The sequence below is a fragment of the Melitaea cinxia genome, chromosome 10 (genome assembly GCF_905220565.1).
Source record: "Melitaea cinxia chromosome 10, ilMelCinx1.1, whole genome shotgun sequence".
Taxonomy (NCBI): domain Eukaryota; kingdom Metazoa; phylum Arthropoda; class Insecta; order Lepidoptera; family Nymphalidae; genus Melitaea; species Melitaea cinxia.
The window spans coordinates 9,314,047-9,420,151 of NC_059403.1; the positions used below are offsets into that span (position 1 = coordinate 9,314,047).

Consider the following 106,105-nt stretch of genomic DNA (forward strand, 5'->3'; position numbering starts at 1 on the left):
ATTCTTCTTGATAAAAATTCGTGTCCAACTCTGACTGCCCTAGTTTTTATGTTCTTTTTATTCTCTTCATTATTTTATTTTTATTTTAACTTGTCGAATGTAGAATTTTGTACGTATAGTTCGCGTCATGTAAAAAGAACGCTGAAAGAAACTGGAGGGGGTGCATTTGCGCATGGGTATACTCGCGCACAAGTACTACTGTTTTATTTTTTAATTAGGCTTTCACTCGTGGCTTCGTATAATGGTTATTGGTAGGTACATTAAAAAATACTAGAAATACAAGTGCGAATAATTCGGACTAAATAAGTATAATAATTATCACTTTACAAAATCACAATTTTTTTTAAACAAAAGCAATAACAAATTTTTTAGTTATTGAAATGTCGTATTCAAAAATAATAATTATCTGTACTCTCGATATTCGTATCTTAATAGTTTTTATGTGTTTAAAATGATAAATTGATAATTGTTTTTTAGTGAAATAAATAGTAAATGGAGAATTTTTTAATTTAAAACTTTTGTGCGCGATAATAATTTGAGTCGACGTCGAACTGTCAACCGCTGTCAACCAATAGCACACCGGCAAGCATGCGACAGTGATAAACACTCCCGTCCCCCTACCCCGTACCACCAAATAGACCGATAAATCGCTTCTGCGCAGCTTCAAGGCCAGCGTTCTTTTTACATGACGCGAACTATAATAGTGTAATTTTTATTTATTTGTGTAGGGCATAGAGCAACACGGAGGGGAGTAGCCATTGCGTTTGTTACCAATATAAAACTGTCTGTCATTTTTGCGGGGGGAAATTACACACATGCACACTTTATCTAATTCCCACACAAAAATTATCGTCTGTCACTACGAAACTCACACATACTAAATTAAAGTCACACTTACATTTTTCACACACACATAGATACATTCTGTGTCATAACAGTATAATGACACGCCGCAACTACACTGACAAGTTGCTTACAGCAGTGGTTGTAACAACTGTCGATATGCATTATCGATAAATTTAAGTACTCGGTTAGAGAAATAAAGTTTTTAAAGTGATACAAAGGTAAGATGTCATTATAAAAATAGACTTAATTTATTATATACTACAAATCAAACATCTTCATCTAAAATAAACGATTATAAAGAGTAAAGATTGGTATTGATATGATCTGAACAAATTACACTATTTTTTGTGGGCGTCCAGGTTAGTCTGTTATTACAAAAAAAAAACCATGTATCGCTTAAATTTGGATTTTTAGAAAACCTGCCAAATTTTTATATAAAACATTACGGTCGAAGTTCACATTAAGTAATTCTAGTAAAATGTGTTAATACTCATAATACGTGTATTATATTTAATTTAATGCAATTTTATTATATGTCTATGTTTATTAAAAAAAAGCTAGCAATATAATATTTTAAATAAATCAAAATCTCAAAAATGTCAGTCTCCTCTTTTGCCTTTGCCGTTTGTATCGATAACCATCTACAAATAAACCGGTAACAACACTATCGCTCGGCGACAGTGACTTCTCGGAAATAGACTCCGATCAGTCGCTCGACCGATCCGCATATTGTATGAGGGCGAGCGGCCTGTGTTGGTAAACAAATCGAGTCAACACGACCGATAATATTTGTAATTTTTAAGTTTAAAAAAGGTTTAAAAGAAGTATACAAGTAATAATGTGCTTAAAAAATACTTACGTATGAAAGGTAACGCCATGTTTTAGTCAATTTGACAATGGCAGATCTCTTTTTGCAGCAAAAAACAGAACAATTTGGCATTTTTTGAAGGACGTTGATTCAATCGCGCAACTAGATTTAGTCTAGTGATCAGTGCGGGTGCAACTAGTTTTATTGTACGCATATGGCCATTTGGCCTTATACCTTACCAGAGGGGAACGCCTATACATGGCTACTCCCCTCTTTGTTGCTCTTTGGGTAGGTACAATTTCGATACGTTAATAACGAAATTTATCATTTATATATCAAATTAAAGCTTATTTTGTCTATAATTAAATCTGGTCGCAAATAAGTTTCAATTAAAACAAGAATCATCGAAATTATTTATAAACAAGAAATTGCACGAATTTGCAGTGGGATCTTGTACCATACGATACGTACACTATCACGAAAAAAACCGACACCCTAAAGTTCTATCTGACTTGACTGATTAATAAATAAATAGTCAAATGATTAAAAATTGTATTGTATTTTTTATTCACGTTGTTGTATTCACGAAGTCACAGCAATATTTGTTGTGGTTTCTTAGGTTAAGCTTATCTGCAAAGAGTATATAACTTATCTGTGGAGGTCCTTTATATACTCTTCGCGTTTGGCCACGAACTAGTGCCCAAATCGTCGGGTTGTACCTTTGTTACGGTGGTAATAAATAATTTTCTAAAATGTAATGTGTGTGTTAAGGTTTGATGATGATGTTGATATGAGACCTTAAACATTTTGGAAATTTTAGCGTTGGAAAATTATTATTACCACAGTAACAAAGGTAGAGCAAGTTTGTCGTAACAAAATCGTAGCCTTATGTGAAAACAAACCTTAGGCAAGTTTGTTATATCAAGTTTGTGCATTCTTTGGAATAAACAAACTTCATGCAAGTTTGTTACAGTGAAACTAGAAAGTTTAGACTCATAATTAATGCTCTGTAGGTACATCTATCATTTTTTACAAAATGTAAATATTATTTTCCATAATTAAAATGTATACAATAAAATTGTAAAATTGACACTGTTGAATTTTATTTTGAACTAGTGTAAATAAAATTACATTAAATATTTTTATTCACACAAGTTTATTAATATTTTTTTCAACTTATTGGAACAAACATCTAAAGGAGTTTTTTCTTCTTTGTTTTTGATGTTTACACTTGCTCCAGCCTTCACCAACAGAGAAGCAACTGCTTCTCTATCTTCTTCACATGCTAGGTGTCTGCAATGTATAAGAAATACAAAAACAGATGTATACAATAGAATAGAATTTCCATCTTAATATATATAAATTACTCATCATGTTGTTTGTGATGGACTACTAAACTACTAAACTGGTCTTAATCAAATTTGCAAACCGAGCGCAATTTGATAAAACTTGAAAGATAGGTTATATTTTATTTTGATAAAAATAATTATTAGATTCACAAAAAAAATGCGGTACGAAGTTCGCCAGGCCAGCTAGTAGAAACAATATACCTAAATCTACATAATATAAATACCAAACGAGACCTGCATGTCTTGGCAGATATTCAGCACTGAGTTATGGGCAATTATTAAAGCACATATAAAATAGTATACTTACAATGCTGTGCATCCAGTAGAGTCACACAGATCTACATTTATGTCTGGTGACTTTAAGAGTAGTTCAACTATCTCAGTTCTTCCTTGAGACGACGCTCTATGAAGTGGTGTAGCACTTAATACATCACTTTCATTTACATTTGCACCAGAATCTATTAAATATTTTGTTACCTACAAAGTTAATTGAATTAAAATAAATGATATCTATAATATAAAAATGAGTCGCTGAATGTGTTGCTAAGCGCAAAACTCGAGAACGGTTGGAACGATTTCGCTAATTCTTTTTTTAAAATATTCCTTGAAGTACGAGGATGGTTCTTACGGAGAGAAAAATTCTAAAAAAAAAAATTTTAAATTTCCTGAAAAAGTCTAAAAACAACACTTTTCCATACTCCCATACAAAAGATTTGTGATAATACTTAAGTCAATTTGAACTTTAATACCATAAGATAAAGTTTGTGTTAGGCGATACGAAGTTCGCCGGGTCAGCTAGTATAATATTAATTTAAATATTATAAAATTTGAATCTGTGACATGTGTACTCAATAGTAAGTTAAAAATAATATTTTTTTTTTTTATTATTTACACTTACTTCTTTGTGCCCCTTTGAACAAGCATAATGTAAAGAGGTCTGTCCACGATTTGTTTTATGATTTACATTAACTCCTTTACCAAGCAATAGTCTTACTACTTCTAACCGTCCCGCTGAGGATGCCAAAATTAATGGTGTGCAGTTAGTGTCATCAACTGAATCCACAGGGCTGCCTTCGTCAATTAAATAATCAACCAGATTTTCATTGCCACCTAAAGCTGCCCAATGTATAAGTAGACGGTTATTCTGGAAATTACAAACGGTACACCTATGTATTATTAGTTTTCGATTAATATATTTTATGACAAATTGAATTAAACTTACAGAGTCAGGTGTCGTTACTAAAGATTTATCATCATCTATTTTAACTTTAACTTGATTAAAATCACCTTTATATGCTTTTTCGTACACTGTTCCGATGGACATTTTGAGTTTAATAATAAGGTAATAGTGTAGCAAAAAAACTTATTTTAGTAGTTCGTTTCTTTGTTACTTAGATAGTAAAGAAACCAATCGAAAGTGAGGTTTATTTTTTCTATTTTAAGTTTCCGATTTACTAATTTTCTTCGCGGAGTTCATACAATGCAAATCAAAATAGTTGAAAATAGAAATAACATAAAATTACTTGCAAAATATCAAATTGTCAACGTCGGTAAAGAGTATAACCATAGATAATACACTTAAACTATAATAGAGCAGGGGTGTGAAACACGCCTACCTACATTATCGTAATTCAAAAATAGTCATACAAACTAACACCATCTTTTGGACGAGGAGGGTGAGTTCGGGGTGATATATTATTGTATCAAAAATAGATGGCAGTAGCAGCAGTAGAGTAAGCAAGAGATAAAGTGTATAGGTAGGTAATCTATGGGTTTGAGTCACGCAGTGCGTTCCACTAAGCGACCGCAACGACTGCATTGCCATTTTTATCTTTATACCTACCTAAAGGCTAGTTTACACTTTGATTTGTATGAGTGCAAGTGTTTAGTGCAGGTGCTTAATGATTAGTACAAAACACGTGTGAACTGTAACTGGTTAGTACGAGTGGTTAGTAATCAGCGCAGTCAAGTGAATAGAAACGTGTTCTATTTTTTGTAAGTAGCCCCCATCCCACGCGCTCTTTCTTCCCTTTTGCTCGCTGCTTGTCCTGCTAAACACGCTTGAACATACTTGTTTCGTGATTAGTGTTTAGCGTTGTTACGCAAACGATACTTGTTTTGTTTTTTAGCGTTATTGTAACATTATTTGAAATAAATACTATTTAGAAAGGAAAAATCGAAGTGCGATGCGATGCGACATATTCATTCACAATTCCATTTTTCTATAGCATTTTTTTACCATGTCGTTATATTGCGAGCACAAAGTTGACACCTCACAGCGCCCAAATATGCGTTTCGCTTATAAAATGATATAACAGCTAAGCGGCCACACTTGTTGTTTACAAAACAAACATTTTTTTGGTGCGAATTGGTGGTTGATACACGTGTTATAGAGATTATTGTCATTCAATTTATTTTTATTAGGATTTATTTTAATTTTTTTAGTCAAAATAGTAGGTTATTAGTTGTACTAGTTTTTAGTAACGTTTCTAAGCCCCGGTAAGTGCTTTTTTAATATTTTAACTAGAATAATCAAATTAATTTTTCTAACTAAAAGTTTTTTTTTCTTTAAATTATAATGGACCTAGACAGACCTCCGGAACCACCGGACCCCGGTGATCCTCAGAGTTCTCGAGAACATCTGGCAGCTGATGATTTGTCCGCTAATCCCTCTCCAAAAATAACTATTAACGACCCTACAGCCGCTATTCCCTCTATGCAGACCGTTTATGTTCATCCTTGTTTTTCCGAAGCTCCTAAGAGCTACTCAGAGGACACAAAGATCCTTTCATAGTCCATGTCTCACAAGAAGTCTCAGACCCAGCCGCAGGAACTACGATCCGAGCCATTAAATTTGGTCAGTTCTTACATACTAATAAAATTAAATCCGTTGTTAATGATGGCGTTAAGAACGTTGGACTAAATAAAATTTCTGTACAATTTACTTAATTGCAAGCAGCAAACTCTTTTTTATCGAATCCGGCTCAAGACTTGTGTCAATATAAAACTACTGTACCGACGTACAACATTACTAGAATCGGCTTGGTTAAAGGCGTGCCAGTAGACTGATCTATGCAGGAACTAGTTGAGTCCTTAGAGCTTCCCTCCGGTTGTGGACAGGTTATAAAAGCCAGACGTCTAAATAGAGAAACAATAAGCGAAGGTACTGTTACTTGGGTACCCACTCAATCTTTTGTCCTGACTTTCAGGGGGGAAGTTCTCCCTGAAAAAATATATTCCTAACATACGCCCTTTCCCGTAGAAATTTATAAGTTCTTGACAATCCAATGCTTCGGCCACTGTCGTTATGATCACATAAAAACTCAGTGCAGGTCAAAGCCTAGGTGCTATAAATGTGCGCAGCCCCATACTGGTGAGTCATGTGAGGTTTCTGAAGACAATGCGACATGTTTACACTGTTCAGGCAAACATTTTGCTATCAATAAGTCCTGTCCATAGTTTTCTCGTCAGCAATCTATCAATGTTATCATGGCACAGGAGAGCATTTCATACTTGGAAGCATCCTTCTGTATCCGCCCTGCCATTAAATCCTATGCAGAAGTAGCCAAAAAAATGTTTTCTCCAACCATAATTATACTCGCCCTCTATCCCCTAAAGGCCCAGTCTTACGCGCCCTATTATACCTACCTCCTCACCTTACCATTCATATAGAAAAACAGATTCCTGAACTCTTCATCCCCGACCTGCTTTGGGAAAAGAGTTCAACAAACAGGCACACGATTCTATTTTTCTAATTGCCTCACTTCCCAACCCAACGACTGCGCCCTTATCTCAAATAATGATCTCTCCTCTCCTACTGTTAATCTCAAGCTTTTACAAAGTCTCACCCAAATTTACATATCCATTGCCACTAAGTATACTGACTCGACATTACCGACCAACGTTGCCACTCAAATATCCTATATTTTAGATTCCCTTACCAATGGCTCAAATCAGCTTCCTTCAATGGAATAGCCAAAGCCTACGTTCTAAACTACATGAACTCCTTTTATTAATTAATCTTCATAAACCCATCATTATTGCCATCGCTGAAAGATGGTTGGTTTCAGGTTCCCAGTTCTGGGTTTAACCTGGTTGAGGGATGACAGGAATGATAGGTATGCGGGTGGTGTCATTCTTGTCTGGTACTCCTCCTACTTCTTCCAAATCCCTCTTCCCTCCCTCAGTCCTAATTTAAATGCCGTTGCCATTATAGCCTTCAACATTTCTTTCCTATCTCTGTATATCCCTCATTCTCGCTCTTCTCTTGGTCCAGAATTACGATCCATATCCTCTTCTCCCCCTAGTCCTATCATTATCATAGGAGATTTCAACACTCACCAAACTTTGTGGGGTTGCCATTCTCGTGATGGGTTTACCCAAGTGTTGGTTGACATTGTTGAAGATGTAAACCCTTGCATACTCAATAATGGATCGCCGACGCGTAGGGTTTGCCCTTATCAGAATCCCGTGTCTGCTGTTGATTTGTCCCTATCCTCTATTTCTCTTTCTGCCCGAATTTCCTGGAAGACTCTGTCATCTACCTACGGCAGTGATCATTATCCTATCTTTCTTTGTCTCACTCAGAGTTCCCTGCCACTTTCCACTACAGTCCCTTCCCTTAAAAAGTATAAACTTCACAATCCAGACTGGGATTCTTATACTGCATCCGTTGATAGCATGTTAGATTGTCTTCCGGGTTTTGTAGATGATGAAAACGCGTTTCGTAGTAAATTAAGAATGTCTATCGTTTTTAAGATAAGGGAGGCTTTACTATCATGCTATCATAAAGGCTTAGAAGTTATACTGGTATAGATCCATGGTCATTCTGGTATTCCAGGTAATGAGACTGCAGACTCTTATTTATTTATTTATATTTTGTTGTACACCACAACTACATTTTAAACAATAAACACATTTAAAAAACATTTACAGACTGTGAAGTACAATGTCCCTCTTGATGTACTAATAATGAAGTACAATGTAACTCTTGTGCCAAGTCAGTGGTTCAACTTGTCTCATCGGAATATTTTTTTAACTCAAGTCAAGATCTGCGAGCACTTGCGAAAACTCAGCTCGACAAATCCTGGGCTTCGTCATGGGTTGAGTCAACATCGGTTAAGGGCAAACACTATTCTAACATTCAGCCTAATATTCCAAGGAGCCCTTGGTTTTTCCTTCATAGACATGCTGACCGCTGGGTATGTCGCTTGCGCCTTAGTCACTCATGTACTCCAGTGCATTTAGCAAAAATTACGGTGCGTGATCACTCACTGTTCGAATGTGACCTCGACGAAGGTTCAGCATCCCATATCCTGTTCAACTGTCCCAAACTCCTTTACCCTATCCATGACGTCCTTCCCCCTGAAATCCCCCGGCCTGTAAATATTGTTTGCTTATTAATGGTTGTATTTAGTCCTCTTTGTACATTCTTGTGTAAATATATTAAACGAAATAGCATTAAATTGTAAATAAATTAGGTGATTGTTCTAGCATAGTGTAGTTGTAAATAATCTATTAACATTTCTTGTTTTTTATATAGTATATTTAGTGCTTGTGTCGTTTTAGGTTCATAGATAGATCTGTACCTACTATTTTGGTAATCTTTAAAATTCTATCGAAGTTGTTACCTTTAATTCACCGAACAATCTCCTTCGCGTCTTCTCCATCTTACGGCGAAATCATCTGTGCTATTCGGCACTAGTGAAAGCCATTAACTCTAAATTCATTTATTCATTCATTTATAAAATTCGTCTACATCAACGACCGCGCCTTTTTTCAATGGCGTTGTAGGCCTTAAGTAGAAAGCACTCTTGAAGTCATAGATAAAAAATTGTCAACCTAAAATGTCAGAATTTAAAATTAAAACAATTTCAACTAAAGAGACCACTATTAGTGAGAAGACCACCTTTTCAGTTTTTGACTGTACGTCAAAGGAGTCACAAGTCACAATGAACCGCAAGATCTAGGAAAAAAGCGCGGGAACTTTGAAGTGAAAAGGCGGTCTTTTTTTTTCAAAAATATTTTATTAATTTTATAATTCATTCACTGGAGTTTTTTATAAATAAATACTTATAAATTAATCAAGAGATGGGGAGAAGTAAGAAAAGGAAAAAGAAGGAGGAAGGTAACGCTGAGGACGACTCGTTGAGCTCCGACTCCGAGTCCATAAAATCTGTTGAGCTAACAGACGCCGAAAGGTATGCCCCGTTTCGGGTAGCCGATTACGTGCGGCACTACCCTGAGAACGGGGGTAATTTTGACTATATTGTATTCCTGGAGAGTACAGAGGCTGACAAGCCAATCGGAACAAGAGACATGATGACACTCGCTAATAGCATAAAAAAATATAATAAAGGCGTGAAACAACTAAAACGCATTAATAAAAGTAAAGTTGGAGTTATCTTTGATAGACCTGCTTTTGCTAACGCGGTCTTAGGCAACAAAAAATATCTTGATGGGTACAAACTTAAAGCTTCCCTTCCGGCTGCCGCTACAGAGGTCACTGGGGTAATTTCTCATGTGCCTATAGAATTATCCAATAAAGAAATATATTCAGCTCTAACTAGCACGAAAAATATTATATCTATACGTAGATTTATGCGACGTGTAAGAGAAAATGGAGAAATAAAATTAATCCCCACAAAAACAATTTCTATAACCTTTTCCTGTCCCAATTTACCAGATAGTGTGGACCTCAACAGCTGGCGGTTCGAAGTACGGCAGTACATCCCGCCAGTAAAGCAGTGTCTAAAGTGTTTAAGATATGGTCATATTGCAAAATTCTGTAAAAATTCACAAAGATGCAGCATTTGTGGCGAAGGTCACAATTTTAAAGATTGTCAGACTCCTTATACTGCAGCCAGTTGCTGTCACTGCTCTGGCAATCACATTGCCATATCCCCTGCATGCCCTGTTAAAAAAGAAAAAATCCAGCTTAACAGAGATAAATTTCAGAAAAAAAGCTTTGTTGATGTTTTAAACAGCTCTCACTTTCCATCATTAAACAAAACTGATCAGTTCTTATCTCTTTTAAATTCCGAAATAATACTCAAATCTATTACAGAAGCTTTAGTAAAACTTATAACACTAAACAAAAATAATGAAATACCTATCTCTTCCCAAAATATTAAAAATGTCCTGCAAGATACATTAAAAAAGGTTACTAATAAATAATTTGTACTTTATGGATACTTTAAATATTGTGCAATGGAATGCTCAGAGTATTCTACACAATCAACATATTTTTAATTATTTCCTTTTGGACAAAAATATTCACATTGCGTTAATTTGTGAGACTTGGTTAAAGCCTTGTCAAAAATTTAAGATACGTCATTACAATGTAATTCGTCTTGATTCAGGAAACACCCACAATGGCGTAGCCATATTAATACATAGCTCTATTTCTTATTCTAAAATTGATACTTTTTATGATGACTCCATTCAAAATGTTGTTGTTCGTATAAAATACTCTAGCAACAAAGAACTTACTATCATAAGCTTTTACAGTCCAACTAATTGCAATCCTGCTTTTTCTAAATCTAAACTAGACAGGTTAATTAAAAGTTTACCAGAACCAATCTTCCTAGCAGGAGATTTTAATGGCCTAAACTCAGCCTGGGGCTGTTCTACTTCTAATTGTCGAGGCAAAGACATTTTAGAGTCTATCAATAACAATAATTTGGTTATACTTAATGACGGAAGTATGACCACTGTTGGTTCGCACATATGGAGACAGAATGCTCTTGACTTAACCATAGTATCACCTTCATTGGCTCTAGAGTGTGACTGGTCAGTACATGACGATCCCTTAGGCAGCTACCACTTTCCTGTAATCACAAAAATTTTACTTAATAACAATCATTACAATGCCACTCCTATTCCCAATAGTAGCTCACTACCCTGCTTCCCTAACCTGAACAACGTTGATTGGAACATTTATAATTTAAATGTCCAACTATTGCTCACTGAATTTTCTCTTGATACACAAGACCCCCTTCATAACTACACAAAATTTACAGATATTTTACACTCAGCACTGTGGAAATCATCTTCTATTTCTAAGCACTCTTTGGTTAATACAGCTTTATCTTCATGCTCTCCTACTAACTTAAATAAAAAAAAAAAACTTCTTCCTTGGTGGAATTTCAATTGCACCAAAGCCGTATTAAATAGCAAAAACGCTTATCTGACTTTTAAATCTGATCCCACTGAGGCTAATTACATTAATTTTAAAAGACTACAAGCCACCAAAAAATATATTATCAGAAATGAGAGAAGAAACAGTTGGATAAAACTTTGTGAACAATTTAACAGATCGACTCCTATATCAGTCATTTGGACGTATATGCGAAAATTTAACAAAAGCTATTCTCCACCTTCCCATAACAACTCTGACTATTCTTGGATCTTTGATTTTCTCAAAAAATATACTCCAGATACTGTAGAGCCAGCCTTTAATCTTAATTCTTTCTGCCATATTCTTCCTAATCAAAATTTTATTATAAAATCTTTTACCATTGTCGAATTAAATTCTGCTATTTCATCCAGAAAAGACTCTACACCTGGCCTTGACTACATTTCATATAAAATGCTTAAACACCTGTCTTCTCAATCTAAACTAATTTTATTAAATATCCTGAATCTTCTTTGGGAGCATAATCTTATTCCTATGGATTGGAAGGTTGATTGTTTAGTACCTATCTTAAAACCCAACAAGGACAAGTTTAACTTTGATTCATATAGACCTATAGCATTGACTTCTTGCATGGGAAAAATATTTGAACAACTTTTAAAACAAAGATTGGAACATTTCATAGAGTCTAATCATATTTTACCTTCTAATCAGTTTGGTTTTAGAAGAGGCAGGTCTTCAAGGGAGAGCATTGCTCACTTACATCTTGATATTTATAATGCTATACAATCAAAGCAAGCTCTCGCTGGAGTTTTCTTCGATGTAGTTGGAGCCTTTAATAATGTTAACCATCATATTCTATCCACGGAATTAGCTGCGATTGGTTTACCTGTAAAAGTTATACAATGGATTTTTAATTTTTTGCACAGTAGGAAGGTATTTGTTAAGTATAATAATAGACTTATTGGTCCAAGGCTTTCTCATAAAGGTACATGTCAAGGTAGCATTTTGAGTCCATTGATTTTCACACTTTATATACATAGATTAAACTTAATTCTAGGCTCTCATATATACAATTTACAGTTTGCTGATGATTTGGTAGTCTATTGTTCTAGTAATAATATAACTACCCTAAATCTTAAGTTAAACGAAGCTTTAGTTAAATTAAATTCTTATTTTAATTATCTTGCATTGGACATTAGCTTTGAAAAGTCTAAAGTCATAGTTTTTAATAAAGTAGGGTCTGAAAGAATTAAAATAAAATATAATAATATATCTCTTCTTATCACAAATGAAGTTAAATTTTTAGGTGTTATATTCATGAATAATTTATCATGGAACAAATATGTAGACCACATAGTTGATAGAGCTCTTAAGGCTCTTAATATTTTAAAGTCTCTTGCAAAAACATATTGGGGTTCTGATCCAAAAATCCTTCTTACCCTATATAAATCTCTTGTACGCAGTCATTTTGAATATGGATTTCTATGTTTTTCTGCTAATGACAAGTTGGTTAACAAATTAAATATTATTCAAAATCACAGCCTGAGACTTATCACTGGCGCCATGAAAACAACCCCAATTAATTCGTTACAGGTCGAGTGCAACATTTCCCCTTTACACCTTAGATTTAAATATTTGAAATACTGTTTTTTGCTAAAACTGTTTTCCATTAGTAATCATCCTCTAATTAAAAAGCTTAATTACTTACATAGTAAATATCCTGTAAATGCTCCATTAACTTCTAATAACCCATTTATTCTCTTCGAATATTCATTCATGTTAAATCTAAATAACCAACACAAAATACACAGTTCTAGCAATTGGATGTGTTACGAAAAGGAGTTTGACTGTCTTATTAATCAAATCGATATTATTATTGACCATAAGCTAAAAGAGCGCCAGGAAGTTTACAACCTCATAGCACAATACTCTGATAAGTTCAAACTGTGAGAATTTATGTGATTTATCTACTGGATCTGCATATTTAGGTTGTTAGGCCCCCACGCAACTCACTTAATTAAAACATTTTTATTTTCTTTGTTACATTATATATTTAAAACAACACTTGAAAACTTAAGCACCGACATCTTGCATTGTTAGTACAGAGTAGAAAAATCAGTGTAATAGCACAGACTACAAAAACTAGTTACACAGCTTAAAAACTAAATATTAATATTCTAACATTCTCCCTCGATTTTTAGTAATTTTATGTAGTGAAATTAGTGAAAATCGCAACAAGCTTATTTTTAAACTATTGAATAATTACAACACTAAAATGGATTGTCCTGTTACAAGCTATACAAACAATATCTTAAGTTAACAACAAAACTTCTTAACAATAAAATATGATACATTCTGTATGATATATTCAGTTCTTAACAACAAAATTTTAATCAGTAATTCTGAATAAGTAAATTAACAATGATTATTATTAGAACACCTATATCTCAATTTAACCCAAAATCTTTAACTTAACACAATTATCTTAATTTTAAATTTTAATGAAGTTTACAATAATATTACTTTTAGTTAAGATATTTATTACTTTACATTTCAACTTAATTTGACAATACAAATACAATACAATTTAGTTTATGCTTAGTGCTGAACGCAAACATATGAAATGTTCCTTGGTTAAACTTTTAGTAAATAAATCTGCATAATTATTTTTTGATGATACATATTTTATCTCAAATTCTCCCTTATTATGAAGGTCTTTTATAAAATGTAATTTAATGTCAATATGTTTTGCACGTTTACTGTTTTCATAAGATTTAGATAGTTCTATAGCACCTATATTGTCCATATATAAAATACTTTTCACATCACTGTTTTGTACACTATTAAAGTTCATAAACAGTCCTTTCACATTGATTAAGTCACAAACACTCACTGTAGCAGCTATGTATTCAGCTTCAGCTGTCGATAGCGCAACACAATTTTGTTTTCTTGATAGCCATGATATAATGTTTCCATTGTACATTGTTACTGATCCACTTACACTCTTCCTGTCGTCTTTATTTCCAGCCCAGTCTGCGTCTGAATATGTTTCAATACATCTATTATCATTTTTATAATATATTAGTCCGTGTGTTCTAGTACCTTTTAAATATCGTAGTATTCTTTTTCCTTGTTTCCATAAGTCTTTAGTGGGTTTTTCTAAATATTGTGATAGAAAAGATGTTGCATAAGATATATCAGGTCGGGAAACTGTAGATATGAACATAAGTCCTCCAATCAATTGCCTAAACGGTATGTCCTGTATTATTTCATCATCTTTATTTACTTGATAACCTTTTGTCATAGGTGTTTCTGTAGCATTGCAATGTTCCATTCCAAATTTTTTAAGCATTTTATCTATCTGTCTAGTCTGTGTGATTTTTAGTGTGTCGATTGTCCTTGTTATTTCCATTCCTAAGAATAATTCAACTTCACCCATATCTTTTGCCTTAAACTCCTGTTTCAAATCTCTTATAGTTTCTAACAAATTATTTTTATCACCAGTAATTAATATGTCATCTACATAGAGTACTAGCCAAATGTTTTTCATTGTATTTTTATATAAACAAAAATCATTTCTCGATCTTTCAAACCCTTTTTCCTCTAGATAATTATTTAATCTCTTGTTCCAACATTTTCCACTTTCTCTCAGTCCATATAATCCTCTATTCAGCTTTAAAACATTTCCATCAGTAACTTCTACTCCTTCCGGTGGTCTCAAGTATATTTCTGATTCTAATATTCCATTTAAGTATGCTGTTGGTACATCTAATTGTCTTATTGGCCAAGAATTTTGTACTGCTTGTGCTAGGGTAAATCTCACGGTTGATGTTCTTGCTACTGGTGTATAGTTATTGTTTCCAAATTCATCATTTTCTTTTATCTGAAATCCTTTTGCAACTAATCTTGCCTTTTTTATACCATTTTCTTTTGTTTTAAATATCCATTTAGCTTCTATTGCTTGTTTTCCGTTTGGTAATTTAGTTTCTGTCCACGTATTCATTCCTTTCAATGCATCTAATTCCATGTTAATTGATGTTGACCAACCCCTTTCTATAGCTTCATCATACGTAACAGGGTCATCTTCGCTGTAAAAACAATATGCCTGAAAATTAAGATGGTAATCTTTAAGATGGTTCGGAACTTTAATTTGTCTCCCACTTCTAGTAGTTGTCACTGGCTCTACTATATCTATTTCTTTTTGCTCTGGTATTATTTTTTGTGATTTTTCATACTGTACATCCGGATCTTCTTCATTTGTTACAATTTTATATTTTATTCTATTTTCTTCTTCTTTTGTATTCACTTCGGAAGTATATTTAATATCCGATTCATCAAAAGTGACGTCTCTTGACACTATGATTTTGTCAGTTTCTGGAATCCAAAGTTTCCATCCATTGTTCGCGTATCCAATCATTCTTGTTGCTACAGCTCTGTTTTCAAATTTATTTGCTCTAGGTAAAATTACTGCCCAAGCTTTGCAGCCAAATATTTTTATATCATCTAACTTCATATCTCGTTCAAAACGTATTGCAGGTATATCATTAAATATTGCTTTTGAAGGTGAACGGTTAATTAAGAATGTAGCTGTCAAAACTGCTTGCCCCCATAAGTGTTTAGGTAAGTTAGACTCACTCATCATTGTTCTTGCTTTATCTAATATTGTGCGATTCATCCTTTCAGATTTTCCATTCATTTGCGGGCTATATGGTAAACTATATTCAATTTGAATTCCTTTATTTCGACAAAAATCTCCTAAATAGTCTGATCTGTACTCTCCTCCATTATCACATCTTATTTTCTTTACTCTTATTCCTTTTTCAGTTTTTATCATTTTTATGTAATCAATTAAATTTTGTGCTGCTTCTGATTTATTTTTCAACAAATATGTAACTGTAAAATGCGAGTAGTCATCTATGATAGTTTGATAGTATCTTTCTCCTTCATTGGTAGTAGTTTTCATTGGACCTGCTATATCAGAGTGGATTAGATCACCTATAGCATGTGATTGAGGTTTTGTTACAGGATAAAATGGTTTTCTGGTACTTTTGTTAATTATGCATTCATTACATATTTTATTACTAAAAGGTAAGTCCATTATTTGTAAGCTTTTTCTATTTAAATGTCCAAGTCTTTTATGCCAAATGTCATTTTTATCTATAGCTTGATTACACAGAGCATTTTGTTTGATTAGCATCCTCATAGTAAATAATTTTCCTTCTTTATAAATATGATGTATATTATTATATGTATCATTAGTATATATTTTCATTTGATCTTGTTTAATTATTGTCATACCCTTTTCCATTAATTTAGAAACTGATATCAAATTATGTGAAATTTCTGGTACTATTATTCCATTGATAACTATAATTTTATTCATGTAAATTCCTTTTAATTTCCCTTTTTTGTTAGCAATTAAAAATTGACCATTAGCTATTTTAATCTTCATTGGCTCATCTAATAATTGTATGTCATACATGTACTTTTCATATTTTTCTTGTATAAAATGATGCGATGCCCCAGAGTCTATTATAAATAAGATGTCATTACTTTCTTTAAATTCCTTTTCCAAAGTTAATGCAACAAATGTACTTTTATTTTCCTCTTGTAAATTAGATTCTTCTATGGTGTTTGCTTGTCTAGAAAAATTATGGTGCCATCCTCTTCCTCTGTTCATATAATTATTATTGTAACCTCTAACTTGATTTATGTAGTTATTATTATATCTGTGACCACGATTCATATAATTATTATTATAACCTCTTCCTTGATAAATCTGACTATTGTAACCTCTTCCTCTATTATTGTTATTATACCCTCTATTAAAAAAATTATTGTTGAATACTCTTCCCCTATTAATTTTATTATTATTATGAGTGGTTCCTTGCTTCATATCATTGTTAGTAATATTATTATTTAAATCACACTGAAAAGATTTGTGTCCTCTACGTTTACATTTAAAGCAAATAATGGTTTTGTTTGTAATAAACATATTTTCAATTTTCTCCTTGATACTATTTTCTTTTAATTTATTTTCCAAATCGAGTAATCTACACTTTACAAATTCATAATTTAATTCCTTGTCGAGGGATTCCAGTGTATTTATTATGGTATCATATTCCTTAGGTAATGTTATAAACAGGTGCTCCACCTTATCTAATTCCTCTATCCTTGCACCTCCACCTTCTAATTCATTAATTATATTTTCAAAAGTAATTAAATGATCCTGAAGTTTATTTGAGAATTGATGTTTCAAAGTAATGAGTTTCTTTTTGAGTAATACTTTGTTAAATGTGCTTCTTCTTTCAAATACTCCACTTAATAGTTTTAACATTTCTAATGCACTGGTTGCTGGTTTTACTACTTCCAAAAATTTATCATTTAAGCAGTTTATAATTATCAATCTTCCCTTAGCATCATCCTTTTTATAAGTGTCCTTTTTTAAATTATCTTCTTTCTTTCCTTTTAATAAGTACTCGATACCTTTTTCTTCAAATAAAATATTTAATCTAAATTTCCAATTACTAAACTTACTCCCTTCACAAAGTTGCGGATAAACCTCTATACTCGACATTTTTAATATTAGTTTAATATAATACTTTCGGAATGAATTCAAACATTGAAAAATAACTTCTGTTTCTCAGGGCCGACGAGTGCTAGTTCATGGCGTCCATTTTGATAAATTTTAATTTCTTCTTTAAACGATACGAAAAAGATCAGAGCAATGAACAGAGGTCAGACCAGAGGTCCGTGGATGTGAGAATTTATGTGATTTATCTACTGGATCTGCATATTTAGGTTGTTAGGCCCCCACGCAACTCACTTAATTAAAACATTTTTATTTTCTTTGTTACATTATATATTTAAAACAACACTTGAAAACTTAAGCACCGACATCTTGCATTGTTAGTACAGAGTAGAAAAATCAGTGTAATAGCACAGACTACAAAAACTAGTTACACAGCTTAAAAACTAAATATTAATATTCTAACACAAACAAGTTTACACAGATGGATCAAAAAATGATATAAATGTTTCCATGGCCTATTATGTACCTCATCTGAAGTTTGGCCAAGGCGTCAGATTGAAAAAGGAGATATCAATATTTACAGCTGAAGCTCTAGCAATTACTGCTGCCCTAGAATTCATTAAAAAACAAACTAATCAATATTGGCTGATCATTACTGACAGTATGAGCGTTCTAAAGGCTTTAGATAATTATCAATTCAGTGCTAATACAAACTTCATCATTTTAGAAATAAGACATCTCCTTTATCAACTATCCAGAAGAAACTACAACATCAAATTATTGTGGACACCTTCACATATAGGAGTAAGGGGAAATGAACATGTGGACTTTCTGGCACGTTCAATTGTTGACAGTGACAGCGGCAGCCCTGTTGATGAGAATGTTGCCGTACCATACACTGATCTATTAGTTGCTATTAAATCAAAAATCCTATCTGATTGGCGTGATCTTTGGCGACAAACCTTGTTAAGAAAAGGATCTTGGTATGCTCAGATAAATCAAGATATTGGAAAAAGTCCTTGGTTTACTAAATCGCATCAACATAGAAGCAGAAAATATTATACAATACTATGCCGCTTGAGATTTGGACATTGCAGATTTAATGCACATTTGAATCGTATGCGTATCATCTCATCGCCCGTTTGCCCACATTGCACCAACAACTCTACACAGTCTTTAGATCACATATTTTTTGAATGCTCCGCTTTTAATCTGGAACGCCTCTTATTTATAGCCAACTTGTTATCAACTTCTGGACCAAAAAATGTCCCGCGCAATACACAAGATTTATTGACTAATTTGGATAACTATACTAGTATATTTGAATTTATTTGCAATACTATCAATGATATTTGAAACAGGATCAGGACCTTCATTCATCGGATGTGAAATTTTATTTTGATATTTCAGGCTTCGGCCTATTACAGACTTGGTTTCGACCTCGCCTATCACTTATAGACAAAGAAGAGTAGACGAAAATATGAAATTTCAGACTTGGTTTCGGCCTTACTCTACCAGTCATCGAATCAGAAGAACAATAAAGTTACTTCAGACTTGGCTCCGGCCTTTTGATATATCAGAACGAAACTTACAAATTCAGACTAGGCTGTATGGATTATAGTCCTTTGCCTTTCCCTATTGGGGATAAATTTTAAAACAACAACAATTTCAACTATTCTATGTAAAATGTTTTGAAATACGCAATCTCATTTTATTTTATAGTATACATAAATAACTTTGACCAATGTAGTGAATTGAAGACATGTTAAAATACATGACAAACTAAATTGTATCTTAAGACGACTATGAATATTTAAAAATGAATACAATAAAAATCATTAATATTAATTTTAACTATTATTTTTTGATCGGCGGATTGTTTCTTAGTTATCTTGTCTATCGAATATTTAGGTCGATTTCTGGTGATAACCCTTTTATACAAACAAAGTATCGAGTGCGAAGGCATACATGGAGAAGTATAGAATGTAATAAATCTATTCCCTACAACATTTACGTAAGTTCTTTCAGTCGTTAAAATGTAAGAAATTTTTATTATTATTATTATATATATTTTACACAAAAAATTGTTATGATTTCAGTGTACAGTTTGTGGTAAGCTTATGCTGCCTCTAGTAGGTCTTTTTTGCGAATGTTGTGCGGTGAGTGCATGTAAAAAGTGTCATCGCGTACTAGACAAAAAGGTTCGATGCAAACAAATCACATGGCCTTCTGATAAACCCTTTTTTCATCTTTGGGTTAATGGTAAGTTCCGATTTCAGTATTATGTATACAAATTATATTTTTTAATAAACTTAAAAACTACCAATTTTTTTAGTGGGTTCTATTTCCAGAAGTAATGCTGATCATAATGAGGAAACTGAGAATATAAAAAAATACTTTTGCTCATGGTGTCAAAGAACAAAACTAAGCCATGAAACTTTGTGTGAAACAGAGGTATAAAAAATAATAATTTTTTAAAAGGTTGGAAAAATTAATTTAATGCTAATGCCATTTCAAAAATATTTAACTATTAGGAATAAAATACTATAACAACAATAAGTAATAATTTTATTTCATTTTTTCTTTATCATGTTTTAGGAATGTGATTTTTTTAAATATCGAGATATAATAATACCTCCAACTAATGTTCATATTGAAAAAGGAGAAATTATTAGTGTCAAACCACTCAGTGATGATAATTGGGAACCATTAATTATTTTTGGTTAGTGTTTACTTATAATGTTGCATTAATTTAAATTTAATATTATATAACAATTATGATCATCTTTATGTATTTTGATTTATATTTCAGCCAACCGAAAGTCTGGTAGCAATAGAAGTGATGAAGTTCTATCCATATTTCGAGGACTTCTTAATCCTCTACAGGTTTGATAGATATTTATAAATATAAACATATATACATTTAAAGAGTTATGGTTAAAAGAAATTTGTATTTATATGAAAATTTGATATTTGGTTGGTATGGTATGGTTAACACGGGCTGGTTTCTGCAACTCGACAACTTTGCGCCTATTTTGCGTGAGAAATTTGATATTTATTAAGTTCTGGATATTGATATTTAGCATACTCTTTATATTTTTGTTTAGCTCCTTATTCATTCGTTGGTCTAAGTTCCGCCTAGTTTTGAGGATTAAAAATTTGGTACAAAACCTAAAACACAAATTTCTATGTAAAAGTAAAATAAATAACTAAATAAATTATTGTCATTAAACCTTGGTAGTAAAATGTGCTTATGTTTTAGAAATAATTTTTATCTATACACTGGTATAAAACTAGACAAAATATACTATAATACATAAATTACGCCATAATTATCAGTAACCAGATGGTTCTACTGCAAGCTGTAATTATAATTTATTAACAACCCCTTTCCACTGTGTCAATACCATACTTTTAATCCCAGCCATTTGTTTAAAAACGAGGTGTAGTCATATAATTTACGTTCAATTTTAGATAATTGATGTAAGTGTAATGGCACCTGAGCATGTAGTTAAATGGCTACCAGAGCATTGTAAAGTGCTTGTCGCAGGTGGAGATGGTACCGTTGCATGGATTCTTAATACTCTTCATTCCTTCTCACATATTAAGGTATTTAATATGAATATGTTAATTAAATTAAAAAAAATTTTTTTTTGAAATTTCGGTTAATGTTTAGTCAAATAAAAAAGGAAACAGAAATATAGAAAAATATGTAATCGCTTATAAACTCTTGGGCTAGACAGTTGTATATCACAGAACGAGAGTGCAACCACGTCCCTGTGACCCCGCTCAGACGTGTTGAAGGAACACCCCAGAGGTTTTAGTCCGTTATAAATAATAAAAGTCGTTTATAATGGGTAATTCATCATTATCATTACAGCCTATACAGTCCACTGCTGAAAATAGGCCTCCACAAGTTTACGCCAAAAATAACGTGAACTCATGTGTTTTTCCCATAGTCACCACACTGGGCAGGCGGGTTGGTGACCGCAGTATTGGCTTTGTCGCACCGAAGACGCTGCTGCCCGTCTTCGGCCTGTCTATTTCAAAGCCAGCAGTTAGATGGTTATCCCGCCACCGGTCGGCTTTTTAAGTTCCAAGGTGGTAGTGGAACTGTGTTATACCTTAGTCGCCTCTTACGATACCCACGGGAAGAGAGGGGTTGGTTAAATTCTTTAATACCATAGCCACACAGTTATTACTATAAGCTTTAATGGGTAATTACTATAAGCTTATTACAAAAAAATCTCTAAACGTAATATTCCATAGTTATCGCTTTAAACCCCGCCCTAAAAGCCTTGGCGAGACTCTTTACATCGTCATCCACCGAAGTACCGCACCGGAGGCGTGGTCAAGGAGTGTGGTTTTGCTGTTCTTTAAGAGAGGCGACAAGTCTCTGTTAAAGAATTACAGACCGATCTCACTTCTGAGCCACGTCTATAAGTTGTTTTCGAGGGTTGTTACGAATCGTCTCGCCAGAAGACTTGACGAATTCTAACCACCAGAGCAGGCTGGGTTTCGAAATGGCTACAGTACCGCACCACACTCACACTGTTCGGCAGATTATTAAAAAGACAGAAGAATATAATCAGCTGCTGTGTATGACATTTGTGGACTACGAGAAATACTTCGACTCAGTTGAGACATGGGGCTGTTGTCCTGGACTCTCTGCAGAGATATCATATCGACGGGCTATATATCGAGGTACTGAGATGTATGTACGACGCAGCGGCAATGACCGTTCATATCCAAGACCGAAGAACAAGACCCATTTTTCTCCGGCGTGGGGTAATAGGGAAATGTAATATCACCGAAACTGCTTACCACTGCGCTGGAGGATGTCTTTAAGACCATGAATTGGGAGGGTGGGGGGGGGGACAAGGCATCAACGTCAACGGGGAATACATCTCTCACCTTCGTTTCGCCGACGATATTTTCATCTTTGCGGAGACGTTGGATGAGCTAGGCCAAATGCTGGCCGGCCTAAACGAGTCCTCCCGGCGAGTCGATCTCGGTATGAACTTGGACAAAACCAAAGTTATGTTTAACAATCAAGTTATACCGAGACCGGTATCGGTCAATGGTACCCTTCTCGAAGTTGTTCAGGATTATGTATACCTAGGCCATATCATCCAACTAGGCTGCAACAACTTCGAGAAGGAAGCCGTTAGGAGGATTTGGTTGGGCTGGACGGCAATTGGCAGGCTTCGTCGAGTTTTCATTTCGAAAATTCCGCAATGCTTGAAGACACAAGTCTTCGAGCATGAAAAACCCATGAGTTCGCACCAAAAGGAACACATTGCACCATAATTATGTGTGGCTGAGGCTTACAGCATAGAAGTTATTTCATTTTTAATAATACTAACAAGTTTTAATGCACAATTAGTGTATAATATTGTTATTATTACAGGCTTCAGTTGCTATTCTACCGATGGGTACTGGGAATGACTTAGCGCGGGCCCTGGGATGGGGTGCTGGGTGTTCAGATTTAAATGCACATTCCATTATACATTCCGTAAAAGAAGCAACGCCGCAAATACTAGACAGGTATTATAGAGCCTCTTTTATATTGTGTTGTATTAGTTGTAATATTTTCGGGAACAGTGTGAACAAAATATTTAAATATATAATACTAAAATCTGTTCTTTTTTTTTTTCGCTACGGACTAAATTGACACATGCAAATGTCAATTTAGTCGAAATAATGATACCAGCTTTTTATTAATAGCATTGAACTGCGATACCGGTTTTATGAATCGTAACTTATTAATTTTACCACATCATTTTATTATTATTTGACAATAGATGAATATTTTAAAAATCATGGTAACTATGGAGCATCACAGATGATAAAAATATATTTATCAATTTTAATTACTTATTACACTGAGTAAATACGACAATTATTATTTATTTGTTGTTGAAGAATACGCAATAACAAGTTTTTAACAGGAACTACACTAGAAATTTGTCGATGGACCAATGCTATAAAAAACGAAAACACGGCGCCATTTTCAATATATGACATTCGTCCTTCAATCTCTGAAGTGTTCGAATGCGCCCGTTTTCGTATGCGATTTCACGTGTTATTTGTTTCCTTTTCGTTGAGTTTGTTTGTTTTGTTTTTTGTTACGTTGTTTTTTTTTTATTGTGAAGGTTAGTTATTTTGTTTGAGCCATATATAATGGACGCTCAGCCCTCATAATCGTCTCGTAAGCGCGATAAAGAAAACTTGCTGCCCAGAAAAAGACAAGCAAATTTCTTTCGCGTTCCAAAAGTTGCACATTAGGCAAATTATAAAGAGAAACTGGACGATTTCACTCTTTCGGCTATACGTCGAAAAGTGTACGATTTCTTTTATAGAAATGAATCACCGTCCTTGAACAAGGTAGTATTATTATTTTATTTTTATTAATTTAATTTTTTCAATTTTTGTCATTCATTAAACTTTTTAGTTCTATTAGACTTTTGTGATTACTTGATCAGATAATTTTGATGACTCAGAACTCCCGTCATTGTCTCCAAGTAGTTTGTATAAAATATTAAAGCATCCGAACTTCAAATATATGACTAGAAAATGACGCAGTGCATTAATCGATCGTGAAGACAATTTTATGGCGTCATCGGTACCTGAACACAATAAAACAATACCGCAGAGAAGGCCGGTCTATATATTATCAGGATAAAACATGGATTAATGATGGTACGCACATACATTATCATTCAATTTGTTCTGCGGACCACATTTTGTGTATAATTATTGAAAAAATGTTAATAATTTTAGGCCATACTGAGAGTAAACATTGTGTGGATACTAATATAAAATAAAAACGGCAGGCTTTTTTTAGAGGATTTAACATCTGGGTTGAAGGGCCGCCGAGCAAAGGGAGAAGACTTGCAGTATCACATGTAGCAAGTGAGGAAGGTTTCGTGAATTATGGAGAATTGATCATAGAAGCAAAAAAAGGACTAGAAGATTATCATAAGAAAATGAATGGCGACGAATATGAAAATGGTTAAAAAATATTCTTCCTAAATTAAAAGAAAATTCAGTAGTTGTTATTGACAATGCTCCGTACCACGCCAGAAAATTGAAATCGTTACCTACTTCCAACTGGTGTAAAGATCAAATATAAGAGTGGCTAAAGTCAAAGAAGCACAATAGCCTTTGATAACAAAATGTTAAAAGCTGAACTAATGGAAATTGCACGACACCATAAAAAACACCACGAGTCACCATTTTGCGTTTGCCTCATTGCATTAAAAATGTAATTGGAGTTGAGGACAAATGTGTACTCTAGGCCATATTGTCGACGACATTAACGACAGACTTATTATTGAAGTAGGTGACGACTCTGACGATTCGGCACATTCGGGTACGGAGTCATTGCCTGATTCTGATTATTAATTTGCATGTGATTACTAAGATTAATAAATACTTAAAAAAATAAGTGTGATTCATTTATCATATCTATACATTAGCCATAGGTACATTATGTAGGTATGCTTAAAGGTACATTACGGTTGTTGCCACATTCTAAAATTTTAAAGACACATTTTTTGTAATTATTACTGAAAAACGATACTGGATTGTAAATTATGTAAAGTTACGGTAGTGGCACATCACTATTAATGATTTGCAAAAAACTAGTAACACAGCTTATGTCAATAGTCCGTAGCGAAAAAAAACAGCTAGCTGTCCACACCGACTTCGTTCTGTCAAAAGTTAATAGTAAAAATTTCTTTAATTTTAATTTTTTAAGTAACCTTCCGTGGCCCTTAAAGAATATACAAAAAAAAAATGAGCTGAATTGGTCGAGCCATTCTCAAGTATTGCACTTAGCAACATTCATTTTTATTTATATAGTTACTAGCGACCCGCTCCGGCTTCGCACGGGTATAAAATATAATTATAGCCTATGTCATTCACTGAAAAAATGATTAAAATCGATCCAGTAGTTTTGATTTTTTCACTACTGCCCGTGACGTCTTTAGAAGTATAGGTCTAAAATCCGAACCTAAGTCGATCTTCACGGAGCTGATAATGAAATATACTTTACAATAAATTTAGTATATTAGATAATATATTGACGCCGCGTTGGTGCAGCGGTCACAGCCATGGAATGTACCTGTTGAGCTGGCGGTTGCGGGTTCGATCCCCGCACATGACAAACGTTTATATTGGCCATACAGGTGTTTGCCGTGGTCTGGGTGTTTGTGCAGTCCTAGTGGGGTCCGTGCCTCGGAGAGCACGTTAAGCTATCGGTCCCGGCTGTTACCATGTACACCTGATAGCGATCGTTACTCATAGTAGGGAATATATCCGCCAACCCGCATTGGAGGAGCGTGGTGGATTAAGCTCTGATCCTTCTCCTACATGGGGAAAGAGGCCAATGCCCAGTAGTAGGATATTACAGGCTGAAGCGACATAATATATTAAAAATGGTTGCCTAAAAATCTATATGGTAAAATTTCGCGTGACGTATTTTATGCATGACCTGTAAGCATGAGTTTTCTAAATTTTTCTTTCTGAAAGTGGTCATAATGACAGAGGATTTATGAAAACGTACCTGATTGGCAATTTTTGATTAGCGTCTTTTAAATCATATTTTTATTTTCGTAAAAACTATTCTCCCAAACAAAGAACGAAGTATGTAACTGAACCTAAACAATAAATGTTTAATGGATAATATGCTATAAAAAATTGGATTTGTCGCATTATATTATGTCCGCTGTTAGATGGAAGGTTACGATAAAGCCCCGGCGACGGCTGGCGCGGCGCGGCTCGCGTGTTCTGTTCGCGTACAACTACGCAAGCGTGGGCGTGGACGCGCAGGTCGCGCTCGACTTCCACCGCGCGCGCTCGCAGTTCCTCTACCGGTACGCGAGCCGCTACCTCAACTACGTGAGTACTTACTGTCACCGCTACTGTTACCGAGCTATTGGTTGCACGGTGTGTGTCACGTGGGCGTGGACGCGCAGGTCGCGCTCGACTTCCAAAAACAGAAGCATCACAAGCGCGTTGTTGATCTTACCCCTACCCTTGTAAGATATTTGGCTGCCTTTCAGATTATAGGAAAACAACATTACATGAGAGTATATTATTTGGCTTTGATCTGATTACGGATTTTTAGCGAGATATGTCCTACTGCGCTCTAGGTAGTTGTAGAATCATCAAAAAAGTATAAAAACTGAAAATATCTTTATATAGCTTAAAATATAATTATGCATTACACATAGTTGGCGTACGCGCTGCTGGGCGTGGGCCGCGCCCTGGACGATGGTGGTTGCGGTGGGCTGGAGAAGCGTCTGCGCGTGGGGCTGGGCGTGGGTGGCGAGACACTCCCTCTCCCCCCCTTACAGGCCCTCGTAGTACTTAATATACCTTCCTGGGGCGCCGGGGTGGACCTCTGGAGTGAGTGTCTATTATATTCTGCTTATATTACTTATTGAATTTTTTTTTTATACTTTTTGTGGTTCCATTATTCAATATCGGCATTGTATAGACTGTAAATTTGTCTGTTTCGCAATGTTGTATATTTTACTTAAAAATAGGTAAACATGCTAAATGAACTGCAATGGTACTTAAACTTAATATCTCAATAATATGTAAAAAGAAAAACACATTATACTTTTGTAAAGTGAGCGTAACTCAATCGACAGCCTATTGAATGTACAAATAGGAAATGTATCAATGGTTCGGTTTTTGTGACGCTAAGTCTACTTTACATATTAAATGAGTATACATTTCGTTTATTATAGGTTTGGGCAGTGAGGAAGACGTTGGCGATCAACACATGGACGATGGAAAAGTTGAGGTAGGTTTTTTATCGTTATTTCTAAGTACGGCGGTACTGTATAAGAATATTTATGTTAATAAAATTAATTACAGCTTTCTTGACCATGATGCTTCACTATACATAGCCGGGCTCTAAATAATGTTACAATTAAATATAAACAAAATATTACATTTGTATTTGGAATCTGTAATTTTTATATGATTGTGTTTTTTGTGTACATTGTGTTTTTTATTTTCGCGTCAATACATTGTAAAATATTTTGTGATGCATGATTGCACTATACAAAGTAGGTATAGAGCCAAATACATTTTGAGAAATACATTAAGACGCGATCTTTCGACGAAAATTTATTATGCTATCGATATGACATATGAAGTGTCTAAACCTTATAGAAGATCAAAGCTAAATAATACTCGTCTTAAGTAGTATTATTTACCTGTGGTGTCTACAGTAGCCAGAGATCCTGGGGAGAGTAGGCTACAATCAGGGGGCCCGTACGCTTTTTTGCCACCTTTAAAGTATTATATATTTGTTTAGGTAGTTGGTGTATCGTCGTCATTCCATATAGCGCGACTTCAGTGCGGTCTAGCTGAGCCGTATCGATTCGCGCAGACTACCCATGTTCGAGTAAGTTGTCATATTAATATTTCTAAAGAAATTAGGCAGAAAGCTAAATAGTATAAAATATGTACACTTGCAACATATTATTATCAGTAGTCGCTTGTAATCAAGGCTATTAAAATCGTCTACTCTAACTTTTTAATATTAAGAGCCATTTCACAAAAATTGGTAATAATCCGCGGAAATGAAACATTTTGACGTCGTTAATTTCAGTATTGGATGCAATAATATAATTTCTATTATTAAAATTTAATAGAGCAACCCTTGTTGTAAGGGAATAAGGATAACAATTTTGATATATATTATGTGTATAAAATTATTAACCTTTTCATCAGCCTCCTCCCTGGGTAAACGGTCGCAATGTATACTTTGAAGTCCTATTTTTCAATAACCTCTACGTTGAGACCATTTTAAAAAATCTAATATCTAATATCGTAATATCTGGAATATAATTTTGTTGAATACTAGAACAGATTTTTATTCCATTTGTATCTCTATTAATCGATAAAAAAAAAATTAAAGTTACGAATATTTTCCAAATAAGTACAATTTTAAAAGCGATATTTTTCTTAGAAAACTAAGAAATTTTAACGAACTATCTTCATCAAAGTAAACTTACATCATATAAATAATATACAAAAAAAAATAGTTATAAGATGTAATCATTTTTAATACATTTTATATTAAATAATAAAAAGATAGTATACATATTACACATCAAGCCCAGTAAATCAGTCGCCAGCGCTCTTAAGGTGGCCATTCACGATTAGTTTAACTGATCAGTTTTTGGCGTCAGTTAAACTGATCAGTTTTTCGCGTCAGTCGAAATATTTGTCCATTGACTGGCGTCACTCCGGCCCTTCAGTTTTCGTCCAACCGGGCCATTTAAAGGACGTGTAGGTACTATCTATTTTTGTTGAGAAAAAAAAATGGATTCTGATTCCGAAAAAGAAACATTAATTCTTAAAGCTTCCAAAAAAAGAGGAGGTTCTCAATTCGACCTTAATTTTTTTTATGTATGTTACTTCAGAACTTTTGACTGGGTGGAGCAATTTCGACAAATTTTCTTTTCATCGAAAGGTGGTGTGTGTCATTTGGTGCCATTTAAATTTATTTGAGACCTAACAACTGCTTTTCGAGTTATATCTAATAATGCGTTTTTACTTGACGCTTTTTTCGTCGACCTACGTTGTATTATACCGCATAACTTTCTACTGGATGTACCGGCAACTTCCGTTTGCCTCGCCTGATCACACTTTTCGCAACACTCTCAGTACGTATTTACCAGCTTACTTCCTAAGTCAAGCGTGCGTAAAGAAGTTTTACTTCAAAATATCGAGTGTCGATATTTAAATTTCAATATCGAACTATCGATTTACGCGGATGGATTTACGTGGCGCGTCGTCAGTTAAAACTCTGGAGCGATGGTTCTACACACACGATCAAATTTTGGAGAGCGCGTAAAACTGATCAGTTAAACTGATCGTCAATGGCCCCCTTTAGAGGTAAGGTCCACGCCAAATTCTGCGCAGCCGTCTCTTTCGCTCACACGTGCCAAGCGCCTGTTGTTATAGTGAATAAACCGCATTTGATACTTTCATAAAAATAAAAACATATTATGAAAATGACTGTAAAATAATATAATGATAATTTCTGTAAACAATCTATAATTTAATTTTTTTTCTCACATTATCAATACAAATAGGCATTTCAATCTATTTGTCTTGTTATTTGTTAGTTAATATGTTTGTCGGTGTCATTGAGTTTATAAAAAATTAAAACCGGCAAAATTTGATGGTCTACTTTCATCCAAAACTATGCAACTAACATTCACACACAGATTTTCTGGGGCATAATAAAACGCTATTTTATTCATATCGTAAATATTAGATTCACTCGTAAAGTCAAAAAACTAAATCAACTTAAAAAAAAAATGTTTCATAAAATTGATTTTTTATTTTAATTTTAAATTTATTGACTGTTGTTATATCACAGACTTGAATTTTTTAACAAATTAATTATGTAAAAAACATTATACCACAGTTATTAATTTTTATTATACATTAGAAAATGATCAAGATGGTATTTTGGTTGTCACACTATACTAACTAGCACAAAGATCACGCGGCTCGTTCGACTCGCGCGATGCGACCAAATTTACCTAAACTTGCAGAGCGAAAAATTGTGAAATGGCTCTTAATGTTTATTAATATTAAAATAACTCTAGATCCCGATAACTGATGATTATTACTGTGATATTAGCATATGCTGTTTTCAAGAGAACCGTTAAAAATGACGAATTTATTAAAAAGATAGAAAGTATAAAAAATGTTTACTTTCAGATCGATTTAGACGGTAGTTGTGCGATGCAAGTAGACGGGGAGCCGTGGATGCAAGGGTCCGCCACTATACTCGTAGAGCCGGCTGGAAAATGCACCATGCTTCGACCCGCCTCCTAAAATGTCTATGTTCCTTGAATATTATCTATTGTTTTTACGCCTTATTTGGCGGTGTAGTTAATGGTCCTAAGCGTCCCTTAAACTACGAATTGCTATTGATTAAATGTACCAGACGTACTGTAAGTCATTGTCAAAACTATTGACTATCGTTGAAAGGTGCAATTGATGGTGCAAATTTCATGCTGATTTATTGACATATTAATAATACTTCGACCGATTAAAGCCCGTTTTCTATATTCTATTAAAGAATGATTTTTATTAATTATTTATCAATAATAAAACGCAGTTGACAATTGTAATGTTAATTGCTCGACTCGAGAACACTTGATACTTATATTCAAACAAGGGTAATAAGGAAATGCCTATGATCTTATATTTTTGTTGTTGTTTTGTAAAATTGTGTCATTAAATAAATTAATATTTTTTGTTTTTACACAACTACGGTAAGCGATTATTACCATAGCTTAGACACCTGCAAGACATCGCAAGCACGTTGCCGACCCTACCCCCAATCCACCCAGGAGCTCTTGTCACTTAACACACTACCTACACCTACCTTATGCGAATAATTATGCCAAAAAATCTGTGTCACGTAAATATATTCACTTGTTACTTAATAAATATTGGTGTATTTACGGTGTGGTAGCTATGTAGTGTTTTTAACGTTCTTCTCCCTGTCGTGTTATGTAAAATCGTCTTGTGATGTACGTGTATCGCATTTTAAAAGTATTAAATATATATTTTTTTGTTGAATCTCATGTAAGTGTTTATTGGTGTATGTCTATGAATATGAATGTAAAATATTGATGTCCAAAAATAGATGTGCTGTGAAGTCTTAAAATAAATAATACTCGTAATTTTTGTCTTTTATATCATAATTTATACCTATACATTTTACTAGCTCGTTTGCGCAGCTTACAGTAACCCTGCTTTCTGCTCCGGGGGTTGTAGGTTAGATTCCCACCTCGAGTCTGGGTGTGATATTTATCTATACATCACTCATTATCACTTCAGCTTAATACAGTCCACTGCTGGACATAGGCCTCCACAAGTTCACGCCAAAAATGGATTTAACTCATGTGTTTTGCCCATAGTCACCAAGCTGGGCAGGCGGGTTGGTTCCCGCTGGGCTGGCTTTGTCGCACCGAAGACGCTGCTGCCCGTCTTCGGCCTGTGTATTTCAAAGCCAGCAGTTAGATGGCTATCCCGCCATCGGTCGGCTTTATAAGTTCCAAGGTGGTAGACACCCACGGGAAGAGAGGGGGTGGCTATATTCTTAATGCCGTAACCACACAGCATTTATCTATACAAATAAATAAAATTGGAGTGTCTGTTTGTAGTACTAAAATAACCGCTTTTCACTTAATGCATAATTATGGCACATACACTACATATATCAATATAACATTTTTTACAATTTTTGTCTGTCTGTTAGTTCCGGCTAATCTCTGAAACGGCTGGGCCGATTTTGATGGGACTTTCACTGGCAGATAGCTAATCTAATAAGGAGTAACTTAGACTACTTTTATTTTAGAAATTTATTTATTTTATAATTCTGCGAACTGAACAAATACTTTTTTGTTAAATTCCACGCGGACGAAGTCGTGGGCACCGCTAGTTTATAATAATAATAAACTAGTTTTTGTTTTGCTCAAAGTAGGTACCTAGTTTACATTATTTAGAACTCCTGTGGCCCGTGCTAGCTTAAAAAAAGCTATGTTACAGGCCAGTGTCTTTCCCAAAAATTAATTTATTGTTACATAATCAGACTTAGCATTCAGATAGCGAAAACATAAATGCAACTAATCTGTATAGAAATATGACAACAACACAAACAAAACAAAGAGTATAAATACAAATTTGAAAAAACATGTTTTTCATTAGTGAGGACATGACGACGCGTTGACGCAGCGGTCACAGTACTGACTGTTGCGCTGGCGGTCGCGGATTCGATCCCCGCTCACGACCGATATTTGTATTGGCCATATAGATGTTTGTCGTGGTCTGGGCGGTATTGTGTGTTTCCGGATCCCCGACACAGGAGAAAATCCGCAGTTGAGTGTGAAGCGTTTATTTATTTATTTATTATTATTAGTGTGTGTCGGTATGTGTGTGCGTATGAGTATGTAAATGTGTCTGCGTTTTGGAGTGAGTTTGACATATTATTTTACTGGTAGGTACGAATAGTTCTTTAATTTTATTTTATCCTTTATAATGTTTAATAGTTTAAGGGCATTGTAATCTAAATGTCTTTTAGAAAACTTAGTTTAAAACGTGGCAATGGTAATCTTGAAGTCCTTTTATTGTTTTTTTTTATAAGCGTAGGTATATGGTAGTTGTAGGTTGATATCTACGCAAGGATTGAAGGATGTATAATTTTTTTACAGTACTCCCATTCCTTGTATACCTAATTCTATTGTCGAGAATCTGTATGGTAGGCCTTAATAACTTTAAGTGACGTGCTCTTTCCGCTTCTATTCAATGTGTTTTTGCTCATGCACAACAATTTGCTGAAGATCATAGACATGATCAAATGCATAGTTTACGATTCTATAAAGGTCATGGGGGTTCAAAATTTGTAAGCGTGGGTCCGTGAAAATTTATCTCATTACAAAGTTGTCGATCGGTTGGGGCGGCGCAGATCCATCGTTGGCATGGTGGGCATGCCCACAAACTTCAATCGAAACACATTTTCCCTTGACTCGGTTATTTTATGGAGTTATGGTGTCTCGTCGTCGTAAAAATAGGTAGCCGAAAATTTTCTGTTCTTTTTGCCATAATTATTTTTAGCTGTAGGGGAACGAAGGGGTTAGTCCATCGGAACCAGCAAAATTTAGAATATGGTATATGAGACAAAAAAGTTTGAGAGCCTCTGGTATAAACTATGTAAGTCTTAAGCATCAGTTACAGTAGGGAAAATGGAGCAACATGTTGCGGAATATGTTCCTCAACAACCACGTAGAAGTTGCCGAGGAAATGTCGCGGAACATTGTGTAGGCCACGCTAATCAGTGTTTATAGAAATGTCGCCCGAGGAAGTTGTAGCTATTAGACAAAGTAATAGGCACGTTGGGGTCGCGACTAAACTTGGTGACAAATAACGCAACACCACGCATCACTGGCGCGGGACAAATGCGCTCACTCTCGAAGCGGGAGCAAGCAACATGCCCCGCGTCACGTATAATGTTGCGGGACACTATGCAACGTTGCAGCGTCAGGTATATTGAATGCATTGAGCTATTAATACTAACGTATAGTACATTATACTTCAATGATTGAATATTGCGCTTTATGTTGCGGGACAAAAAGTTCCCAACAAGCATTTTTCAGTTTGTTTTTATTTGCTAATGATTTTAGTGTGGATTTATAATAAAATAGTTGAATTATTTCACGTAGAAATAGCTAGATGACGTTTACGTTTTATCCTAATTTCCTATCAGTAATAACCATTAATTAGGAAGAAAAAAACTTCATAAGAGTAAACATCTAGACCAAGTTCATTTTGCATTAAAACAATAGGTTAAGGAAAAGTGTAAAATAAAACAATATTTTCATGTTTAACATTGTAATACACAACCACTAACAACAAGGACATTATCTATATTAATATTTGTAACAACATAATGTAGGACTATTATATAGACACTCATTTATTAGTTTTATATTTGTTAAATACATATAAATAAAAACATTTAAAACTTCATATATAACGATAGGTCTGGAAGTTAGTTTCATTTCATTTATATTTGTTGGACTTGTGAATTTTTATTATCAGCTAATTTACTTAAATTACAGACATAATTTATTTTATTGAACTTTGCTAGTTCAGATCACATCGTGTTATAAACACTTGATATATTGTAGAAAAAATAAAGTTACAATAAATTTACTGTTTTATTATATATTTTTGTTTAAACAAGATTTATAGTACAACTACTAAAATATAATACTTTTCTTTTCAAAATTTATCCAGGAATGTAAAATTGTTATTTCGAAAAATATTCTAGCATGTATAATCAAATATATATAAACATAAAACATATTTTATTTCCGAGTAGCTTGGCTATTACATTTTATTAATTTGGCACTGAATGTGAATATTATCAGTACATTGTATTTTATATATATTGTGTTTTTTAATACCATGTACTTTATGTTTATATTATTACAATCAATATAATATTTAATGTTATAATGGTATTATAGTACCAAAATAATGTCTATAAAAAAAGAAAAAATTTTACTCATGTAAAGCAAGTGGAAGATTGTATGTATTATACATGATGTCACTTGAAAAATAATTATAAAACATTTTTTTTTGTATTTAACCTTTACCACGTTTTATAATGACTAACAATTTTGTGAATTTTAATTTATTTTAGTATTTCATAATTTTTCTGTTGATTACAGTATTTTTTAAAGATGTTTACAGTATTAGAAAATCATATTTCTTGTTTTTTTTAATACTTGGCATCAAAATCAAATAAATGAGAAACAATTCTAAATAAAAATATATCACATTAATAAATATCTCATTATTAATTAAAATTGATTCTATTATAATAATAAGGCTACTTAATATATAAAATAAAATTCTTCATAAAAATCTATGCTCTCTTTGAGAGCCACTAGCTTGAAGCCAAATAATTTCAAAACTGATTTATATTTGTAATGGTAACATCTTAGCTGTACAACAAATAAATATTTATGAAAAATCCATAAACAAATATACAAAAAATATTTAAGTATAAATAAAATAGAAAATAGTGCGCATCTTTATCTCTTAGGTAATATTCAGTGATATTTAGATAAAAAAATGCTCCAAATGCATCTACAAAACTAAGTTAAAATATATAAAAAACAGCGAATGCATAACCTATAAAAGCAGCACTCTTAGGTACTTGAACACTCCTTATAATTTAGATCTAATTAAATCTTGACAAAGCTGTACACATTACTTATAAGAAATCTAAATCATCACTTCCCTGATTTGTAGCACTGATCTCAAAAACTAAAACATCGACGACACATGCAATATCTAGGCCATTTATAATAAACAAATTTTTGATTTATTCATGTGTTTGCTTTATAAAACCAAAATTTATTCTTAGTTGTTCTAAGAATACAAATGTTAAAATTGTATGCGGGGCAAGTCTCACAAATGCCGGAATGTACCCTTTGAAAAATGCTAGAGGTCCCTCCATGGCAGTATTCTTAATTAGTAACAAAATGCTTTTTACCTCACCTGGTTTTGCATTCATTGCTCGAGTTTTTAGAACATCTACTGGTTGTGTGAGTGTAGTTGCTACTGCTCCCTGAAAACACATTTATGTATTAACATTATTTTTTTAATTAATTTTAATGTACTGTGTGGCTACGGTACTAAAGAATATAGCCACCCCCTCTCTTCCTGTGGGTGTCGTAAGAGGCGACTAAGGGATAACACAGTTCCACTATCACATTGGAACTTAAAAAGCTGACCGGTGGCGGGATAACCATCCAACTGCTGGCTTTGAAATACACAGGCCGAAGACAGGCAGCAGCGTCTTCAGTGCGACAAAGCCAGTACTGCGGTCACCAACCTGCCTGCCCAGCGTGGTGACTAAGTATGGGCAAAACACATGAGTTCACATTATTTTTGGCGTGAACTTGTGGAGGCCTATGTCCAGCAGTGGACTGTATAGGCTGTAATGATTATTTTTTTAATATTTTATTGCAATAATTATAAAATATATTCAAAACTTACAGCCAGAAAACTTGACATCACGTGTGTAGCCACATCATCGCCGAAATAAGGTGAAGCTAAGAGTAAACCCTTGATTTGATCATAAAAGGACAATTGACCAATAGTCATCAGAGCTGCTCTACTACATGTCATAGAAGCTCCTGCCCATAAACGTAGAATACCCTCCTGAGCTGCTACACGATACAGGCCATGAATAGCATTTTTATAGCTAAAACATTTTGTTTATCTTTTAGATAATGTTGACTTCATATACTGCAAAGAAATCTTATAATTTAATATTATTTTATTAAATACAATACACACTTTCTTCTTTGCTCAGGTGGTAGTTTAACATCATTTTGCATGCGTACATTCACCAAATCTGCTGGGTTTCCCACAAAACCTCCAGCAAAGCCTCCTAAACCAGCTAAAAATGCTGACATATAAAATGGTATTGCTTGGCCCTGTAAATTGAAAATATCATCATAAATGTCTAATGTATGAATCATACTTGTGATATAATATATAATCATATTTTTGATATGATAATTTTCATATAACATATTTTTTATTTAAATTAAAAAAAATATATATATATAACAAAATTTAATAAAATACTAAAATAAATAAATACTAACATCTTTCACAGTTAAATGTTGTTTTGCAACTTCATAGATGCCAAATCTGGTTGTAGAGTAAGTAAGCTGACGCAGCAAAGACGCAGAAATACCATTATAAAGACCAGTGACACCTATAAAAAACAACATTATTTTTAAAATTTAGTGCTCTATTTATTTTTAAATAAATTACCTATATTTCATAATAAAGAAACTTACACGAAAATTATGTTTCCAATGATATTATTATATAAAAAGTAGTTATAACATTTTAAATAAACTTGTGTTAGTATAAATAAAATTCATTAAATAATTAAAAATCAATTCGTAATTACCTTGATTTTTTATAGTTATTCCCGTTAGCTGGAATATCGAGATGTTTTTTCCTTTTTGAGTTTGCATTTGTACTTTTAACAAATCTAGGGGATGAGTGATGCAAGCTGCTCCAGCGGAGGCTAGACCACCGAAGTACCATTGTGATACACGTACTTCCTTTGGTTTTCCCATTCTAAGAAGTATTTAGAGTTGTATATTTTGATATAAACTACTTTTCAGTGACCCTGTTTCATGGTCTGGGTCAAGTTGAGAATAATTTACAGTAACTTCCGTTGCCTATTATGTAACATTTTAGCAGTCGCGGTTATTTATAAGGCATTATACTGTTCATTAAGACTGTGTTAAGTCAAAATAGATAATATATATAAAAACATGGACACTTTATATTAAATTCATGCCGACTCTTTCTCCAGTCATTGACATCTTATTTGACATTGACATTTTGACAACATAAGTGAAACCATAGTGAAACTCAATTTTTATCAAGGAACTTATATTATACCCAAACTTTTATACACTCATATGTACTGGGTTTTATTTTTTTAAATTAATAATAATGTACTAGGAATATGTTCCGATAAGCACTGCGACCACTTTACAGTGTGACGTCAATTTAGTATACTGTAAAGCCATTCCCACAGAGCATAGTACATGATATTATTATGTACTACGTCATAGATCAAGTAAAAAAAAGTAGATAATGCGCGGCCTTTGTTGTTACTGAAGCCACAAAACTCGGCTCCTTCAAGTAAACACACGCGCTCACGCACACATATGCATCAAACTACGCTCATTTTCGTTAGTATCTCACGGGGCCTCGTACAGTAACTTTGCCTTCAAAATGCCGTTCTTATGTAATTAAATAGTGCAAAAACAATACCAAAGTGAATAAAAAGTCTCAAGAAATATCGTTTCACACGTAAGTACATACAAAATTTTATATTTCTTGTTATTCCAAAATAATATTGAGGTTATTCGGAACTTATAATTTTGATGTCCCGAAATGACGTACCGAGGGAGTGTTACCAGTAATTTTTATTTCCATTAGCCCAAAATGCGGGTAAGTAAATTGTAGGCAATCATAGAAAAATAATTAAGTAGAAAGTGGACATCATTATTGTGTTTTTTTTTTTATCGTGTGATTTTATTTTTTATTTAAATTGAAGTCTGTTTAAATTTGTGAATTAACCACTCATATTATACTACTAAATATCATGATTTTAGGTTTCCAACGAATATTTTAATAGGAGATAGATAGAATAGGTAGATGCTATACGACTGAGCCGAAATGAACTATAACGACAGCCATCCTCATCTAATGTGGTTTGTTCAAACCATTTTGATAAAGCTGACATGTACGGTACAAAACGTGGACTTGGCAGAGTACCATTACGTATATACTACTACTTACTACTACGTATTTTAATGTTGTATTTTTTGTTTTAGTACCTACCGGATGAGTCTCAAATCAGTCAATAACTAAGATTCAATCTTTGATACACCTAGAAAACATTAACTAAGAGAAAAGTTAAAAAGACAGGAACTTTATTTAAAAAAAAAAATTAAATCATTACAGCAAAGAGTTAGACGTCTTTAAAACAGGGACTTGCCCTTCAGAGAAATCATCAATTACTTAAAAACACAATTTTCATTGACACAGATTTATATAATTCATTAAATCAAAACATGGCTGCAATAGATTTATTTAACGATTTGAAGCGAAAAAAGGAGTAAATATATTTAAAACTATAAACAGGTTTTTATTTTCACATATTAAATTCATTGTTTAATAAAAATTTTAGGAACTTTTTTTAAAAAGTGTCAACACTTCACTCACTCACACATATTTAAAAAAGTGGCTTCACTTTTTTGTTCTAAGTGCGTTATCTATATTTTTTTACTTGATCTATGCCTACAGGTACAACGCGCGCGGCGTTTTTTACCATAGTGGAACGGCAATTTCAGCGGTAGTGATCGATGGCGTTGTGAGCCTTTGGTGGAATGACCCCTTTTTGATCTAGGCAGGGCTTGGAATACCGTTAAAAATTTAGTAACGTTATTTAAGGTTAATTTGTACAGCGTTGCAAAAGCTACCGATTTATCGGTAGATCTACCGATTTTGGCCCTTGTCTACCGATATACCGATTTAGCAGTGCTATCTACCGAATTTTTGAATTTTCAACTAATGTAAAATAATTTTCTAAAAAAAAGGTAAAATAATATTCTTAATACGGTAACACTAAAAGAAAACGGTATCACAAAATCTATGCATGGGGACTTCCCGAAATTCTTCTCACCACGTTGAATATGACCGTTCAAATCCGCGGTCTGTTACAACAAATTGTACTAACACGTCATATAATAGAGTTTATTATTGTCTGGTGAGTTTACTAGGGAAAATCCCTGAAGATAACTTTCTTCGGGTTTGTTTCTTGAATTAGGTATAAGATTAGTGATGGATTATTTTTGGATTATATCGATGGATTAGAATTAGTATTCGGATTCATTATTGACATGGGAAGATTCAATTCGCATTTAACAAATTAAATGTAGTTGCGAAATTTTGTGAGGTGTTAAGTGAATTCATCGCTAATTCATACTTCTTTCGCGGCAGAGCTGCGGCTTTCGCTGTAGAGTGAGTGTGTGAGTGAGAGGAGTGATATGTTTAGCAAATAAGGCTGTTGGTTTTGTAAACAAAATAAATAAATTACTTCTTTCTGTCTCCATTGTATGGACTACTTCTATAATTAATGTTTCTTAGTGATAAAACGTATTGCTTTTGAGTACTTTCTTTTTCTGTAATGTAAAATAATTATAATTATAAATGGAACAAAAATTTGCACGCTGTTTAAGGTAGATTATATGAGACATTGTAACTAATAACATCTTATGTATTAATATATTCATGAAAATAAAGAATTTGATTTAAATCAACGGAACAAATTTAAATAAATGAACGCTTTATTGACTTAAAATACTTTTGTTTTACTCCGAGTAAAAATCTACCGATTTCTACTGATTTTTCGGAGCTAAATATACCGATTTTTTATTTTACACTTTTGCAACACTGAATTTGTATCTGTACTTGTTGTAATAACGATACCCTATGTCACGTTATTTTGAGTCTTTATTTTTTACAAGTAATTATGAAAAGCCTTTTTCCCGACCTATTAAGTAATCGTCTTCTTAACTTTCCGACTTTCTGTCGAAATCAAAAATTATATAAAGATAGTCAAAATGGAAAAAATATTCAGAATTGTTGTGTGTTTCAGACAACACAACTGAAGTAAAACTTCTTTAGCTCCATCTAACTTATATATTCATCAATAGTCGTGGGTCGTAACGTCTTTTATGTGTAATCGGTTATACGTAGTTTCGTGGATACGCGTAACTAGTTTCGAAACTGCTTATTTTTCGTAACTAGTTATTTTTATATACAGTATCAGTACGGGACGGTGACGTTATATTATTTTTGTTTGTATTGTGGTTATGAAGTAGTTATATGTTATAACTTATAACATATACGAATGCCGTTACGTACGTTAATATTGATGGATAGTATAATTAAATTAACTTCCCTTCATATTTTATCCAGGCTTACGACTGGCTGCAAAACATATTATTTAAATTACTTTTTGATTTTTGTATAGACATAATAACCGATGCAGGCGTATTTAGAAGTTCATTTGATTTTATGTAAAGTTTTTAATTATTTTTCGAAATACATACATACATACATACATATAATTAAAAATACAACAAAAACCCATACTATTTTAGTATATACTTCAACACGAGACAATAACGTTAATCGTTAATAATTAATCACTCGTCAACTGTCTTAACTTAATGCTAAATAGTAAATTCGAAAATATTTAAAAAGAAACACGACCGAAATTAAAATTTCTTTAAAAAAACTGTGCGTATTAAAATAAACTTAAGCTCATAGTCAATTGCGTACAAAATCCAATGAGCATATTCGAAAACAAAGATGCATCTATAGTACTTATAGCCATCTCTTTTTATCCTACGCGTAAGCGTATCTGCGTATTGTAATGATTAATATTAGTAACCTGTTACGTTATTAGGCAAAACGCTTATGCGCCGGTCGTTGTGTCAAGTTTTTGATAAAACTGCTTACGCAAAAAAACTGCGTACGTAAAATAATCGTTACATTCGTATCGGCGAAACTACGTATATGGTTATTAGCTTCGTAACTAGTTACTGAAACCGATTACGTTAAATAACGCCCACCGCTATTCATCAACTTTCGTTGGCCTCGCCCGATCACACTTAATCTCTCATTTAATCACTCATAAGCTGCCTGGATTTAGTTACGTTAACTAATTAAATTTTAACTTCGGTGTGAAAATTTCGCAATACGAAATTGTATTTGAAAAGGTATAAGAAAAAAGTAAAGTCAAGGGGAAGTAAAAGTAAGCTTATTTTTTATTAATAAAAGAATATTTCTTTAGTTTCTTTTTGCTTTTGGATTATTACAATTCGTTTTTTTTTACCGAATATGCTATATACATAGCTTGACATGGCATATTAAAGTCAGAGTAAGGTTAAGGACAATCTAGGATGGCAAATATGATCCTAGAAGAAAATGCTGTTTTACACAGACATATATTCCTCTTATATGCCTGTGGAGTTTTATCAATTTTAATGATATAATTTATGACAGTGACACATGTATTAAAACAATACAAATATATTACAGTACTCTGTGGTATAATGCCTCACTGTTACTATGTACTAGTCGTGGGTCGTAACGTCTTTTATGTGTAATCGGTTATACGTAGTTTCGTGGATACGCGTAACTAGTTTCGAAACTGCTTATTTTTCGAAACTAGTTATTTTTGTATACAGTATCAGTACGGGACGGCTACGTTATATTACTTTTGTTTGTATTATGGTTATGAAGTAGTTATATGTTATAACTTGTAACATATACGAATGCCGTTACGTACGTTAATATTGATGGATAGTATAATTAAATTAACTTCCCTTCATATTTTATCCAGACTTACGACTGGCTGCAAAACATGTTATTTAAATTACTTTTTGATTTTTGTATAGTCATAATAATCGATGCAGGCGTATTTAGAAGTTCATTTGATTTTATGTACAGTTTTTAATTATTTTTCGAAATACATACATACATACATATAATTAAAAATACAACAAAAAACCCATACTATTTTAGTATATACTTCAACACGAGACAATAACATTAATCGTTAATAATTAATCACTCGTCAACTGTCTTAATTTAATGCTAAATAGTAAATTCGAATATATTTAAAAAGAAACATGACCGAAATTAAAATTTCTTTAAAAAAACTGTGCGTATTAAAATAAACTTAAGCTCATAATCAGTTGCGTACAAAATCCCATGAGCATATTCGAAAACAAAGATGCATCTATAGTACTTATAGCCATCTCTTTTTATCCTACACGTAAGCGTATCTGCGTATTGTAATGATTAATATTAGTAACCTGTTACGTTATTAGGCAAAACGCTTATGCGCCGGTCGTTGTGTCAAGTTATTGATAAAACTGCGTACGCAAAAAAACTGCGTACGTAAAATAATCGTTACATTCGTATCGGCGAAACTACGTATATGGTTATTAGCTTCGTAACTAGTTACTGAAACCGATTACGTTAAATAACGCCCACCGCTACTATGTACTCTGTGAATGCCTCATAGAAACATGATAGAAACATATTAACATAACCTTAAATGTAGTATTTGACAATACGACTTTCAAGAATTATAGACATTACATTAAAAAGTTCTAAGATCAAGTATTTAGTTTTCCATTAAAAATAAATAAATTTCCCCTTAAGAAATTGATGTCATTGTTAAATAAACCATTTATTCAAAATTATTGAAAAGGTACTCACTTAAATTGGCTGCCTTAGCACCATACTAACAAAACTACACTGCAATAAGATAACGACGATCTTGCTTTAATTTATAGTTTGTTTTTTGCCGTTATGTTATTACGTAATAGTGTTAATGACCCGAAATTTAATTCGATCTGCTAGTTAAATTACACCGTTGTTTTATTTACCAATAAAAAAATGTTTCATAATCTATAGATGTTATTTATTTTGACGGAAATATTTTTATAATAATATCCTTACTTCTCCTGGTTTGTAGTACTACCTAATATTATCACTACCTAAAATGTATATTATTTACAATTACGTATCTTTCAGTCTAATGAGAAAATGTAATTGGTTTACAGAATGTCTTCAGATATACTATCAAGTTTCCAACTGGATAAAGATTTGGAGACAAGCAAAATAATTGTGGCAAAAGAAATAAATGGATGTGATAGTTCTTTTTTTATTAGTTGTGTTCTTGGACATTGTGTAAAAAATAAAAATGCAGTCTTTGTTATATCAACTCACAACTCACAGCAACATTATCATAATGTAGGCCTTAAAATGAACTACAATCTTCAAAAAGCCATAGAAGCAGGCCAGATTCATTTTTATGACGCTGGTGAAGAATTGGTAAATTCAGCACTAGAAAATAAGTGCCAAACAGCAGAAGAGCTATGGTTAAATATAAAAGAACCATTATTACAAATGTATAATAAGTTTAATGCTGTAAATGTTATATTTGATGGAGTATCTCATTTATTTGACATGCAATTTAGTATGATACAAGTAAATGAAATCTACAAGAAACTGATCGATCTTATAAGAAGTTTTAATAATTCCTATTTAATCTTTCAGTGCAATGTAGCCAGTGATGATGATTTTACATATGTTTTAGCAAATCTTCTTGCTCATAAAGCAGATATTTTAGCAGAGGTAGAGAGCTTATCATCTGGTTTAAGTGCAGATGTATCTGGCCATTTAACTATTAAATATTTAGGTAGTAAGTTTGAAAGTGAGAATATGAACAACTTTGAAACAAAATCCTCTCAATATCTTTTTAAATTATTTGACAGAGGAGTAAAGTTACTTGCACCTGGAACTGTATAAAATTTGTTCTTGTAATACCATACTGTTAAGTAGTAAATACTATCAATATAGTATGTGTAAAATAAAAAATATTTTTTGTATGTGGATTTGGCTTTGGTTTTACTTAGTCTTCTTTAAGCTTTTCTTTTATTTTGAAGATATGAGCACAGTGTACAGTGGTCCAAAACCTTTGATGTCTGACGACAAGCTTACACCGCATGATTTACCCCGAAGCACATACAGTTATAACATTTTTTTAATAATATAATTAAAATCAATTGTTATTTTTTAGTCTAATAATCAACTCTGACAGTGTGGTTCACTAATATTAATCAGTATTATTTTGACTTTTATTAAAAATAATGATAGTAATAAAAATGGTTTGTAAGTGGTGCCAGTCATAGTAATCAGGGCTCAGAGGACTTATAAACATAATTTTTTAGTATACAAAAATAAACGTATTGCAATTATGCGAAAATGTATTTATAAATATTACTAGCTGACCCTGCAAACGTTGTTTTGCCATATATTTTAATAACCTTCTAAATCCCCCCCCCCTCCCCTTTAAACTTAGGGGAATGAAAAATAGACGTTGTTCGATTCTCAGACCTACCTAATTGATATGCACACAAAATTTCATGAGAATCGGTCAATATTCAATTAAGTGATACTGTAACACAAATTTTGCGATTGAGATCGTTAATAGATAAAAATTTGAAATTCCATTATACTAGTATTATAGTTAGCAATAGTACCTGAAGCTATCATCAACTTTACGAATAATTTTTAGATCACTCAATTTTAATACAATAAGGGCAGCAAAAAGCGTAAAGATGATAGAGATAGATGGTAAAAGGATATCGGTAACCTGTGGTGCCTGCAATACTAGGAACATCATAAGCGATAAACCGTCCTCTTCCAAAGAGGAGTGAATTTTTACTACCTTTTGGAAGAACCTTGTAATTTAGTCCCCCAGGGAAAATTCTTATTCCATAAATAAAGCATTAGCGGGAAGCAGTTTCTGTGAAAACACGCACAATAAAGTAATTTGTCGTGGACATTAATTAGAAGCATAACTTTTGGGTTGCGAGGAATAGGTTGTGAAGTTCTCGTCCGCCGTCGCAAAGGGAGGTTCCTCCGACCAGACGGAAGTTACGTTAACTGGTAAATCTGTTGTATATATACTCAATCACTTTGAAAACTCTGATAGCGCGATGTAGCATATATCAGTTTTTCTCTAATTACGTAGTTAGTGTGTTGCGCGATAGATGTCGCCACATAACCATTGACGGGAATTCAGTAAAATTAAATTTGGACGGACAGATTTTATCTTCTATAATATAAAAATGAGTCGCTGAATGTGTTGCTAAGCGCAAAACTCGAGAACGGTTGGACCGATTTCGCTAATTCTTTTTTTAAAATATTCCTTGAAGTAATAGGATGGTTCTTACGGAGAGAAAAATTCTAAAAAAAAAATTTTAATTTCCTGAAAAAGTCTAAAAACAACACTTTTCTATACTGCCATACAAAAGATTTGTGATAATACTTAAAAGTCAATTTGAACTTTAATACCATACGATAAAGTTTGTGTTAGGCGATACGAAGTTCGCCGGGTCAGCTAGTAGGATATAAATACTGGCCACAAGGTCAAAAAGCCAGAAAAATCTAGAAATTTTAATTGTGATTTGTAATTCAGGAATGATGTGAAAATTCTACAGTTACAATATTCGACAGATTTTATTCGCGACTTGGACCATTTTGATTAAAGTTTAGGTTACCTACCTAATTATAAATCTAAGTTGGTATCCTTTTATCATATTATGATTGTATAAAAGTACTTATGTCACTTTATCACTTTATTTTACATTCATTTACTCACAAACTCACCTTAAAACTTGGATAAATTTGTGACACAAAACAGGCTTCTTTTATTATTATTTTTTGTATAACTTGGTCGGCAAACAATCTGGATGGTAAGTGATTACCGTAGCTTATAGACGTCTGCAACACCAGAAGCATCGCAAACGCGTTTCCGACCCTATCCCCAATTCCACCTAGGAGCTCTGGTCACCTTACTCACCACCACACTCTACACTGCTTGAAAGCAGTATTATTTAGTTGTGATCTTCTGTAAGGTCGAAGTACTACCCCAGTCGGGCTGCTCCATATTTTGAGCAGTCCTCAGTCAGTGTGTTGTCATGGTTAGTTGAAACTGGAGTCTTAGAACTCTTTTATTTTCAAAGTGAAAAAATGAAAATGTTATTATTTAAACTATTGATTATATAATGACATATCTATGCACATTTCAGCGCTATTTTTCACTCTAAGCACTTTTTTCTTTATACGATAGTATTAAATATTTTTTTTTTTTTTTAAATATATAGACTAGCGCTTGACTAGGATCTCACCTGAAGTCAAGTGAAGATGCAGCCTAAGGTGGTGCGCGCTTGCCTAGAAGATGCCTATTCACTCTTGATTTAAAGATACCCAAGTTATAGTTCGTTGGAAATACGGAAGCCGGAAGGGCATTCCAAATTTTTGTGGTGCGTATTAGGAACGAGGAAGCAAATCGTTTAGTGCGAGATCGTGGGATTTCAACCACATAGCGGTGCAGATTCATGCGATGCCTTGCGGTTCGGTGGTAGAAAGGTGATGGTGGAACCAAATTGTATAGTTCTAGAGCACACTCTCCGAAATATAACCTGTAAAATACCGACAAACAGGCAACCTTGCGCCGATGTTCGAGACTTTGAAGTCTAGAGCAAACCAGCGATTTGTCACCGATGAGTCTTCTGGCGCGTCGATCCACAGAATCCAAAGCAGCGAGCTGGTACTTGGCAGAGCCATCCCATAAATGGCTGCAGTACTCCATACACGATCGAACTTGTGCTTGGTAGAGAGTAAGAAGCTGTTCCGGTGTGAAGTACTGCCTGACTTTATTGAGGATACCAAGTTTCCTACCAGCAATTTTTGCCTTGGACTCTATGCATTGTCCGAAGTTCATATTAGACGAAATATTTATGCCTAGAAGATCAATACTATCGGTGATCGGTACAGATACACCCCGGAAAGTCGGAGCTAATGGGAATGGACTCCGTTTAGCAGTGAAAAGACACGCTTGTGTTTTGGAAGCATTAAACTTGACTAGGTTGGCGTCATCCCAATCGGATACCTCTTTCAAAGCCAAATTCATGCGTTCAACCAGGGCCTCTCTATGCTCATGAGTTTCAGCCCCACCAGCTCGTCGACCGGACACGTATCTCTCCGTAACAGTGCTGTCATCCGCGTATCCAAAGATACCGGGCCTGAGGAGGTCATTTATGTGAATCAAGAAGAGGGTTGCAGAGAGAACTGATCCCTGAGGGACACCGGCATTAACCGCCATCAACTCAGACGAGGAGCCATCTAAGACCACCCGAAATGATACTTGACCTTTTTATTAACATATTTAGTCACCTTTTATTTTATTTATTAATTTTTCGCGGGGAAATGCATTTACACCCTAGCTCCACCGCCCGGAGGCGTGTGGGGCTCCCGGTGCGGTCAAAAAGCGCACGGACTACCCACTAAAACCCAGCGTTGCCCTCATCGTCATTGTGGGGCGCCACGGGATCGCTAACGCATGCAACATATTTAATCACCAAAAATATCTCTAATTAAGCGTGGGCAACAACCATGAACGTATTTAGCCTAGGGCCAAAAGGACCATGGCCATTCTGCGAGGGGCGGCGCAAGCCGAACGTACTTACTAGGAATGTGTAAAAAATAATTGATTTGTACGTAAAAAAGGCGAACCAAAATATTATAAGTATTGTTACTTTAATTGATTATTATATGGAAAATAAACGAAATAGACGACCTTAAAAAAAGATCAGCCGAAAAATTCCAAAGAAAGTAATTGATATTTTTTACATTTTTATATGTGTAGCATGTTTTACACATAGATATGGTGATATGTAAAGAAATTTATTGCATTGGAATAGTTAATGTTTAAAGCACATTTAAACAGATGAGAAGTAATAGCGCATGAAAGTTTTATTTGTGGTTATTAGCTGTTGCCCCAGCGACCGTCGACAGCGAAGGCTATATTTTGACCAGCAGTCAGTCCATGTGGAAACATGCGGATGTTAATACCGCGCATTTTACTCGTTTTTTGATACACTAATAACCCATGTTTATAAGTTAGTATTTCTGGCCGATAGTAGTGTTTTGTTTTATTTAATATTTATATTAGTAAAGTGTAAATATCAGTGGTGTAATTTGTAAAAAGAAGATAAGTATCATGACTCACAGTATCTTGTCATCGGATAAATTCAACAGCTGTGGGCGCTCTGTTAGCGAGGAGAAATTGATGGTAATAAATTCTGAAATACATATTAACTATGTGAAAACAATAAATTTTTTTTTTAATTTCAATCAATATTTTACTATTAAACCCAGAGGAAAATTACATAGTTTAATTCTTATGTATATTTATTGATATCTATTTTATCGTATTGTTATCACAAGTTTGTAATATTTATAAATATTGCTAAGCGCAAACTCGAGAATAGCTCGACCAATTCGACTAACTTATTTTTTTGTATGCTGTAAGGCCCAAAAGAAAAAGGAAGGTTTTAATACTAATAAAAAAATATAAAATATATTTTTAGTATTAAATTTTGACAGAACAAAGTCTGTCCGGGCAGCTAGTATTATTATACTAATCTGTTAAATTTAGGAAGTGGTACACGTGACCACTGTGCCAGAGCTCAAGATCTGCTGCTCGAGAGCATGGCACAGTGGGATATTAAGGTGGCAGTAGTGGCCGAACCATACACGGTCCCCGATCGAGGCAATTGGCTGGGCGACCTCGACAGCTCAGTCGCTATAATTGCTCCGACTTCTACAAACTTCAAGAGCATACGGAGAGGGAACAGATACGCACTTGGCGCGGTGGACGGAGTTGCCGTCATCGGTGTATACGCTCCCCCAAGTTGGAGTCTCGCCGACTTTGTGGTGATGCTCCGAGAGGTCGGAGTATTGATCGCTCAGGTGTCGTCTCACCCTGTCCTGGTTGCCGGTGACTTCAATACCAAGTCCAAAACCTGGGGGTCTTCCGCGACAAACGCTAGAGGCAAGGTAATGGAAGAATGGGTGGTAGCTACGGGTCTGTGCCTATTGAACACCGGCGCCGTCAACACCTGTGTGCGAAGGAATAGTGGGTCCATTGTGGACGTGTCTCTTGCGTCCCAGAATCTCCGAAACCGTGTCCGGCGTTAGAGAGTCCTGACAGACGTCGAGACCCTCTCCGACCACCGGTACAACCGGTTCGACCTCTCTTCGTCGCGGTTGAATGTGTCGGCCTCGATGGGCCCGATCAGAACCGGCCCACGTTGAGTGCTGAGTCGTGTGGATGCGGAGATCGTCGAGGAGGCAGCGATGGTGCAGGAGTGGATCCACCAACTTCAGGAACCGACCCTCTCCGTCGACGACGAAGCTGAGGTCATCCCCGAATCACTGACGCGGATCTACAACACGTCAATGCCGAGGGCGAAGGCGTTCCGGCCGAGGCGGCACTTGTATTGGTGGCATTCGGAGCTCTGCAATTTGCGAGACACCTGCGTGAGCTCACGTCACCAATTCAGCCGCTACAGGCGAAGGTGAAGAAGGAATCAGGTTGTAGAGGACGGCCTGTACGACTCCTACCGGTCCGTTTGCAAATCGCTGCAAGCGGGCATTGCACGTGCTAAGGAGTCGTGCTGGGACGAGTGGGTGCAAACTCTGGACCGAGACCCCTGGAGCAGGCCATACCAGGCGGTGCGGAAGAAGCTCCAGGCCTGGGCTCCCCCTCTGACTAAAAGTTTGCTACCACAGCTCTTGGTGCGTGTGGTGGAGTCCCTTTTCCCTCAAAGGAGGGAATGGAACCCGCCATCCATGGGAGTTGCAGAGCCACGTCTTGCGGAGAGAGGGCCCAAGCGTGCGAAGCTTAAGTCGAAACGCACCGCCCCAGGCCCAGATGTCGTGCCGAGAAAAGTGCTGAGCCTCTCGATGGGTCACATGGGTTGCAGGACACGCGTCTTGTTTGACAGATGCTTGGAGCAGGGACGGTTCCCACAGTTGTGAAAGTCGGGTAGGCTCGTCCTACTCAAGAAGAATGGATGGTCAGCCGAACAGCCTTCGGCCTATCGATCGATAGTGCTCTTCGACGAAATCAGCAAGATGTTCGAGCGCGTGCTGGCGACCCGGATCATCCAGTCGATGAACCCGGGGCTGCACGACGCACAGTTCGGATTTCGTTGGGGGCGGTTGACTGTTGCCGCCATCGCTCACCAGAGAGACCTCGCCGAAGCGGAGTTTTCTCAGGGTGGAGTGTTATGGGCGATCTCATTAGACGTGTCTGACGCGTTTAACTCTCTGCCCTGGGAGACGGTAAAGGCCGCGTTGGGACACCACGGTGTTCCGCGCTACCTGTAGTCGTTCATCGGGGCATACTTCGCGGGAAGGGTGGTAGAGTTCCCGATATTTGGCGGCGGATGGGCAAGGTGGTTGATGTCTTGCGGCGTTCCACAGGGCTCGGTTCTCGTCCGCTCCTGTGGATCATCGGATACGATTGGGTGCTTCGCGGTACCACGTTTCCGGGAGTGTCCGTCATCTGTTATGCTGATGACACTCTTGTCACCGTTCGTGCCAACGACAACCGTGAGGCAGGCCACCTTGCCACGGCCAGCGTCGCGTAGGTGGTGACCAGGATTCGGGCTCTCGGGCTGGAGGTGGCTTATAAGATAGAGATAAGATAAGACGGAGGTCCTTGCCTTCCACAGGCCCAGGGGCGCACCCCCACCCGGGACGTCGATAGTCGTCGGAGGTACTCCCATCACCGTCGGGTCGACAACGAAGTACCTAGGAATCGTTCTCGACGTTCGATGAACATTTCCGGCGGCTGGCCCCAAAACTTCTAGCCGCTGCCAGGGCACTCGGAGGCCTACTGCCGAATCTGAAAGGGCCCAGCGACAAGTGCCGACGCCTCTACATAGGAGTCGTACAGTCGATGGCGCTATACAGCGCACCGATCTGGGCAGACGCACTGTGCGCCCAAACGTGCCGTTGATTCGCAGGCCGCAACGTGCTATCGCGCTGCGAGCTGCAAGAGCGTACCGCACGGTGTCCTACACTGCATCGTGCCTTCTCGCCAGCAGCCCCCCGTGGGAATTAGAGGCCGACGTCCACGTATTGGTCTTCTGGCGCGTAACGGAGGCGCGCCTACCCATACCCTCCAGCTCCCTCGGGCTGGAGGCATCCGTTAGGGATTTCCTCTGGGTCAACAAAAAAAAAGGAAGTGGTACACGTGAGATAAAAATATCCATATAATATAATCCATATAATTGTATTTGCTAGCATACGAAAAATAAAACCGACTTCAATTACATCGACAAGTAATACAAAGTAGTCAACTAAATACGCGTTATCAAAACGTAGTCATCAGACAAGTATTAACTTTCGATTGAAACAATTTCGATCAAAAGCGGTATAATGAGTGAAAACTTAGGCGTTATAATACAAAGTAGGTCGACGAAAAAATATTCACCTAAATACGCATTATTAGATATAACTAAAAAAGTACTAATCAGATCTCAATTAAATTTAAACGAGACCACATGACACGTACCACCTTTTGTTTGAAAAAAAGTCATCAAAAATTCTGAGGTAACATACATTAAAAAAGTAAAATTGAATTGATAAATCCTCCTTTTTGGAAGTCGGTTAAAACTCAAGCATATTAAAATTCTGTGAAATTAGAATAGTGTGAAAAAGCACGCTGTGTGGCTACGGTAGTAAATAATAAAGCCACTTCCTCTCTTCCCGTGGGTGTCCTAAGAGGCGACTAAAGGATAACACAGTTCCACTACTACCTTGGAACTTAAAAAGCCGACCGATGGTGGAATAACCATCCAACTGCTGGCTTTTGGCCCAGCTGAGGGATATTACAGGAAGAAGCCTTTCTTTTGAATGTTTATACTTATAAAATAATCGAAGAAAATTACAATATCTAAAATTACACATTTTGAGTCGGTTAATTCATTATTATTAGACAAAGGGATATATCGTCGCTGCGCGTGCAAATCCGCGTAAGAACAACTTGTAAAGTCCGCGTATTTGCTTTTTGATGATTTTACAGGAGGAAGAAAAAACTTAATATCTCATCGATTTCAATTCTTATTACCGACTGAACTTAACAGCTAGTTCTTTACAACTATCTTTATTGGAAAATAACGTAAACTTACTCGTAGTTGGCTTAAATTTTGTGTAAAGTCAATTACGCGGTTTTGTTTTAACTAATTACAAAATAAGTAGATTTTTTATTAAAAGTGCGCGGTTTTGAAATAAAACAATTGAGTAAAGGATTGTATTTATTATTAGAAAAATCCAATCTGAAACAATATATTCTAACAAAAATATTATGTATTTAGTATCGAAATCAGTTTACAAAAGGATAATATTATCTATTCATTCATAATTTTTAATAGAGATCTTGTTACAAGAGTTCAGATTTCTTATCAACAAGATCAAAATAATCATCTGAAACTAAAAAATAGTAACTATTTATTATTAACTAAAACATTGTGCATAGGTAGGTACTTACATATCTAATGAAGATAAGAAAAAATCTTTTATAACAATAAGAAACTTGGAATAACAAAAATAAACCTTTTCCTAGATTCTTCCATAATAATCACTTAACGTTGTTTCAGGTGCTTAAATATTTTCAACTAAAGTTTTCATAAACAAATAATAATCATAACAATAATAATATGTTTGGTATTTGCTCTTAAATTCTAATTAAATTCTGTTAATCACAGCATTTCACAGTCAAAATAGTAACTTTAAATTATTTGAAAGGTAAATTATCATAAAAAGCATGGCAGTCTTGAGGTATGACATTCTTCAGCTCCTGTAGGTGATCATACTTTGTCTTGGTAATTGGTTGCCTAGATTTATAAATCGAAGGCATACTGTCAATCAAAGACGTAATCTTCCTTGGTCTTCTAGGCAATGGGACAAAATCATCTGAAAAGTGGAGTTTATAATCTATCGTGCCATTTGGATTATATCTCAGTGCTTTTATATCAATAACACAATGATCACCCGCTCCTCGGCCAGGTCTTATCGATTCATAAATCCGGTAATCTGCAAGACCAAAGTCTTTAAAAAACATATAATCAGGTGTAATAACTTCATAAGGACTTGGTACTTTTCTGGCCTCCTTTGTTATTGTGGCATATTGTGAAGGTAAAAATATTTCCCGATTTTTCAATTTCCTATCAATCACTGAGTGGACTGAATCAACTTCCATCTGCGTGTGACCTTTCTCCAAGTACTTCTGAGTTATTACTACGTTCCTAGCCATAGCCAGGTGCAACAACGCATTCGATACAACATTATTTCTATTCTGTGCTGTACAACCATCTGTAAATATAACAACGTCCTTGCAATTATTTTCCAGTAATTTAGTTACATAGTCTACAAAAAAGGATGCGTAAGTAGTGGCTTTAAGGTTGCATGCTGTTTCATCAAACCAGTAACACGTGACTCCATTATTGCCAAGATTGTACACAGAAAAGTTATGCACGGCGAGTTTAGTTTTAAAGTAAAGGGCACTGGCATTGAGGAAAGGACATAGTTTGACTGCCTGAAGATCTGCTGTTAATGCATGTATGATTCCTTTTTGTGCTAATTCTTTGTCAGACTGTTTTTCAGCTCGAGCTAAGTTTTTTCGTTCGATATGTTTAGCATACTGTTCATCTGATAAATTACCAATTTTGTAAGCACAACACTGGTCGCAAGCATCTTTTTTTGGTTGAAATAATCCAATATTCTCCTCAAACAAAACGCTTTCAAATACTTTTCTAGATGCCACAGGTTTATTTCCCGAAACCGAGTAATCGACATAAAGACGATACAATTGTGATTTTGATTGTATAATTGGTTCTAAGTACAACTTTGACGTAGATTGTCTGCAGTAATGAGACGGTAGTTTCGGTAGGGCAGTTAAATAATTTTTAGCTAATTCTTTTTTGGATATTTTTTGTATGACTTCTGTTGTTTCAGGCTCCTTAATATTTGTCTCATCTCCAAGCCAATAGCGAACCGTCCATTCTTTTATACCCAATGTCTCCAAAAACGTTTTCAAGCAAACTCTTTCTTTTTTATCATTAACTTTTAAATAGTATATTTTAGTATCACGTCGTCTTGAATTTACGGTCTTGGTTTTTCTAGATGTAGGTTTTTTATCCACCATTGAATATACGTACATTTTCTTTTCTTGCCAAGTCATCTTCCAATAGTTATTAAATATTTCAGATCGAACTTTTTCTGTTAATTTTGAACAATACATAGCCTTACCACTGAAGCATTTTGTTGACATACATATTGGACCCATTATTCTTGCTGGTTTAGGATCGTTCTGGACAAATTTTGTGCCCTCTTTTTTAAATCCAATGTACTCTTTTCCCATCATTCTCTGTTTTTTATTTTTCATTCTCTTCCAATTATTTTGATCTCCTTTACGTTTTTTTATATTTTTTTCATTTTCTTCTATTTCCCTTTCGGGAAACCACCCTGTACATTCTGGTGATAATGACTTTAAGTTTGTAATGTCTGATAAGTTGACAAAAAAATTGTCATGAGACGTAAAATCAATGTCATTATTGTGATTTTCTGCTACATCATTAGATTTAATCGATGTAGGAATATTACAATATACATTTTGCATCGATTCTGGCGGGTCCAAAATCGTAGTAAGTGTAGTAAACTCGGATGTTAAATTCTCAGACAAAGGTATCTCTGGTGTTAGATTTTGATTCTGTGACAAAGGTGTCGTCACTGGTTGTATTGCTGCTTTATTTTGATAGTTGCATATATTTAATATATCTTTCTTCTTCTGTAATAATATTTTTCGCCTTTCACATAGCTCTCGCAAAGTTACGACGTTATCATTAAAATCTGCATTTTCTAAAATAAAGTTTTCTTGGTCCCTCATCATTTGGGTGAGAGTGTAAGAATTTATCTATAAATAAAAAATGTATAATTATTAGTTTCAGTAAAATGCAATACCGCGTAACTTAACAAAACAAATAAATCAAGCGATGTCAAGACCGCGTAATTACTTGTTAGGGATTATATTAGTCAGGACTAATAAATTAAAACAGAATTACGTGTAATTTAAATATTCTAGCATGAGCATATTACAAACGAAAAATAATAAACATTTAAAACATACTTACACGGTGGTTAATCACGACAAAATAATTATTTTCGGGAGCACACAGAATTCTCATTAAATTTTTCTCACGGACGTAGTAAATACGCGCACTTGCTTCCAACGTCAGGACTCCTACTGTTCCGCGGTATTGTTTCGATAGCAAAACTGACGTTTCTAATTGGATAATTCAAATTAGATGAAGTCTAATATAAGCCAATAAGCGTTTAGAATCTGCCAGCACGATATTTGAATTTTGCGCGTTTTGCAGTTACGCGGTATTTACAAACTGCTCTTACGCGGTTTCGCACGCGCAGCGACGATATTTTATGGACTTAATATAAATTATAGTTATCACTAATTAATATTAAAGTTTTTAAGAAAATATTGTAATTTCTTTGTAAAATGTTAACTTCTTTCATATTATTTAAAAATACCTAGGTATAGAATATAGCCTAGATATATAGAAATAAACTATTAGGACATTGTAATGTTACAACTAGATGGTTATGCACAATATCATTTATTACTTAAACGTAAAATAGTTTGCATAAGAATAAATAAGACATTCAAGTTTTAAATTACATAGGTGGCTGTTCGAGTACGACCGCTACGCGGCGATGAAGGTCCCCGCATCGTCCACGTGGTCAGCGATAAGGTGACCGCCTTAATCAGATTTATAGTCATAATTTATGTAAAACACATAACTAAGGGGTTAACTGGCGTTAACCTCTTGTTTATGTATTTCATACAACAGTTAACCTTATTAGTTTTCTGTGTATCCAAATTTGTTCAATTACATTGAACGACTAGGTAACTTAGTATTCTGAGGAGTTTTCCTGAAAATTCGCATAAGTGTTTAAAATTGTTTTTGAAGTAAAAGTTCTTTAACAACACTTGACTTGGGGAGTAAGCTGGTGAATGCGTGACGAGAACGTTACGATAAGTGTTATCGGGCGAGGCGAACGGAAGTTGAGAGGGATAAGTTAAATAGAGCTAAAGAAGATTTACTTCAGTCGTGCAATCTAAAGCACATATTCGTCTATTGGTTTGAATTGTGGGTTTATTATTTTTAACACTGTTGATCAAAAAGTCTGAATTTTTAGTAAAAAATTTAAAAAAAAGATGTTAACCTTTTAATCTCAGATGTTAGTCTTAGAAGAGGAAGCAGATGTGCGTCGAGACGTACTGCGCCAGCGTCGTGTCAACGATAAACATTACGTTTACGATCGTGTTTTCAGCGAGGAGAGCACTCAAGTATGTTTAATATGCACATTAGCATTATATTTATAAGGTAAGAATTTGTTGACTAGGTCATAATACAATCTATTCAATAAAGGTCTTCTACAAAAATAGGTACATGAAGGAAAAGTAACATCTTATTGAACAATTAATTATAGAATAGTAAAATTATGAGATTTTTGTACTATAAAAAACCTAAACTTATATTTATTTTTACCTTTAAAGAAAATAATATAATATTGTTTCTGCAAACAATAAACGACGGTACAACACGAAGACAACAACAAGAAAGGATGGTACGCAGACTCTAGACGCTAGACTTAAAATTAACTGAGAAAGACATTTTAGGTGCAAAATGCATCCATTTTATAGTTATTTTTTATATATTAATAGGAAGAAATTTACGAAGTTATTTGCGCACCTCTTGTTGGTGACACCCTTCAAGGAATAGCTGGTGCGATCTTTGCCTATGGGGCGACGGGAGCTGGGAAAACACACACAATGAGTGGTCTCATGTCCAGAGCTCTTAATCACCTCTTTACTTCAATTTCTGAAAGCGATGACCCAGATTCCTATGAGGTAAGAATGTTTAACCTTGCCCTGAATTGCTTTTTATATGGTGTTTTTATGTAGCAGACAGCGTTTGTGTATAAAACTATTATCACAATAAAAGAACCTTATCAATGACCCAGCACTTCTGAGACATTGGTTAACTATTCGCTATGACCGATACCAAACTTTAAATTAATGTTATACTTACCCTAGGCAGTTTTAAAATTTGATTATATGTACCTATCGCATGGAAATATGGAAATCTTCTTCTTTTTCTTGGCATTATTAGTTCTAGCTTATTTCCAGAGTCTGCCTTCCGAGTTAGGCTTCTGCACTTTGCACGATCTTTTGCATCATTCTGAGTTAGACCATTGTCTTTTATGTCTTGCTTCACGATATCTAGCCATCGCTTTCTTGAACTTCCGGGAAGTCTAGTTTCAGGGACAGACACGTCTAGACACCTTCTTCCTACGTAGTCAGACCGACGCATGATATGACCATACCACCCCACCTGCCAATCTTGGAGCTTATCAGTTAAGTTATGAACCCCGTGACGGCCTCTCGTACGACATACATTTCAGCATCTTCATTTCCGTGACATGAAGCTCTTGAGAGTGCCGAGATATTGCTGGCCAACGCTCGCTTCCATACAAGAGGACCGTTCGAGTGATGTTCGATTGTATACCTATCCCTAGAGTTTGATCGATATTCGGGTGTCACAGACCACATCTGTGACTTCTCGGCTCTCGACTTTTGGAACAAACAGCATTTGCCCGATTTGGGGAAGCGTAGGTCGAAGAAGAGATTTCATTCAGTGGGCACGCTCTTTCCCTACGCTTATATTCAGTGTGCCCGGTGGTTGCTGACGCTGTTAAATCTATTAACCACTGAGACATCGCTGAATATATGCCTTTTATCCGTTACGATGAAATCTATCTTTTTCCTCGTCATATATGCGGTCTCTGCCATGTCCACCGCCTCAGGAACTTCTTTTCGTAAGAGGAGTTCATCAAAAAGAGCCCACCCGACCTGAGAAAGTTGACAAGCATCTGCTCCCTGCGATTCCTGCGCTCCAATCCGTGTGATCCGATTTTCGATTCGTCGCGGTCTTGTACTCTCACACTAACGTTAAAGTCTTTCATAATAACGCTGTTGGTTGAAGTAGTATCATGTATCTATGGCCCTTGTAATTCTTCGACCTCATTGAGAATTTTCTGGCACGAACTCATGAGGGTTTGCCCATAGTCACCACGCTTGACAGGCGTAGACTAGTAGTGTTTAGTAAGTAACTTTCGGCGGTAGGAGAGAATAAGTGTACAAACGTTTTTAACAGCTCTTATAATTTAATTTCAAATTAGTATATATTTTGTACGATTTATCGAAGCTTTTAAGTGCTAAACTTACATATGTGATCAGTAGTACCCCTGCAGCTATAATTCTCTTAGTTAAATCTCTTTCTAATTCTAAAAGTTACCACATCAATAACACTATGGACTCAATAAAGGATTCTTTGGCTGAAATGACTGCATTATTTCATAGTAAGATGGAGGAGTTCCAGCGTGATCTTCAGAAAACCTCATCCCCGACGACGACATCATTGGCGACAGAGTTCTCAAATTTTAAGGCATTTGTCATTTCAGCGTTGAATGCCTTGCAGAGACAAGTCGAATTGCTTACCAGGGATTTTGATAATCAGGAGATGAGGAGAAGACGTCAAACGCTCCTTTTACATGGCGTGCCAGAGGAGAAGTCGGAAGACACAACTAGTCTCGTTACCAGCCTGATAGCTGAGCGCCTGCTCCTCCAGAATTTTTCAAGCTCTAGTATAAAGTATTCCTATCGTCTTGGCCGTACTTTAAATAAGAAGCCCAGACCGATTGTTGTTAAATTCCGGGAAACCACTATTCGTGATAAAGTCTGGTTTTCGAAAACGAAATTCAGAGGGACTGGTGTCACACAATCGGAGTTTCTCACAAAACGCAGACATGAAGTCTTTTTAGAGGCACGTAAACGTTTTGGGATTAGTCACTGCTGGACTTGGGATGGCTTTGTCTATGTCCTGGCTGCGGATGGATCTCGACATAAAGCTGAATGCTTGTTGGATCTCAATAATATTCCAAATGTTAAGTCTCCTGTTCAGGCCGAGGTTGTTGATAAGAAGTCCACAGATAAGGTGATTATTCCACGCACAAAAAGAGTCACTAAGAAATAGTTATATTTGTTTTGATTACATTTGACATAACAACTTTTACCTTTAAACTCAAGTTACCCTCTTTTCAACTACTGCTGTTATTACTTTTCTACGATTACCCTCTTTTGTGTTAAGTTCAATAGATAGTGTCAGTGTCGGATGTCTATGTTAGTGTTACTTTATTTAAATAATAAAAACAATTTAAGCTAATGTCACATTTTTCAATAGACTAAATTTCATATTCTAAGCGGATTTTTTTTTAAATTTACTTTTTATGTTTTATGTTATTTCTTGGTATTTTTTTTTTCTTTTATTTTTTTTTAAACGTTTTACTTCTGTTTATAATTTTAACAAACATCCGACTTAAATGTGTGTAAACTAGTGTTATTGTTGTATATTTTATTTAGATCTCACTTTCCTTATTGCTGGCGAGTGGGGGGACATGATATAAGAACAATTATCAATATTTTATAGGCGATTTACTTATTTTATTTTTATTTATTTTTTTGCTGTTTTTTTTTTTAATATACTATTTATACTTTATTATTTATATTATACAATATGTCATTAGACGACAGCTTCGATGACTCTTTTCAGTCCATTTCTTCTGACGAATTGAATAGTGACGGTAGCTTTCATAGTATTCCTCCTTCTCTGAGTGATTCCCTCGAATGCTACCTCAATGACGTTGGGTGTAATTTAAATATTATTCATATTAACGCTCAGAGTATTCCAGCCCATTTTCCTGACATGTTATCCTCTTTCCAGAATAAACATTTACACGCTATTCTAGTGTCTGAAACGTGGTTGAAACCTTGTCTGCCTTCAATGTCCTATTCTCTTCCTGGTTTCCACTTAATTCGTAATGATCGTATTTATCGACCAGGCGGTGGTGTTGCCATCTACCTTAGATCCCATATTCCATTTTCTATTGTAAGTTTTTCTCAAAATCATAATGATGGTGAACCAGAGCACCTTCTCATTGAGGTTACCCTTTCTCACACAAAGTTACTTTTGGGTGTGTATTATAGTCCTACAAAAAACGTTGACTACTTCCTATCTTTTGAAAATTTACTCGACTCTTTTACTCCACTTTATGGTCATACTGTGATAATGGGTGACTTCAATACGTGCCTGCTGAAAAACGATGCGCGATCTTTGCGTTTGACTGCAGCTGTCAATGGTTCAAACCTAAATATACTTCCTCTTTCTGCAACTCACTGTTTTCCAAATTGCATTCCTTCTTTGCTCGACCTAATTATTGTCTCTTCTACTGATCATGTTGTGAAACATGGTCAATGCCCTGCACTTGCTTTCTCATATCACGATCTTCTATTTCTCTCTTATAAAATCAAACCTCCAAAGGCAAAACCAAGTATTCTTCTTCAGCGCAACTTTAGTGGAATGAACTTGGATCGCTTGCGGGAAGACGCTGCTAAGATCGACTGGTTGGCAGCGGTGAATGGTAGACCAGTTGATGAACAAATCGATATACTTAACTCCTTAATAACTCAACTGTACGATATTCATGCACCAATCAGACGAATCCGAATAAAACATTTAAAAGCACCTTGGATTACTCCTGAAATAAAAACTTTACAACAGAGGAAAAACTTGGCAAAAGCAAAATATAGGTCGAATCCAACTGAAGAAAACAATTCAATTTATAAAAAGTATCGGAATCGATGCAACAAGTTGTGTAGAGATACACATCGACGGCATATTCACAAATCTATAGTGGAAGATAGTAACACATCCAGAGTCTGGAAATTTTTAAAATCTCTTGGAGTTGGCAAAATACTCAATGCAAACATACAATCTAATTCTATCGATCTCAATCAACTAAACAATCACTTTTGCTCTTCTGATGCTATTGATTATGCAACTAAGTTAAATACTATTAACCTTCTTTCAGCCAGTTTAGCTCCGACATCATCCTCATTTTCCTTTCTTCAACTAACCGAATGTGATATTAGGAAAAATATTTTAGCTATAAAATCTGATGCTGTCGGCTGTGATAGTATTAGCCGTAAAATGATTATTCCTATCATTGATTATCTGACTCCAATTTTAACTTCGATTTTCAATAACTCCATTGTGACCAGTACATTCCCCTCTTCCTGGAAAGATGCCCAAATCATTCCTCTCCCGAAAAAAAGCAATGCTTCTTCACTTAGTGATTATCGTCCTATCTCCATTCTCCCATTCCTATCTAAAGTTCTAGAACGTCTTTTATATCATCAGCTTGAATTTTTTCTTTGTTCAAACAACCTTTTGAATCCATTCCAATCGGGTTTTAGAACTGGTCACAGTACAACTACTGCTTTGGTTAAGATTACTGATGACATCAGATTGGCTATGGATAACCAGGAACTTACTGTATTGACTTTGCTTGACTTTAGTAATGCTTTCAATACGGTAGATTACGACATATTACTGGCTGTTCTTAAATCTCTCAATTTATCTCCATCAGTGATTAAGTGGTTTCATAGTTATTTAAATGGTCGTCGTCAGCGTATTAGAGTCCAAGACTCGTGCTCTGAATGGCTAGCCGTGAATGCCGGTGTACCTCAAGGCGGCGTTTTATCGCCTCTACTATTTTCAATATTTATCAATAATATAACTTCTCGTATAACTTCTCGCTACCATTTGTACGCTGACGATCTCCAGATTTACGCTCACTCCAAGCTAACTGATATTCCTTCTACAATTAGTTCATTGAATTCAGACTTAAATGAAATTGTTAACTGGAGTAATTCTTTTGGATTGAAAGTAAACCCTGTGAAAAGTCAGGCTATTATTATTGGTAGCTCTCGTTTGATTCGTCGCTTAGATGAATCACTTCTGCCACCTATTATTTTTAACAACAATATCATTCCTTACAGTACAGAAGTAAAAAATTTAGGCATCATTTTTGACCGAAATTTAGCTTGGAATTCACAAGTAAAGGAACTAAGCCGTAAGATGTTTTGTGCGATCAGTTCTTTGCGCAGGTTACGAAATATTTTACCTATCCCCACAAAGATTGTGTTAGCAAAAACGATCCTTCTACCTATCCTTGATTATGCCGACACCTGCTATCTTGACCTAAGGGAAGACCAACTTAATAAACTCGAGCGGATTCAAAATCTCTCTATTCGGTTTATTTTTGGGTTAAGGAAATATGACCACATCTCTGATTTTCGAAAGCAACTCGGGTGGCTCCCAATTAGGTTCCGCCGAAACACTCACTGTCTATCGCTTCTCTACTGTTCACTGTTCAATCCGAAGACGCCTTGCTACTTAAAAGAACGCTTTGAATTATTATCGAATTCTCACGATCGGTCTCTCCGCTCTGATAGTAACCTCCTTCTTAAAATTCCATCTCATTCTTCTTCTTTTTACTCTAACTCATTCTCTGTCCAAGCGGCCCGACTATGGAATTCTTTACCCGTAAGTATACGGCGTGCACAATCATTAGAGTCATTTAAGAGCCATTTGAAAGACCATTACTTAAAGTTGCTATAATGTCGTTACTGATTTAGTGCTATATTTCTCTTGTACTCTGTCGTTTATATTTATAATATCTATTAGTTGTTTATATTGTATGTATGTATGTATGTATGTATGTATGAATCTATGTATGTATGTATGTATGTTTATGTATGTACTCTTATATGTAGTTTCATGCCTGTAATTATATCTATTCAAGTGTATCTATAGTTATATAATTATATGTGTTTACATATATTATTTTAAAGTACACCTCTATGCCGCTTTATTCTTATTCATGTCCTTTTTCTAAAGGTTGTCTGGAAGAGATCGCTCTTTAGCGATAAGACCGCCTTTTGTACATTCCTTTTTTGTTATTATTATTATTATTATTATTATTTCTCGCTTGTTTCTTTTCCTTTTATGTTATTTGTATTGTTTTTGGTTGTATAATAAAGTATATTTGTATTGTATTGTATTGTAAGGTGGGTTACATAAATTATTTTATGTTTTTAACATGACCAATTTTTTCTTTAGGATTTACTCAGTTTCATTACTTTTCCTGCAGAACATTCTTTCATTTCGAATCCAGATAAACTTATATCCAGCTTCCTTCGTCCTCTTTTTAGCTGCTGCGTGAAGAGTCTTGTTCGTGGGAGAAAAATAATCGCAAACAAAGACCGGTGTACTGTATCCAGGAAATTCTAGTAATGAAGTATTCACTTTACTTACGTGAGGTTTTCCTTTATTATATTTAAAAGACGCCGCAAGAAGCTCATTGCGTAACCTTGGCGAAGATAATTGTATAATTTTAGACCGTGGGCGTGGATAGCTTCGACTTTCCTTGGCAGTGCGGGTGCAATTTAGTATATTATTTTTCTTCTGTTGACAACCGAATGTTTTTCAAACTAAATTTAGTTTTTGTTTTTCCCAAATCACAAACAATTTTCGTGAGGTTTTCATTTCTATTTTCCGGCACACATCGAAGCCCAACATTATTTTGTCTCGATTGTCGCTCCATTTGATTAATTCTCCTATTAAGGTCATTAAACGTAAAGCTAAGGTCTTCCTTTTTAGCTTCTAAATTGAATATTAACTTTAGCGTATCGTAGTCCACTGCTGGCAATAGGCCTCTCCAAGTTCGGTCCAATAAATTTTAACAAATTACGTAATTTTCACACGTTGTCATTATTTGCAAAGCGAGGTCGTTCTACTCCGTGCCACTCTTATTAATACAACGGTAGCCTCGAATCTGCGTATTGACTCTACAATATAGGTACATGATGATATATGAGATTTTGCGATTTAATTGAATTGCTTTTATACCATTTTTTACAGACCCTATTCTTCTAAAGATGGTCTCATCGATTCAATGACGAGACCGAGGTTTAAAAAGTAATCATTATGCTTTTTTTAACCGTCTGATAGTACAAACGCTTTAAAATTCTTCGATAAAACAACCAAATTCCCTTTCAGAGATAAATGAAAATTACTAGGTCAAACTAAATTAAGTTTTTACAGGACCAAATGGCAACTACTCTGCGTCGAGCAAAAAAAAAAAAAAAAAGAATTACGCAAATCGGATCAGAAATGTTTAAGTAATTGGTATACTTCTAAAACAAACTATCGAGAAATTTACATCGTAAAATGCACATAAAATAAAAACTATTGAGCCATAAGTGTGTTTGCAGGCAAACGAAGAAAAACCGACTTCAATTATATCGGCAAGTAATACAGCGTAGGCAGACGAAAAAATAGTCAAGTAAATACGCACTATCAAAGATTACTGCAAAAGTTGTAATCAGATCTAGATGAAATTTAAATGTGACCACATGATAAACATCGGCTTTCGGTTAAATTAAAAATCATCAAAATAGGTACACCCAGTAAAAAGTTATGCGGATTTTCGAGAGTTTCCCTCGTTTTCTCTGGGAGCCCATCATCATATCCTGGTTTCCTTATCATGGTACCAAACTAGGAATATCTCTTTTCCAACAAAAAAAGAATTATCAAAATTGGTTCATAAACGATGGAGTTATTTCCGAACATACATAAAAAAATATATACGGTCGAATTGTGTAACCTCCTCCTTTTTTTGAAGTCGGTTAAAATGAATTAAATTTTTATGGGACCAAATATCCACTATTATAATATTCAGCATCTCGAAGCTATAAAAATACCAACGGAATTGATAACCTCCTCCTTTTTGAAGTCGGTTATTTATAATTACGAATTAAGCCATTAAATGTTTCAGTCACGTCAATTTCACATTTTCACCAGCAGTATAGATCGTGATATGTGATTTACTTCCACCTTATTTTGAAATAAATAATGTTTTATTTCTTGGTACAAGTTCAATGTTAAGTTGTGGCGTAACTTATTTTGATATTGTATTGCATGTATAATAATATTAAAAATTACTGGACGTAATTTAATTTAGTACAATTGTGTTTGATCGCAAACGAAAAAATTGAATTAAATTACATCGACAAGTAATAACGCAAGTAAATACGCATTGACAAAGATTACTCATTAATTAGTGATCAGATCTCAATTAAATTTAAATGGGACCACATGACACGCAACATCTTTCGATTAAAACAAAAAACATCGAAATTTGTGAACCCAGTCAAAAGTTCTGAGGTATTAACATATATATTTTTTATATATAAGAGATTTCCACCTATATATCGACTTATCACGACATCTCTGGAAACATAAGGCGTAGAGACTTGAAATTTGGTAGGAATATTCCTTTTGCCAAGTAGAGGTCAGCTAAGAACGGATTTTAATAAATTTCACCCACAAGAGAGGGTTGCGGGGGCGTTTATAATGGAAAATTGCCGTTTTTAAACTATAGCTATCTCCTATCGACTCCAAATTTGATAGGCATCGCCTATATGTGATGTAAAAGTGATCAATGAGCGGATTTTATGATAATTTATCCCCACTAATTATTGCGGGGGTAGGCGTTAACAATGAAAATTTTAAATATATGTAACTCCGAAACTACTTAACCGATTTTAATCTAGCTTTGTAAGCATTTGTAATTTGGTCAAACTTGGGAGATAGGGTAGTTTTTATCTCAGTTGGAACCGGTAGGTGGCGCTGCTATCGCTATGTAACTCCGAAACTACTGCACCAATTTTTATCAAATTTTTTAAGCATCTGTAATTTGGTCTAACTTGGAAGATATGGTAGTTTTTATCTCAATTGGACCCGGTAGGTAGCGCTGCTATCGGTATGTAACTCCTAAACTACAGAACCAATGCATATAAAAATTTGTAAGCATCTGTAATTTGGTCTAACTTAGGAGATAGGGTAGTTTTTATCTCACTCAGACCCGGTAGGTAGCGCTGCTATCGGTATGTAAGCTATTAAATTTGGTAGCTCTTTTCCGGGCAGGACTACGTCTCCCGGGTCAGCTAGTATATATACATATGTATAACTGAGAACCTCCTCCTATTTGGAAGTCGGACAAATATAATTAATATTTTTTTAAATAAGGCTAACGTAATTAGGTTATTAAATACATACTTAATATATTAGCGTGTTACGTTAGAGTAAAAACACACAGCTGAAATATTTGCGTTTTATGTAAATCACAACATTATGCCACCTTGACCGCCCGGAAATACCTACCTACTAGAATTTCCCACTACATTTTCATGGCCTACAAGGGGGGGTGGGGGGTAATAGTTAATAATTTGATGTGCAATTCAATATTTCTTTTCAAAAAAATTAAAAGTAAAAATTAATAAATTGAAATTTAAAAGTAAAAATAGGACACACTTTTATGCGCATCTTTATTGTTTTACATATATTATTTTAATTATTATTTACCAAAATTTTACAAGAAACCAAAATTATTTTATCACAATACATAATAGGCGACTGCACAAAGATAATAGACACTTGCACAAAGTCGCACTCAACAACAATTTAAACAAAATAAATGTAAATCGTTGCCAAAGATGTTGATCGATATTTCAATATAAATATTGAAGGTCGAATAACACGATACTTATCTGATGGAATCGCTTCGTCTATAATAGTATAGCCACCCTCAAACAGCCCTCGTATTTAATCGGTTCAAGGTCATTACCGATACGCGTTTTATGTGTGATTGACATTTGGAGAGCAAAAATGTGTGGAAAATTTCTAGTCTTTTCTTTTTATTTTTATAAAGAGATAGTACCTAATGAAAGCGTATGAAGAAAATTATAATGTATTTTTCCGAGTTTTCGATTGGCGAACAATTATATTTACAAGTGCACACGAATTATAATTACCTGTCATAAAATTGGTTAACGTAGTGTAATATTTTATGGTCTTATTGTATTCTGTAGCATTATTATTACTTACATATCAAAGCTTTTTGTAATGTGTATTCTGGTAGGACGGCGTTTACTGGTGTGTAGGTACACCATTATTACTTCCATTTTCCGACAACAAGGTTTAATTTTTTAAGTACTTTTATTATTTTGCATTTCAAAGGGTACGTAGTGAAAAACAGATAAACATTTTATATTTATATCGCTCCAGCCTGTAATATCTCCCTACTGGGCATGGGCCTTTTTCCCCATGTAGGATCAGCGCTTAATTCACCACGCTGCTCCAATACGGGTTGGCGGATATATTACTTACTATGAGTAACGATCAGTATCAGGCGTACATGATAACAATAGACCACAGTAATCATCTGCATGGCCAATACAAATGTTTGTCATATGCGGGGATCGAATCCGCAACCGCCAGCGCAACAGCCACAAACCAGTGCTGTGACTGTTGCGTCGACGCATTGTCTGTACTTAAATACCTAAAACGTATTACACGTAAGTACGTGCAGACTATGGTCTTATTTAGAGATGAAATATTGCTAGTATTTTGTTTAAAGTAAGAGTTTATAATCTAAACTTACACTTAAGAATGAGATCGATCCACAAAGCTTTTCAGGCTAGCCTGAAGCTACTGTAATAGAAGTAGGCAAGACCTACATAACTTTCACTAGTAAAAATTCGCCTCTAACTCTCTTTCGAAAATCCTTTATCTCATAATAAGTGAATATTTGTTCATTTATTCATGTCAGTAAAATCGTGACAACAATGATCGAATGATATTTGATACAACCTTATTCAAACAATCAATTTGATAGTATTCTATTACAGTTAATAACCTAAGCATTTAGGCTTTATTACCTAATTCTATGATTATTCGATAGAGTTCGGTTTTTAGTAAAATCTTTTAACGTCATAAGGCTAAATAGAGTCAGGAGGCTAAGTTAAATATTCATGGCCATTTTCCTTACACAAGCCACTCCAGTAATGTTTACGAACTTAGTTCTAGTTCGTTAGAAAGGTGCTAGGTTATTTTTTAAAAGTAAATTTAGAATCGTTACAGTACCTATAAGTATAGTCCATTTTGCCACATATTTTTTATTGCTTAAAAAACAATAAATTATCTAAATAAATACTAGCTTTATATAGTCGAATTTTTATTGTTTTATTTATACTTTATTGTACACCACAACTACATTTTAAACATTAAACACATTTAAAAACATTTACAGATTGTGAAGTACACGGGGAGAACTCATGGCTATTTAGCCATTTCTTCCAGACAACCCAATTAAAGGAAGGATAAATTTAATATAATTATATTTTATAATTTTATTTTATTAGATATTTATATTATTAGATTTTTTTAGGTCAAATATGTTTTCAATAAAGCTTTTGTCCATTCTTACAGTGTATATTTAAGACTAGCTGTGCCCGTGACTTCACCCTCGTGGAATTTAACAAAAAAGTTATTGTTCAGTTTGCAGAGTTATAAAATAAGTAAATTTCTAAAAAATAGTATTCTTTAAAAAGTTAACTCTAAGTTACTCCTTACTAAATCAGCTATCTGCCAGTGAAAGTCCCGGCAAAATCTGTCCAACCCTTTCAGAGATCAGCCGGAATAAACAAACAGACAGACAGACAGACAGACAAACAAAAATTGTATAAAATGTTATTTTTGTTATATGAACCGTCCATATGCATTTAGTAATAATTGTGTTTGCTGGCAAACGAAAAAAAAACCGACTACATTTACATCGACAAGTAATACAACGTAGGTAGACGAAAAATAGTCAAGTAAATACGCATTATCAAAGATTAAAAAAAGTTGTGATCAGATCTCGATGAAATTTAAATGTCACCATATGATAAACATCAGCTTTCGATTAAATTAAAAATTATCAAAATCGGTACACCCAGTAAAAAGTTATGCGGATTTTCGAGGGTTTCCCTCGATTTCTCTGGGAGCCTATGATCAGATCCTGGTTTCTTATCATGGTATCACACTTAGGATATCTGCTTTCTAACATAAAAAGAATTGCAATACAGCAACTGAGGTAGGGCACAGCAGGAATTTCCTGCTCAAAATATGGAGCAGCCCGACTGGGGAAGTACCTCGACCTTACAGAAGATCACAGCTAAATAATACTGTTTTCAAGCAGTATTGTGTTCCTGTTGGTGAGTAAGGTGACCAGAGCTCCTGAGGGGATTGGGGATTTGGTCGGCAACGCGCTTGCGATGCTCCTGAGGTTGCAGGCGTCTATAAGCTACGGTAAGCTCTGACCATCAGGTGAGCCATACGCTTGTTTGCCGACCTAGTGATATAAAAAAATAATATCAAAATCCGTTCATAAACTACGAAGTTATCCCCGAACATACATAAAATAAAAATAAAAAATATATAGACGGGTAAATTGATTAACCTCCTCCGTTTTTGAAGTCGGTTAAAAAGCGGTTATTTTAATATTACAAATAGACACTCCAATTTCATATATCCTAGTAGATAAATATATACGACATAAAAATGATACGACACAAGTATGAGAAGTAACGGTGACATAAATTTGGTAAGTGTGTAACTTCAGTTCGAAACAAAATTTTCGCAGAAACTTTCAAGTCATGCTACTTGCTACTAAAAGTCTAATGCTACTTTTTTATTCTGTTCAAATTAATTTTATTCATATTTAGCGATTCTTATTTTATATTATGACAAGTTGTGCTTATATAAGCTGTTAAATATTGCAATGTCAACATTAAGGCGCATAAATTAACTATTAAAAGCGTACCTACATGTCACACTTTGTTGTCGGAACAATACAATACAAACATACGTTTGTGTAGCTTATCACATGAATAAATTGTGATATTTGTGATGTGAATTTACGTAACTGTATTCAGGCGCGGATATCAAAAAAGGTTGTAATCACAGAGATCTTTGTCGATTTTCATCCGAAAATTAGTGCTAGTCTGAGTAAGAACTCGCTCATGAATAGTCATGACTTTTAAACGCCTTTTTAATCTTAGGTATGGAAATAGTCATTGTAGGAAGTCATACCTGATTTAGGGTGAAAAAGAATACAATTTTTCGACCATTCCATAAAACAATCAAGGGAATTATCTGAAATGTACCACTTACCTTTTTTTAGCCGCCCATTCCATAATTTCATAAAATAATCGAGTCAAGGTAAAATATGTTTCGGCTGAAGGGCATGCTTATTACCGTGCCCACAACAGTGGATCCACCCCCGACTACATTTTTGATGACAACGCCATGAATGTAGCGATGTTTTAAGAATCAAGTGTGTTATTTTGCATTCATAAATCATATTAAATGTTTGACAAATTGATTGATAGATATTTAGTGATGTCGGTGGTTATTAATTAATTATAAGGTGTCTGCGCCATTTACGTCAGGGAAATTTTTTCTTCTTATTTTATTTAGAAATTCAAGGTGAGATTTTACAAAATTTATTTACATTAATTGTCAATATTTTACATTTCAGCCCGTAATATCCCACTACTGGGCATAGGCCTCTGCCCCCATGTAGGAGAAGGATCAGAGCTTAATCCACCACGCTGCTCCAATGCGGGTTGGCGCATATATTCCCTACCACGAGTAACGATCGCTATCAGGTGTACATGATAACAACCAGGACCGACGGCTTAACGTGCTCTCCGAGGCACGGTGGGGAGACCCACAAGGACTGCACAAACACCCAGACCACAGCAAACACCTGTATGTTTTTTAATTATTATTGTTGATTTTATGTGGGTAGTTACCTATTATCTATAATATAAAAATGAGTCGCTGAATGTGTTGCTAAGCGCAAAACTCGAGAACGGTTGGACCAATTTCGCTAATTCTTTTTTTAAAATGTTCGTTGAAGTCCAAGGATGGTTTTTACGGCGAGAACAATTCGAATAATTTCCGTAAAAACCCTAAAAACAGCCCTTTTCTTTTTCCCATACAAACGTTCTCTAACTAAAATGTAGAGTCAATTTGAACTTTATTACTATTCAATAAAGTTCATATTAAATAATATATTAGGGTGCCTTTTACGTAAGTTATTAATGATTAAATTGATCTTTTTCGTAGACCGCATTTTAATTTAATTTACATACAGTAAAAATGGTACTAACTAGCTATTTCACATTACTTATTATATTGTTGCGGCGAACAATGGAAAATTACCGTTTTTAAACTATCGACTCCAAATTTGGTACGAATCTCCTATACGTGATGTAGAAATGATCGATGAGCGGATTTTAGGATACCTCATGCCCAATAAGGATTACGGGGGTGGGCGTTAACAATGAAAATTTGAAATGTATGTAACTCCGAAACTACTGAACCAATTTTTATCAAATTTTTTAAACATCTGTAATATGGTCCAACTTGGGAGATGGGGTAGTTTTTATCTCAATCGGACCCGATAGGTGGCGCTGCTATTGGTATGTAACTCCGAAACTACTTAACCAATTTTTATCAAATTTTGTAAGCATCTGTGATTTTGTAAAACTGGGTAGATATGGTAGTTTTAATCTCAATTGGACCGGTAGGTGGTGCTGCTATCGGTATGTAAGCTATCAAATTTGGTTGATAGCTGTTTTCCGGGCAGGACAACGTCTGCCGGGTCCGCTAGTTATTATTATTTTTAATTTTATTGTGTTTTATTTCCGTTGTAAATATATACATAATAAATGATTTGTAAATATCCCCACACATATAAATATTTTACATTGTATTAATTCTATTTTATATTTTGTTACTTGGACATTGTTTATATAATTATTTTTCTTTAGTAAAAAGTTGGTGGAGATATCGAAGATTTTATCATTACTTCATTTGTTAAAATAGCTCATTCGCTAACGATCGTTCTTCGGGCGACAATATTTGGTAGAGCTAGACTTGTGCGGGGGGCCTTGGCTGCGATGCGCTTGTTGCGCTTCTCCTGTTGAGGTATAAGTTCGTGCCGCGGGGCAGCGCAATGTCAGCTTCATGCCCTTGTTGATGATGAACCTGTTGTTCAATATATTAGCGATATCCAGGTGCTTTCTTGATTTGTTGGCTGCTATGCAATTGTTGCGCTCCTCCCGTTGAGGTGCAGTTTTTGTTGTGGGGCAGCGCGATGTTCTCCTCATACCCTTGCTAATGATGAACCTGTCGTTCATAATGCTAGCAATACATTGCTATAACCAAATGCTCTCTGGTTTTTCTGGCTGCGATGCTAGGATGAAAGACCTGGGTATCGGTGTACTAACGTAGCAGTACATTGTAGCGCGACTACCAGGTATCTTCGTCTTTGCTAATCGAAGAGAAGTTTCATTCTTCAGGTATGCTGGTAGCTCGGCATCGTTGTTCGAAGTTTAGCCACGGGCTCACCAGTGTGGTGGAGATGTAAGAATAATCACGTCGGGGTTATTAATTAAGCGAATGCGCTATTTAAGATATTTAATATCGGTATTTAAAATAAATGAGAGACTGTTTTAGAGACGCCTATTATTTTTATTTGGTGTTCGTGCATCAAAAGCTGTTTCACTTGGTTTTCACGTGATACCGATAGTCATTTTACCAACTCCGATTTTAATCGCTATTCTGCTGTGCGGGTGAGTGCATCCTCTACATCTGCAGCGTATTTACAATCCAACGATGCGAATAACAAATAAAATTTTAGCGTCATCAGTGATTTGGTTTCTTGCAAACTGACCTTCGATTTGCGGAAACCATATCGTCGCCTTTTCTGGCCAAAATGAAGTAAGTTGAATTTGGCATGGTGCTAGTGATTGCATTGATTCGGTTGCCACTGCTGCTTTCAAATCCATTGCCGCTTTCGAATTCCTCCGTTCCCTTGATATAACCTTGCTTTCAGCTGTGTCTTCATAGCTCCAACTGAAATCAATAAATAAATAAATTATGAGTTTCCCACAACCCTAAACAAATGACTTAATTATCACACACCGCCTTCACTTATTTTATCGTTTGCCAGATTTCATACCCAAATGGCGAAAAACTCCGGTACTATTTTTAATCGCTACACACTTCTGCTGTATTATAAAAGAACATACAGCTACAATATAAATAGCTGCAATGTATAACGCGTAAATTTTAATTAGTGATAAGAAATATCGTTTTATATTTGCGGAACATGAAAAATATATATGTAATATGTCTTTTTTGTTACATTATATGCCTTCTTTTACTCGTAAATAAATGTTCAAAGTGATATGTTGCGCGAACTCGAGGGTGGCAGTGCGCGGCATAATTTCTATCTGATAACGTTTTGCTGGTTTACGCCATAGTTCAAAGCCGTACCGCATTAACTAACCATGCAATACATCAACCTTATCAGCTGCTTTTGTACTGTTTCTTACATTTCATTTAATAAATTAGATCATTATGATGATTATATTTGAGGAAAAATTATTATTAGATTTATTGAACACGCTTAAGAAGAAAGGATACCGGCTCTTTCTCCATACAAACGTAGTCGATTGTTTTCTCCCTGGATACCTCCCTGGACACCAGATCAAATATTTTTGTAACTGCCATGACCGTGACCCTGTCTTTGTTTTTTTCATATTCCGATTTTCATAAGGAGTAGTAGTATTCAAAAACTAGAAATATTGCCTAATTTTTTTTATACATATTCAGATACTCATAAAAAAATTACTTATATTTACAAAAAAAAAAAAAAAAACGAGAACATGGCATAGCTGAAGGTTTTTTTAGTTACATAAAAAAATATGGTATGTTTTGGGGAGAAAAAGTCGACTACGAAATGCTGTTTTTTTGACAATAATTGTCTACCTAAATGATCTGCTGTTGTCCCTTTCTTGGCTCGGGGCGCGGCGGCGGTATACAGCGAGACAGCAACATTCTATCTCTTCTATGATCTACATATCCAGTTTTGTTTCGAATTACTCAGTATTACGTACGTACTCTAATCTGGAAAATTTTAACTTATGTACGCATGCTTACGGCAAAAATCATACTATAATTTATTTACTTGCAATGGAACTGGCTATGCTTGGGGTTTCTCTAAAAGATAGGATTAGAAATAAGACTATCCGTGAGAGAACGAAAGTAACCGACATAGCCCACAGAATTAACAAGTCGGAGTGACAGTGGGCTGGTCATCTGTGTCGCAGGACCGATGGCCGTTGGAGCAGACGGGTCCTGGAGTGGAGACCGCGTCTGTTGTTGGACCAACGATCTACGTAAGATTTCCGGTGAGGATTGCGGAAAACCGAAACGTCTGGCGCGAACCGTCCCGTACGTCCAGCAGTGGACAGCAATAGGTTGAATTGACTGACTGACTGATGCTGATTTTACTTTGATAAGTTAACAGAAAAGCAATGATTGCGAAATTCTAGAATAAAATACACGTATTGATATTTCAATGGCAAGGATTGTATGATCATTAGTCATCAGGCGTTAGTTCATATTTTTTACATGCCAGTTAACCCACCTACCTCCTATATTGATTTAGCGTTTTTAATGAAGCCCAAGTAAACATCAGCTTCAAACAAAAACTCGAGTTCCCTGAATTGCAAATATTTACTTTGTGTTTAGGAAATAAATTGTACCGCAAATAAAAAAGATCAGTTCGAAAATCTGAAGATTTTCGAACTGATCTTTTTTCAATATTCAATATTCAATCTTACTTAAGAGTAAACAATATCATTCAACAGAGTTTTAGACGTAAGACGTTGTTATAGGCTATTATTATTCGTTCGATTTACATCTAGAGCTGATAATGAATAATTGTGTTTGCTCGCAAACGAAAAAAAACCGACTTCAATTACATCGACGAGTAATACAACGTAGATCAACGAAAAAATAGTAAAGTAACTGCGCGTTATCAAAGATTACTCAAAAAGTAATTATCAGATCTCAATAAAATTTATATGTGACCACGTGACAAACATCAGCTTTTGATTAAATTAAAAATTATTAAAATCGGTAAACCCAGTAAAAAGTTATTGCGGATTTTCAAGAAGTTCCCTCGATTTCTCTGGGATTCCGTCATCAGATCCTGGTTTCCTTAAAATTTATTTGAGATCTAACAACTACTTTTCGAGCTATATCTAATAATGCGTTTTTAATTGACGCTTTTTTCGTCGACCAACGTTGTATTATACCGCATAACTTTCTACTGGATGTACCGATGTTGATAATTCTTTTTTGTTGGAAAGAAGATATCCTTAGTTTAGTACCATGATAAGGAAACCAGGATCTGATGATGGAATCCCAGAGAAATCGAGGGAAGTTCTTGAAAATCCGCAATAACTTTTTACTGGGTTTACCGATTTTAATAATTTTTAATTTAATCGAAAGCTGATGTTTGTCACGTGGTCACATATAAATTTTATTGAGATCTGATAATTACTTTTTGAGTAATCTTTGATAACGCGCAGTTACTTGACTATTTTTTCGTCGATCTACGTTGTATTACTCGTCGATGTAATTGAAGTCGGTTTTTTTTTCGTTTGCGAGCAAACACAATTATTGTGTAACGAGCCTGTTACTTACGTTACGAGTTTATATTATACCTAGGTACTATTTTTATATATTTTTTGTTTACCATTTTACTTTTAATGACTAACATCGATTATTGTCGTTTAAATTGTAAAATGAAGTCACTACATTCAAAATATATATTATATTAGAATATTACCGGGATTAATCAAACTCAAAAATAGCTTTATTCAAATAAGCCTTCGTCATTTTACAAATTAAATTTTTTAAATAATTTTAAAAGTGAAGCTAACAACCGGTTTGGAATGTAAATTCTGCAGAGAAGAACCAGCAACAAACTCCGCAGTTATTCTTTAAATAATATTGTACACTAAATTTGTATATAAACTGTGTTTTTATACAAATTTGGTGATATCTCGTATGAATACAGGCTGCTTCTAGTCCAATCTTTATCATTTATGTAATCTTGCATCGAATAATAAGCCGTAGCTTTTAATATAATTTCAATAGAAACTTTAATCTCATACAATTTCAAAGAACCTTTATGGAGTCCTACCTATGTGAAAATATTTAATTATAAGTTTATTTTTAATTTAACTATTCTTATAATTATATACTCGGACGCAATACCTGTTACTTTTTTAGAAAAGTTATCACTATTTCAATTTTCAAATCTATTTAATAATATCATTACATTATATACTTATTACATTTAATAATATCATTACATTATATGACAGACCAATCGGCGTTATTAGCAGTGTTTTCGCTGCAGGTTCGATTCTCGTTTTTGTTTTATGTAATATTTATTATTCACTGTATTTTTTCAGCATTAAGAGCCATTTCACAATTTTACGCTCTGCAAGTTTAGGTAAATTTGGTCGCATCGCGTGAGTCGTACGAGCCGCGCGATCTTTGTGTTAGTAAGTATAGTGTGACAACCAAAAGACCATCTTGATCATTTTCTAATGTATAATAAAAATTAATAACTATGGTATAAAATGTTTTTTAGATAATTAATTTGTTAAAAATTTCGAGTATGTTATATAACAACAGTCAATAAATTTAAAATAAAAATAAAAAATCAATTTTATGAAACAATTTTTTTAAATTGATTTAGTTTTTTCAGTTTACGAATGCATCTAATATTTACGATATGAATAAAAAAGCATTTAATGACATCGACACCGACAAACATATTAATTAACAAATAACAAGACACACAGATTGAAATGCCTATTTGTATTGATAGTGTGAGAAAGGAAAATTAAATTATACATTTGTTTACAGAAATTATCATTATATTATTTTACAGTCATTTTCGTAATATGTTTATTTTATTTATAAATATAATGAAAGTATCAAATGCGTTTTATCCGCTATAACAACAGGCGCTTGGCGCGTGTGAGCGAAAGAGACGGCTGCGCAGAATTTGGCGTGGACCTTACCTCTAAGAGCGCTAGCGCTCGACTGATTTACCGGGCTTGATGCGTGGCAATATATACTATCTTTTTATTATTTAATATAAAATGTATTAAAAATAATTACATCTTTTAATTATTTTTTTTGTATTCCTTAATGATGTAAGTTTACTTTGATGAAGATAGTTCGTTAAAATTTCTTAGTTTTCTAAGAGAAATATCGCTTTTAAAATTGTACTTATTTGGAAAATATTCGTAACTTTAAATTTTTTTTATCGTTTAATAGAGATACAAATGGAATAAAAATCTATGATAGTGGACAACAAAATTATATTCCACATATTATGATATATTTTTAAAATGGTTTCAACGCAGAGGTTATTGAAAAGTAGGACTTCAAAGTATACATTGCGGCCGTTTACCCAGGGAGGAGGCTGATGAAAAGGTTAATAATTTTATACACATAATATAAATCAAAATTCTGATCTGACTATGGATTACAACAAAGGTTGCTCTATTATATTTCAAGAATATAAATTACATTATTGCATCCAACACTGAGATTAACGACGTCAAAATATTACAATTTCGCGGATTGTTACCGATTTTTGTGAAATGGCTCTTAATGACATCTGTTACTTCACGATCGTCATACAGCATAGTGACATAGGAAATGTTTACTTCAAATTCTTCTTAAAACTCTTTAAAAAAAGATGGGGATTAAAATGTAGAGCTCCGTACTCTTCGGTTGTTCAAGCAAGAATATAATTCATGCCTAGAAATATTCGTACATACTAAATTTCCTAAAATTATCCCTAGTTTCTGTGTTCTTTATAGTCAGAAGTATAGTTATTATTTGTGTACCTGCGTGAACTACTGTACTTAACTACCTGTACCGCCCTGTAAGCGATTGCTAAATAAAATTATTAAACATGTTTTGAGCCTAGAATTATAACCAAACTACTCTTCGATGAATAGGTTGTTTTTTTTTAAATAGGAGATTTCTTCGAACCTACGTCTTTCGCGATGTACTTCTTTTTTCTTTTTGTATCACATAAATACCAATATTTCCTTCTTTCAATATGAAAACAATATATGTAATATCACAAATACCAGTTACATTAAAAGGTAAATGTATTAAAATGAAATAATATATATGTCACAATTTATCTTTGTTGGACACACTTCCAGGAGAGATGTTCCGTTTTTTAACGTTTATGATTATTTTTTTACGACACGTATTTTTTAAATTAAAGGTCCGTAAATTAACTAAAACCCCTAATCATGGATATTTGTCTCGTCAAATTTAAGGTTAACTTCTCGAAACTGAAATAAAATATTAAATATTTGACTACCACCATCAGTTCTAAATAGACTTTAATGTGTTTTTAACTCGAACAAAAAATGGTTATAAGCAAATACATCATTTACCATTTAGGGTGAGTGAGTAACGACTGAATAAAATATAGGTACACCGGGTTAACAAGAGTCATATGAAATTCATACTATCGACTCTAACCTTAAGTTAACCTGGTTCTTCATGCTATGAAATTATATTTATAAAATGTTACCTAATCATCAACGAGGCAAAAAATATCGAACCGATATAAAAGTATCTTATAATTAATAAGATTAAATTCTTTTGTGGCGATGAATTTCAATATTAAATTGTATTTAAATTGACACCGATCGCGACTCTTGTTATAGAATCATTTTATATTTACAGGTAAAACTTTCCTACATTGAAATATATAACGAAAACATACGTGATTTACTAAACCCTAGTGCTGGACCTTTAGAGCTGAGGGACGAGGGCGGGAGTGGTCCTCCTGTTGTTGCTGGGTTAAGTGAGGTAAGAACTAAATATTTATTAAAACATTTCTTCAGCCAATCTATGTAACCTCTGTTTTCATACAAGTACGCCAAAATCAGTTTTGTATTAAAATTTAAGAAGACAATAATATATTTGACGTTGTATGTGTGTACGAAATTGTCTATTATTAAGAACTGGACATATAACGATGGACATAAGCGTGCAATAAAATGACTGTAAGGTTAATGGTAAAAGTCTCATAAAATGCAAGAAACTAGATTTACAAATCGGTGGTGTAATCACGGTTGCGAGAGGAACTGCAGCCTCTTCGATAAAGCTTTAGATTAGGTAAAACCGAATTTTGGGACCGTGGGGGGAAGGGGGGGGGAGAGGGTGGGGAACGCTACCCCTGGTACCACTGTCACACCTCAGAACCCCATGGTTATGGAGATATCCATGGTTAAAGTTTTGAGGTTAGAAGAAGAATTTCGAAAGTTAGAGGAACGCTTGGCTCCGGCGCCCTCCCTCCGCGCCTCCGCGGCACAAAAAAAAAAACACTCTAGGGGTAGGACAGACCAAGACCACGTGGACAGTGGGGTTCTCCGATTTGGTTTTGGGTATTTTTCGAATTTCTAAACCTATATTCTAGCACGCAATGTTACTAATTTTATTAGAATATTATGTCTGACGCGTTATTTTGTTTAAAAGTGTCGATTTGTCACACAATGCAAACAGTACGAGCTCAAAGGTATTATAATAGCTTTAAATTCTTCTTCTAACCTCAAAACTTTAACCATGGATATCTCCATAACCATGGGGTTTTAAGGTGTGACAGTATTACCTTGTATAGATTCCCCTACACCCTCCACCCTCCACACCCAAAAACCCCATAATTCGGTTTTTCTAATTCGGTTTTACCTAGTCTAGATCTTAGCCGCCTCTTCGCCTTCACGTATCACAACATAAGAATCCACGTTCGCCTTTACCACTTTAGTTAGTTGGTCCATATGATCGGGGACTACCTTCGCCTTTAGGGCTCCTATGTTTCCTTTACGGTAAATATACATTCCGAGTAGAATTTTTTTCGTGTTCTTTAGAAGGACCGGAACGGGCATGCCCGATCTGGACTGGATAAGGTATGTAACGAAGAAGATTTGTCTGGACCTGATCAGGGTGAGATGAGATTTTCTAATCGGGTCCAGGTCAATCATCTGCGTTACATGCCTTGCCTGGTCCGGGTCGAGTATGCTCGGTCCGGTCCTTTTAAAAACCACGAATGTATATTCTTGACAAAATTGTTTAAAAAAAAGTGAATTGATATTATAAATAAAGTGAATTGATATATAATTATATGTGTCTTAACATAATTATTATTTTATTTATTTCCGTTTATTTTTTCCAATGTATTATTTATTTTTGTTTTTACTTTAAATATCACTTATTTTTATTTACTTTTATGTTATTAATTTATTATTATTATTAATTAAATTTTATTTTTTAACTTCTATTAATTAACTACTAATTAACTGCTACCTACTACTTACGACTGCTCCACTGTGTAGAAATGAACTCCCTGCTAGACTGTCCTGATAACTGTATATGTATATACTAAGTGCGCTTAAAACATCGATAGCGCAATTCAGGCTCAGTTCGCGTAATTTTTTTTAGGCTATCCTGATCTGGACCAGACCTGATCCTGATCCAGTATGTCTTACCACACTTGATTATATTTTACATCAGGCTATCCTTGTCTGGACCAGACCTGGTCCTGATGGGGCTTGCCGGATCTGGCATGCCTCATTCTATCCTGATCGGGTCCAGATACATGATCTGGTTGAGTGACTTTTTTTCTAGTCGGGAGAAAACTAAGGTTGCAGTCTTTTTAAAGCAGTTAAATTATTGTTTTTTTTGTAAGTTGTCGTAAGTGTTACATAAAACGTTTATGATAAATTCGCCAGGGTGTATGTTAAATCGCCATTCCGAAATCACAAAATGAAGAATGGTTATTATGACACTAAATAATAAGGCGTTTGATATTCATGGTAGCAACATATATTTTGTTATCTCGAAAATTTTAACTCACTGCCAATGACAATGAATCGTGAATTATCCTGGACATAATGTATTGTCAAACAACTTTACTCTTAACAATGAGAAATATATCTTATGATGATTAAATATTATACGTATTGTTGTTGTTATATGTACGTATGTTATATGTATTATTATGTATTTCGACTTTAAAATTTTTAGTCATAGCTACTCTATAAGGGTGAAACAAAGCAGAAGTAATTGATAATGCTATTTAGGGTACACGTAAAACGATAGCTAGCGTGTTGTGAATGATAGCGTGACGCAGATATTTGTACATCGAAATTTACGACACGTAACATTAAGTGACTTTGCCGTAGCACCTATCCACCACCTATTTAAAACAATTGTATAATTGGTCAATAATTTTAAACAATTTTTAAATATTAAATAATACCAATAGTATATCAACTATTAGTATAACATTATAATATTTAAGAATTATCATTGAAAGTACATACGTTTTACTTCAAGTTAATTACCATTAACTTTCATGGTCTATGATTGCAAAAGCTTCAGTAGGATGTAATAACATTTTATAATTTATTTCAAACGATTCACGTTGGCCGAATAACAAAAAACTGTTAAAATAATTGTGTCATCGTCATTTTCTTATTATCTAATGAAACATAATTTTTAATTCAATTAGGTATATACAATATATACTTAAAGAATTTACTTATTTTGCAGATTCGTGCTCTTGATGCACCTCATGTGGCAGAACTCTTAGCCAGAGGCGATCGTGCAAGAACTGCAGAACCAACTTACGCAAATCAACATTCTTCAAGAGGACACGCACTCCTGAGGTCGGTACTATTGATACCAATTTACATCTGTTATTAATTTAAAAACAGAATTTTTGCTCTTCGGCAAAATTCGATGAAACTAATGATACAAAAAAGGAAATAAATTATAATGCATAACTATATTACCCTTTTATATTGTTCCTTAACTAATTAACATTGTTTTAAGAAAATATAAATTTTAATAACCAAGAAACTTGAAACTAATTGATATGGGGGATAATGGGGTATCAGGAAGAAATGGCTAATTAGTCATAAATGTGTTCATCGTGTTACAAAATCTGCAACAATCTTAAAATTCTGTTTATTAATGTATTAGTGGTGTACAATAATTATTGTTTTTACCAAAAAAAAAGGACTTCTGTAAAATCGACAAGTAGTACAACGTAGGTGCACGATAAAATAGTCAGGTAAATACGCATTATTAGCTATAACTCGATAATTGTGTTTACACGCAAACTAAAAAAAACCGACTTCAATTACATCGACGAGTAATACAACGTAGATCGACGAAAAAATAGTCGCGCGTTATCAAAGATTACTCAAAAAGTAGTTATCAGATCTCAATAAAATTTATATGTGACCACATGAAAAACATCAGCTTTCGATTAAATTAAAAATTATTAAAATCGGTACACCCGGTAAAAAGTCATTGCGGAGTTTCAAGAGTTTCCCTCGATTTCTCTGGGATCCCATCATCAAATCCTGGTTTCCTTATCATGGTACTAAACTAGGGATATCTTCTATCCAACAAAAAAATAAGTATCAAAATCGGTACACCCAGTAAAAAGTTATTGCGGATTTTCGAGAGTTTCCCTCGATTTCTCTGGGATCCTATCATCAGATCCTGGTTTCCTTATCATGGTACTAAACTAGGGATATCTACTTTCCAACAAAAAAAGAATTATCAAAAATCGGTACATCCAGTAGAAAGTTATGCGGTATGATACAAAGTAGGTCGACGAAAAAAGCTTCAAGTTAAAACGCATTATTAGATATAACTCGAAAAGTAGTTGTTAGATCTCAAATAAATTTAAATGGGACCAATTGACACACACCACCTTTCGATTAAAAAAAAATTTGTCGAAATCGGTCCACACGGTCAAAAGTTCTGATGTAACATACATAAAAAAATAAAATACAGTCGAATTGAGAACCTCCTCCTTTTTTGGAAGTCGGTTAAAAAGTACATGTTAGATCTCAACTAAATGTAAATTGGACCACATGACCTTTTGATTAAAAAAAAGTCATCGAAATTGGTCCACTCAGTTAAAAGATTTGAGGTAACACACGTAAAAAAATTAATAAAAATAAAGTCCTCCTTTTTTGGAAGTCGGTTAATAAATTATGAATACGCTACATCAATATGCTCAATTCGTTAACAATTTTGAAGAGTTTGACACTATAAAGTTAAGGATATCCACAATGTTTTCTTCTTGTGCTATGCAGCTATTCTACTCATATTATTCAACGTTTAACAGTGTGTCGGTGAGCAAGAATGTTTCGAATGGCATCCAACGTGGACGGTTGTTCCTCATTGATCTTGCGGGCTCTGAGCGTGCGGGGGCTCGCGCGCGACGTCTCGAAGGGGCTCACATAAACCGTTCACTACTCGCACTTGCCAATTGTATCATGGCACTTTCTGGTGGTGCGAGGTAAGCATTGATTGTATTTAAACATTTCTCTTCAAGTAGCTTATTAACTTCTCAATATCTATCTTTATACCAAAATTCATCGAAATTGGTTCTGTGACATAAAAATCAATTTGTTAAATGAAACTGAAATATGTTATCAATTTTTATTGTATTTATGGTTCACTGTTTTTGCGATAATGGATTACTTATAAAAGATAAATATAGTTGACGCGGAACTTTTTATAGGGCTGATTAAGATAAACATTTCTCTTATACATTATAATATTATTTCCTAAAAGGCATTGATGATGATGTTTTTGAAATCTCATAGATGGCGCTGCTTTAAAATTGTCTTGATACTTACTTATATTCATTTTATTATGTTTATCGGCCTAAGTTACTTATATTGCGTGAATTTTATAGTGTGAAGCTAGCTTATAGCATGGTTATTAACATAATAACAACAACATTCAAATATGCGTCGTTAGATTACACGTTGTTACAGAATGCGTTGAAGAAATAAAGGTTCACTGCTCGTTCCCCGTAGGTGATAGCGTGATAATATGTAGCCTATATGTTGACCCGACTTCTTAATAATTTCGTTCCAAATTTGAAGTAAATAATATACAGTATGCAGTACTTTTTTGAGTTTATCCAGGACATACATACAGACGTTACAGATTGTGGCTATGGCACTAAAGAATTTAGCCACCCCCTCTCTTCCCGTGGGTGTCGTAAGAGGCGACTAAGGGATAACAAGGTTCCACAACCACCTTGGAACTTAAGAAGCCGACCGATGGCGGGATAACCATCCAATTGCTGGCTTTGAAATACACAGGCCGAAGACGGGCAGCAGCGTCTTCGGTGCGACAAAGCCAGTACTGCGGTCACCAACCCGCCTGCCCAGCGTGGTGACTATGGGCAAAACACATGAGTTCACGTTATTTTTGGCGTAAACTTGTGGAGGCCTATGTCCAGCAGTGGACTGTATAGGCTGTAATGATGATGATGATACATACAGACAAACAGACAAAAATTCTAAAAAGTATATTTTTGGCTTCGGTATCGATTGTAGGTCACACCCCACGAGAAAAGAATACTCTTTTAAAAAAAATTCAATGTACAGTTTTGACTTTCCTATTTATTATATATTTGGCCATCAATGGCGGGGTCCTTCGGGGGTCTGTACTCTCGGCAACGCTATACTTGCTGCACGTCAACGACCTGCTCAAACCTACTGGGTATGCAGATGATAGCACTGTTGTCGAGCGTTACGTGTCCGACGCACGAGCCAGCGGGTCTTAGTTCCAGTCGCTGAGGGAAGCCATGGTCCAGCGTCTGGGCTTGTCTATTAAAGCTGTGTCTGATTGGGGTGATGCAAACCTGGTCGAGTTCAACGCTTCTAAGACCCAGGCGTGTTTCTTTTTGGCAAAGCGGAGTCCTTTCCATCTGACTCCCTCTTTTCGGGGTGTGCCCGTGCCCATAACCAGCCACCTGGAGCTTCTTGGCGTTAACTATTACAGATATTTCCATCCAGTGACATGGACTTCTGTTTATATGCACTATCACTAGATTATACAAACCGAAATTATACCATTGTAATGAGAGGCGGCTCGCGACATTTTTTGATGGGGGTTTACAAAAAAATAAACGATAAACTAGAGTTTACCATTTATTTATTTGTTATTGATCACTGCAAGCGCCAGCTACAAACACCAGACACGGAAAACAAAATCATTTATTGCTTTCTTTACATCCACACAACCAAGGGGTTTTGAAATATTGTTCAGATTTAAACCACGCGCAAGATTTAGTTTTCGTACTTCATTTTTGAGTAAGTAAGTAAGTACAAATTCAGTTCGACGCACATTTTGACAGTCTTTTCACACTTTTAAATAAAAGATACACCGTATTGTTCCATTTTTAACACAAAATGTCGCGCACGAATTATTTTTATTACTTATTTAAAAGAAAAAACTGCTAAAAACTGACGAAGTCAACACGTTTGTTTGTATACATAAGAACGGCAAGAGCGCATTATAGTCAAATTATGGCACACCCCGCACGCACACGCCACACAGCCGAACCTACTGTAGGTATAGCAACCTCGCGCGTGAGCGGTGCTCCAGATTAGGCTAATTTCTCGTATGAATCACTACATAGTATAAAACAAAGTCGCTTTCTCGGTCGCTGTGTATGCTTAAATCTTTAAAACTACGCAACGGATTTTGATGCGGTTTTTTTAATAGATAGAGTAATCGAAGAGGAAGGTTTACATGTATAATACATGCATAATATAGTAGAGGAATACTGGTAGTTTTTGCAACCGGGCGAAGCCGGGGCGGGTCGCTAGTATTGAAATAATTTAATGTAGTATAATATCGTATAGTAATAATTGGATATAAAGAAATATAGGATTAAAATTACCTGTGTAATTTTAAATCGTTTATTTGGAGTGTGAGAGCACTGCACCAGCGTTCTTTAGGACGAGCTGCCTCTGATTGTAATTATAAGAAACCTGCACGTATAGCGTGGGGTTTACCGAACAGCTAATGCGGTTGTTAGTTCAAGTTTATTTACATGGTCTAAGTTTCTTATCTGCTTCCGATCTAGTGAAAGAATGCTTATTACACAACACTAAAATAAATGTCTATAATTGCCGTTGGTTTCTTATTTTTTATCAACTTAATATATACAAATATAAACATAGGATGAGAAGAATGTATATTATTGAACACTGGAACAAGTGCGTATCGTCGCCGCAGGTACGTGAACTACCGCGACTCGAAGCTGACGCGGCTGCTGCGCGAGGTGCTGGGCGGGCGCTGCCGCACGGCCATGGTGGCGCACGTGTCGCCCGCTGCCGCGCACCGTGACACCACGCGCTCCACGCTGCACTACGCGCAGCGCGCCTCCGCCATCACCAACAAGGTTTGCAGCACTGCAAACTGGTGCAATATTTAAACGAGTTCATCAATTTGTGCTTGTTGTCCAATTCTGATTTCGAGTGCGTTGAATGGCAGGTCCCATATTTTTTAATGTAATAATTAAAAAAAAAACAATATTTTTAATATTTTTTATTTTCAGGTTGAACGTGAAGTTATTGAAACGCCAATGCATTTGTCTCAATATCGTAGTGTTATTAATGAGCTGAGAGAAGAAATCGCAAGACTTAAAACTAAAATGAAAGACGATCGTTCAAAGTGAGTTATTACTTTTGTTCTGTGAGTATTTTTTATTGTTTCGTTATTTCCCGTCAACAATTTTTTTTTTACTTTTTTATACGATAACTAGTGACAGTAATAATCTAACCATTGTCTCACTTAATACTTTTATCTGAATAATAGTAGATACTTACTACATATCTGAGAGTTGAACATAACAAGTAATTGCTAAAATTATATGTAACTAATAAACTAAAAATTACTGGTAAAATAAAAAAAAATATTATTATTGTCAACACAATAGGAATAGAGATGAACAACAGAAAATCGAGGCAGTATTATCTAAAGAAGAATCTGAAGAGAAATCGGCTCATTTAAAATCTCTCCGAGAGTCGATCGTCGCGACATTCAAGCAGCAGATGAGGTTAAGAAGACGATTAATGGAGTTAGACAGTCACTTGTTGGGACTAGCTCTGGATGCGGAGAGACAGCACGCTGCCATCTCGCACTGGGAGGCTCGCTTTAACAGACTCTACAAGCCGATTAGCTTCAATGGCTCAAGACTTAGTACACAGCAAAGTTATAGGTATTTTGCAAATAATAGTAGATATCAGGTCGTATCTTAGAAAACATTAAATAAACAGTAAAATAAAGGCTTTGCTAAAAATAATCAATCTATAAATAAGTATCCCTTCAAATTTGAAGTGCATAAATTGCGGTATACAGCTTTTGAAAATTTTAAAATGAAAATTTTGTGTCAATGGACTAAAAGAAATTTACTTTCTTGTTGATCTTTGCCGTTGATGACTATGGCCCAACGGTCACAGTCTCAAGGCGCTATTAACTCGTTAAGGTCATCTGTCCGTTCTAGATTTGGCTCGATAATTTTAGTATAGTGAAGTAGCTATGTGAACACAAATTCATTTCGATAGGACACAGAAAGAAATATTTTGCTCTAAATTTGGAGCAGCCTGACTCGAGAATACCTAAGATGATCTATGGTGAGTAAGCTAGTTAGAACTCCTATGGATGATTGGGGGTATGGCGCTTGAAACGCTGTCGGCTGTTGCAGGTTTGTTTGTTACTCTAGGCATTATAAAAAAAAAAACATGAAACCTTGTGTTACTCGCACAGAGGCGGCACGGGCACCAGCACCGCAAGCGGCGGCAGCGAGCGCGCCGAGGCAGAGGTGGCGGTGGAGCAGGCGTGGGCCGAGCTGGCGGCCGTGGAGCGCGAGCAGGAGAGCGCGCGCGCCGAGCGCCTGCGCGTCGAGCGCCAGCTCGAGCAGGTGCGCCTGCGCGGCGCGCAGCTCGAGCAGGTCAGCACCCGCAGTTCTGTGCAGCCGCTAGTGCGCCGCCTCACGTCTAATGGTTTTTAAATAGCGCCTGCTTCCAGACTAGAGTCTATTTTTACGAAGAATTTAATATAATTGAACGTATTAATTTTTTTAAATTTATAATTCCTATTAGTAATTTCTAGCCATTCACAACCGGTTATTTTGCAGATTAATAGTGGCTAGACACTGACACATTTCTTTTTCCCTCAAACTTGTCTGGAAAGCTGTCCCTCAAGGCACAATTCTTAGTTCTCTGCTCTGTACACCATTCCTCATTGTTGTAACAGTGGTGTGCTAAATGTGACGATTTATCTTTAGGCTTGAAGGAAGATGTTTACAATTCGACTATATTTATTTTATTTATTCTTAATGTAAACCGAAATACAGACATATATAAAGAAATATACAATACAAGACGTACAAAGGCGATCTTATCGCTGAATAGCAATTTCTTCCAGATAACCTTTGGGTACTGGACACGGTACAGTAGCAGCGGTTACAAGTATGCACAAATTAAGGAGGAAAAATCAATAATAATAAATAGATAAAAACTACGATATGATAGGCTGTACTTTTTGTGTACTACCTCATAAATTTTGGCTGGATAAATCGATTTCGATTATTATTATTTTTTTTAATCGAAAGGTAGTGCATGAGGTTCCATTCAAATTGGAAATTACATTTTGAGCTTTTTTTTATGTCACTAGGTCGGCAAACAAGCGTACGGCTCACCTGATGGTAAGCGATTACCGTAGCTTATAGACGCCTACCAGAAGCATCGCAAGCGCATTACCGACCCAATCCCCAATCCCCCCAGGAGCTCTGGTCACCTTACTCACCAACAGGAACACAATACTGCTTGAAAACAGTATTATTTAGCTGTGATCTTCTGTAAGGTCGAGGTACTACCCCAGTCGGGCTGCTCCATATTTTGAGCAGGAAATTCCTGCTATGCCCTACCTCAGTTAGAGCTATCTCTAAGATTACGTATTTACTTCACTAGTCCTTTGTCGAACATAACTTTTAACTGGGTAGACCGATTTGGATGATTGTATTTTTAATTTAAAGCTGTTACATGGTATCATTTAAATTTGATTAAGATTTGACGAATAATTTTTTAAGTTATCTTTAATAATCTGTATTTACTTGACTAGATATATTTTCGTTTGCGAGCAACCGAATTCCGAAAAAGGAGGAGGTTCTTAATTCGGTTGTATTTTTTTATGAACTTAGAACTTTTTTGACTGGATGGACTGATTTCGATGAGTTTTTTTAAGCCGCAATGTTGTGCGTGTCAGGTCCCATTTAAATTTAATTGTGATGTGACAATTACCTTTAGAGTTATATCTAATAATGCGTATGTACTTGACTATTTTTTCGTCGATCTGCGTTGTATTATAGTGGACAGCATTTAACTGGGTGTATACATTTTGATTATTCTTGTTTTTATCGAAAAATGGTGCGAGTCTTGTAGTTGCGTTTAAATTTGATCGAGATCTGATTGCTACTTTTTGAGTAATTTTTGATTATGTGTATTTACTTGACTATTTGTCGATATATAATTGAAGTAGGTTTTTTTTTTTCATTTGCGAGCAAACACAATTATTTATTTATTTTCATTAGTTATCAGGATTGAGGAACTAATGTTGGATTCAAATAAAAGGCTACCCAGCTCATTCTTCTTTGATGCTGTTTTGCTCATTTCACTCCTATTCCGTATTGTATGGGTCTATATATATATATAGTTGATATTGTTCAGCCTTAATTGTAGGATTCTGAACAATCATCTAATAAATTAAATAATTTATTCGTAGCTTGTGTGCAGGATAAATTTTATTGACAATCGGTGTAAATAAACATACGTAACTGACGTAATTACTCACTTTTAGTTAAAACTAAATCATTACAAAACCAATTAGTTAAATTTAGCACTTTAAAAGACCACACAACTATGTAAACAATATAACAAAATGAATTATGAACAATAACAACAAAAGCGAAGCAAAATTTAAACCTATATTTTAGTGCTAATTAAAAGGCGAGGATGCTTTTATAATTTGATGCAAAACTACTACGAGGACTTCTATTATTTGATCTACTGAGAAATCGAAACTCATTTTGTTTTCCATTAATATAGCACTAATTAATAAGGTAAAATTTAACCGAGTAAGTTTTTATGGTCCAAATTACAGCAAGAAATTACAACGTAAGTTTCGATTGTGATGTACATAAAAGCGGGACCCATTGGTAACACTGCACGTTCCGCGGCAGGAGCTGCCGGCGCACATCGAGAGTGGGCCGGAGCGCGAGGTGCTGTCGCTGGTGTGCCGCGTGCACGAACTGGAGGCCGACAAGCTGGCGCTGCAGGGCGAGCGGGCGGCGCGCGCGCACGAGCTGCGGCGCCGCGACCTGGCGCTGCAGCGCCGCGACGCGCAGCGCCGCCTCACCGACGAGATCATCACGCGCCAGCGCCGCGCGCTCGAAGGTATTACCGCACTTTTAACTGAGGTAGGGCACAGCAGGAATTTCCTGCTCAAAACATGGAGCAGCCCGACGGGGGTAGTGCCTCGACCTTACAGAAGACCACAGCTAAATAATACTGTTTTCAAGCAGTATTGTGTTCCTGTTGGTGAGTAAGGTGACCAGAGCTCCTGGGGGGATTGGGGAATTGGGTCGGCAATGCGCTTGCGATGCTTCTGGTGTTGCAGGCGTCTATAAGCTACGGTAATCGCTGACCATCAGGTGAGCCGTACGCTTGTTTGCCCACCTAGTGACATAAAAAAAAAACTAAGTGCAGGCCACGCGCTGCAGCGCCGCCGCACCGCTTTATATGCTGTGTGGTTACAGCATTAAAGAATATAGCCACCACCACCCACTTTCTTCTCGTGAGTATCGTAAGAGGCGACTAAGAAATAACACAGTTCCACTACCACCTTGGAACTTAAAAAGCCGACCGAGCTGGATAACTATCCAACTGCTGGCTTTGAAATACACAGGTCAAAGACGGGCAGCAGCGTCTTCGGTCCGACAAAGCCAGCCGTGCGGTCATCAACCCGTCTGCCCAGCGTGGTGACTATAGGTAACACACATGAGTTCACGCCATTTTTGGCGAAAACTTGTGGAGGCCTATGTGGATGTGGACTGCGATAGGGTGAAGTGATATGATATTCTTTATATAAATTATATTTAAAATATAAAATCATTTATTAGAAAAACTATGTTGTTTTTTTTCCAAAGAATATGGCATCGGAGTTCAACCAGATTTAGCTCAACTTTACGAATTATATCAACAAGAAATCCACGCTTCTACATACACTGACGGTAGCAGCGATTATTACACTCCATATCGTCTTCCGCCCATATCAACGAGGTAAACAGTTTTAAGCATTATAACACTATTTAAATACTCAGTAAAATATATATGATTTAAAAACAATTTTATTTCAATTAATTTTCGATTTTACTATTGACATTGGAAACCTAAGTATGCAAGGTTTTTTATGATATAAAAATAAAAAATTTCGTTTTTTGAAAATCTGGAAAAAAAATGTAAAGTAATTTTATAAAGTAAGAGTTCGTTCGTTTTTGGTATCGGACATAATAATAAGAGAATACGAACTAGAGATGAAATTCACTTTTCTATTTAGTGGATTAAAATTATTTTGTATTTGCTTTAGTATATTAAAAATTAAATCGCGAGAGGATTGGCTGAAAAATTCCTTACATTAATTCAAAATTCAATTTTTTTTTTAATTTAAATATTCACTGATGAGTTGAAAGAATAAATATCCTACCAACCGACAGTATGAAGCCTGTATAAAATGCCAACGTTGGGTTATCTTTTATTTTCCTGGCACAACTACTGGATTAGCAGGTATAAACAGGTATATTTACTAGTTATTTTCAACCACATGTTTAATTAATAAAGCTTGCATCAAAATGAGCGCCGATTCATTGCGAATACGATGACATAGGGTTGTCAGCTAAAAATCTAGTTTGAATGGCGGTTGGCGAATGAGTAAGGCTAGTAATTTTTCAGCCAACCCTATCGTGATTTATTTTTAACACACTAAAGTAGATGTAAAATAATTTTTATCCATTAACCAAATGGGTGAAGATCACGTCTAGTTCAGATCTTAGAATATAATGCATTAAAGTAAAACATGTGTCGTTTAGTTGTTTATATGATAGTTTGACGTGGCACAGCATGTCGGAGCTGACGTGGTCGGAGAGCTCGAGCGGCTCGGGGCGCGGCTCCAGCTCGGGCTCGGGCGAGCGCCGCCTGCCGCAGCTGGCGCCCACGCCGCGCCCGCGCACGCGCTACAGGTGCCCGAATTACTTCACAAGCACGCTATTATACGGCCTACGTGTACTCGTCGGGGCTAGCTTAGGCTTAGGGTCCGACTACAGCGCCACGGATTCTAATACGAGTGTTTTAGTTACGCTTTAAAGTGGTCGATGGATTATAGCGAATCGGGATCGAATTGAATTCATTGTACCTTGGCATTTCTTAATTGAATGATATTTTCATGGAATTTAACAAAATCATAATGGGATATTTTTAATTGCACACCAAAAAATTATCACCCAGCAATCTATTTCCAGCAATGAAATTATTTTTAACCAAATTAAATTATTTCACAACATGCGTAAACCCATTGATTATAAAAACTAAAATTACAAATATTTCGATAGTAATAGATACAGAAGATAATTGGTCATAGTACATATTTATTATAAATACCTTCCAATAGATTATACTTAGTCCTTATCTGATAGCTGCATCAATACTACCTTTGCTAAATTTCATCCGTTGCACTTTTGTATGGACTAAACGTTAGTACTTTATGAAATAGTAACAGTTATTTTATTTTTAATTGCAGTCAAGCAAGTGCTACCACGCTTAAGCGATATTCAAGCGATGACAGTTTGGTGATCGCGGCCCCGCGCTCGAATGATCGCACTGCACCTTGAGCTGCTCTCATACAATTTGTGCGGCTCTTTCTCATTTCAAAGGTATTGCTAGACTAGCGTAAGGTATACTAGCGACGCTATTATACCTTGTTAGTAGGATTAAAATTGGGTACCAGGAGCAGGAAGTCGTTACCCCAGTTCTAGATTCAATTAAGAATCGGTTAGAAAATTTACATTGTTTTTAAATAATTGCTTGTATGAAAACTATTAGTGGAGTAGCAGTGTGTTGATTTTTGACAGTTTTAAGAGTTTATGGCCGTACTTTATTTAGTAATCGATTTAAATACGATTGTTTTTTCAAAGATTTGTACTATAAAAGTAGAAAAAGAGTGAGAAAGTGTTGTTGATAATTTTGTACGTTAGCGAGTACCAAATTATTGTTTTTCAATTATTTACCTAATGTTTGCAGTTTTGTTAATAAAAGAGTAATAAGTAAACTTAATGTTTTATTTTGCTTCATATAAATATTATTATTTATTAAAATCACTCACGATAACTTAATCTTAAATAATCTCTTTCATTCTCTATTTTTTTTTATTTTTATAAAAATAACATCTAATCTAACGTGAAATAAATACAATATTAAAATTTAATTTTTCAAAATTATAATAATTTTTTTATCACTCGTCGTCGTCCACGCCCACATTTCGGTATGTGGTTTTAGACCACTCCCTAAATTCAAAAACCACGTGTATTTCTTTGTACAAAGTATAGTGAAATTGTCAGAATATTATTTTTAAACACAGGTATAACGTTATTAAATTTTGGAAAATTAAGCATTTAATTTTCAGGTAAACATCAAAGTTGCAGGTTTTTTTTTTCAGAAATAGAATCAGGATTGGTTTCGAAACCGCGCGATCAACGAAAAATACACGTGATATGTTGTTACAGCCCTCTTTGTGATATTTTATGATTTTTTTCGACATGTCACACAATTTCGACTTCACATGATTAATGAACGTCCTCTTACGATAAAACAATAACGTAACAGGACATATTTTATACAAATACTTAGAAATGTTTATATTACATAAATAAATAACTAATCTACGAAATATGACTATATTTTACTCGACAATAATATTTCATGAAACAGAAAATTTTTGTACAACTTTTCCATTTTTTCAATTACAACATTGCTAGTATTATTTGACATAGTAACAACACTAACAACGCAATAGAAAATACTACCGTTTTTATAGTTCATCCTTGAAACTAAACTTTTACTGTTTCGACTATTTAACACAGAGTTAAATACAATGAAAAACAGCACCTAGCAATAATATAAGTAAATACAATGACTTTTTTACCTAAATCAAATAATAGACCTTCGGAGACTATAAAAAACTAAATAAAAAATGCTTTTTTACGTAAATAATTTCTATAAGATTCGAGAGAAGATTCTCTGTGACTAAGACATTACTTATATTCAACACATGTTTAAACCATTAAAACATGAACTATTATAACATATAAGTATTGATAATACATTATAGGAACATAAGTCTATTGTAACATAATTAGTTATGATTAGCGTAGACCACAAAATAAAGTATATCCCTTTTGCATTCCCTCGAATGAATACCAGGGCGTAAGGCTATTGACCATACTGCCGACTCTAACGTACACAGATTAAAAAAGGAATTATAGACAATAGACAAAAGTCCAGTAGACGATGTTAAAGAATATGAAAAGAATGGGAAACATGAAGCGGGATCGCTTATCTATCCACGTGGCGATCTCCTGCGGAGTCATCTGAGTCCAAGTGTGATGCTTGGGCGGCTCGTCAGAGCCCTCGCTGCCTTCGGTGCCTCCACGAGGCTGCCTGCCTCCCGACGCTATAAGGTCGTCGTAGCTCTGAGTCGTGATCGTAGGCAAGTTCAGTGCAGATGGGAAACTCTGTTTTAAAATATATACAATTTTCAATACAAATATTGTTTTAAAATATTTATCTGATGAAATTGTATTTCCTTTGCGTGATTTAGTTCCTACCTTAACTATTCCGTCGTGGTTAGCGTAAAACGATAAAAAATTGTTACTGTCAAACGAAATTTAAAGGAAACTATACCATACATAAAAGTTTCGATTACACTAGATTTTACCTTCAAAAAACAAGTAATTGTATAAAAACTAAAGAAAGGTACTCTCGCGAAACTGTAGCAACATTAACGTATTAGTATAATAACATGGCAAGAGTAAAGTAGTCGCGTCGTGTACGAGGGATTGGCGCGGTCGCGCAGGGGCGAGAGCGCTCGGTACTCACGTGCACGGTGAGGTAGTTGTTGTAGCCGGGGCCCGCGGGGTCGCTGCTGGTCTCCTGCTGCAGTGAGGAGCACGAGCGCGACTTGCTCAGCTGCGGCGACGACTCGCGCAACTCCTTCTGAAGTTCCTTGCGCGCCAGACGAGGCGTCAGCGTGCTCTTCAGGATGTACTTGCTGTTCACCTTCTTAAGGCTCACTACCTTCCTATTTTAAAACCAAAACGTCGATACAATTTTTTAAGCTTTCGCGAACACTGTGAACCCTTAATTCTACGGCAATTACCGCGATTGTTATTTTATCATCTGTTAACATTGTATTTAAGACCGAGAGCCCAGAATGGCCAGCCTTTGGTCATTTCATAAAAGCTGCAAATTTCTCAGTGCATGCTCCCAACACCGATATGCGCAATGGCCAAATATGAAGTTTAACTCATGGTTACTTTGGCAGATACCAGGTATCCCCTGCACACTAAATTTCATGGATATATATACAAGAATTGCTCGTTTAATAGTATTCGATGATAGTGATACTTTACTTTTTTTTTAATTATTAATTAACATTTATTACGAATACTTTACTTATAATCGTTGGATCAAATATAATCTCAAATGATTTAAGCAATTATTAGTCTACATTAAAAAAAAAGCTAATAGATTTACTTCCGCATTCCTTTTGAAACCACTTGAAAGAGAAAAATGTGATGGGATTTTAATTAAATTTAAAAAGAACCATACTTCATATAAGTATTTATACTTAAGATATACTTAATTATATAGTGCTGTGTGGCTACGGCACGAAAAAAAAAAAAGAATATAGCCACCCCCCTTTCTTCCCGTGGGTGTCGTAAGAGGCGACTGAGGGATAACAAAGTTCTACTACCACCTTGGAACTTAAGAAGCCGACCGATGGCGGGATAACCATCTAACCGCTGGCTTTGAAACAACAGGCCAAAGACGGGCAGCAGCGTTTTAGGTGCGAAAAAGCCAGCCCTGCGGTCACCAACCCGCCTGCCCAGCGTGGTGACTATGGGCAACACACATGAGTTCACGCATTTTTGGCGCGAACTTGTGGAGGCCTATGTCCAGCAGTGGACTGCAATAGGCTGGAATGATGATGATGATGATGATGATACTTAATTATATATGACTAGCTATGCCCGCGACTTCGTCCGTTTGGAATTAAAAAAAAATAATGTTCAATTCGCAAAGTTATAAAATAAATAAATTTTTAAAATAAAAGTAGCCTAAGTTACTCCTTATTACATCAGCTACCAGCCAAAGTCCTGTAAAAATTGTTCCAGCCGTTTCAGAGATTAGCCGTAACAAACAGATAGACAGACAGACAGACAAAATTTGTAAAAAATGTTATTTTGGTATATGTACCGGACACTCCAATTTTATTTATTAAATAAATATATTAAAAAAATTACCTAAAAATATACAACACTATATCCCAGAGACTACGACCATAGTTTTGACTTTTGAGATATTATAGGTTTAGCGTTCGTTTTGCTAGTTTATTAATTCATACGAATGCAGGTTTTTTAACTGCCAATAAAAGGTTTTGTTCATGAAAGATTATTCTATCAAGTAACAAGTTATATACGCGGTAACAAATACGCTAAACTTTTTACACTAGCAGGACATTGTATCTATTTTATTTCAAAATATATGAATAATTAAAATCAACGTACTTTCTGCGCCAAATGGTGTTAACGAAAGCGAATTCCACTAGTGCAGAGAAGATAAAACCAATACATCCCAGGAACCAAATTTCACTCGCTTTGATGTAAGAAACCTTCGGTAGAGTCTTTGCTTGTGACGAGGCGAGGGTAATAAACGACAACATAGTACTAGTACCTGTAATGTAATAATTATATTTTTAGAATAAAATTTTGCGAACTGCGTCAGTGATAATGTTATAATACCTATGTACACAAACCGTGCATGTTTGTGCTAATTTGAAATATATACGCGATTTTTGTTTAGTTTGAACTTATGCTATGCTTAATAAAATACGTTTTTATACATTTTAAAGTTTAGGATTTGAATATTTCGTGTTTTTTTTTTTCAATGTTGAAATTGTTGTCAAAATCAAAATCAAGCAATATTTTATTCAAATAGACTTTAAAAGCACCTTGGTATTGTCATTTTACAATTTTTATTTTTTAAGTGAAGCTACAATCGGGGCGGAATGCAGATTCTCAGTCAAGAAACTCATCAGTTACTTTAAAAAAAGTATAATATGTATTCTTATACATGCATGAAGTATAACGTCACTAAGTCCACACATCCTTATCATCTATATAATCCTACACCGAATAGTAAACTTCAGCTATTAATTTTTTTCAATACAAACTTTAAATTTCTTTTCAGAAAATTTCAATATCGTTTATGCAATTTTATTATACAGTCGGACCCACAAATATATAACCAACAAAGAGAAGTTTACTTTGTGCAGTCGGAAATTTAGGGATCTTATATATTTACTTGATTTATGTTATATTTTATAGCTATCGTATAAAATAAGGAAATTCAGAATTTTCACCATCGAAAAGAAAGAAAAAGCTGTTTACCTAACGTAATTCTTGGCGCAGAAGCATCAGCTTGTAGCCAGAACGTAACCCATGACATAGCCACAATCATCATCGATGGAATGAAATAGTCCATGAGATAGTAACCGACTTCACGGCCCAATTTAAAGGTAAACTTCAATGCACTGTAGTTTCCAGCTGCAAATTATAATGAATAGTGTAGTAAATATAATGTAAATGTTATGTTAATATTATATGACGTCACAAACACATAAAATGACATTACATCTACCTCCTAGGCGCATATTGACTATGTCGCCTCTAACAACGGATTCGTTAGTCCAGTAATCAAGGAGGGAGTACTCGGTCAAATGCAGCTCCGAAGAAAGTCGAACTGGGGTGTTCTTTTCCCACATTAGTCGTAAAATTGAAGCATTATATTTCCCTGAAAATATAATTTTATGAATGAAAATGTTTTCAATTCTATTTTCTATGAATATTTGAATAATATAGTTAAGAAATCTTACAGCTTTCTAGGTTCATTGAACACTTTTGGTCATCAAATGGAAATTTTTGAAGATTCATCCAACAGTAAAGTACTGCCTGCATTCGACGACTAAACAACACTTCGCCATCGGGTGCTATCGATATCAAGACGTCCTTACTGTCGGTTCCCATGAGACTTGACGATTGTTCATTGGACATGTACAGATGAGGAACCCAAATTCGTTGACGGAGATCACTTTCTCCGATGATTTTCGTACGTTCAGGCGAATACAACGTATATGCAAGCCGCGCGTCTGTCCACCGTAGTTGTAGAAGAAAATGCAATTTGAAATTCTGGAATGATAGAGTAATATATCAATGTTATGGTATCTTAAAGTAAAATCAAAGAAAATTCTTCAATCAAATATTTTTTATTATAAATTAAGTAATTCAATATTGTATTTAATATACCTAAAAATCGAAAATTAAATAAAAATATAATTGTGTGCCTGTGATAAGAGGTATAAGTTGACTTTGTGATGTGATCATGGGCATTATCAGAAAATCTTAAAACCCTACTTCAATCTTCTATAGTTAAGGCAATAATTTTTGCATAAAGTAATGTAACAAAAAAAAAAACGTGAATATTCATCAAATTGTCGCCGTTTTGGCGATGGCGCAACGGTCACAGAACTGGTTTGTGGCTGTTGCGCTGGCGGTTGCGTGTTCGATCCCCGCATATGACAACCATTTGTATTTCTCCATACAGATGTTTTCTGTAGTCTGGATGTTTGTACAGTGCTTGTCTCCCCACTGTGGCTCGGAGAGCACGATAAGTCGTCGGTCCCGGTTGTTATTATGTACACCTGATAGCGATCGTTACTCATAGTAGGGAATATATCCACCAACCCGCATTGAAGCAGCGTGATGGATTAAGCTCTGATCCTTCTCATCCTCTCCTACATGGGAAAAGAGGCCTATGCCTAGCAGTGGAATATTACAGGCTGAAGCAAGCGACCCCTTTGTCAGTAATTAATCACTTTCAAGTATTGAACACTGTTTATCTAATTTATATTCTATATTTAAGTTTCAGAATCATTTTTCGTGAAAACTGATGTACCTAGAATTATATCCCTTTGAACTTACTTTTGTAAATTGGCAAAGCGCAGGTAAATTATGTTAAGATGCGATTCTTGAATTTGATGAATTGTCAATATTATAATAGAAATCATATAATGTCAATATTATAATAGAATCTATCTTACCAAATCGTGAGCTTCTGCTGGTTGTATGAAGTAAACATAAGCGCTGGCATGTACATATACCACTTCGCCAGTCTGATAGGTAGGTAGGAGCAGCCGGTCATAGCGGCACTCGTGAGCCAGTCGCGAGAGGAACTCTGACTGCGTGTAGCTATCCCCGTTGTCCAGTGATGGACACTCCAATAGTACATTTTGCCTGAAATTATATTTCAAACAATGTAAAAAACTAAATAATCATTATTTATGTTTGAAAGATGGCTCTTTTAGTATCATTCACATTCGTTCCATAGTTTTAAAAACATTGAAATAAAGTATACATTACAAGTTAAATTTTAACCCCTAACATAAGCTATTAGGTACTAAAGAAACAAGTAGTTACACAATTATATTAATAGAAGTATTTATTAATCATTAATTACGTGTATGCACAGCTTATCAATTGAAGGAGTTATTGCTCGATACGTAAGACATGCTAGGGAAGAATTTCCAGCAGCCATTGTTTAAATTAATAATGTCGTAATAAAAATAAAATTTGAGGTTTGTTTTATCCTTTGGATAGCCTTATATATCAGACTAGCAGTGCCCGCGACTTCGTTCGCGTGGAATTTAACAAAAAAGTTATTTTTCAGTTCGCAGAGTAATAAAATAAATGCGTCTCTAAAATAAAAGTAGCCTAATCCCCGTCAATCTCGGTCCAGCTGTTTCAGAGATTAACCGGAACCAGTAGACAGACAGACAGACAAAAATTGTAAAAAATGTAATTTTGGTATATGTACTGTATATACATCCATATGCACTTAGTAAAAAGCGATTTTTTTTTAATTCTTCAATGTTAAAATTTATTCATTTATTTATTCATTTATTCTTATAAAGGTACTTGAACGACTTATTCACTATTAAAAATACTGGTTCAAATATTCGTAAAAATAAGTTTATGGTGAACTAGTCACTTACAGAAGTACACAACACTCACAAAAAAGAACTTTGTTCTATCGTTACATCAAAAAAAAAAAAAATTGGAGTAATGTGTCCGCAAAGATGTCAATGCCACAGCAACTGTCTAGTTTATTGTAGTTGGTAATTAACCGATTCATGGGTGATTTTGACCAAGTTTGGTCTTAGATGAGCTTGTTGTGATGGTATTTATTTTGCGTTTCGGTCTCACCAAGCTTTATCAAGGTACACATATACTAATTTCGGAGAGCAAGTCGGGTACATTAATTAAATTATTTATGATTTTATAAAGCACAATCCGATCAGATGAGTTTCTACGGTGTTCTAATGATATATATCATGTTGAAATAGCTTAATCTAAACATTTTTGAATATCATATCAAAAATTGACCGCTCCAGCGGGGTTCGAACCCGCGTCTCCGACTGACCGTGTCGGCGCTCTAGCCAATCAAGCTATGGAACGATGTCATCACGAGGTCAATTTTTGATATGATATTCAAAAATGTTTAGAATTCCTAATGTGTGGGTAACACAAAAATAAAATCGTACATATTAGCTTAATCTAACCGAATAATCAGCATCATAAGAACATCCAGGACATTTAAAACGTAGAAATCTGGTGAAGCTTTTTTCGCGTTCTATCTTATTAACGTGAACACGATACGAGGGATTCCAGACTGGGGACGCGTACCTACTCTAAGATGCTTCTGACTAGGGTATTGTATAGTACCTTAAGGGTTAATACTGATCGAAACTCAGAACAAGTTCTCTTTACAAAACCAACCATTTTTGAAGCTTTGGCTACTATCGAATAGAAATGGTTCACGAAACGAAGTTTCCTCTCAAGTTGTACACTTAAGTCACGGATAGTATCAACTTTCTGCAGAGAAACACCATTTAGATCATATGTTGATGATCGTACGTTCCTGTTACGAGTGAAAGTCAAATGACATATGACTATATAATATAGCATTTACATGCATTGAGAATCATCAAGTTGTCCTGACACCAATTCTGAATTGCGTTCAAGTCTTGTTGAAGGAGAAAGACATCCAAATCCGATTTAATCTCCTTATATACCTTTAAATCATCCGCATATAAGGAACATTTGCAGTGCGTTATGGAGCATACAATGTCATTTACGAAAATCATGAATAAAATCGGCCACAGGTGAGAATCCTGTGGTACCCCAGAGGTAGACAAATACGGTGGCGACTCATAACCTCTTAACAACACTCTTATCTCTCTATATCTACTCTATCTCTTATGAAAAATGGAGGTAGGCCATCGGATCCTGGGCTCTTACATGCATCTAAATTACTTAGCAACTTTAGCACCTTTCTTTCAGTGAAAGTAATTTTGGCTAGATTGAATTGAGAGTAACTGAATGAGCTAGTTCGTATAGAATTTGGGCAAATGGACGGCATGAAATTTGACGAGAAGTGTGCAGCAAATTGTTTGCTTATCTCCTCTCCCGATGTTGCAACATTTTCTCCCAGGTACATAGTGGATGGAATATCACTAGATTTAGATTTTCTGGCTTTCACAAAGGACCAAAAAAGTTGGGGGTTTTTGGTGATGTTTATTTTTCGGTGTTCGATATGTATGTTTTGTAACAATCTCTAATCGCTATCCTAGCATGGTCGTCTAAAAGTTTATATTCGTAGTGCTCCCTAGGATTCTTAAACTTTATTTATTTGTATATAGATAGCATTATCAGAAACCGCTGAAATGTGCTCTAAGTAGTGACGTATGTACAAATACATAGCCTGGCCATATATACAGTTACATTTAAAAAAAAAACTAAATATTACATTTGAATTTGGAATCGATCATTTTTATAATTATGATTGTTCATTGTGTATTCTCATTTTCTTTTTTCATGACTTAGGACTTGCAGCCTATAAAAGACGCACTGGTCATTTCTTAACTTTAACTGATAATTTAAAAAATAATAGGGTGGTAAAACCAAAACAACTACTTAAGCGGTACGCAAAGGGAGGTCACAGAAAAATTTTGTTTATGGATGAGAAAATTTTTACAATTGAGAAATATATTTACAAACAAAATTAACGTATTTATGCTCAAAGCTCTAAGAAAGCTTCGCAATCAATCAACAGAACACAATTCTTCAGTGATGGTTTGGTGGGGTATTAGCTATGAAGGAGTTATTAAGTCATATTTAAGTTTTTTCATAAAGAGGTATCAAAATATCGCCACAAGTGTACCATTACCATACCATTCTTGAGAAGGTAGCTAAGCCCCTTAACAACACCACGTTCAAAAACCAAGAATGGTCCTTTCAGCAAAACTCGGCGCCGGGCATAAAACTCGATCCAACCAATCTTGGTTAGAAACTAATATTCCGGACTTCTTCAGAGCTGAAGACTGGCCGCCATCTAGTCCCGGTCTTAATTCTCTGGATTATGATTTATGATCAGTTTTAAAGAGCATGGCTTGCTCTAAATGCCATGACAATTTGGAGTCCCTAAGCAATCCATATGATTGGAAGTGAAGAATTTTACCATGGAAAGAGTGCGTGCTTCTATTGATAACTGGCCTCTGGTTTAAAGGACTATATTGCATCCGATTGAGACCACTTCAAATAAGCTTTATATATTTTTAATCGCTTCAGCCTCTAATTTCCCACTGCTGGGCATAGACCCCTTTTCCCATGTAGGACAAAGAGCTTAATCCACCACGATACAGGTTGGTGGACATTTTCTCTACTAAGAGTAACGATCGCTATCAGGTGTACATGATACAACCGGGACCAACGGCTTAACGTGCTCTCCGAGTACGGTGGGGAAACCACAAGGACTACATAAACACACAGACCACGGCGAGCATCTGTATGGTCAATACAAATGTTTGTCATGTGCGGGGATCGAACCCACAACTGCTAGCGCAACAGCCACTAAACAGTGCTGTGACCGCTGCGCCAATGCGTGTCTGTATATATTCTTAATGGTTTTATATTAATGTATTCAACTAACACGCTGTAATAGTAATAAATCTTACGTGCAATAGAAAAAATGTTTTTTTCTTTGTAACAATGGTCAAGGCTACATATATAATAAGAAAATAAAACAAAAACAAATAATATAATAATGTATGTATGTGTGTATAATGTTTTAATAATAAAATATGACCAATAATTTTATTTTTCTTTGATAAAATTGAATTGTTGCATAGAGTACCTTATCTACTACTTAAAAATAAGTAGCAATAATAAATATTCCCTATATGTACGCATATCGTAACATAAGTGCCTAGAAAGCCATTTCTAGACAGTTACTTTTAAACGACATCATAAAGGAGGAGGTTCTCAATATGACTGTTTTTTTTTGTGCGTTACCTCAGAACTCTTTACGGGGTGTACTGATTTTGCAGAATCTTTTTTTTTCCAATGCTACTGTTTGAAATTGTATCGTCCCATTAAAATTTGGTCGAAAAATGATGAGTCTTTTTTAGTCTACCTTATAATAAGCAAACACAATTATTATTAATAATCATGAAAACAATTCACTACCACTAACACGTCTAAGCAAAGCTCCTAGATAATATATTGGATACTAATACGTAGCATTTAAGTAATCATTACAGTAATTAATTGTTTTAATTTTCCGGATTTTTTTTTCTTATACTTGATGTGAAAAGTTTCTTTCATGTTACCTAAATGATAATTAAGTGGTCATTCTACTATTTTAACAACATGTAAATGTTAACAGAAAGGTGTTATTTTAGGTTAATATATGGGTTGATAAAGCCACAACAAGGTCGAGGGAACTAACTACTAACGGCAACTATGCTAATATTTGTCGTTCCAGATAACATTGTGAACGAGTTAACTGAGATATCAACAAGATTTGCTCTAAGATTAAACTTTAAGCCGCTTGCTACATGTGTGCTACACATTTAGGTATGTACTTAGTATTTATGTATTAGTTAATTTTTAATTTTATTAGTTAATTTTTTTTTAAATATTTGTGTATTAGTTAATTGATATATTATTGATGATAATAGACGCCGCGTTGGCGCAATGGTCACAGCCATGGATTGTACCTGTTGCTGCAGAAGTTGCAGCCTGTTGCGTTGGTGGTTGCGGGTTCGATCCCCGCACATCACAAACATTTGTATTGACCATACAGGTGTTTGCCGTGGTCTGGGTGTTTGTGCAGTCCTTGTGGGTCTCCCCACCGTGCCTCGGAGAGCACGTTAAGCCGTCTGTCCCGGTTGTTATCATGTACACCTGATAACGATCGTTACTCATAGTGGGGAATATATCCGCCAACCCGCATTGGAGCAGCGTGGTGGATTAAGCTCTATGACCAGCAGTGGGATATTACAGGCTGAAGCGTACGTATTAGTTAATTATGGAAATTATATAATTTAGTTATATGTAAGTAGAACTCCGTCTACTTTTGGTAGCAAACATATGTTTAAACAAGCCTTTAAAAACTTGGTTACTTGGATATACTTATAGCAGTTTTTATTTATGGTAGGTATAATAATAATTGTGTTGGCAGTCAAACGAAGAAAAACCGACTTCAATTATATTGACAAGTAATACAACGTAGGTAGACGAAAAAATAGTCAAGTAAAGACGCATTATCAAAGATTACTCCAAAAGTTGTAATCAGATCTCGATAAAATTTATATGTGACCACATGATAGCCATCAGCTTTCGATTAAATTAAAAATTTTCAAAATCGGTACACCCAGTAAATAGTTATTGCGAATTTTTGAGAGTTTTCCTCGATTTCTCTAGGATCCCATCATCAGATCCCGGTTTCCTTATCATGGTACCAAACTAGGGTTATCCCCTTTCCAACAAAAAAAAAAAAAAAAAAAAATTATCAAATCGGTACATCCAGTAGAAAGTTATGCGAAAGTTATATGTAACTCAAAAAGTAGTTGTTAGATCTCAAATAAATTTAAATGGGACCAAATGATACACACCACCTTTCGATCAAAAAAAAATTTGTCGAAATCGCTCCACCCAGTCAAAAGTTCTGAAGTAACATACATAAAAAAAAAAAAAAAAAAAAAAAAAATTCGAATTGAGAACCTTCTCCTTTTCTGGAAGTCGGTTAAAACTAACAAGTTCTATGAATACCTACTAAGTATAAAAAAAACCAAAAAAATTAAAAGCTATTAATTTTAATATTTTTTATTTAACTAAAATTAAAAAATCCCTATATTATGGTTCATGTTTTTGGCATAATCTTATAAGAACATTACTACTGACTTATATAAAAAAAAAAAAAAAAAAAAAAAAAATAGTTAAAGTTTTTCGCTTTAAAAATATCTTTATGCTTTGTTTGTAATATATTTGTGGTGTACAATAAAGTATAAAATAAATAAATAAATAAATATATAACGTATTTTTTTGTATATTATTAGTGTATATTATTAGTATATATATGATTTATATGTAATATGTATTATTATTCTGTTAGCATGTTTAAGTTTGTAATGTTTATTAGTATTTTTAAATTTATTAGTAATATAAAACTTTAAAAACTTTTTTAGTTTTTTTTATTAATTTTTTATATCCGAAGCTAATTTATTATAATGTTGAGCACCTTCGAACATTACATTTTTATGCCATATTTTATTCGTGGTCTATGTAGTAAAATGTGATCA

The 106,105-nt window shown here is 34.9% G+C and overlaps 6 protein-coding genes and 2 long non-coding RNA genes across 8 annotated transcripts; 5 read left to right on the forward strand and 3 right to left on the reverse strand.

The window, feature by feature from the left end:
* Positions 1-2,267: 2,267 nt before the first annotated feature.
* LOC123656928 lies at positions 2,268-2,744 on the forward strand. Its single transcript, XR_006743619.1, has 2 exons — positions 2,268-2,386; positions 2,500-2,744. It is a non-coding gene; the product is annotated as an uncharacterized LOC123656928 (long non-coding RNA).
* A 47-nt stretch (positions 2,745-2,791) lies between these two features.
* On the reverse strand, positions 2,792-4,573 carry LOC123657372 (26S proteasome non-ATPase regulatory subunit 10-like). Its single transcript, XM_045592930.1, has 4 exons — positions 4,226-4,573; positions 3,902-4,147; positions 3,311-3,480; positions 2,792-2,947 (listed from the first exon to the last, which is right to left on the reverse strand). Exons 1-4 carry the CDS (start codon positions 4,325-4,327, stop codon positions 2,797-2,799), a joined length of 669 nt encoding a protein of 222 aa, XP_045448886.1. The 5' UTR covers positions 4,328-4,573; the 3' UTR covers positions 2,792-2,796.
* A 14,942-nt stretch (positions 4,574-19,515) lies between these two features.
* Positions 19,516-31,404, forward strand: LOC123657339 (diacylglycerol kinase epsilon; the record flags this gene model as incomplete). Its single annotated transcript, XM_045592906.1, has 12 exons — positions 19,516-19,686; positions 19,772-19,934; positions 20,008-20,126; positions 20,271-20,394; positions 20,485-20,558; positions 21,147-21,281; positions 23,083-23,219; positions 26,411-26,576; positions 26,912-27,086; positions 27,434-27,489; positions 28,009-28,098; positions 30,435-31,404. Coding segments are annotated over 12 exons (1,527 nt in total), but the record flags the coding sequence as incomplete, so codon positions are not given.
* A 2,161-nt stretch (positions 31,405-33,565) lies between these two features.
* On the forward strand, positions 33,566-36,614 carry LOC123657340. Its single transcript, XR_006743691.1, has 2 exons — positions 33,566-33,768; positions 36,299-36,614. It is a non-coding gene; the product is annotated as an uncharacterized LOC123657340 (long non-coding RNA).
* On the reverse strand, positions 35,612-43,196 carry LOC123657336 (mitochondrial dicarboxylate carrier). The gene is made up of 6 exons (XM_045592902.1): positions 43,140-43,196; positions 37,228-37,400; positions 36,914-37,026; positions 36,600-36,739; positions 36,297-36,504; positions 35,612-35,865 (listed from the first exon to the last, which is right to left on the reverse strand). Exons 2-6 carry the CDS (start codon positions 37,397-37,399, stop codon positions 35,620-35,622), a joined length of 879 nt encoding a protein of 292 aa, XP_045448858.1. The 5' UTR covers position 37,400; positions 43,140-43,196; the 3' UTR covers positions 35,612-35,619.
* On the forward strand, positions 42,938-44,320 carry LOC123657337 (elongator complex protein 6). The gene is made up of 2 exons (XM_045592903.1): positions 42,938-43,131; positions 43,487-44,320. The coding sequence occupies exon 2, from the start codon at positions 43,488-43,490 to the stop codon at positions 44,232-44,234; it is 747 nt and encodes a 248-aa protein (XP_045448859.1). The 5' UTR covers positions 42,938-43,131; position 43,487; the 3' UTR covers positions 44,235-44,320.
* Positions 44,321-48,473: 4,153 nt separating this feature from the next.
* Positions 48,474-93,394, forward strand: LOC123657335 (kinesin-like protein KIF19). The gene is given in 15 exon segments (XM_045592901.1): positions 48,474-48,567; positions 56,042-56,110; positions 56,599-56,709; positions 57,088-57,273; positions 78,872-78,997; positions 81,740-81,855; positions 83,334-83,507; positions 86,252-86,417; positions 86,574-86,696; positions 86,950-87,236; positions 87,785-87,968; positions 90,258-90,471; positions 91,224-91,356; positions 92,193-92,312; positions 92,870-93,394. Coding segments are annotated over 15 exon segments (2,172 nt in total). The 5' UTR covers positions 48,474-48,495; the 3' UTR covers positions 92,961-93,394.
* A 1-nt stretch (position 93,395) lies between these two features.
* LOC123657338 (pH-sensitive chloride channel 2-like) lies at positions 93,396-105,872 on the reverse strand (the record flags this gene model as incomplete). Its single annotated transcript, XM_045592905.1, has 8 exons — positions 93,396-94,859; positions 95,224-95,425; positions 96,915-97,080; positions 97,797-97,952; positions 98,041-98,199; positions 98,282-98,594; positions 99,506-99,698; positions 105,841-105,872. Coding segments are annotated over 8 exons (1,476 nt in total), but the record flags the coding sequence as incomplete, so codon positions are not given.
* Between the last annotated feature and the right edge of the window lie 233 nt (positions 105,873-106,105).

Coding starts and splice junctions, on each gene's coding strand:
- LOC123657372 (XM_045592930.1), bottom strand. CDS start 4,327: ATGTCCATCGGAACAGTGTACGAAAAAGCATATAAAGGTGATTTTAAT. Junction 4,148..4,225: donor TAGTAACGACACCTGACTCT/GTAAGTTTAATT, acceptor TGTAATTTCCAG/AATAACCGTCTACTTATACA. Junction 2,948..3,310: donor TCTACTGGATGCACAGCATT/GTAAGTATACTA, acceptor TATACATTGCAG/ACACCTAGCATGTGAAGAAG.
- LOC123657337 (XM_045592903.1), top strand. CDS start 43,488: ATGTCTTCAGATATACTATCAAGTTTCCAACTGGATAAAGATTTGGAG.
- LOC123657336 (XM_045592902.1), bottom strand. CDS start 37,399: ATGGGAAAACCAAAGGAAGTACGTGTATCACAATGGTACTTCGGTGGT. Junction 36,740..36,913: donor AACATTTAACTGTGAAAGAT/GTTAGTATTTAT, acceptor TTCAATTTACAG/GGCCAAGCAATACCATTTTA. Junction 36,505..36,599: donor CCACCTGAGCAAAGAAGAAA/GTGTGTATTGTA, acceptor AAAATGTTTTAG/CTATAAAAATGCTATTCATG.